Below are 144,179 nucleotides of genomic sequence, written 5' to 3'. Positions count from 1 at the left end.
TCCCCACCGCGGCAAGGTCACATGGTTCGCAGAGGAGGAATAAAGGCATAATATTAATAATAATAATAATAATAATAATAATAATAATAATGTAATGTATATACACGTAAAGTCAATTCTAGAATATACTTAATTGTAATTTCAACGGGAGATAATACCAACTTTACTTTTACTGGACTAAATTCCTTCCTTTGTGTTATGTTATTTATTATGTAAAGTAATTAACTTGCCCCGTGGTTTATTTGTAATAATACTTATTTGAGATTTTCATTCAATGCTGTATACTAAAATTTTCACCAGGTCTCAGAAACAAAGCATGGGGCAGGTTAAATACATTTACTTAATAAATAATATAACACAAAACAAATAATTTATCCCAGTGAAAAGAACCTTGGTATTACCTACCGTTGAAGTTACAATTACAACTGAATTTATTTTACAATTGGCTTTACGTCGCTCCGGCACAGATAGGACTTATGGCGACGAGGAGACAGGAAAGGGCTACGCGTTGAAAATAAGAGTCCGTGGCCTTAATTAAGGTACAGCCCCAGCACTTGCCTGGTGTGAAAAGGGGAAACCACGGAAAACCATCTTCAGGGCTGCGGACAATGGGATTTGAAACCACTACCTCCCGGGTGCAAGCTCACAGCTGCGCCCCTAACCCCACGCCCAACCTGCCCGGTACAATTAAACAGAATTACGGCATGATTATGCAATTAAAATCATTTAATATTTGAGTACACACTAAGAAACCAATAGATACTAAAAGAGACTGCCAATAATTATGTTAGTTATTAAAAAACTAAAGGAAAGAATTAGCAGATAAGACAACAAGGCTTGAACAAATAGCTTTTTTTTAATAATTCCTAGTTTCAGTTGGCTAAAGTGGATTAAAAATATAATGTTTACTCCAAAAAGTGTTGAGGGGGGGGGGAGGTGTGACAGCCCCCCCTCGCCCCATCCCCTAATCATCACTACTGTTTGTAAACACGCCAAAGATGCAGAAAAGGAAATAACTTATTAATTTATACACGTGTAGACATTCCACTCGGTAATAGAGTTGCTTGTATGAAACCCAAACTAAGACTGTTCGGCGAAATACGTGTGTAGAAGGCATAGGAGCTTCGGCTGCATTCCGACCAGGTTGTCCAGATTAAAATAATGTCTGTGTATTCGTCGCTGCTGATCACACTAGCCATTGCCGACATGTTGACAGCAAATACTGTACAGTGTGGATGTATCATACACCTGCCTAGAACTATGCGATGGAAAACGAGGTTTACTACTGCAACATTGCAAGGGGTGAAATAGATCTATAGCGCTGAGTAACATGCTGCGAGCGACAGGCTGGTTTTTATTTCTTCATATTCTGACGTAACCTGCCCGCTGGCAGCAGTGCCCCTGTGAAAATCAGTTGGTAGACATCCCATCCATCATTTGTGCATGCGGGACATTTGTAAGTGGAAAGTACGGCGTTCGGGACCCACCTGGTATATCACTCAAAATTAGTTTTGGCAGGACCTGACAGTTATAAATTAAGTGAGTTGAAACTGAAAAGAGACGGCTTCAAATATCACCAAAAATGGTTACTGTAGCAGAAAGGAATTGATTGTGTTGCGTGAAACGGTCTTCAAAATACAAAGATAACTTCCGGAAAATTCTAAATTATCCGCCATTAAGCTTAGCGGGTTGACAACGATTATTTTATGACATTCAGAGTAAAACAGCACAGTTTGCTCATACTGACTGAAATTTAATTTGAGATTATGATATGAAACATGAGGAAACTTCCGCTACTCGATTAGAGAAATAGCTTTTTATAACAGATGCATTAGTCTAAGCAAAAATATAAGGCATGATCAAAAATTTCCGTTTAGGGGCGTTGCTGCAGTGATTATGCAACGTATCGCGGCTCCGATGCTGTTATTCAAGCACGGACATGCAGGAAAATAGATTAATGTGGCAGTCATGTCTTGCCGAGGTGCGTGAGGTAAATGCGGTCACATAAACTATGGCGACGTTATTACGAAATGCGTCCAAACAGGACCAATGTACTGTTATTCTCTTCTTGGCTGCCATAAGAGAATAAAGACTGTGTGTGGTACAGCATGTCTGTCGAAAACCACCACTGTGGAATGGTGCACGGAGTTCCATGCGTGTCGTGTTTCGGCACAAGACGCCGGTCCATGTTGGTGGCCTCCCGCATCCATTACGAACAAGTGGCGGACACTCGAGCACCCGTCCAATAGTCGTGATCTCTCCTGATGCAATTATCGCGCCTTCGGTTCCCCTCATCTAGGCCTTGAAAGGTCGATGATTGCTGTCGGACATGGATGTGCAGCAGCTGATCACGGACTTCTACACGCAGCTTGACGCGGCGTTTCAGCACACGGTCGGTGGGATGAGTGTCTCTATGCTCACGGCGATTTTGCCTCATTGGCATCCGGATTCAGGTTGTATAGCCGTCGAACGGAAACGTTTTGATCGATCCTTATAGATTTTGTCGGAAAGGAAAAGGAAATTACTCACCTCCATGGCCTGCTGACATAAGGGCTGGTTGTTTATGACCTGCATGTCCTGGATCTGCAAGAAGAATGTTGTACCTTATTAGCATATATGAATATGTTGAAAAGACTAATAGAATGATGCATACGCAGTAGAGTCATTTAGTTCGTGGACTGGCCGTCTAGTGTCACTGAGATGCAGTACATTGGGTACGTTGTACCACAGGATGGTGTCTTCTCTACGCCCATCAAGAGGTAATTGCGTGCATATACTGTAGCATAAGCTGAACTTTGGTCCATCTTGTGAAGGGTAGTTGAATGTAAGTAGCGGAACTTGAGAATGTCGTTGTTTGAGCAACGGGAAAATTTCAAGTTCTGCCAAAAATTTGGCAAATACGCCATCGAAGCGATTGAGGTAATGAAGCCGAAATCGCACCTACCACCACGGCGGGGAAATCCCGCTCAAAGGCTAAGCAAAATACAGGTGATGTTTGAACTCTAGGTGTCAGTCCATGAACATATTGAGTGTGTTACGCTGTGTTGCCTATACTGAAGGCGTCAGTCCATGAAGTTATTGACTGTACCTTAGTGTATGTTGTGTTGCCAACACTGTAGGCGTGAGTCCAAGATGTTATTTACTAGTAATACGTACATACATGACACCTGAACTGACAGACGTCTATCGGTGACCTGCGTGTCTGCGAGGATGCAGCCGGACCTATGTTGAATTCTAATGATGCAGGAAGCCCACACCTATCCAGCCCCCGATCCAGATGAATAAACCGAGTAAGGTAAAGATACTGCGAGCTGGTAGGATTCAATCCGGGGGTTGGGTGCCTTGGATGAAGGACCATCACGTTAATCATTTAGCCATTATAAATGCAAATTCGTGTCTTCATCGTGATATGAGCTGCCTCTGTGGATCAGTGGTAGAGTGGTAGATCAGTGATCCCAAGATAGCGGGTTCAAACCCGGCAGAGGTAGTCGGATTTTTGAAGGGCGGAAAAAAGTCAATTCGACACTCCATGTCGTACGATGTCGGCATGTAAAAGATCTCTGGTGACACATTTGGTGTTTACCCGACAAAATTAATTAAATCTCAGCCATAGACGCCCAAGAGAGTTTCGGTTTACTCGGTATGCCATCTAGTGGGCCCAGAGTAAAACGGAACGTCGAAATTGACGCGCAGACAGCCAGATGGCGTCAACTTGAAATGTCTGCACACGGCAGCTGATGCCATACGATTATTATTATTATTATTTATCCTGATGTGGAGCAGCAGGTGAGGTGAGTGAACCATTTTAACCACGTCGTACATAGTCAAACTTAAATTTCTGCTAGTTCTGGCAATCGAACCCGAGACAACGATGAAGGCAGCTACTAGGAGATGTGTTCAAAACGAAACCGAAGTTTTGAAGTAGCGCACGGAGCGGCAGGTTTAGACAACAAATTGCCATTTGCCGGGTTTTGCTCTGATCGTTAATTGGCGAGCTACAGCTGCTGGAGTGAGCATGTGAAGGTTGTAACTGGCGATGCAAGTTGCTCCGTATGAAATTTTGTCACACACTTGGCAAAGCTTTCACGCAGTGGGCAGCAAAGGGTCACCTCGTCCATGAGAAACACACATGTGTCAGTCAAAGAGTTGTTGTCCAATTGATTCGATGCTTATTGGAATTTCGAGATCAATCAATTAGTAGGTCGAACTGGTCCGACGGTTAGCACAGGCCGTGGGGCGAACTAGTCCAACGCTAAAATATCAAAACCAAGGATCGAAGAAGCCTTATCGTCCGCTCGTATATTATACCAACTGTCTCATTAAAATTACACTGGGCAATATATTTAACATTTGTAGTGGCCTTTCGGTAAGGTTAGGATCGCCACTTTTGACCCGATTGTTTCTTGTCATCTTTTGAATATTTAAAAGCGTCAAGAACGACTAAGTTATATCCCCTCTCACTTAACATGGGAACCATCGTACACTGCTGCTGATACTTCGCTGCACTGAGACTGTGTGAAAACTGACACTGAGTCTAGAGAAATGAGGATGTTGTTGACAGCTAAGTGGTTAGGTTACTAACCTATTCGGAAATTCCTGCCTCTACCTGCCAACTACCCGTCGGACCAGTTCCACCGCGACTTTTTGTTATGGAACAAAAATATATTTGGAATGTTTTTACCATCGGACCAGTTCGGTACTACCACAGTCAAAGATCAAGGTGATGCTGCTTCTGTCTTTTCGACTGCAAAGGCATTGTTCATCAGGAATTTGTTTTACGTCGTCAGATGGTAAACAAGGAAGTCTACCGCGTTTTGTGGATGCTGTGCACAGGAATGTACCTGAATTGTGGGGAAACCAGACTTGGATGTTGCATCATGACAATACGCCGGCTGACGCGTTGCAAAACATCACACTCCCGGTGTGCTCCGTCCGCCGTATCCTGAGGACTTAGCCCCAGCAGAATTTTTCCTGTTTCCCAAACTTGCGACATTGACGAGGGGCCCCGAACGGAGGATGCTACCCCACGTAGACCGGATAGTTCAAGCCCCCAAGAAAGAAATTACACTGCTACGTTCAAACCACTGTAACTCGAAACGTATTCAAGATATCGATTTCAAACCTGGAACATGTAGTCACTGGGTTGCTTCGTAATCTGTACGTTGTGATACTTTTCACAGCAATATCGATTGTGGCCTATTTAATAGTCTCTCTGTGCGCAGTGTACTATGAATGACGTATTTGTGCCATTCGTATACTCATTGTTTTCAAGTATGCAAGGGTTTATCTTTACGGCTATGCCCCGTTTAGTGTTAGCCGTTAATCTTTATATACTGTATATCTAATTTACTGTCACTCGTTACCTATAATAACCGGTCTGTACATAATTAATCACAATTATCGGTAGCCGTCAGCAGGTAAATACGCCGCGCCAAGTTGACATCTGATCTGGAGCTCCAAGGAGTAGCACTATATAGCCGACATTATTTTGTTAAACACATGAAGATTTAAAGGAAGAAAGAAAGAAAGACGCAGCGATAATTTTCCTAGGTATATTCCATGACTACACTGTCTGGAACTCACAAAATCGCCCGGTATTTCATCAATAATCAAGGATATACAAGGTGCATAAAAGCGAGGGTTCTCGTAGCCCGTCACCTACTGTCGGTTGTCATCAATCAATCAATCAATCAATCAATCAATCAATCAATCAATCAATCAATCAATCAATCAATCAATCAATCAATCAATCAATCAATCAATCAATCAATCAATCACTACTGGTCTGCATTTGGGGCAGTCGCCCAGGTGGCGGATTCCCTAACTGTTGTTTTCCTAGCCTTTTTTTAAATGATTGCTTAGAAATTGGAAATTTATTGAACATCTCCCTTGGTAAGTTATTCCAATCCCTAACTTCTCTTCCTATAAACGAATATTTGCCCCAATTTTTCCTCTTGAATTCTAACTTTATCTTCATATTGTGATCTTTCTTACTTTTGAAGATACCACTCAATTTTATTCGTCTACTGATGTCTTCCCACGCCATCTCTCCACTGACAGCTCGGAATATACCACTTAGTCGAGCAGCTCGTCTCCTTTCTCCTAATTCTTCCCAGCCCAAACTTTGCAACATTTTTGTAACGCTACTCTTTTGTCGGAAATCGCCCAGAACCTATCAAGCTGTTTTCCTTTGGACTTTTCCAGTTCCTGAATCAAGTAATCCTGGTGAGGTTCCCATACACTGGAACCATACTCTACGCTTATTCATCGCTGTGCGACATTTGGCGTACACTTTACGAACTCGTACTGTTGTTGTTTACACAGCAAAGCCAAACTATATAATTCATGCTAGTAACAGTCGAGGCGATCGTACGCACAGAAATGTAGCGAACAAAATGGCGCGCGGCGCCTTCATGCAGCACAAATACATATTAAGTATCACCAAGTTGCAAGTTAATCTCAGTTAGATGGCGGAGACTTATAAAAGACCATCGAAAAGGAGTTTCAAGTTGGAACAACTATTGTCTTGAAAAATAATTGAATTCAATTAATTCTTACTACCTTGAGAAAGAGGATCACTTGAAAAAAAGAGTAATCCACTTTCAACCAAGAAGAGGTTGATTAACGAACAGGAAGAGAACTGTGAAGTAAAAATATAAGTAGTGGCGAAGAATTCAATCATTCACAGCAAAAGACTAAGTCAAGACATGGAGAAACGTATACATTACAATTTAAAATATTGGAGAAAAGGAATATGCGGTCCGGTGCAATATTGAAAAGAAGGGGCGAATTCTAGCACTATAGGTGGCTGAATATAATCGAGAATAATGGAAATAAGAACTAGAAGCACTATTCAACGTGAAGAAAAACATCTATTTAATGAGAATAAGCCGCATTTGAATTCATATAAGGGCGCAATTTCGAGATATAAGAGAAAACACTAGCATTTATTCATATATATTAAAAGGCTAATTGTTCTGCCCGTATAATACTGTTTTCTTCTTGCATGGACACCCGCAATGATGAGAACCACCTAAGCTGATGGAGGAAGATTTCCCAGGCTACCATGACGAAGGCCAATACTGCGATGCCCAGTAACCAGCTGTGACGTGTCCGGAGGTGGAATCTAACTACACAGAGATGGCATAGCATACAAGCAGGAGCCAGCAGCTGCCGCAAACGAGACGAGATAAGAGATAAGTTTCCGATATATATTAAAAATAAATAGTAGTTGTTGTAGTAAATTAAAAGCAGTGGAGTATTACCTATAAACGAATTGTGTGTGCCAAATTGTGAATGTCAGTGGTAGATCTTAAGCTGTTAACCGCGAGTGTGTGCGAATTTAAGTAGCAGATATACTCAAAATGAAATAATAGGTTATTTTCAACATCCGTGAAATGTGTATATCGATTTTAACATACCAATCTACACGGAAAGTTTATCTAGCTGTGAACTGTGGGAGATTGAGAAGAGTATACATGGATTGCAGAGTATGATCTAGTTTTTGAGTAAACCAAATCGACAGACATAGCCGTAATGACTTTATTATACGAAGAGATGGATTATATTGGGAATAGGCGTTTATTAAGAAGAATATATCGTCGAGGGAGTATCGAACCGTAACGAAGATGATATTTAGAGGAAGCGAAATGAGAATATATATATTCAGAAGGATTAAAAAGAAGAGGTATAGGAGAAATGTGTAGTAATGAGAGTGTTGAGATGTAAGTCTGTTTCGTCGTAATGTTAAATGAAGGAAGTTGTTGTTACGGATTCATGTGATAGATATTGGTAATGCATGATCAATAAAATGAAGGCTATAAGGTTAGGTCATGTTGATGTGAACATAGAGTTACAGACCAGCTGATTTAATGTCGATTGGTGATATAACGTGAAATATTATGTATAGATATTGAGTTTCAGATACTTACTGGTATAGACGTAGGGACATTAAGAATTATCGCCTTACAGAACGTGAATGTCTCCCAAGTAAACTGTAGATTGAGAAATTAAATTACGTGGAAGTATTGGCACAGCGATAGATGAAATGAGATTATTCATCATTAATAGTAGCACATATGTAAATGAGTGGTACAATTTCACAGCTAATATCGATAGATTATGTTATGAAAGGCACTTATTGATTATATATATATATATGATTTCCACTGCCATGAACGAATTGATATAACAATGCCTAGTTAGTATTTCTAATAATAATAGTATTTTAGAGTGTGGTAACAGTTTCAAGCCACAATGAGGAAATTTGTTGATTATCTCGAATCTCGTAAGGTGAATACGAAGCCCCAAATATGAAGAACCATCCACATCCCAACAAAAATAATGAAAGTGACCTTATAGAAAAATAACCTCATGAATAATTATCAATTTTATTAAGCAGTTCTGGAACATTAAATGTTGTTATTCATGTTACTGACATGATAGAATTTTAGTTTTTCGTCGTTTTTACTGCATCATAAGTTAGTTTTTTGTTGTTGCTATTTTGCTTTACGTCGTACCAACACAGATAGGTCTTATAGCGATGATGGGACGGGAAAGGCTTAGGAATGGGAGAGAAGCGGCCGTACGTTAATTAAGGTACAGCGCCAGCATTTGCTGGTGTGAAAATGGGAAACCATCTTCAGGGATGCCGACAGTGGGGCTCGAACCCACTATCACCCGGATGCGAGCTCACAGCCGCGCGCCCCTAAGCGCACGGCCAACTCGCCTGGTCATCATAAATTAGGAGGGTGAAATGATGGATTTAATTAATTCAGTGAAGCAATAAATGACAAATAATGAATGTAAGAATACAGAAGACCCAATTTGAACTATGTTGACAGAAAGAATCAATGTATATAAGATGGTTAATTGGCATATACCCATTTTCTATTCTGTACAAGAGATATTTCAATTGTATTTTCTTTTATCCACAGTTAGCATGCTAATACACTAGTGTAAGTATCATTTCTGAGTTTTTTTATTCTGAAACATAGGTAATGATATGTAGCTGTAAGGTAATATAACTATTAATGACAGGAATTAAAATATGATATAACGAATGATGAAATGCATTGGTAGAATTTGGGGCTTCACTAATAAAATTTAATGCACATGCTTTTACTCTTCAACGGAACCTGCGATAATATTATTATATTTTAAGGACGATGTTTAGATTTTACCCTGAGGAGCTGTCCTTTACTTGCATTACGGGAAGGGTGTAGTAAGGAGAACAAGATGAAAATAAATAAGTCCAAAACAAAGGTAATGGAGTTGTTTTACGTCGCACTGACACAGATAGGTCTTATGGCGACGATGGGACAGGAAGGGGCTAGCAGTGGGAAGGAAGCGGCAGTGGAATGAATTAAGGTACAGATCCAGCATTTGCATGGTGTGAAAATGGGAAACCATCTTCAGGGCTGCCGACAGTGGGGTTCGAACCCCCTATCTCCCGAATACTGGACACTGGCCGCACTTAAGCGACTGCAGATATCGAGCTCGGTGCAGTCGAACGAAGGCAGGTGATGCAGGTAATATTAAAGTCTTAAAGGAAGTAGATGGACTTAGTGAGTTGGGTAGTAAGATAACTAAGAAGTAAGGAGGGCATAAAATGCAGACTAGCAAAAGCAAGGAAGAGCTTTCTTAAGAAAAGAAATTTGCTCACTTCAAACATTGATATAGAAATTGGATGTTTCTTAAGACTTTCACCTGGAGCGTGGCATTGTATGGAAGTGAATCATGGACGACAACTCGCTCAGAAAGAAGGATAATTGAAGCTTTGGAAATGTGGTGTTACGGAAGAATGCTGAAGGTGAGATGGATGAATCGAATCACGAATGAAGAGATAATGAATCTAATCGGTGAGATGGGATCGATTTGGCTAAATATGACGAGAAGAAAAGATAAAATTATAGGACACATCTTAAGACACCCAGGACTTGTTCAGTTGGTTTTTGAAGGAAGTGTAGGCGGTAAGAACGGTATGGGTAGACCAAGGCATGAATGCGACAAGCATATAGAGCAGATGTAGGATGGAACAGTTACGTAGAAATGGAAAGATTAGCACAGGATAGGGTGGCATGGAGAGCTGAATCAAACAGTCTATGGACTGGTGACTCAAAGAACAATAACAAGAGAGGATATTCAGATAATTGTGACAAGAAACCTGCACGGTATCCGAGAAAATGCGTTCCAGGAGGCTACATTGAGGGGAAAATTGCTTGAAATGTTGTAAAATAGGCGATAAAGATGTTATAGCCAAAGTTCGGTATTTTTTGTTTTTGAATTCCCTTCGTAGAGCTAATCATTACGATACGGAGGCGCTGATTGATCGTGTTGATTGGTAAGTAGCTAGTGACCAGCCGACGTTTGTGAAGTCTATTGATATCAGGTAATAAATAAGTTGCAAGATTGTGAGAAACTGCCAAATGACCACATAATGTTGTGAGATGGAGAGTAGGCAACGGTATGATGATAAACGGGGTTAAAAGGCAGGTTGTGACTCTCACAAACAGGAAAAGTCCTCTCACTTTTAATTACTGCTTTGATGGGGTGAAAGATCCCTTTGGAGATCAGGCGTTGATATAAGGAAAGATATTCACTGGGGTAATCACATAAATGTGATTTTTTAAAGAAAGGTTCCGAATCTCTGCACATGGTTATAACATATGAGGGTATTTGGGGGGTTGTAGTAAGGATGTAAAGACCGAGCTCGATAGCTGCAGTCGCTTAAGTGCGGCCAGTATCCAGTATTCGAGAGATAGTAGGTTCGAACCCCACTGTCGGCAACCCTGAAAATGGTTTTCCGTGGTTTCCCATTTTCACACCAGGCAAATGCTGGGACTATACCTTAATTAAGGCCACGACCGCTTCCTTCCCACTCCTAGCCCTTTCATGTCCCATCGTCGCCGTAAGATCTATCTGTGTCGGTGCGACGTAAAACAACTAGCAAAAAAAAAGGATGTAAAGGAAAGGGCATACATGTCTCTGGTAAGACCCCAACTAGAGTATGGTTCCAGTGTATGGGACCCTCACCAGGATTACTTGATTCAAGAACCGGACAAAATCCCAAGAAAAGCAGCTGGATTTGTTGTGGGAGATTTCCGACAAAAGAGCAGCTTTACAAAAATGTTACAAAGTTTGCGCTGGGAAGACTTGGGAGAAAGGAGACGAGCCGCTCTACTAAGTGGTATGTTCCAAGCTGTCAGTGGAAAGATGGCATGGAATGACATTAGTATACGAATAATTTTGAGTGGTGTCTTTAAAAGTAGGAAAGATCGCAATGCGAAGATAAAGTTGGAATTCAAGAGGACAAACTGGGGAAATACTCTTTTGTAGGAAGGGGGATTTAGGGATTGGAATAACTTACCAAGGGATATGTTCAACAAATTTCCAATTTCTATCCAATCATTTAATAAAAGGCTAGGAAAATAACAGGTAGGAAATCTGCCACCTGGGGGACTGCCCTCAATGCAGATCAGTACTGATTGATTGACGGATGGATTTTACAGTATTTATTTATTTATTTATTTATTTATTTATTTATTTATTTATTTATTTATAGTAGTGTCTGAGGACATGTCCCGACCACCCGGTGCAGCCCTTCTAAGGCAGACCCTCCGACAAGAGCGGGTGGCATCTTCCTTAAATGAGAACTGCGTATTTTTGTTGTGGAGTATAGTGTTGTGTGAGTTGCAGGGGTGTTGGGAACAGTACAAACACCCTGTCCCCAAGCCAGGAGAAATAACCTCTTAAGGTTAAAGTCTCCTACCCGGCTGGGAATCGAACCTGGAGCCCCTGACCATTCGACCAAAAAGCCGGACAGTTTTTGTAACAGGACTTTGACAACATTGTCTTTTTTTTACTATTTGTTTTACGTCGCGCCAACAGATATGTCCTGTGGTGACGATGGGATAAGAAAAGGCTAGGAGTGGGAAGGAAGCGGCCTTGGCCTTAATTAAGGTACAGCCCCATCATTTGCCTGGTGTTAAAATAGGAAACCACGGAAAACCATCTTCAGGGTTTCCAATTGTGGGTTTCGAACCCACTATCTCCCGAATGCAAGCTTACAATTGTGCGCCTCCAAACGCACAGCCAACTCGCTTGGTGACATTGTCTTAAATACCATCTATTATACTATATTTTATAAACTTCTCATTTATCCCGCTTAATTGCAGAGACTGCTGTTCTGCACTTTCTTTTCCACTTGATGCGGTCTTGTGCATCTTTAGGAGAGACTTTCGCCACATGCATGTCCTCCCGCCGAGTGTCGAGCCAACCCTCGTTGTCTATGGCCCTTAGTGTTATGCCCTTCTCGCAACTGAAGAACCGTTTCTGCGTAACACGTGTCTATACCATCGCAAAAGATTCTCTCGCATTTTATCGGTGATTGGGGCCACACCAAGTGCCATCCGAACATCCACATTTCTGATGTGATCCAGTCTATTCAGACCCATTGGCAGCGAAGCATCCTCATCTCCATGACATGCAGCCATTGTTCGTGTGTCCTTGTAACTGGTAAACACTCTGTTGCATACAGTGCCACTGGTCTAATAGTGGTTCTATAGAGTTTGGATTTCAGATGCAATGACACCCTCCGATCAAAAAGGACTCCTTTGACTTGGCGCCCCTTCAGCCAGGCAGCGTTGATTCTGCTTCGAACATTTGGGAGCGTGCCGCCAACCGACTGGATGTTATCCCAGATATTTAAATTAAAATATTTTTAGAATCTGAACGCTGTTGATGTTAATTGGCCATTCACTTTGTATCCCACACTATAGGTACTCAGTCTTCTCCTTATTTTCATATAATTTCAAGGAGGGTACTCGGAATGAGGAGATGAAGGCTAAGTTAAGAATGTAATGAAATGAAATGAAATGAAATGTCGTATGGCTTTTTGTGCCGGGAGATCCCAGGACGAGTTCGGCTCGTCAGGTGCAGGTCTTTTGATATGATTCCCGTAGGCGACCTGCGCGTCGTGATGAGGATGAAATGATGATGAAGACAACACATACACCCAGCTCCCGTGCAAGGGAAATTAACTAATGATGGTTAAATTTCCCGACCCTGGCGGGAATAGAGCCCGGGACTCCTGTGACCAAAGACCAGCACGCTAACCATTCAGCCATGGAGCCGGGCAAGTTAGGAACAACCTCGATAGATGAAGCTGTACGGATAAACCGGCTTCGGTAATGGAGTCATGTATGGCGAATGGAGGAGGATAGATTACCTTGGAGAATAATGGACACTGTTATAGATGGTAAGAAGAGTAGAGGGAGAACAATACGACGATGGTTAGAATCACTTTCTAACGATTTAAAGATAAGAGATAAATAACTAAGAGAGGCCACAGAACTAGTTACAAATAGAGGATTGTGGCGGCGATTAGTAAATTCACAGAGGCTTTCAGACTGAACGCTGAAAGGCATAACAGTCTATAATGAAGATGTATGTATTATGTCAATAAATATACTTTAAGTTCCTTTTATTCGCCATGTACTGCTTAAAAGGGACATGTCCAGATGATCAAAATCACGGTAATAGACACCCTATTATCTAACGGATTCTCTCCAGTTGCTGTCATCCATTCGCAACATACCGACCAGAGCTGCAGCTATCCGAACCCTCAAAATACCAAATCAAAGATCCACCCCCTATAGTAATTATTTTGTTGTAACATGTATTCCGTTGCCCAGTGACCTAAGAGACACACTATCTGAACCGGTATTTAAAATCAAATGTTGGCAGCGGTACTTCAGCGTATCATTTCCAGTGTAAATGCATAAATTCCGTTTTACTGTTGCGTTATTTCCTTCCATGTGTAACTAAGCTTTACTGAATTTGTTTTTATTGATGCATTAGTACACGTTTCTGTGAAAATGAAAACCTACAATCCGTTTTCCAGTCTTTGACCGGGTCAGGGATGCAATGAATCAATCATATATAGGCTATTAGGACGATGGGTTAGCCACTCTCAAAGTGATTTATTAATGACTGATAGATGCTAGGAAATGATAATGGAGAGTGCTGCTGGAATGAAAGATGACATGGTAAACAGGAGCACCCGGAGCAATACCTGTTCCGCCTCCGCTTTGTCCAGCACAAATCTCACATGGAGTGACCGGGATTTGAACCACGATATCCAGCAGTGAGAGGCCGACGCGCTGCCGTCTGAGCCACGGCGGGTCCACAAGTTTCTGTATTCTGGGTTATTTTATATAAGTTTCCTATTTCTTTCCTTTCGTGTGTTTTTATAACTATTTGTAAAGATTAGTAATTTAATTCAGTATTATAGAGAGTGTGTCCACCTCTGTGGTGTAGAGGTTAGCGTGATTAGCTGCCACCCCCGGAGTTCCGGGTTCGATTCCCGGCTCTGCCACGAAATTTGAAAAGTGGTACGAGGGCTGGAACCGGGTCCACTCAGCCTCGGGAGGTCAAATGAGTAGAGGTGGGTTCGATTCCCTCCTCAGCCATCCTGGAAGTGGTTTTCCGTGGTGTCCCACTTCTCCTCCAGGCAAATGCCGGGATGGTACCTAACTTAAGGCCACGACCGCTTCCTTCCCTCTTCCTTGCTTGACCCATCCAATCTTCCCATTCCTCCACAGGGCCCCTGTTCAGCATAGCATGTGAGGCCGCCTGGGAGAGGTACTGGTCATTCTCCCCTGTTGTATCCCCCGATCCAAAGTCTGAAACTGCAAGACACTGCCCTTGAGGCGGTAGAGGTGCGATCCCTCGCTGAGTCCGATGGTAAAGCCGACCCTGGAGGGTAAACAGATTAAGAAGAAGAAGAAGGAGGAGAAGAAGAAGATTAGAGTGTGTGTGTGTGTGTGTGTGTGTGTGTATGTGCGTGCGCGTGTGTGTGTGTGTGTCAGTCATTTGTAACGTGTAATACATATATGTTAAACTATACAGCGTGATTCAGCAGCCCCTTCAAATATCGTTTGCGGCAGGCCAACTAACGTACACACGGTTATAGGGGTGCTGTTCCCCTGCAGGTGTACTGTATGGTACTAATGTTCAGCGAGCACATTTTTCACACGATTATGAACCCCAGCGAAATGTTAAATCATCCCTTGGCAAATCATTACGCCTTGTAATCATGTAGCAACGTCCTTTTACCATGTAACTATGTTAATGGGTAGTGCCTCGTGACCGGGTGTAACGAAGAGGGGAATAAATGCATAAAACTAGGTAACAGTGCAGTGATTAATGTCTTAAACACCGAACTGGATGGCGTATGTACTCTGCTACTACCAGCATGTTTCCAGCAGTGTAGCGTAGCGGATGTGGTTAGGCGTTCGCATAACAATCAACGGAATGTGTCTAGTAACCGTGGTGCCAGCGGCGGTTCGAATCATGCATCGTTTAAATATTTCTGCATCGGTATGATGTTTGAATAGGTAAACACAGGCCCACGTTTCCCACATTCAAACAGTAGAATGAAGCTGTAATGCATCTTGTGCCCTGCGCATACTCCGCTGCTTAGGGCCTGAAATCACTGTAATCTCTGTTGTCATTCGCCATGTTTTCCACAGAGGAATACGTTGACATTCTCCTCATTCATAGGGATGCAATACAAAACGCGTGCGAGGCACTACGTCTGTACCAGGAAAGGCATCCCGACAGGCGACACACGGCTGCTACGACATTCCGCCGTGCTTAAAGACGCCTAAGGACAACAGGCGTGATTTCCAACCAGCCACCAGCCCGCGATAGGCCCGTTACATCCGGTAAAACAGAAGAGGCCGTTCTGGAGGCAGCTCGTAATAATCCATACATCAGTACAAGGGGAAATGCAATACAGGTGAACACAAGCCAGCCGTCCGTCTGGCGAATACAGTACTGCATGAACATAAATATCTCTTATACCGTCTTAAACTACACCAAAAGCTCCAAGGGTAGGATTTCGAAACTCGAATGGAGTTCTGTCGGTGGTTGTTAGGCAGGCTTGACAATGATTCAGCATTCGTATCGCTTATCCTGTTCTCGGTTGAATCGCGCTCCCACAATAATGGGAACGTCAATCGCGACAACATGCACAATTGGAGTCCTGACAATCGTCACTGGGTGCGACAGGCGGCAAATCAAGTACGATGGGGTGTGGAATCTTGGGGGATCGCCTGATTGGACCTTATTTCTGTGAGGGCCATTGGACGGGCCTACGCTACCTGCACTTTCTACGCCAGGAACTCCTACATCTGTTGGAGGATGTGCCCTTGCACGATCGTTTGATGATGTGGATGAAACAGGTATGGAGCTCACCACATTCGACTTTGCCCGTTCGTAACCATCTGAAAGAGGAACTGCCAGCGAAATGGATAGGACGAGCCCGCCAGATCACCATACTTAACGGCGTTAGACTTCTTCTTTTGGGGGCATTTGAAGAACGTCGGTTACCCCACCAGCTCCTGCAACTCATCATGGACGCGTGCCAAGCAATTACAACTGGAATGCTTCAGCGCGCAAGACGAACTACTGGACACCGGGACCGAATGTGCATAAACGAAAACGGTCATCATATCGAGCATTTGCTGCGATAAAACATTGTCAGGGCAGTTGTGTTCCTATTATTCCCGTTCTGTATGTGCCCGGCCTGATAATAAATCGACCTTCTTAGGGCCACAAACACATTCATTGACACACAATTTGCATGAAAGTGGGTATTGAACTTACATTGCGTGCGGTACGTAAGTTTATTAAACAAATATTGCAAAAAATTGTAATCTTCGCCCCGGACTCGAACCTCCCACATGACATGTAAGCCCACTCCGCCACGCCTTCCCTATCTACACTACGGCACCTTACGGCACACTGGGCAGCTTGTAGCAAGTATTAGGTTTACTGCGATCACAATATCAATTTAGTGTTTCGCCGGCGTGCCAGGTTCATATGATCTAGAAAGCAGACGCATGTCTTCCAGTGTTTAATAGGAGTACAATATTATGGCGTCCTATCATGGTGAGGCGGTAAATAACAAGATATCCGGTAGTGTTGTCTGAGCATACCGGCAGGGCAGATGTTTTCAGGACGATCAATCAATCAATCAATACTGATCTGCATTTAGGGCAGTCGCCCAGGTGGCAGATTCCCTATCTGTTGTTTTCCTAGCCTTTTCCTAAATGACTTCAAAGGAATTGGAAATTTATTGAACATCTCCCTTGGTAAGTTATTCCAATTCCTAACTCCCCTTCCTATAAATGAATATTTTCCTCAGTTTGTCTTCTTGAATTCCAACTTTATCTTCAGATTGTAATTTATCCTATTTTTATAAACTCCACTCAAACTTATTTGTCTACTAATGTCATTCCACGCCATCTCTCCGCTGACAGCTCGGAACATACCACTTGGTCGAGCAGCTCTTCTTCTTTCTCTCAATTCTTCCCAACCCAAACATTGCAACATTTTTGTAACGCTACTCATTTGTCGGAAATCACCCTGAACAAATCGAGCTACTTTTCTTTGGATTGTTTCCAGTTCTTGAATCAGGTAATCCTGGTGAGGGTCCCATACACTGGAACCATACTCTAGTTGGGGTCTTACCAGAGACTTATATACACTCTCCTTTACATCCTTTCTACAACTTCTAAACACCCTCATAACCATGTGCAGAGATCTGTACCCTTTATTTACAATCCCATTTATGTGATTACCCCAAAGAAGATCTTTCCTTATATTAACACCTAGATACTTACAATGATCCCCAAAAGGAACTTTCACCCCATCAACGCAGTAATTAAAACTGAGAGGACTTTTCCTATTTGTGATACTCACAACCTGACTTTTAACCCAGTTTATCAACATACCATTGCCTGCTGTACATCTCACAACATTTTCGAGGTCACGTTGCAGTTGCTCACAATCTTGTAACTTATTTATCACTCTATAGAGAATAACATCATCCGCAAAAAGCCTTACCTCCGATTCCACTCCTTTACTCGTATCATTTATATATATAAGAAAACATAAAGGTCCGATAATACTGCCTTGAGGAATTCCCCTCTTAATTATTACAGGGTCAGATAAAGCTTTACCTACTCTAATTCTCTGAGATCTATTTTCTAGAAATATAGCAACCCATTCAGTCACTCTTTTGTCTAGTCCAATTGCACTTATTTTTGCCAGTAGTCTCCCATGATCCACCCTATCAAATGCTTTAGACAGGTCAATCGCGATACAGTCCATTTGACCTCCAGGATCCAAGATATCTGGTATATCTTGCTGGAATCCTACAAGTTGAGCTTCAGTGGAATAACCTTTCCTAAAACCGAACTGCCTTCTATCGAACGAGTTATTAATTTCACAAACATGTCTAAAGCTTATATACAATACATGTCAAACTTACTGGCCTGTAATTTTCAGCTTTATGTCTATCACCCTTTCCTTTATACACAGGGGCTACTATAGCAACTCTCCATTCATCTGGTATAGCTCCTCCGACCAAACAATAATCAAATAAGTACTTCAGATATGGTACTATATCCCAACCCATTGTTTTTAGTATATCCTCAGAAATCTTATCAATTCCAGCCGCTTTTCTAGTTTTCAACTTTTGTATTTTATTGTAAATGTCATTGTTATCATATGTAAATTTTAATACTTCTTTAGCCTTAGTCTTCTCCTCTATCTGGAAATTATCCTTGTAACCAACAATCTTTACATACTGCTGACTGAATACTTCTGCCTTTTGAAAATCTTCACATACACACTCCCCTTGTTCATTAATTATTCCTGGAATGTCCTTCTTGGAACCTGTTTCCGCCTTAAAATACCTATACATACCCTTCCATTTTTCACTAAAATTTGTATGACTGCCTATTATGCTTGCCATCATGTTATCCTTAACTGCCTTCTTTGCTAGATTCAATTTTCTAGTAAGTTCCTTCAATTTCTCCATACTTGCACAGCCATTTCTAACTCTATTTCTTTCAAGTCTGCACCTCCTTCTTAGTCTCTTTATTTCTCTATTATAATAAGGTGGGTCTTTACCATTCCTTACCTCCCTAAAAGGTACAAACCTGTTTTCACATTCCTCAACAATTTCTTTAAGCCCATCCCAGAGTCTGTTTACATTTTTATTTGCCGTCTTCCACCGACATAGTTACTTTTTAGAGACTGCCTCATACCTGCTTTATTAGCTATATGGTACTGCCTGATAGTCCCACTTTTAAGACCTTCCTTTCTATCACATTTACTTTTAACTACAACAAAAACAGCTTCATGATCACTAATACCATCTATTACTTCAGTTTCTCTATAGAGCTCATCTGGTTTTATCAGCACCACATCCAGGATATTCTTCCCTCTGGTTGGTTCCCTCACTTTCTGAATCAACTGTCCTTTCTATATCAATTTATTTGCCATTTATTGGTTATGCTTCCTGTCGTTCGCATTTCCTTCCCAATTGACATCTGGTAAATTCAGATCTCCAGCTACAATCACATTTCCTTCCATGTCGTTTCCTACATAACTGATTATCTTATCAAATTATTCTGAATTGGTGTTAGTGTTACCCTTTCCCGGTCTGTACACTCCAAATATATCAAGTTGCCTATTATCTTTAGAAATGAGCCTTACACCTAGAATTTCATGTGTCTCATCTTTAACTTTTTCGGATTTAATATTGTGGGTGGCATAAAACAACATTGGAAGGAGTGGCTGAATCACTCTGTATGTACATTATAAGACATGGTTTGGCAGAACACCAGGCTTTATAGCCTGAACCACGCCATGTACGTAAATGAAGGCATGCTGTTGTTTGTGTCATCAGTCCACAATATGGGGTGAGAATGTGCCAAGAAAAAGTGCCCCCCCCCCCCAAATCACTTCCTTGTGAAGGAAATACAAAATTGAACCCGGTACTTCAAATGACGACAGTGTAGTTTCCGTCGATTAAATTTTTAGTGCATTTGCTTTAATTTAGGGAATTATGTTGTTAAAAAACAACACATGCCGTCACATTCTCACCCCGTTTTACTATGCATCTTCAGTGATGCCTAAGCCATCTATGACAGTTGATGGCAGAGCTGTTGAGGATCCCACCAGCGGCATCGCTGACGGGCTGAACATACATGCATACATGTTTGATTACCACCTGTAAAATCAGAGAGTATACACTTCCCCTGATGATGGAAGAATACTATTCTTTGATAGATACTCTTTGATTCTTTGACCTTCCCCAGCTTCTGAATATACTCAACAGATGGCAGAACGTTCCAAACAACTTACATGCTGCTACGTAAGTACAGATGGGAAGGTACCAAGTCGACTAGAATTCTGTATGACCATTAATAAAGCGCAGATACAAACTCTTAAAAAATTGGCTTGTGTACTTATCTGAACCAGTATTCACTCATGGCCTATTGTATGTTGCACTATCACGGGCAAGATCGTTTGAAAGCATTAAGATCCAGATACGACCGAATGGTCAAAGCACAGAGAATATTGTATAGAATGAAGTGTTATAAACTACATTACTGGTATTAAATGCTCATAAAAACTATTGGCAGGCAAACAATTTGACTGCGTCAGCCACATCAAGGCGAGTTATCTGACCTACTTATAAGGAATGTTAATATTTGTTCTCGAACAGGGCAATATTACCCAGGCACATTTCCAATAAAAGACGTTAAGCAATGACACAAGATATGTTTAATGGGACTTATCCCCCTTAATAGCAATTCAACTTACCAAATGAGTAAAATGCAGCCACATCAGAGACAAGCGCCACCACTGATAGAATCTGCAAGTAACAATGAGAATATATCACATGATGTTTAACTGATGGTAAATTCAAAACTCCACTCTGCCTACAAAATATTTGTGCAGTCATCTACGTAAGAAATAATGATGAAGTTATTGAAATACATATTTTTTAACCTGTAACCAGCGGTCGGCATGACCGTCGCAGAAAAATAAAGTCATTGTATCTTCCTGGCTTAGTCAGGTCTATTACTCATGTTGACCTTGCTCTCATAAGCATCAATAAGGCCGCGATAACAAAGAGTTACGTTTTATAGCGCTCTGAATCACCGCAAATTCATGGTTTGTAGCTTGAAACAAAGCACATGTATCAAACATTCCTGATATGTTGATTGAGAACTCTTAATTAATGTTATTCTAGACCGACAAATGCAATAACAGACTGATGAGTTTCGACAATAAAAGACAGCTATTTCTTTCAGAGTTTGGAATCTGAACACTCCGCCTTGCAGTGGTTAGAAATTACATTTCTATTTACTTTCAAATGAAAAAAGATGTGATTGTTGGTAGTTTGAACAAAGTTTTTTATAATAAAAATTGCGTTTGACTCCTTTTGTTAATACGTTACCCTCTAGAATAACATTAACACCCAGCTGTCACCGAGACCTCGCATCCGTATTAATGTCACAGATAATTTACCATGACCATTGCCAAAGATTCAAATGGAGGCAATCAGTAGGAAGGTTACAAGAAGTAAACAAACAAACAAATTTGCAGACCTAAAAAACAGCAAATCAATTTACAAAGATAAAGAAACAGAGAAACAACCAAATGAATAAACGTACAGACAAAACCAAACAAGCAAACAAACATAAATACCAACAAATAGATAAAGAGAGAAACAGAAAAACTAAATAGACAAATGACAAGTAGACAAACAAGTAGACCGAGCTCGATAGCTGCAGTCGCTTAATTGCGGCCGGTATCCAGTAATCGGGAGATAGTGGTTTCGAGTCCCACTGTCGGCAGCCTTGAAGATGGCTTTCCGTGGTTTCCCATTTTCACATCAGGCAAATGCCGGGGCTGTACCTTAATTAAGGCCACGGCCGCTTTCTTCCAATTCCTAGGCCTTCCCTATCCCATCGTCGCCATAAGACCTATCTGTGTCGGTGCGACGTAAAGCAAATAGCAAAAAAAAAAAAAAAAAAAAAGTAGAAAATAAACAAATACCTTAGACAAAAATCAAATAGGAAAAACAGATAGATAAAAATAAACAAGTAGCAAAGAAATAAATAGATAAACAGTTGTGATTAACAAAATTTAGTTCAACCTGCTTTGAACTATCATATAGACTACCTAATCCGAGATAATAACGGTGTATGAGGCAAAGAAAAAAATTATAATTTTATTTTTTATTATTATTAAAGTCCGCCTCTGTGGTGTAGTGGTTAGCGTGATTAGCTGCCACCCCCGGAGGTCCGGGTTCGATTCCCGGGTCTGGCACGAAATTTGAAAAGTGGTACGAGGGCTGGAACGGGGTCCACTCAGCCTCGTGAGGTCAACTGAGTAGAGGTGGGTTCGATTCCCACCTCAGCCATCCTGGAAGTGGTTTTCCGTGAATTCGCACTTCTCCTCCAGGCGAATGCCGGGATGTTACCTAACTTAAGGCCACGGCCGCTTCCTTCCCTCTTCCTTGTCTATCCCTTCCAATCTTCCCATCCCTCCGCAAGGCCCCTGTTCAGTATAGCAGGTGAGGCCGCCTGGGCGAGGTACTGCTCATACTCCCCAGTTGTATCCCCGACCAAGAGTCTGAAGCTCCAGGACACTGCCCTTGAGGCGGTAGAGGTTGGATCCCTCGCTGAGTCCGAGGGAAAAACCGAACCTGGAGGGTAAACAGATGATGATGATGATTATTATTATTATTATTATTATTATTATTATTATTATTAAATTTGCTTCGAATAATAAACTAACGTGATTCCTTTCAAACTGAATGAGGTTCCCATAAAAATAAAAATATAATAATTTACCTACCCTCATATAAAACAACTACACTTTAAAGAATAAATATGCGGGCGTTATATCTAAGAATATCTAGCATATTGAAAACAATACAATACATCGGTATTTTCTTTTGGAACGCACATTTTTGGAGGTTTCATGTTTATTATTATTAGATTTAATTCCTTCATTGTTATCGGAAAGGAAACGTTAAGAATAAGGCTGATGACACACGGAGCGGTTTTTGCCGAGTCGGCGCATGTTTCTATTGTATCAGATGGGATGAAACAGACACAGCGGTGCTCGCCGACAGGCGGCAAATTTGTCGACTCGGCCTGTCATTTAGCTGGCGATGCAGCGAACGTTTTGAAGACTTTGTGCGCGCTCTAGCGCCATTGATTTAATACATTCAGCCGAATCACGGCCTACTTGATGCTTCGCTCTAGCGAAGGATCCAGTCGGCCGTGGATGAATTTACGCGGCGATTGCATCATTGGTAGGTATTCCTGTATTAGATATCATGAAGTGTCTTTGAAATTCAATAATATACACGTAAACGGACATATAGGGTAAGTAGACTTTTGGAATAAGAATAAGAACATTTTTTTATATAATGTTAGCTATCGTCCTCACCTAACGTCGCGCTCACTAATATGTTTTATCCACTGCCTGCTCGATACGCACCCGATGCAGATCGAGCAGGCAGTGGTTTCGTCACAGTCGTAAAAAACCGCTCTGTGCATCAATCGCAGGCGGCGGCTGGCGCGGCTACCGACTCGGCAAAAACCGCTCCGTGTGTCATCAGCCTAAATCTGCCTCAGTTTTACTGCTTTTCTTAAAGTAGATTATTATTATTATACCCATTCCCCTACAATGACTGGGCCAGCCGTCAGTGTTAACTGCATCACATTATTTAACATACTAGCGCTTTGCCCGCGGCTTCGCTCGCGTCATAGTTATGTCCCATTATATTATTTTATTTCCCATTTTCTTTTGAAGTCCACCGAACCACCCACCCACGACTTTCGTAAGAAATGTAAGACATGAACGTAAAGATGTGTTTTCCCGTCCCGGCTTCTGCTGGAATTGAAAAGTTTCACGTGTATTCCGAGTTCGCTGTTAAATGAAATTCTCCTGGAGAACACCCTGTAATAACAGTAGCTTCTATAATTTTTGTTCACCCCGTCACACAAAATCTAGTGCCATTGCACAACTTAGGTGGCTTGAGGTTACGTAACAACATTACAGGTGCTCGTACTTTCAAACGAAGTTTGTGAGATGGGAATCCTGGAGGATTAAGAATATTTAGGAATTCTACTGGATAATTGACAGCATCGTCCGTTTGTAATACCGTATCGACCGATTTATACTCTATTTATTCTGCATCAAAATATGCAAGCAATGCTTCATTTATTTAATTAGTCGTCTCATTAAAGTAAGTGTGCAAAAAATCCAGAATCTTGATGAGCATTTGGCAAGAGACGGCCTATGGAATGCTAAATTTGACCTTGTACTTTGAAAGTTGGCATAAAGCTGGGTTGGATGACCTGCTTAGCACCAAAATATGTCATTTGAAAACAGCTGCTATATTTTCTAATTCGATCAAAAAATGACCATTATCTGGATGGGCACCCATTAGTAACTGTACAGTGGTTCAGGTGGAGAATAGAGTGGTGGCAGCTAAACCTTGCCAGAATCGCAACACATGCCTGGTGTTTCACCTTTCCACTTGAGAGTATTGCAGAGTTGGCATTTATGGATCATTGTACCAGTGATTATCAAGCTGTTATCTTCCTAATTAATTTCGGATCGTAAGACATCCCGGAACGAAACTTAATTTTACATGGACGCAATCGTCTTTCTTTTCGGACCGCAGGGTGATGTTGCTCATATCGCGTTTAAATTGTCCTGTGATATTCGCGATTATTTTGCTGGTGTGTAGCTGCCGCTGCTCTATGACTCTCGGGATTATTTTTCTGCTACGTTGGTGCTGCTGCTCTATGAACCTTGGAGTTGTTCTTCTGGTACGTGTCCGCTGCTGCTGTATGGACTTAGAGATTTTTCTTTTGGTATTTATTTGCAGCAATGGTACGTGCGGAAAAATTATTCTGCACAAAGACAAGTATAATTCATGACTCCTATGGTGTGATTACAATGGTGAATTAAAAATATACATTGTATGATTAAAATAGTATACACATATATAGATTGAAGGTCAGTAAAATGAGAATGGTCATATTTCTATAGCACAAACACAGCACAAACACCCAGTACCCGAACCAAGGGAATTAATCATTTAAGGTTAAAATCTCCGATCCGGCCAGGAATCCAACCCGGGACCCCTGTGTCCAAGAACCAACACGCTAACCACTTAGCCATGGAGACGGACATAATAATAATAATAAGAAGAAGAAGAAGAATATCGTTTCTTATAGCCGGGCCGAGTGGCTCAGACAGTTGAGGGGCTGGCCTTCTGACCCCAACTGGCCAGGTTCGATCCTGACTCAGTCCGGTGGTATTTGACGGTACTCAAATACGTCAGCCTCGTGTCGGTCCTACGGGACAAAATTCCGGCACCTCGACGTCTCCAAAAGCTGAAAAAGTAGTTAGTGGGATGTAAAGCAAATAACATTATTATGAACTATATAAATGATATGAGAAAAGAAGTGGAATAATAATGCGGATGATGCTATTCTGTAAAAAACAAAAGCAAAGCCATCCACGTACAGGCCATGAAGGCCCTTGAAGGGGTGGAAGGTAAGGGCTTCCACTATCCGTAACCTCGTCACTTGATAGGGTAGAGTGGTTAGCTCTACGCCCGGCCGCCGTTGCCTCAGGAATCAACCTGGTTCTCATTGTTGGTGTAGGCTGAGTGAACCTCAGGGCCATGTGCACCTCCGGAAGTGGAAATCTCGTTTCTTAAATTTTACGACTTCCTGACGGGTAAACGAACCCACATCCTTCTGGGTGAGCCGAGCACGCCTTTACCGCCTCGGCCAAGCAGCCCCTAATGTTATTCTGTACAGAATAATAAATAAATTGCAAGATAGTGAGAAACTGCAAAATGACCTCGATAATGTTGTAAAATGGACAGTAGGCAATGGTATGATCAAATAATAATAATAATAATAATAATAATAATAATAATAATAATAATAATAATAATAATAATAATAATAATAATAATCGTATGGCCTCAGCTACGGTGTGCCGACATTACAATTTGACGCCATCTGGCTGTCTGCTCGTGAACTACGACGCTCCGTTTCACTCTACGTCTACTAGATGCCAGACAAAAACTGTCTTGGACATCTATGGCTGAGATTTAATGAATCTTGACGGGTAAACACCAAATGTGTCAGCAGAGATCTTTCACATGCCGACATAGTAAGACATGGAGTATCGAATGGACTTTTTCCCGCCCTTCAAAAATTCGACCACCTCTGCCGGGTTTGAACCCACTATCCTGGGATCCGGAGGCCGTCACCCTTGCACTGATCCTCAGAGGCAGACGGGGTTAAAAGTCAGGTTGTGTGTTTCACAAATAGAAAATGTCCTCTCGGTTTTAATTAGTGCGTTGATGGCATAAAAGTCCCCTTTGGGGATTATTGTAAGTATCTAGGTGTCAATATAAGGAGAGAACGTCATTGGGGTAATCACATAAATGGGATTGTAAATAAAGAGTACACATCTTTGCGCATGTTTATGTATGGTTGTAAGGATGTAAAAGAGAGGGCGTAGAAGTCTCTGGTAAGACCCCAACTAGTGTATGGTTCCAGAGTATGGGTCCATCACCAGGATTATTTGAATAAAAAACTCGAAAACTCCAAAGAAAAGCAGTTCGATTTGTTCTCGGTGATTTCCGACAAAATAGTAGCGTCACAAAAATGTTGCAAAGTTTGGGCTGTGAAGACTTGGGAGAAGGGAGACGAGCTGCTCGACAAAGTGGGATGTTCTGAGCTGTCAGTGGAGCAATGGCGTGGAACGAAATTTTTTTTTTTGCTAAGGGCTTTACGTCGCACCGACACAGATAGGTCTTATGGCGATGATGGGATAGGAAAGGCCTAGGAGTTGGAAGGAAGCGGCCGTGGCCTTAATTAAGGTACAGCCCCAGCATTTTCCTGGTGTGAAAATGGGAAACCACGGAAAACCATCTTCAGGGCTGCCGATAGTGGGATTCGAACCTACTATCTCCCGGATGCAAGCTCACAGCCGCGCGCCTCTACGCGCACGGCCAACTCGCCCGGTGGAACGAAATTAGTATACGAATAAGTTTGAGTGGTGCCTTCATATGTAGGAAAGATCACAATATGAATATAAAGTTGGAATTCAAGAGGACAAATTGGGGCAAATATTCATTTGTAGGAAGGGGAGTTTTATTTTCATGGGTGTGAGTGAAATGCGATTGATGAACACCGAGTGTATTATTCCGGAAGGTGTGATGGACAGTTCCGCTTTGGTGAGGGGCTTGTTGTTGTTGTTGTTGTTGTTTTTGTTGTTGTTGTTGTTGTTTGAGTCAGCAGTCCATAGACTGGTTTGATGCAGCTCTCCATACCACCCTATCCTGAATAAACTTTTCATTTGTACATAACTGCTGCATCATTCATCTGCCCTAGTCTGTTTGTCATATTCATACCTTGGTCTACCCCTACCGTTCTTACCGCCTACACTTCCCTCAGGAACCAACTGCACAAGTCCTGGGTGTCTTAAGATGTGTTCTATCATTCTATCTCTTCTTCTCGACAAATTTAGCCACAACGATCTCCTCTCACCAATTCGATTCAGTACCTCCTCATTCGTGATTTGATCTATCCATCTCACCTTGAGCATTCTTCTGTAACAGCACATTTCAAAAGCGTCTATGGTCTTTCTTTCTGAGCGAGTTATCGCCCATATCTCACCTCCATACAATGCTACACTCCAAACGAAAGTCTTCAAAAACATTTTTCTAATTCCTGTATCAGTATTCGAAGTGATCAAATTTCTTTTCTTAACAAAGGCCTTCCTTGCTTGTGCTAGCCTGCATTTTATGCCCTCCATAATTCTGCCATCGTTAGTTATTTTACTACCCAAGTAACAGTATTCATCCACTTCCTTTAAGACTTCATTTCCTAATCTAATATTTTCTCCATCACCTGACTTCGTACGACTGCACTCCATTACTTTTTTTTTTGACTTATTTATTTTGGTCGTGCACTCTCCACCCAAGACTCCGTCCATACCATTCACCATCTTCTCCAGATCTTCTGCAGTCTCAGATAAAATAACAATATCATCGGCAAATCTCAGGGTTTTGATTTTCTCTCCATAGTTTGTGATTTTCTTTCCAAATTGTTTATTTTTATTTTTTATTGCTTGTTCTATGTAAACATTGAAAAGGAGGGGGACAAACTGCAGTCTTTCCTCACCCCTTTCTGGATTGCTGCTCCTTTTTCACAGCCCTCTATTTTTGTCACTGCAGACTGATTTTTATATAGACTGCAGATAATTCTTCTTTCTCGGTACCTGCTCCCGATCACATTCAGAATATCAAATAGCTTGGTCCAATCAACGTTATCAAATGCCATTTCTAGATCTACGAACACCATGTATGTGGGCTTGCTCTTCTTAATTCGATCCTCTAAGATCAGACGTAAAGTCAGGATTGCTTCACCTGTTCCTACATTTCTTTTCAAGCCAAATTGATCTTCTCCCAACTCAGTTTCAACTTGTCTTTCCATTCTTCTGTAAATAATAAGTGTTAGAATTTCGCAGGCGTGAGATATTAAACTAAAGGTGTGGTAGTTTTCATACTTGTCAATATCATCTTTCTTGAGAATAGGTATAACAATATTTGCCAAAAATCGGGTGGCAATTATCCTGTCTCATATATCTTGCACACTAAAAGTAATAACCTCGCCATGCTGGTTTATCTTAAAGAAGTCAGTAATTCAGAGGGAATGCCATCAACTCCAGGTGCTTTGCTTCTATTTAGGTTTTTCAAACCTCTGTCGAATTCTTACCTCAATATTGCGTTACCCGTTTCATCTGCGTCATCAACCTCTTCTTGCTCCAGAAACATACCATCTACGTCCTTACCTTGATACAACTGTTGGATATGTTCCTGCCATCTTTCTGTCTTGTCTTCTTCCCCTAGAAGTGGTTTTCCATCTGAGTTCTTAATATTCATACACATAATTTTACTTTCTCCAAAGGTTTTAATTGATTTTCCTGTATGCAGCATCTACCTTTCCAAGGACGAAACAGCTTTCAACATCCTTGCACTTCTCCTAGAGCAATCCTTCCTAACCTACCCTGCACTTCTTATCCACTTCATTCATTTTTTTAGTCGCCTGTATTATTTTATGCCCTCTTCATTTTTGCATTCTTGTATTTTCGTCGTTCATCGATCAGGTCTAGTATCTCTTGAATTATCCATTAACTCTTAGTTGATCTTTCTTTCCTTCCTAACATCTCTTCAACAGCCCTACTGACCTCATTCTTCATGACTGTCCATTCTTCTTCTACTATGTTTCCTTCAGCCTTTCCATTTAGTCCTTGTGCAACATATTCCTTGAAAGAATCCTTCACACTCTTTGCTTTCAACTTGTCTAGATCCTATTTCACTGGATTCCTTTCCTTCCTCAATTTCTTCAACGTCAGATCGTATTTCATGTGCAACAAGTTGTGATCGGGGCAGTGGCGGCTCGTGACCAAATTTTCAGGGGGTTCACAACAAAATGTGTATTCACGTCTCAAATATACCAAAGTAGAATCCAAATAAGTACAAAATCACTTACTTAAATTATTTCACTAAACGTTCCTTGTATGATTGCTTCTCTACTCATAATATGGAAGAACCCTTATAACTGAGGATGCACTTTCCCGAGACTAATCTGTGAGTATACAAGTCATCGGGGCCTATAGTATCTAAATCAATTGCAGTATACGTTACTAATTTCGTTCCAATCTCAGAGAGACTCATGTTATTTCAAATAAATGCCAGACATGCACAAGTGAATATCATCCAGATGAATGCTCCAACTACATAATGAGATTGACGATGAAGTAGCAGGACTATACTCCCAGATTGGGGATGTCTCGAAAAAAAATATCAGTACGTGATCTCACAATCATAATGGGGGATTTCAACGCCAAAATTGGGAGACATTCTGAAGTTGACTTCATAGGCCCATATGGTCTTGGTGAAAGGAATGAAAGAGGGGAACAGTCTAGTACATTTGTTGGAGAACATGGATTTGTGATAACAAATGCATTATTTACCTTTTCACCAAGACGTCTGTATACCTGAAGTCTCCCAGAGACTCACCTGAACATATTGTTAGAAACCAGATTGATTATATCCTGGTAAACCAAAGATACAGGAACAGTTGTACTTCAGTGAAAACATACCCTGGCGCTGATATTTACCCAGACCATTATCCTAAATTGGTGTTTTGAAAATAAGATTGAAGAAAACTTTAAAGAAAGTGATTACGAAATGTGATTTACGAAAACTTAAACAACCCTCCACAAGTTCAACTACAACTAAATAAAGTACTAAGCACTGTACCTAATAATTCGTGCAATGAAGTAAAATTTAAAAAATTAAAGTACACAATGGAATTAATTAAAGATAAACACCTGTGAGCACATTTCGTCAAAAAGAAGACCTGGTTGACTGATGAGATCCTTAAATTTATGGAGAGGAGGAGGATAGCAAGAATCGTAACACCGATGAATATGAAAACATTAATAGAGAAAACAGAAATAAAATAAGAGAAGCTAAAGAAAAGGATATGCATGAAAAATGTGTTGAAATAGAAGCGTTACAACTAAAACATTACTGTTCCAACATCCGTCGTAAAGTTAGGGAACTGGCAGGAAAATTCAAAATAAGGACAGCAAACAAGCTGATAGATAGTGAAGGAAAAATCATAATCGACTTAGAAGAAATCAAACATACATATGAAAAGGATATATAGAACAACTATTTCTGAACAACCGACCAGAACCACCACATCTGAACTGTGAAATAGGACCAAGTATTCTAGTAGAGGCAGTACGAACAACTATAAAAGTAATTAAAGATGGCAAAGCCTCAGGCCCAGACAACATCAATGCAGGATTTTTAAAATGTTTTAATGAGTACAATGTGAAGTGGCTGACTGTAATGTTCTGGCAATATTCCTTATGGGCGGAACAAATCAGGATTTATTGGATTACCTAAAATAACCGGAGCTAAGTTATGTGGTGATTTCAGAATGATAAGCCTTATGAGCCATTTGCCGAAACTTTTTCTGAAGGTCATTCATAGACGAATTTACAAACTCTATGAAGATCAAATTTCACCTACACAGTTTGGTTTATGAAAAGCAGTTGGCACACAGGAAGTTCTATTTAGCATTCAGGTACTATTTCAGCGCTGTAGAGACATAAATGGTGATATTTATGCCTGTTTTATTGACTATCAGAGAACATTTGATAGAGTGCAACATCACAATATGACTGAAATATTAAGAAGTATTGGTCTAGATGATAAATATCTAAGAATCATTGTCAACTTATGTCGGAACCAGACTGCTTCTATTAGACTGGGAGAAGAAAATATGGAAGACGTACATATCCAACGGGGTGTACAACAGGTTTGTATACACTGACTTAGCAAATGTCATGGGATAGTCACGTAATAAAGTTTGGGGCCTCCTCTGGCCCTGCGAACTGCAGTGAGACGCCGTGGAAGTGAGTCGACAAGTCCCTGGAGGTCCTCTGGACGCAGCTGACACCAAATCGTTTTCAGAGCGGCCGCCAATGCTGAACTGTTCGTGTGTGCAGGATCCATGGCACGGAGCCTGCGTTCCAGGACATCCCAGATATGCTCGATGGGGTTCATATCAGGGCTCCTGGGTGGCCATGGCAATCGTTGGACCTCCGCTGCATGTTCCTGGAACCATTCCCGGGCGACGTGGGAGCGATGTGGCGGCGCGTTATCATCTTGAAACACCACAGAACCCTCTGGGCGCTGGAAGGCCAAAAATGGGTGGAGATGATCTCCAAGCAGCTCAAGATACCGTGCACCATTCAAAGTCTCTTCCAGAACCTCTAGGGGGCCCATTCCACACCAGGAAAATGCACCCGAGACCATAACAGAGACACCAGCGCCCTGGACCACACCTTCGAACAGGCGGGATCCATCGCTTCATGTGGTCTGCGCCATACATCGGCATGATGCAGTTGAAATCGTGATTCGTCCGACCATATCACGTTACTCCATTGTTCCAGTGTCCATTCCTGGTGACTGGCGACAAATGCGCGTCGTTGTGCCCGATGACGTTGGGTTAACAGTGGCACTCGTGTGCGGCGCCGGCTCCCATACGCCATAAAACCCATGTTCCTACGGATTGTCCACTGGCTAGAAGTATCTAGCACGGCCTGTGTTGAATTGAGCCGTGATTTGTTGCACGGTTGCCCGACTGTCACTATTGACAATCCGTCTCAGATGTCGCCGGTCACGGCCATCGAGGGTGACTGGACGGCTGGCCGTTCGTCTGTTGTGGACGGTAACACCCGCATTCAACCATTCACTATACACCCTGGACACGGTTGATCGTGTGAAACCGAATTCCCGCACCACTTCCGAAATCGCACTTCCCATCGGTCGGGCACCGACCACCATACCCCGTTCGAACGGTGTCAGCTCATGACTACGTTCCATGTTACACCTGTCACATGCACAGCCACGGCTCACAAGGTCTCCCATACAATTGCGCTGGCACAGAGGGCGTGTGGTGGGCAGAATACACACCTGCGCATCAGTGCTCCGCTATCCCATGACATTTGCTCAGTCAGTGTAATGTCCCCATTGCTATTTAACATCTGCTCAGAATATACCTTCAGGGAAATATTGGAGCTTTTAAAAGGACAAGGGATAAACAACATTCGATATGCGGATGACACTGTATTTTTTGCAGATAGTTTAGAAAGTTTACAATATCTCATTGAAAGAGTAGCATTCACTATCCATGAATATGGTCTAGACATTAATATAAAGAAAACCAAAGTTATGGTCATAAGTAAAAGCTATATCTGGATGTCATCTAGTAATTGACCATAAACCTGTTGAACGAGTCTGGAAATATACTTATCTCGACACCACCGTTAATGATCAATGGGATAATTCGGTTGAAGTGAAGTCCCGCATTTAAAAAGCTAGGACTGTGTTCAACAAAATGGGAAAACTGTATAATTGTCGTGGCTTAACACAAGTACAAAAATGAGCCTCCTTCGCTGCCATGCATTTTCTGTTCTCTATTACGGTGTTGAAACATGGACTTTAATGAAGTCGCTCAGTAAATTATTAGAGGACTTTGAGATGTTACTATACCGAAGGATGCTAAGAGTGTCATGGATAGATAATGTCACAAATGCAGAGATACTTCGAATAATGAGAAAAGACAAGGAAGTATTGACCTCTGTAAAAAACGAGAAAGCTACAATACAAACAGAAACAGGTACCATGAAGTGCAAGAAATCCTGCAAGGAAGGATAACTGGAAAGGGAGGTGTTGGCAGGAGACGAATATCCTGGCTAAAACGCCTGAGAGACTGGACTCTCAACACATCAGCAGAGTTACTGCAAGCAGCTCACAACAGAGAAGACACAGCCAAGGTAGTTTCCGACATCCAGAACGGATAGGGACTAGAATAATAAGAAGAAAGGGAGTAAGGGATTTATATGTAGACTTTTCTCCCTCAGCAGCATGTAAGATGTTAGGAACGTTCTGCCGTCTTATGAATATACTTGGAAGTTGGAAATGGTTAGAATATCAAAAAGTATCTAGCAAGAAATAGTATTTTTCCATGAGCAGAGGAATTGTATAGTCTGTTGCTTGACAGGTAGTAATCAAACATGGCTGCATGCATTGCCATTTCTAAGGATGAAAATCACATACATATGAATATTAATGAAAGTGTTAGTCGCTTAGCAACCTGCTAAGTACAGAATGTATTGCGGGTTAGTGTAAGCCTTCGCCTGCAATTATTATAGTAATCACTTAATGAAAATCAAATTTTTATTTTATTATTACTCCAAATTGGATGAACTTAGAGGTCTATCCATGTCTCATGATTCACCGACAGGCAATTCTGGAGAGAATAACACACAAAAAAATGAATAAAATCGGTCCAGTAGAACGGATGGACAGATTTGCCAAAGCTGTTTTAGTAAACTCTTTTAATATTTATATTATTATAATAATAATAGTAGTAATAATAATTGTATGAGACAACAGAGTTAACGTCTCAGATAAATGGTTCAAGGAAGTAAGGAAGGGCCTCAAGAGTATAGGACTGATCAGGAGGTCAACTCCCACCGATCAAAATACAAATCAGTAATATTTTGGGTTAGCCGGTATGCAGTTACCATTTCTTGTCATCCACGTGTAATTTCATTGGCTTTTGTTTCAAGTCCATTTTCCTGATTTTTTGCACCTAGTAATTACATTGTGATACTCGTTTAATTTTGCCATATATTGTTCCATTAATTTATATAGTAGTAGATCGGGGTTCTTTGTGAATCACAGCTAAAGAGAGTGGTAGCTTCAATCAATCAATCAATCAATCAATCAATCAATCAATCAATCAATCAATCAATCAATCAATCAATCAATCAATCAATCAATCAATCAATCAATCAATCAATCAGTCACTACTGATCTGCGTTTAGGGCAGTCGCCCAGTTGGCAGATTCCCTGCCTGTTGTTTTCTTGCCTTTTCTCAAATGATTGCGAAGAAATTGGAAATTAATTGAACATCTCCCTTGATAAGTTATTCCAATCGATAACTCGCCAATTTGTACTCTTGAATTCCCACTTTATCTTCATATTGTGATCTTTCTCAAAATTATTCGTGTACTAATGCCATTCCCCGCCATCTCTCCACTGACAGTTCGGAACATACCACTTAGTCGAAAAGCTCCTCTTCTTTTTCACAAGTCTTCCAAGCCCAAACTTTGTAACATGTTTGCAACAATATTCTCTTGTCGGAAATCACCCAGAACAAATCGAGCTGCTTTTCTTTGGATTTTTTCCAGTCCCTGAATCAAGTAATCCTGGTGAGGGTCCCAAACCCTGGAACCATACTCTAGTTGGGTTCTTACCAGAGACTTAAATGCCCTCTCCTGTACATCCTTACTACAACCAATAAATACCCTCATAACCGTATGCAGAGACCTGCATCCTTTATTTACAATTTCATTTACGTGATTACCCCAATGAAGATCATTCTTTATATTAACACTTACGTACCTACAGTGATCCCCATCAGGAACTTTCACCCCATCAACGCAGTAATTAAAACTGAGAGGAACTTTCGAATTTGTGAAACTCACAACCTGACTTTTAACCTTGTTTATCATCATACCATTGCCTGCTGTCCATCTCACATCATTGTGGGGGATCATTTTGCAGTTTCTCACAATCTTGTAACTTATTTATTACAAAAGTTATTTCATATAATGGAATCCACCTTATCAATACTTACAAAACTGTTGCACATGAATTATATTACAACATTTTTATTATTATAAAGGTACCGGTTTCGACATGTTTTCAATTTGAGCCTGATGATGGCATTGAAAATATGTCGAAACCGGTACTTTTATAATAATAAAAATGTTGTAATATAATTCATGTGCAACAGTTTTGTAAGTATTGAAAAGGTGGATTCCATTATATTAAATTCATTTTGTGATTCTCAGTTCAATGCGGAACCGCCATGAAGTTTTTAACTTAAGACTTATTCATTACTCTATACACAATGAAATCATCCGCATAAAGCCTTATCTCTGATTCCACTTCTTTACTAAAATCATTTATATATATAAGAAAAAATAAAGGTCCAATGATAGTGCCTTGAGGAATTCGGGAGATAAAAATAAAAAGTTTGCTCATTTATTTTTAAAAATAACCTGTTTTATTCACAAGAAAGTCACAGTAAATGCACTAAGCGCAGATGGTCTTGCCGTCCACTTGGCTGCAGGCATGGCTCTTGCCGTTAGTGACTCCACTACTACTGCTGACCGGTCCTCTGCCGGCAGCACTTGCGGCACTGGCGGTTCCCTTCTGGTTAGTGGTGGCTGTGGCTGCTCCTCCTCGACCATTGATGACAGTAACAGTGCCATCTGGACCAGAGCTGGAACTAAACGAACCTCCTGGTCCACTGCTCGCAGCGCTGGAAACACCTCCGGAACCACCACTCATACTTGTAGCACCTGTAACAGAATCAATTCTTGAAGAGAGACTGGACGTTAGGAAAAATAAGCAGGCAAACAAAGGCCATAACAATTAAAAATTGGCATTAAAATAGGCACAAAAACTTGAAAGTCGCCATTAAAATTCTCTCTCTGTATAAAACTATCGAGATACCCGTGCTTCGGTACGGCTTTAAAATGAAAGTTATTATTCACTTTGCAGAGTCCACTGTCAGCTGAGCCTGTAAAATACGTCCTCAGCCACTCACTCGAACGCCGTACGGAAGAATTTTCATGTTTTAATCCATATCTTATTTAACATCCAGGGCGTAAAAGCGACCAACCTGTGAATTTTTTTTTGTACGTCGGACAGCAATGGAGGAATGAATGCTTTTTAAGAGGTCAATATTTTGAAATATTTATTAACATCTAGGATATAGAAGACATTCCTTCATAAAAACAATTATGTTCGTTCCTGAAATGGTTTCGAAGGAATGGATATTGAGTTTTTGAGAGTCAACTACCATCTAAACCTCTTAGGGGAGAAATGTTTTGAAGTACACTGTATTTTATACCTAGGACATAAAAGAAGACCCTTCTTATAAACCTACAACTTTGTACGACAAGCGGTTTTGTGGAGAGATGAATAGTTTAGTTTATGGAGCTAACCTCGTTTGACCCTTTAGCGGTGGGACATTTAATAATATTTCCTATTTCACACCTAGGATTTGAAATATATACCGCTCTTTGGAATTATGTCTTCGTATGTCAAACCGTTTCTGCGGAAGGAATTAATATATAATTTTTTCGGATCTTGACTCCCATTTAACTCTCTGAGGGGTTAAATTTGTTTCAAAGTATATTTTATTTGACACTTACGCAATAATTTGACATTTTACTTCGTAATTCAAACGGTTACATGTAAACGTATATTTTTGTCATCATTCCTCATCCCTCAGTCAAAATCCCTTACGAGTGTATTGTTTTAAGTCCACTTCTTATTTGTATCCTCAAAGAAAGAATTCAACTCCTTTTACACCCCCTATTAAGATGATTCCCCCAACAAAAAATGCGTGTTTCTTTATTTTTAAAGGAGATTCCAAATACAAATTTTAATGTCTGTAACATCTTCAAGTTTTGAGATATAAGTATCCTCATTTTTAAAAAAAATTCATCCCCTTTTCAGCCCCTTTAAATGGATTTTAAGAAAGCAAAAAAATACGTGTTTTATTATTTTTAAAGGAGATTTCAAATGCCTATTATCACGTCTGAATATCTTCAGATTCTGAGATACCAGTATCCTAATAAAAATATATGTAATTATTAATGTTTTAAACGAATGAAAGGGAACGAGAAATAACGAATATTTAATTTAAGATGGCTACTGCTTCAAATACAAATTCTCCCGTTTCCGGATATCGTTGCCGTCGTTTCTTTCACAACGGAAAGAGCAGTTTGGAGCAGTGTAGTTGTGTACTGGCGTTGTGACAACAGCTCTTTCACGGCTTTGAGTATAACGGTAGGCAACGGTACTGGTGATTATCCTGATGATCAGGTAGTGTGGTTTAAGCTAGCTGTGGTAATCATGCCGAAAGTTAAAGGTAAATGTATACTAAATGCCATCATAAATCCATGACAGTGTTGAGTGGTTACTCATCAGCGACCCTCCATGCGGAGAACCGGTCAAATACGCAACGGAGTCGTTCCGTATTTACATTTTTATGCTTGTTTTATTATCAGAACAGGGCTACGATAGATTATTTAAAACTACATCTCTGTTTTAACCACAAATCCATAGCTGTGATAGGTGATCGAAAACGTTTTACCGATAGTGTAAGTTGTTTCTCTTCAAGTACAATACTGATACCACATGTATATTTTATAAATTTAATACTCAAAATTATTTTGAGGAGACTGAAGAACCTAATCTTTATAAATTAACTGAGTTTAAACTCAAAAGAGATGTCTTCAGATATTACAAAAAACGTTACTGTAGCAGAAATAAATGCATTGCATTACGTTAAATAGTCTTTAAAATACAAGGAGAAGTTCGGGAACATATTCAGTTATCAACTGGGAAGCCACGCAGGTTGCCAACGATTCTCTTATTACCTTCAGAGTAAAATAGCAGTTCGCTTTGGATGACTGAAAATTACTTCTAGATTAAGATATGAAATGAAAGAAACTTTCGCTACTCGATTAGAGAAATATCTTCTGATGTCAGAAACGAAGAGGACACATTATTATATTGACTAGTCTAAGCAAATATGTAAGGCGTGATCAAAAAGTTTCCGTTTGAAGGCGTTGCTCCAGCGGACATGGAACGTAGCGTGACTCCGATGCGAGTGTTTAAGTACGGACATGTAGGCGAAGGTATTAGTGTGGAAGTCGTGCGTTAAATGCGGCCACGTGAACTATGGCGAAGTTATTACCAAATGCGTCCAAACAGGACCAACGTGCTGTTATTCCCTTCTGGACTGGCGAAGGACAAACACCGGGGCACATCCATCGAAGAATGAAGACTGTGTATGGGTCAGCACGTCTGTCAGAAACCACCGTTGTGGAGTGGTGCACCAAGTTCCATGTGGGTCGCGTTTCGACACAAGACGCTGGTCGACCTGGGAGGCCAAGTACACGCCCTATAATCCTGATCTATCCCTATGCGATTATCACGCCTTCGGTCCCCTCAAAAAGGCCATGAAGGGCATATGATCCCTGTCGGACCAGCAGGCGCTTACGGACTTCAACACGCAGCAAGACACGGTGTTTCACCACACAGGGGTCTTCAACCTGGTGCGTGGGTGAGATGAGTGCCTCGTGCTCACGGAGATTTTGCCTGATTTTTATCCCGATTTAGGACTGTACGGTCGTCGAACGGAAACGTTTTGATCAACCCTTAGAGATTTTATCGGAAAGGAAAAGAAAATTACTCACCTCCAGGGCCCGCTGAACTAAAGGCTGTCGCTTTACCACCTGCAGATGCTGAACTGCTAGCTGCAAGTAGAATGATGTACTATAATAGTATAAATGAAAAAGTTTAAAAGACTAATAGCATAATGCATACGTAGCACAGTCATTAAGATCGTGGACTGGCCGTCTAGTGTCAATGAGGTACAGTACAGCGGGAAGGTTGTACCACAGGAAGGTGTCGTGACAGCCCAGCAAGAGGCAAATTCATGCATACGGTATGAACAGAACCATGGTCCATGTTGTGAAGGCTAGTTGAATGTAAGTAGCGGGCCTTCAGAATGTCGTAGTTTGAGCAACGGGCAAACTTCAAGTTCTGCCGTAACTGTACCGAATGTAGTACGTAATTGTACGCTGTGTTGCCTACAGTGAAGGCGCCAGTCCACGAATTATTCACTGTAGTACCTTGGTGGATGTTGTGTTGCCGACACTGTAGGCGCCAGTCCACGAAGTTATTGACTAGTAATACATACATACATGACACCTGGTGCAGATCATTCAAACTGACACATATCGGCCCGACCTGTGTTAAATTCTAATGATGGAGAAGGAACACATCTACCCAGTCTCCGAGCCAAGCTAATTAACCAAGTAAGATAAAAATACTCCAGGCAGGCAGGAATCGAACCGGGAGGGGGAGCTTGGACCAGAGACCAGCACGTTAACCAATTTGCGATTACAAATGTAAATTCGTGTCCTCATCTCGATGTGGTGCAGCAGGTGATGTGAGTGAACGTTTTAACCACGTCGTACATGGCCACTCTTAAATGTCTGCCAATACTGGGAATCGAACCCGGGACAATGAGGACGGCAGCTAATACGAGGTGTGTTCAAAAAGAAACCTGCGACTACTGAGCCCACGTAGCGGCAGGTTTAGACAACAAATTGCCATTTGCCATGTTTCACTCTGACCATTAGTTGGCGAGCTACAGCCGCTGAAGTGAGCACGTGAAGATTTGTAATTGGCGGTACAAGTTGCTCCGTGTGAAATTTTGCCACAAACTTGGCAAAAGTTTCATGGAGACGAAGGTGCAGTCATCGCATTGGGCAGCAAACGGTCTCCTTGTCAGTCAAAGGAGTGTTGTCGAGCGGTTCCGATGCATAGGCCTATATGAATTTCGAGATCAACCAATTAGTGAGGTCGACGGTTTGCACAGGCGGTGAACTGGTGCGACGCTAACATATCAAAACCAAGTATCGAAGAAGCTTTATCGTCCGTTCATGTATTATACCAACAAAATTACACAGGGCAATATATTAAATGTATGTTGTGGCCTTTCGGTAAGTTTAGGATCGCCACTTTTAACCCGTTTGTGTCTTATCATCTTTTGAATATTTTAATCCCTCAAGAACGACTAAGTTAAAGCCCCTCTCACTAAACATGGAAACCATTGTACACTGCACTGAGACTGTCGGAGAACTGACACTGAGTCTAGAGAAATGAGGATGTTGTTGACAAGTGGGCGGTTAGGTTAGTAACCTATTCCGGAATTCCTACCTCTACCTGCCAACTACTCGTCGGACCAGTTCAACTGCGACCTTTCGTTATGGAACAAAAGAAATCTTTGGAATGTTTTGACCATCGGACCAGTTCGGTACAACCCCAGTCAAACATCAAGTTGATGTTGCTTGTGTCTTTTTTGACTGCAAAAGCATTGTTCATTAGGAATTTGTACCACGTGGTCAGATGGTAAACAAGGAGGTCTACCAGAGAATTCTACCGCGTTTTAGGGATGTTGTTCGCTGGAAAGGGCCTGCATTGTGAGGAAAGCAGACTTGGATGTAGCACCACGACAATACGCCGGCTAACGCCCCAGAATGTGCCCACAGCGCACCCGCCATAAAATTGATCAACAATAACATTAAATTGGCCACTGTCTCTTCCGACGTCTATAAATTGTCCAAAACAATCAATGCATTAGTAATCCTGCACAAGCTATGTGATTGGCCCTTAAACGACGGGGACTACAGGCAGTAAGCACCAAAATTCAATGTAAAGCTTAAATCCTTCCAAAATTGGTATAGTAGTCTACTATTCGACTTTACGTCTTCGAGCGATGAAATCGGAATTTATTTATTTAATTATTAGATACAGCCTATGGAGGTCCATTCTACACTACTACTACTACTACTACTACTACTACTAATAATAATAATAATAATAATAATAATAATAATAATAATAATTTTATATAAGTATATAAAAGATGAGAATCGGTATAAACAACAATATTAAGTATCAACAAGAAATTACTAACAATTATTAACTATAAAAATGTTACAACAATGACACGATAACAGACCGGCAACTGTCGATTACAGAATTAGGAAGGAGAAAGTTCGAGAGTTGGATGGACGGAAGAAAATGGAAACCTGGATAGGACTTCAAAGGAATCTTTTATATTTTTGTTTGAAGTATGCGAAAGGTGTGAATATGTCGATATCGGGTTGATCCTACTTTTCATTGTAACACGGAGCAGATTTATACAGGTTGTTCGCAAACATGTTTCGGGGGTGAATACTACGCACTAAAACAACACAGTAAGTCCCCATGAACATATGTCCTACGCTCGATCGTTTACGAGTTACGCCTGTTTTAGTTATTAGCTGCAATGGGGCTGGGGGGGGGGGGAGAGGAGAGGGATCGTTCGTATTTAGGATTAAATCTGGAGTCAGACATTGTAGTACATCGCCAGCGTATAGAACAAGGTTGCCATTAAAGACTGGAGTGTTCAAACGTGCCGAGCAATCAATGAGGTAACGTGTTCAGACGCAAGGACATTTTGTGCACTTTTTGTATAAGAATGGAGTATCCCTACTGATACACCAACATGGTGAAAGCTTCCATGGATTTATAATGATAAAGAATAATTATCTTTGCTGTTCCTGTACTTTGGACTCAGAATCGATATTTTAATTTGGTATGTGTGTGTGTGTGTGTGTGTGTGTGTGTTTGTGTGCGTTCTTCGTAGTTTGTATTCTTTGCGTTAAATACAAAATGGAGTCGGTGTTGTAGTGTTATGAGTGTTGATGTTATTTAACGCCCCCACCACAGCTACTCGACAGAGGATGTGGCAGTTAAGGCTATTACCAACACTTTCCTTGCAAAGTTGTAAAGTCTGTAACACTTGAACGATGAGCCATAGGGAAGTTCTGTGTTGTTTGGGTACATTATGTATAATACCAATATAAATGGTCCGTTAATGGACATTATAAATTTTTCAGCTAACTCATTCTTGGTTGCCAGCGTTTCGCCCTCGTGTGTTAGGGTGGGCTCATCAGTTGGTACCTAGCACACCTACCAATACGCTGGCTAGTGCATACCGTGGAGGCCACTGCGTAGGCTAACTGGAGCCACCGGCAGTGCCAATGCACTAAGAGACTTTGTCTCATTATCAAAAATTGATGCCTGCTTGGCCATCAGATGACATAGATATTGATTCCCATAGGGAATCTGAAATATTTGTCCTGAATGAGTAAATTTATAATACCAATATAAATGGTACCATATATAAATGGTAAAAGGACCATTTATATTGGTATTATAAATTTACTCATTCAGGACAAATATTTCAGATTCCCTATGGGAATCAATATCTATACATTATGTATTTCGCGGCTTTTACTATACAATATGTTGCAAATTGTAGCACTTTTTTGCGGAGTTCATTGACTGTCCCTGATTAAGGAATATGAGAAAAAATGTTTCTGCCTACATTTGTCAAAAGTCTCAAGAATACAGGTTATCTAAAATTCCTGCTGTTCTTTCTAACAGTAAGGGATACTGAGTATCTCTTTCTTTAACAGGGATTGAAGGACAACGAAACCCGACTGTCCGCTCGAATACAACGGTACAAGAACAGGGCAATTACATTTTTACAGTGAGGCTATTTCCCGTAATTTCGGACATTATAAAGCACATTTTAGTTCTTTTCAATGCAATAACAAGCTTAATTTTCAAATATATAAACTAAAAGGCTGGTATTGGAGGATTTTTTAAACTGTTAGATTATTCTGTCTGCCGAAATTAATTTTCCATAACAAATGGTAACAGTATTACACTTCAAAAAGAAACAACTTAATTAAAATAGAATTACATCTTTCGTTCTTAAAAGAATATCATCAGATTCTATCAAATCACACTCAAACATTTAGAAATGTATAAATATTTAGTTTTACTTCTTTTTTAAATACGTATGCCTAGAATGCTTTCTATGTTCGGTGGAGACAGAAGAGGACTTCATTCTGATAAGTTCCAGATTTCAAGTGCATAACTATTTAAAGAAAAATAAATATCAATGTTCATACATTTCTAAATATCTGAGTGTGATCCGATTATGTTCTTTCGAGAACGAAACGTCATTCTATGTTATTTAAGTTGTTTCTTTTCTAGTATAATACTGATACCACAGTACACTTCATAAATTTATTACCAAAGAATTTGTTTCAGCAGACTGAGGAACCTAACCTAACCTCACCTAACCGTTATAAATTAACTGAGTCTAAACTGAAGAGATGGCTTCAGATATAACAAAAAAATCTTACTGTAGCAGAAATAAATACATTACGTTACCTTAAATATTCTTCAAATTACAAAGAGAAGTTCGGGAAAATATTCAATAATCAACTGGAAAGCCTAGCAGGTTGACAAAGATTCTCTTATTGCCTTCAGAATAAAATAGAACAGTTTGCACGTGATGACTGAAAAGTACTTTCACATTAACATATGAAATGAAAGAAATGTCACTACTCGACTAGAGAAATAGCTTCTGATGACAGAATCAAAGAGGACACAGTATTATATTGACTACTCTAAGCAAAAATACAAGGCGTGATCAAAAAGTTTCCGTTTGAAAGCGTTGTTGCAGCGGACATGCAACGTAGTGCGGCTCCAATGCGGGTGTATAAGCACAGACATGTAGGCAAAGGGATTAGTGTGGCAGTCATGTCTTGCCGAGGTGCGTGCGTTAAATGCGGCCACCTGAACTATGGCCATGTTATTACCAAATGCGTCCAAACAGAACCAACGTACTGTTATTTCCTTCTTGGCTGGCGAAGGAAAAAAATCGGTTCACATCCATCGGAGAATGAAGACTGTGTATGGGTCAGCATGTCTGTCGAAAACCACCGTTGTGGAATGGTGCACCAAGTTCCGTGCTGGTCGCGTTTCGCCACAAGACGCTGGTCGACCTGAGAGGCCAGCTTCATCCATTACGAACAAGTGAGGAACACCCAAGCACACGCCCTGTAGTCTTGATCTCACCCCATACGATTATCACGCCTTCGGTCCCCTCAAAAAGGCCTTGAAAGGCATAAGCTTCCTGTGGGACGAGGATGTGCAGCAGGCGCTTACGGACTTCTTCACGCAGCAGGACACGGTGTTTTATCACACAGGAATCTTCAAGTTGCTGCGTGGGTGAGATGAATACCTCACGTTCACGGAGATTTTGCCTGATTTGCATCCCGATTCAGGACTGTAGGGCCGTCGAACGAAAACGTTTTGATCAACCCCTAGAGATTTTATCGGAAAGAAAAAGAAAATTACTCACCTCCAGCGCCCGCTGAACTAAATACTGTTGCTTTATCACCTGCAGATGCTGAACTGCTAGCTGCAAGTAGAATTTTGTACTATATTAGTATAAATGAAGATGTTTAAAAGACTAATAGCATAATACATACGTAGTACAGTCATTAAGTTCGTGGACTGGCCGTCTAGTGTCAATGTGGTGCAGTACAGCGGGAAGGTTGTACAACAGGATGATGTCGTGGCAGTTCTTCGCTAGGCCCAGCAAGAGGCAATTTAATGCATACGGTATGAACAGAACCATGGTCCATGTTGTGAAGGGTAGTTGAATGTAAGCAGTGGGGTTTGAGAATGTCGTAGTTTGAGCAACGGGCAAACTTCAAGTTCTGCAAAAACTGTACCGAATGCAGTACGTAATTGTACGCTGCGTTGCCTACACTGAAGGCGTCAGTCCACGAACTTATTCACTGTAGTACCTACGTGTATGTTGTGTTGCCGACACTGTAGGTGCCAGTCCACGAAGTTATTGACTAGTAATACATACATACATGACACCTGGTGCAGACCATTCAAACTGACGCCTATCGGCCAGACCTGTGTTGAATTCTAATGATGGAGAAGGCACACATCTACCGAGTCCCTGAGCCAAGTGAATTAACCAAATAAGGTTAAAATACTCCAGACAGGCAGGAATAGAACCGGGAGGGGGGTACCTTGGACCAAAGACCAGCACGTGAACCAATTTGCCATTACAAATGTAAATTCGTGTCCTCATCTCGATGTAGTGCAGCAGGTGATGTGAGTGAACCATTTTAACCAAGTCGTACATGGTCACTCTTAAATGTCTTTAATGTCTGCCAATACTGGGAATCGAACCCGGGACAATGAGGAGGGCAGCAAATACGAGGTGTGTTCAAAAAGAAACTGAACTTATGAAATAGCGCGCCAGCCGGCGAGGGGAGCGCTGCGGCTACTGAGCGCACGTAGCGGCAGGTTTAGACAACAAATTGCCATTTGCCATGTTTCACTCTGACCATTAGTTGGCGAGATACATCCGCTGAAGTGAGTACGTGAAGGTTTGTAATTGGCGGTGCAAGTTTTTCGTGTGAAATTTTGCTCCAAACTTGGCAAAACTTTCACGGAGACAAAGGTGCAGTAGTTGCAGTGGACAGCAAACGGTCTCCTAGTTCAAAAGAAATACGCATGTGCCAGTCAAAGGAGTGTTCCAGATCAAGCAATAAGTGAGATCGAACTGGTCCGACGGTTAGCACTGGCGGCGAACTGGTCCGACGCTAAAATAACAAAACCGAGGATCGAAGAAGTCTTATCGTCCGCTCATGTATTATTCCAAATGTCTGAATAAAATTAATCAAGGCAATATAGTAAATATATGTAGTGACCTTTCGGTAAGTTTAGGATCGCCACTTTTAACCCGATTGTGTCTTGTCGTGTTTTGAATATTTTAATTCCTCAAGAACGACTAACTTAAAGCCCCTCTCACTTAAAATGGAAACTGTACACTGCTGCTAGTACTACGCTGCAAAGAGACGGGCTGAGAACTGACAATGAGTCTAGAGAAATGGGGTAGTTGTCGAGGGGTGGCGGGTTAGGTCAGTAACCTATCGGGAATTCCTACCTCTACCTGTGAGCTACCCGTTGGACCAGTTCAACCGCGACCTTTCATTATGGAACAATAATATATTTGGAGTGTTATGACCATCGGACCAGTTCGGTACAACCCCAGTCAAAGATCAAGGTGATGTTGCTTGTACCTTTTTGACTGCAAAGGCATTGTTCATCAGGAATTTGTAGCACGTTGTCAGATGGTAAACAAGGAAGTCTACCAGGGAATTCTACCGCGCTTTAGGGATGCTGGGCGCAGGAATAGGTCTGCATTGTGGGAAAATCAGACTTCGATGTTGCATCATGACACTGTGTCGGCTAACGCGTTGCAAAAGATCACACTCCCGTTGTGACCCATCCGCCAAATTCTGAGGACCTAGCCCAGCAAAATGTTTCCTGTTTCCCAAACTTAACACATTGACGACGGGCCCCGAGCGGAGGCTGCTACCCCACGTAGACCGGATAGTTCAAGCCTCCAAGAAAGAAATTACCCTGCTACACTCAAATCACTGTAACTCGAAATGTATTCAAGATATCTACCTCAAACTTGGAACTTGTACTCACTAGGTCTTTCGTAGCCTGTACGTTGTGATACTTAAAGCAATATTCTTTCTAAGCGCAGTGTAGTATGAATACCTTGTTTCTGCTATTCGTATACTCATTGTTTTCAAGTGTGCAAGAATATCACTTTACGGCTACTCCCCGTTTAGTGTTAGCCGTTAATATTTAGAAAAATGTAGTTCACTGTCACTCGGTACCTATTATAATCGTTCTGTACACAATTAATCACAACTGAATACGCCGCACCAAGTTGACATCTGCACTGGAGTTCCAGGGAACAGCTCTACACATCCGACATTATTTTGTTAAATACATGAAGGTTTAAAAACGAAAGGTGCACCGATAGAGTATATTCCATGACTACACCGTTTGGAACTCATAATCTCGCCACAATTTCACCGATAATCAAGGAAGTGCAAGATGAATAAAAGCGAGAGTCCTCGTAGCCTGTCACCTGCTGTCGGTTGTTATCTACTGTCAGCTGAGAGAGTACATAGTTTCCAAACCATAGGGGAGATTCAGGACATTGTGACAATGGACCTGCGCGTCATCCCAGCAAGTGCGTTCCAGGAGGCTTTCCAAAAATGGAAGAAACGATGGGAACGGTGTATTGCCACGAGAGGGGTAAACAGCTTAAAATTATGTAAAATAAGCTATAAAGATGTCATAGTAAAAGTTCAGTTTCTTTCTTTTTTGAATACCCTTCGTAGAGCTAAACATTACGCTACAGAGCCACTGATCGATGAAATGAAAAGCGTATGGCTTTTAGTGCCGGGATTGGCTGAGGACAAGTTCGGATCACCGGATGCAGTTATTTTGATTTGACGCCCGCCACAGTCTTACCTAGACAGTCAGCAGGAGTAGACGTGCTGAGTCTAGAGCGGTAATGGAGTGCGAGCGGTGAGTGGAAGAAGTAACGCGGGAGTGAAGAGGAAGTTTATTGGTGTCGATCAATATCGGGCAGTTATCGGAAGTTGGCAGGGGCGAGGGAAGAAGGAAACGGCCAGGAGTGAAGGAGATAAAGTGGTATCAAGATTGAAGGGTGAGATGATATTGGTGGCAACGGTGATTATGCTACTGCTAGTCATAGGGAGTGTGGATGTAAGATGAAAAAGGAGAGGACAAAGTGTTGACAATCTACAAGGTTGTGGATCTCATCCAAAAAAGGATGAAAATTAACTTCAGTGAAGTTGATATAGACGATGTAGAACAAACATGTAAAGCACGGGGCTACAGGCCGATAAAAGTGAAGTTGTTTTCCACCCTGATGGCGGAAATGGTGATAAGAGGCGCGGATAATCTACGGAGCACAAAAATCTGGATTAAAAGAGACATGGGAAGAGAAGGGATGAGGAATATAAATACCCTAAAAACATTTAGTCCTGGCCAGACTTCAAGGGTTAAGAGCTTACATTAAGGGTCAACAACTAGTGGTAACCAATGGCCATTGAACCAGGATTTGGACAGTGACGAAACTACGGGATTTGGAAGAGAATATGAAGAAAGAAGAATAAATGGCGAAGAGAGAGGAATAAAGGGAAGTTATGGACAGCAGTGTTAGGGAAGACGGACATGGTGATAAAAAATAACCAAGGGAAACAGGAAGTTAAGCGAGGAAAGGCAGGGAGATGAGCATAGTGAAAGTGCATTCGTACATAGTGAAAAGGAAAGTGCAGTCGACAACGGGGCGAGAATAGGAAGACTTAGGGATACAGCTATGGACATAGACAGAGAAGAGGAAAGTCGGAGAGGAGAATTCAGTGAAGAAATGGATGTGCAGAGTGAAGAGGAAAGACTAGCGGAAACCAGTCAGAGAATAGAGCTGTATATGCGCAAAGGAAGAAGCAGGAGCTTAAGAGACATGTGGGGAATGAGGAAAAATGAAGAGGGTAGAGTCACAAGAAGTAAAAAGGAAGTAAGTAAGGGAATAGTGGTTGAAGACATGGTGGTATTACAAGGAAAGATAGTAAAGTAGTTTTAGGTCGTATGTGTCTGTATTTTAGGGTTTGGTTGGTGAAGAATAATGAAATTATAGTGGAGTGGAGGGAGGTTTTGATATATACGAGACAAAAGTGTGATATGTTAAGTGAATGTATCTTTTTGTTAATTGCAATTGTATGGCAATTATGAGTGAGTTATCAGCAAGTTAATGATGGTATTTTGAGTGAATATACCTTTAGCAATTTAATGGTGGACTCAAATATATTTAATTTATAAGTGTAAGTGTTTGGTAAACAAGTATAAGTTGGAAGGTGTCGGCGTGAGGTTGTTTTCGGTATAAGAGGTAGATTTGTTGGTATGTGTCGGTAATTTGACTGTTTTTTGCCATGTAAAAAACAAGCAGTATTAGTAAGTAAGCTGGGTGATACGAGGAGGTGGTAGAGAGTGTGTATTGATTGTATGTAAGCTAGAAGAGAGGAAGTGATTGAATTGTAATTTAATGTGGAGTTTGACTGATGTAATTGGATTGTTATTCATAAGGGGTTTATTTGATGATATGTGAGAGTGATTATAGTAAGTGGTATAGTGCTTATGTTAGTTGTATAAGAGGAACTAAATTTATGGTGGAAATGTATTGTCATTTGAAAGAGAGAGATTTGGTGGTGTAGTTGAGATAAGAGTGATTAAATTATAGATATGGTATGGTAATTATTGAAGGAGTAAGTGGTGGTGGTGTAATTTAATGTGGAGGATGATTAAGAGTTGGTGTTGGTGGAGCGTAAAGAATGATGATATTTAAGGAAAGGTGAAAAGGATATAGTTGGAAGGTGAGTGGAGTATGGTTGGTAAAGAGCTGAAGGTGGAGAGATGTAGTGATGTGTATGTTTATAGTGAGCAACGAGAGGTAACGCGAAAGTTGAAAGTTTGAGATAATGGAGTGATTGTTAATAAGGAAATATGATTCGGGTTTTAAGAAGGAGGAAGTTATAGCGACTGTGATATTATACTTAGCCGGCCCCGTGGTGTAGGGGTAGCGTGCCTGCTTCTTACCCGGAGGCCCCGGGTTCGATTCCCGGCCAGTTCAGGGATTTTTACCTGGACCTGAGGACTGGTTCGAGGTCCACTCAGCCTACGTGATTAGAATTGAGAAGCTATCTGACGGTGAGATAGCGGCCCCGGTCTAGAAAGCAAGAATAACGGCCGAGAGGATTCGTCGTGCTGACCACACAACACCTCGTAATCTGCAGGCCTTCGGGCTGAGCAGCGGTCGCTTGGTAGGCCAAGGCCCTCCAAGGACTGTAGTGCCATGGGGTTTGGTTTGGTTTTGGTTCTATTATACTTAAGTATATGTGAACGGTAATAGGGTAAGAAGTTACATAATGAGGACATAGTGAGTAACAGTGATGGTGATAAAGTGATTTAATGTGTAATTTAATGTGGAGTTTGGGTCATAGCGGACTGGAAGTGTTTCCGGTTTGCTGAGAGTGATAGATGTATTTAAATGATAAGAGAAATTTGGGCTAAGAGTGATTAGAGTTATGTTTGTGAATTGACAAGAGGAAGCAAAATAATGGTGGCATTGTAATGTTATTTGTAAGGGGTTGATTTGGTGGTTTGTGAAAGTGATTATTTATGAAATATGATATTATAATGAAGGGCAGCGACAAGGTGGTCGGAATTTGGTCTGTGAGTGGTTAGAGGTACTGTTAAGAAGCTAACTTTAGGTAGGCAGTGGAGTGTGTTTGTTAATTGTATTTGAGTAAAGAGTGAATAAGTTATTTAGTGTGTAATTTAATATAGAGTGTTCCCAGTTTGATAAGAGTTAAAAATTTAGCATAATGGCAAGAGTTGGAGGTTGAGGTCATAAGGAATAACGAGAGGTAACTTAAAGTAGAACAGTGCATATGTTGTTGCAATGTAGGCACAGCTCAGCAGATTGAGCAAGAGGTGAGTTAGTGTCAGCTAGCCTGGGTCATTGAGGAAGCAGATAGCTGGGTTTTGCTGACATCACAGGATGAGGAAGGACATTAGCTTTCCATGGTATGCCGGTGTGCGATCCTTATTTTGTTTTGTTTTGTTCTGTTTACCCGAAGGTATTTTATACTTATGCCGAGTTGCCAGCTACTGTTAAATCAGGGCTTAATTTTGTTTGTTTTGCCATTACTTAATTACTGTTTTATTTTAGTTGCCATGTAATTTTGCAATATACTTTTTTAAATTTTTGATTTGATACCTTGGTTGGTGACGTATTGCCATGGCGATCAGATCTCCATTAGGAGTTGGCCAGGGGCCACCTTGCCGTGGTGACGATTAATTATCCTAATTCATCTTATTTTTTTAGTTCGCTTATTTAATAAAATATAATTTAGTTTCTTGTTAGTTTTACCAATATATCGCTTAGGTTAGAGTTAATAATTCATTTAATATTATTTCATTTATTTTATGAGAATCTATTCTATGTGTATGTTAGTATAAAAGCCTGTCTAGGTGGGCTTATTATTTTTCTCCATTAATGGATCAGTAAGGTAGCAATACTGTAGATCTGGAGGAAAATAAATATGATATGATATGATATGATATGATATGATATGATATGATATGATATGATATGATATGATATGATATGATATGATATGATATGATATGATATGATATGATATGATATGATATGATATGATATGATATGATATGATATGATATGATATGATATGATATGATATGATATGATATGATATGATATGATATGACGTCCGCGGGCGACCTTCACGTCGTGATGAGGATGAAATCGTGATGAAGACGACACGTACACCCAGCCCCCGTGCCAGCGAAATTAATCATTATGATTAAAATTCCTGACCCTGCTGGGAATTGAACCCGGGACTCCTGGGGCCGAAACCCGCACGCTAACCATTTAGCCATGGAGCCGGACTGAGAAATTGAAAAATGACCTCGATAATGTTGTGAGATGGACAATATGATGATAATCGGAGTTAAAAGTCAGGTTGTGAGTTTCACAAATAGAAAAAGTCCTCTCAGTTTTAATTACTGCATTGTTAGGGTGAAATTTCCTTTTGGGGATCATTGTGAGTACCTGAGCGTTAATAAAAAGAAAGATCTTCATTGGGGTAATCACATGAATGGGAATGTAAATAAAAGGTATAGATCTCTGCACATGGTTATGAGGGTGAGGGTTTGTAGTAAGGATGTAAATGAGAGGGCATAGAAGTCTCTGGTAAGATCCCAATCTCTGGTAAGATCCCAATTAGAGCATGGTTCCAGTGTATGGTACCCTCACCAGGATTACTTGATTCAAGAACTGGAAATAATCCAAAGAAAAGCAGCTCGATTTGTTCTGGGTGATTACCGACAAAAGAGTAGCGTTACAAAAATGTTACAAAATTTGGACTGGGAAGACTTCGAAGAAAGAAGACGAGTTGCTCGACTAAGTGGTATGTTCCGAGCTGTCAGTGGAGAGATGGCGTGGAATGACATTAGTAAACGAATAAGTTTGAGCGGTGTCTTTAAAAGTAGGAAAGATCGCAATATAAATACAACGTTGCAGTTCAAGAGGACAAACTGGGGAAAAATTTGTTTTTAGGAAGGGGAGTTAGGGAGTGGAATAACTTACCAAGGGAGATGTTCAATAAATTTCCAATTTCTTTGCAATCATTTAAGAAAAAGCTAAAACAACAGATAGGATTTCTGCCACCTGGGCGACTGCCCTAACTGCAGATCAGTAGTGATTGATTGATTTTATAGTATGTCTACCCTATTTATTTATTTATTTATTTATTTATTTATTTATTTATTTATTTATTTATTTATTTATTTATTTATTTATCGTAGTGTCTGAGAACATGTTCGGATCGCCTGGAGCAGCCCTTGTAAGGCAGACCCTTCGACAAGTGTGGGTAGCATCTGCCGCATATGGGAACTGAGTGTTTTGATTGTGGAGTATAGTGTTGTGTGAGTTGCAGAGACGTTGGGAACAGTACAAACCCCCAGTCCGAAAAGCCAGGAGAAATAACCACTTAAGGTTAAAATTTCCGACCCGGCCAGGACTAGAAACCGGGGCCCCCTGAACAGAAGGCGACTACACTGACCATTCAACCAAAGAGCCGGACATTTGTTAACAGGTCTTTGACAATATTGGCAGCCGTACTTGGACGGATCAAGTGTTGAGTGTTTTGTTATTTCTTTCCGTGTGTCAACAAGTTTTACTAAATTTGTTATTATTGATGCGTTAGGACACTTTTCACAGCCTCCGTGGCTCAGGCGGCAGCATGTAGGCCTCTCACCGCTGGGTTCCGTAGTTCAAATCCCAGTCACTCCATGTGAGATTTGTGCTGGACAAGGCGGAGGCGGGACAGGTTTTCCTCCGGGTACTCCGGTTTTTCCTGTCATCTTTCATTCCAGCAACATTCTCCACTACCATTTCGTTTCATCTGTCAGTCATTAATTATTGCCCCAGAGGAGTGCGTCATGCTTCGGCAGCAGGCACAATTCCTTTTCTCGCCAGTAGATGGGGGCTTCATTCATTCCATCCCTGACCCGGTCACTGACTGGAAAAATGGTTGTACGTTTTCGTTTCATTCATAGGACAATTTTATTTATTCTGGGTTATTTTATGTACGTTTCTTTATGCTTTCCTTTGATGTGTTTTTAAAACTATTTGGAAAGTTTAGTAAATCGTAATTAGTTTAGTATTATAGTCTGCGTGTGCGTGTATGCGTGTGTGTGTGTAGTATATGTTGAACTATATGTACATTATAAGATATGTACGTAAATGAAGGAATAATAATATTAATAATAATAATAATAATAAATTAATCTATGCACACAAAATAAGAGTTGAAATTTAAGAAAGAATACATTTCTGTATCGATCGTGTCCACAGTAACAAGGAAAATTTTCCGTTATGTCTGTCTGTCTGTCTGTCTGTCTGTCTGTCTGTCTGTCTGTCTGTCTGTCTGTCTGTCTGTCTGTCTGTCTGTCTGTCTGTCTGTCTGTCTGTCTGTCTGTCTGTCTGTCTGTCTGTCTGTCTGTCTGTCTGTCTGTCTGTCTGTCTGTCTCTGAACGCGCATCACGAACAAATAGCTGAAGAGAACTTAATGAAAATCGGTATCTAAAGTCGGGAAATAAAGCACTACAATCTACGCTATAAATAATTTTATTCGCGCTGAGAAGTGTTGCCAACTTTTATTTTCAAGATCCGCTAAATACTACTAAAAATCCGCTAAAATTCTACCAAGAAATCCGATCTCAAATAATGAGCAATAAAAATGAGCAATAATAATAATACTTGTCTGTACTCAGCTGATCTGTGGGTTTCACTGGGATTAATCCCCTGCGAGTTAAAACTTTTTTTTTCTTTTTGCTAGTTGCTTTAGGTCGCGCCGACACAGATAGATCTTATGGCGACGATGGGACAGGGAAGGGCTGGGAGTGGGAAGGAAGTGGCCGTGGTCTTAATTAAGGTACAGCCCCAGCATTTGCCTGGTGTGAAAATGGGAAACCACGGAAAACCATTTTCAGCGCTGGCGACAGTGGGGTTCGAACCTGCTATCTCCCGAATACTGAATACTGGCCGCACTTAAGCGACTGCAGGTATCGAGCTCTGTCGAGTTAAAATTTGTAGGCGTTTTAGTGCCGGGTGCAAACTAGGTGAATCCCCTACCTCAAGGGCCACACACAGAACAGAACAGGCCAGTTCATTAAACGGTCTTCCTTCATAGCATAAATATAAATGCTACTCTCTCACAGTTTCATTATCAGTCGTCATTCGTCAACTAAGAGATAAGTAACCTTTCCCCACACATTACAGATTTATGATACCATGATCTCATAACATCAGATCCAAATAACATAATTATTTTCCTCGTGTGACTGCTAGCTCCTGATAAGAAATAAGGAATAGCTTGCAGACAGACCGGAGTACAAATTTTTAAAAAAAACGTATAATGGATAAAACATTAAATTTCGCTATAATAAATCTAGAATTCCGCCAAAAATTCCGCTGTCTGCTAAATTATATATTTCTCCGCCGACAGTCCTCTAATTCCGCCAAATTTAGCGGAAAATCCGCTAAGTTGGCAACACTGACCCTGAGTGAAATGGTAGTTTACGGGAAGACCTGAAATGCTATTGTACCGGTTGGTACACCTCTACGCTGCAAATTTGAATTTTCCGCCTTAAAGTACCTCTCTACAGGAGAAACCCTGAACTGTAACAACTGAATCAACTCTACGGTTTATCAGAAGATGTCACTGGGTGTTTGTGATTTGCTTTTGTTGATCAAGAAGTGTGGACATTATCTAACAGATGTCTCTACTAAAAAACTATGATAATGCACTCTGGTGCGAGGGAATGAACTTTCTTGGAGAAATTTTGTATTCATAAGTTTTGTCTTTACTAAATTTTTTTCTTTCATTTGGGGGTTGGCAATATTAAGCTTTCTTTCCGTCTGTTTTGAATTTAACCAATCCTAAATTTCTCTAATTAATTTCCCTCCAATAAGGTGTTTCTTCATCGATTTGTGTGTAACTTTTGCTGTTAGCCAATAAACGTTTGTGGGCGGGTCTTAATCATTCATAAAAGGTCTCGAATTTTCCACGAGGGTATAAAAACTGCTGATTTTCTTGTCTCCGCGCCACTTCAGTAACATCTAGCATAGCGTGTGGGTATGTAGCAGGGGACGGGAAGCGCCTCTTTCTTCGGGCAACAGATCTTCAACAAGGTAATGGCCATTTAACATCTTTTCTTGCTAGCTCAGCAGTTTAACTCGCGGGGAAGGTTCGAAACCTTTAATATGTAACCCATCTCTTTAAAATGTAAATCCCTTTTCAGTCTTTGTAAAAACTACAAATTTCTTCAACTATACATCGGGGATAGAGAGTGCTTTGCCCTCTCGAGCTCCCCTTCATTTTTGAATTTGAGGTGACTATGTTCTCGTAAACGTTTTTCTCTTCCTTCTTAATGTGTTAAATTTATTTTGTATACTAGCCACCTCCATAGATTGGAATTAGCCCCTGTGTAATCGGCCTAGTGCCTCTTAGGTTTTAAAATGTGGATTTAGGAGAGTTAACTCACGCCTCCATTCCTTTTGCATTTAGGGCCTAATTAATTTCCCTCCAATAAGGTGTTTCTTCATCGATTTGTGTGTAACTTTTGCTGTTAGCCAATAAACGTTTGTGGGCGGGTCTTAATCATTCATAAAAGGTCTCGAATTTTCCACGAGGGTATAAAAACTGCTGATTTTCTTGTCTCCGCGCCACTTCAGTAACATCTAGCATAGCGTGTGGGTATGTAGCAGGGGACGGGAAGCGCCTCTTTCTTCGGGCAACAGATCTTCAACAAGGTAATGGCCATTTAACATCTTTTCTTGCTAGCTCAGCAGTTTAACTCGCGGGGAAGGTTCGAAACCTTTAATATGTAACCCATCTCTTTAAAATGTAAATCCCTTTTCAGTCTTTGTAAAAACTACAAATTTCTTCAACTATACATCGGGGATAGAGAGTGCTTTGCCCTCTCGAGCTCCCCTTCATTTTTGAATTTGAGGTGACTATGTTCTCGTAAACGTTTTTCTCTTCCTTCTTAATGTGTTAAATTTATTTTGTATACTAGCCACCTCCATAGATTGGAATTAGCCCCTGTGTAATCGGCCTAGTGCCTCTTAGGTTTTAAAATGTGGATTTAGGAGAGTTAACTCACGCCTCCATTCCTTTTGCATTTAGGGCCATTTAAAGTAACCCATTATTTTTCCATTTTAGGCCCAGTAGAGTGGGTACAAGTTACCCCTGTTTATTTATAAGTGTGCCTTGATGGCAGTTCGTGGTAAAGTCCGTTTATGGCCTCTTAATAGGCTTAAAAGATTGAGAGCGGGTCAGCTCTTTCTGGTATTTTGAAAGGTGCCTCGGGGTGGCGTGACATTTTGATAGCTGGGAGCTAGTGCTCCATGTAATTAGGGGCGTTCTGCCCTTTGGTATTTTGTGGTTGTGAGCTGAGAGCTCAAGGATTGACGAATTTGGGCTCGTAGCCCAGAATTTGTAAAGACCCCTTAACTTGTGCTTTCTTTTGTAAAGTTGCGTTGTACCTGATTTTCTTTGTTATTTCACCTAGTGAAAATTGTTAAATGTTGTTATCTGTTGAAAATATAACATTTATTTAAATTTTTAATTCATCTTTCGAACTTGTAGTTAGACCCATTCCAGCCCGCACCTTCTTTCACCTCTGCTGGTCCACGGGTAACCCCGTAACAGCTATTATCGAAAATCTATATTATTAATTGTCCTTTCGATAAAACCGAGCTCGATAGCTGCAGTCGCTTAAGTGCAGCCAGTATCCAGTATTCGGGAGATAGTGGGTTCGAACCCCACTGTCGGCAGCCCTGAAGATGGTTTTTCGTGGTTTCCCATTCTCACACCAGGCGAATGCCGGGGCTGTACCTTAATTAAGGCCACGGCCGCTTCCTTCTCACTCCTAGCCCTTCCCTGTCCCATCGTCGCCATAAGACCTGTCTGTGTCGGTGCGACGTAAAGCAAATAGCAAAAAAACCTTTCGATATATAAGTTATATAGAAAAAATTTGCAATCATTTGTGTCTTTCACATTTTTACCGTAGATATTCATGAATTTCGATTTTTGTTACTAAGTCCATATCAATGCCGAACCACGAGAAAATGGGTGAACAGAATTTAATGAAAATCGGTATGTGAAGACGGGGATTAAAGCACTACAGTCTAGATTATAAATAACGTTATTTACGCTGGATGAAATGGTAGTTTAGGGGAAGTCACCTAAAATTCATTTTAAAAATATATATGTTACTATGCTGTTTAATGAAATTTTATTTACAACGTGTACACGACTGCATCTAGAATTCTGTATACAATGTAGAATTCCATAGCAACGTTTGTCTCATCAAGTGATGCGGTATGGAGCCCATGTTTGGCAGAACGAAAGCATTTTATTTTTAAAATGATGTCTAAGTAGCTTTTGTCACGGCTTCCCACATGTGGAAATTAATTTTGTGGTCATTTATAGAACCGATGAACACTGGGAGCTTTTTCTAAATGCGTCACATTCTTTTAGTAATGTTGGTTTCTGTTGTTTTGTTGATAGAAATTTAATATTTTCAGAAAGGAGAGAGTAGGGGTGCAGAGAAACCATCAACCTATTGAAAACGGCTTAAAGTGAGCAATTAACGCCACGATCGGTAAGAAACTCCATTGCTGCAGTGGTACGCCACTAAAACTGAGCTCTGAAAACAACGTGTATGATGCTAAAGGAAGGTACGTCGGATGGCTCTGGATTTCACGTAGCGAGCAGAAGACAAAAAAGTACCAAACACAACCGCTGTATTTAGCGAGAATCGTAACTGTGCACCTGGGCGAGGTACCGGTGGCACGCAAGGAAAATCGCGGACTCCATTGTTCGCTTCTTTGCTGGTACTCTCGAATTTAAAAATATTATTTCTCAGCTTCTAATTAACGAATTGTGGTTAAACAGGAAATTCTAGATATCTGCGTTTTAATATTTGAAACTTTAACGAAAAATTGATGACGGGCAGACAAAACTTTTAAAATTGATGAATATCGTCTCCGTATCGGTATTTTATCTGCTCTCTCAAAATTGCGACAGTAGGCTATATACTGTTGTTTGATTAGTTAACAATGGCGGTAGCAGTATTAGGGGAATAAAACATGATATGTCAAGTTTCTTCATTAACATTAGCTATATCGGAAAATTATGCGTTACAGAAGGTGTGTGAAACATATTTTCTGATCTTTCCAGTGTATGGGACCCTCACCAGGATTACTTAATTTAAGAACTGGAAAAAATCCAAATAAAAGCAGCTCGATTTGTTCTGGGTGATTACCGACGAAAGAGTAGCGTAACAAAAATGTTGCAAAGTTTGCGATGTGAAGAGTTGGGAGAAAGAAGACGAGCTGCTCGACTATGTGGTATGTTCCGAGCTGTCAGCGGAGAGATGGCGTGGAATGACATCAGTAGACTAATAGGTTTGAGTGGTGTCTTTAAAAGTAGGAAAGATCACAATCTAATGGTAAAGTGGGAATTCAAGAGGACAAATTGGGGCAAATATTCGTTTATAGGAAGGGGAGTTAGGGATTGGAATAATTTACCAAGGGAGATGTTCAAAAAATGTCCAATTTCTTTGAAATCATTTAAGAAAAGGCAAAGAAAACAACAGATAGGGAATCTGCCACCTGGGCAACTGTCCTAAATGCAGATCAGTAGTGATTGATTGATAGCGAAGCGCGGGTACACCAGACAGTACTTAATATTTTTCGAACAGTGCAATATTATCCACGTACATTTCAAAGAAGAGACTTTAAGCATTGACACAAGACATGTTTGATGGGACTTATCCCCTTTAAAACCAATTCAACTTACCAACTGATTGAGCTGCAGCCACAGCAGAGACAAACATCACCACGGACACAATCTGTAACTAACAACGAGAATATATCACATGGTGTTTAACAGATGATAAATTCAAAATTTCACGCTGTCAAGAAAAATATATTTGCTCGGTCATCTATGTAAGAAATAATTATTAAGTTATCGAAATACATTTATTCTCCTTTAACCAGCGGTAGGTATGACTGTGGCAGAAAAGTAAACAGTCATTATCCACATATATCCCTCTCAGAGTTCTCTCGTTCATCATACATTCCTGGTTTAGTCAGCTCTATTACTCGTGTTGACCTTGTTGCCATAAGCATTAATATGGCCGCGATAACAAAGAGTTATGTTTTAAAGCGATCTGAATGACCACACATTCATGGTTTGTAGCTGGAAACAAAGCACCTGCATCAATCATTCCTGATATGTTGAATGAGAACTCTTAATAATGTTATTCTAGACCGACAAATGCAATAACAGATTGATGATTTTCGACAATAAAAGAGAGCTATTTCTTTCAAAGTTTGGAAACTGTACACTCCTGTTTGGAGTGATTAGAAATTATATCTCCATTTACTGTCAAGCGAAACCACGATGTGATTGTTGGTAGTTTAAACATAGGATTTATAATAAAAATTGCGTTTGACTCCTTTTGTTAATACGTTACCCTCTTGAACAGGGCCTCTCAAACGCCCACAATCTCACGCGTGCAAATCGAGGCGCAAGAGCTCCGTGCAATGTGCATCGGTCCCGCTCGGTTCGGCTCGGACCAACGCTTCGTCTCTGGGCTACTCGGCTACGCTCGGCTCAACTCGGCTCGGATTTGGAGCGCTACGGAGCAAGTAAGGACGAGGGAGACAGGGGGAGCGAGCGAGACAGGCGTGCACCAGGCGCATGCACCCTGCGAAGCCCTGCTCTAGAATAGCATTAACATCAAGCCGTCACCGAGACCTCGCATCCGTTATTAGTGTCACAGATAATGAACCATGGCCATTGTTAAAGGTTCGAATTTAGGCAACCAATAGGAAGGTTGCAAAAAGTAAACAAACAAACAAACAAATTGGCAGACCCATAAAACAGCAAATCAGTTTACAAATATAAAGACCACGAACCTACTATGCTGGCGTAGCAGGAGGAGATGTGATACTCCCACGTGGCGCGTCCCAGGTGGCGGATAGGGGGATCCTAACCGGCTTGCCGGCGGACTTGAGGGAAATAAAATACCTCTTGCGGACCAAACACACACACCCCTGTGGGTGGGGGACGCAGACGAAGAATTCACCCACAGTATCCCCTGACTGTCGTAAGAGGCGACTAAAATGGCGACCAAGGGATTATCTAAATTAGAACCATGAGACTACTTGTAATTAGTACCATCACGCAGGGAACACCATGGGTCGCATTTACTTGCGCGTAGTACCACTATGTTAGGTACGCATTGCTCAGTTCCCACTATGTGAGGAATTCCACGGGATAGTACGTGTCCCTGTGCTTAGTCCACTTATGTGAGGAACGCCATAGATTTGCATTGCCTTTATTGGTTTGCGTTCCCTGCAAATAGCGCCGCAATGTGCGAAATACCTAAGTCTGTGTTACATGTGCGCATTACACTACCTGTGAATAGTAGCCTACCATAATGTGTGGAATACCGCCAGTCTACGCTACTTATGATTAGTACCGCAACATTACACATAGCATGGTTTTACTTTCCTAGCGATAAATACCATTATGAGGGGCCGATGACCTGGATTATGGACCCGTTTCGGCTATAAGCATAATCGATTCAGCATCAGTAATACTATTGTTTTGTGCCAGCTTCTGTGCGTGTGAGGCACTGTGGGTCGGATCCACTGATCGTTTTAAATTCATATCCGTCCATCCATTCATTCTTCGTCCTCAGGCTTTGAATTGTGGTCAGTGGAGTTTTGGACTTTTAAGACGTCATTTCATTTCGTCTCATTTCGTAGCATTAGGGGCCGATGACCTCGATGTTAGGACCCTTTAAACAACAAACATCAACATCAACAAATATAAAGAAAAGACGAACAACCAAATAAACAGACAAAACCAAACAAATCGAAAACTAACAAAAAGACAGACAAACAAACAAACAAACATAAATACCAAACAAAGAGACGAACAGACAAAGAACCAGGTAAACCAAACAGAAAAATAACAAGTAGACCAATAAATAAATAAATAGAAAATAAACAAATAGACAAAACCAAACAGTCAGATAGATAAACAAATAGCAAAGAAACAAGCAACAAATAAATAATAAACAGATCTCATTTTTAAAAAATGTGTCCGACTCGTTGGCTGAATGATCAGCGTACTTGCCTTCGGTTCAGAGGGTCCCGGATTCGATTCCCGGCCGGGTCGGGGACTTTAACCTTCATTGGTTAATTCCAATGGCCCGGGAACTGGGTGTTTGTGCTGTCCCCAACATCCTTGCATTTCACACACCACACACAACACTATCCTCCACCAGAATAACACGCAGTTACCTACACACGGCAGATGCCGCCCACCCTCATCGGAGGGTCTGCCTTAGAAGGGCTGCACACGGTTATAAATAGCCACACGAAATTATTATTATTATTATTATTATTATTATTATTATTATTATTATTATTATCGTTTCGTTTCGGCCAACTAAGGACCACGTCATTTCAACTGTTTCCCTTGAGCTTTAATGTTGGTCCAGTACTCCTTCATTCGTATACGGTGTTGCTCCTTTCGCTCTTCCGTCCATGCCTTTCCAGTTTTCATCTTCGGCTTTGGTAGGAAACTCTGATGTTCTTGGAGTTTTTTCTTAAGTGAGACACGCTCCTGGATATCTTCAAACGAGATCCCAGTCTCCTGCAGATCTTTCTGTACCTCACTGAACCATGCCCCCTTCGCCTTTTTCTCTTGGAGGAAAGTGAAGATGCGGTTGGTTAACCGTGTTGAATTCATTCGGGCCATGTGTCCATAAAAAGTAATCCTCCTTTTTCGCATCACATCGGTTATTTTCTCCACATGCGAGTACAACTCCTGGTTGTGCCGTCTCCTAAACTCGCCGTTGTCTTTGACTGGACTTAAGATATTTCTCAAAATCTTTCTTTCCTTGGCCTCCAATTTCTCCATCATGCCTTTTTTGTTCATGACGAGACATTCCGCTGCATATAGAGCCTCTGGCCGGATAACAGTGCAATAGTGTTTGATTTTTGCATTCAGAGATATAGATCTTTTGTTATAGACATTTTAGTGAGATATTATTATTATTATTATTATTATTAATTTTTAATTTAGTGTGGCTATTTCTAGCCGAGTGCAGCCCTTGTAAGGCATACCCTCCGATGAGGGTGGGCGGCATCTGCCATGTGTAGGTAACTGCGTATTATTGTGGTGGATGATAGTGTTATGTGTGGTGTGTGAGTTGCAGGGATGTTGGGGACAGCACAAACACCCAGCCCCCGGGCCATTGGAATTAACCAATGAAGGTTAAAATCCCCTACCCAGCCGGGAATCGAACCCGGGACCCTCTGAACCGAAGGCCAGTACGCTGACCATTCTGCCAACGAGTCGGACAATTATTATTATTATTATTATTATTATTATTATTATTATTATTATTATTATACCCATTCCCCTACAATGACGAGGCCAGCCGTCAGTGTTACCTACATCACGCTAATTAAGATATAATGAGTGTCAGAACTGATACCGTATATTCAAGCTGGAAATGCATTTCTATTACTACCAATTTATTTTGTACTCTTGTGTTTCTCAGGCGTATTATTATCATCACGGGGGCTTGGGAGTTGGGGGTATTTCTCCTATGTATTGCACCTTCTTGAAATGAATGATAGTAACCAAGATGTCTTCTAAACATCTGTAGAAAGAGAAAAGAATACGTCCATTTCTTCTTGATAGAGAATGAAGAGGACTCAATACAGTGATGTGACCACCTCTCTAAGTCAACCACTCTTCTTCACGATCACTTTTATCCGTCACCAGTGTTTTTACACCCTCTTTAAGATGACCATAAGTTTCCCCGACTAACGACCATCAATTATTTTTTCGCTAGTGGCTTTGCGTCGCACCGACACAGGTCTTATTGCGACGATGGGATAGGAAAGGCCTAGGAGTTGGAAGGAAGCGGCCGTGGCCTTAATTAAGATACAGCCCCAGCATTTGCCTGGTGTGAAAATGGGAAACCATGCAAAACCATCTTCAGGGCTGCTGACAGTGGGATTCGAACCCACCGTCTCCCGGATGCAAGCTCACAGCCGTGCGCTCCTAACCGCACGGCCAACTCGCCCAGTCATCAAAAATGTATCCCCTTTCAGACAGTGCGGTATTGTACACCCCTACATGCACAATTCTTTTTGGAATACCTGAATCACATTGTCGCTAGGAAACAGTAAGTGCATAGTCATGGCGAGTGTGTTTTAGAGAAAAAAGGGATGTTCGTTCATTGCTGTCAGGAAGTGTATCTGGGCGTAAAAATGGAGCAAAGCCGCTTTATTGTGTTGACCCCAAAAAATTGGGGAAAAGCCAGAAGAGAAAGTTGTTGATGTTGATGATGACGATGATGCAAGAATGTTTGGGGCAATGTAATGTTTGTTCAGTATATGCAGATTATATCGTGCAAGTAAATGTTAACTATTAAAGTCATACATTTGAAAACAATATATTTAATGCTAGAATACTGCGATGTATAAACTCTTAGTAGTAGTAGACGGGCAACCTTTCTTCAATTCGTCATTCCGGGAAATAATAATTATACAAGGGCGTACCCATGGGGTAGGTTAGGGGGGTTTAAACCCCCTCCGAAATAAAAGTGAACTTGACAAATTTAAACAGCATATACGAGTTTTGGAATAACCTACAATAAACTAGAAAAACAATCACTTGAAAAATGAACAATTGAATTTAACCTATAAAAGCTGCGCCATCTTCGAATGTTTTTGTATGAATACAGTTAACAAATTTACGGAAAACATAAACGGAAATTTTCATTTTGGTGAGATACACGGATTGTTTGTCGTTCCACTCATGACTGAGTGTCGTGACCCAAGGACTGTGTTGTTTCTTTTATAAGCTGATACCATTCTGTACGAACTTGCGTTTTCCGGACAGTAACTCTCCATGGTAAGCCCATGATCTCTCTTACTTGATCAACCCATCTTTTTGCGACCCGTCCTCGTGTCCTTGTGCCAGAAACTTTCCTTGGATAATTAATTTTTCCAGGTTGTCATCCTCTCTTCTCATAATGTGACCAAAGAACTGCAGAATTCTCTGGTACACAACTTGGCATAGCCTCTCTTGTATTCCAATTTCCCGGATGACAGAATCATTTTTTCGCCTGGTTGTCAACGGTATTTGCAACATTCTTCTCCAACACCACATTTCAAAGGCGTTGACTCGGTTCCTGTTTTTAGGTCTTATGGTTCAAGTTTCGCATCCATACAGGAAGATCGAGAACACAAGCGAATGGACTAATCTTTCCGTCGTTATTAATGCATACTGCACCATAAAAACAAATTTCAGTAAGCATATAGAAATATTTAAATGTTATCGAGCGGCTACAATATTTTTTTAAATGAATCAAACCTCTAAATATTTTTCATGCTTACAGTGAAACATATTGTATCTCCATTTTTAAACAACTGACCGAAATCTTCACGCACAGGTTAAAGCGTGTTCTGCCCACCAGACCGCTATGAATTTACCTTTCTACAACCTGTGACAATAAAGTTCAGTGAATAGTCTTGTGCAATCAATATAGATGAACAATGCACGACAGGGACCTTACTGTCCTTCGAAATAGCCTCCTCCCATAACTATGCACTGCTGAGATCGGCTATACATGTCCTGGAAACTTTGCAAGAATGCTTCCTTTGGGATGGTGTTCAAAAGCCTCGTCACGTTTCGTTGGATGTCAGGAATATCGTCAAATCTCTTTCCTTTCAAAGCGAGTTTGAGTCGTGGTAATAGGAAGAAGTCTGGAGGACTGAGGTCTGGCGAGTATGGGGGATGTTCAAGTTGCACTACCCCTCTTTTTGCCATGAACTGTTTGACGATATTGGCTGTGTGTGGGCGAGGGTTGTCGTGGACAAAAAACCATGAACCTTGTTGTGCGTACTGGGGTTGTACCCTGCGTAGACGTTTCATGAAACGGGTCAAAATTTCAATGTACCGTGCAGCATTCAACGTCGTTCCCTCAGGTAGAAATTCCTTCTGGATAATGCCTTGACTATCGAGAAAGGTGATGAGCATCGTTTTGATGCGTGACGATTTGTCGCACGGATTCACGGTTAATCTGCAGTTTATCCGCTGTCATGCGCAGAGTTAATCGCCGATCGTTCGTGATTAATGTCATCTTCTCAATGTTTTCGTCACTGATGGCGGTCGCCGGTCTTCCGCTACGGGGGTTGTCAGAAACACTTTCCCGGCCTCATCGAAAATGGGCGAACCACTCGTACACACACTTCAAGGACAGTGCTTGATCTTCATAAACACGTACCAGCATCGAATCTGTTTCTTTCGGTGTCTTGCCAAGCTTAAAACAAAACTGTACATTGATATTTCGGTCGTTCATTTTCCTATTCGCAGTTCAGAACCAACGCACTAAACACGCACTGTGTCAAAATTGTCTTACACGGCACACACACGATGCTCAATTGAACAACGTTGGGAGCAGGTGGACAAAACCTGCTGCTACGCAGGTGCAGCGTTGTGTGTCGCAAGTGTTGCCGGATCGACCGTTCTGACTTCATTCACCGAACTTTATTGTCACAGGTTGTATTTCACCCGGTAGGTTGCAAGGTGTACAACTCTAAAACTATTTCAAACTTTTCTTTTTGTAAAACCTTCTGAAAACAAAAAACTAGTCGCTATAGTTTTTGTTTTCGCTAGCGGAGCGAGACATACGATCTCGTAAGAGAAGACCACCATATTCCTGGGTTCGGCCTTGAATAATAATAAGAAGAAGAATCTACAGGAACATACCAGTATCCATCAACGCTAAGCTTAGGCATCATTGTTCAGTCATTCGTCCATAGGCCCTGCATGCAGCAGAATGTCTTGCACTGAACAGGAAGGTTCTAAACGAAAAGTTAGAAGCTAATGAAAGAAAAATCCTGAGAAAGATCTTAGAACCAATCAGAGAAAATGGTGAATACAGGAGAAGGCATAACAACGAAGTGTACCTGCATGTGCAAACGATAACGGACACCATTCGGAAACGGAGGATTAATTTTTATGGCCACATAACACGTATGAGCTCGCAGACATTGACAATCCGGATCTTTTCCTACTTTGTAAACGAGAAAAACCAAGGGAGCCTGGTTCACCGAAGTTGAAAAAGACCTTCAAGAAATAGGGATCACACATGATGACATCCAGGAACGTGTTCCTCTCCAGAAGAAGGTTCGAGCATATCAGAGACTCCAAGAAAAGCCGAGATTGAAAACAGGCAAAAAGTGCACTGATGAAAGAAAGGAGGTTCAGAAAGAAAATGTGGGAATACTGGGAAAGAACTGAAGCTCAAGGATGCAAACTGTTGAATTAAGGCGGTCGATAGTACGGCCAAACTCACTCGGTGTAGGTATTATTATTATTATTATTATTATTATTATTATTATTATTATTATTATTATTATTATTATTATTATTGTACCGGGCGGTACACCTCCACTCCGCTAATTTAAAATGTGCGCCTGTTGAAACTCCTCTGCTGGAGGAAGTCTGAACTTTATTGACAGTATTAATTTTCTACCGTCTCAGAAGATGTCACCACGTGGAAAATTTTGAGTTTTTGAACTGTGTCATTTTTGATGTGTTTTTGTTTCGCTTGAAGTAAGAAGTGTGAACTTTCTCTTCTAGAGGACACTACTGAAGATCTACAATAGTGCAACCTAGTGCGGAGTCAAAGAACTATTTTTTTGCAGAAAATTTAATTTCAAGAGTTTGTTCTTTGTTAAATTTCTTTCAGTCATTGTTTAAGTTGGCAATATTCACCCCTTCTTTCCCCTTGTGTTGAACCTAACCAATCCCGAATTTCTTAAATTAATTTCTATCCAATCAGATGTATCTTCCCCCAACTTGAATCTGTTGCGGGGTCCTATCCAATAAAGAGTTTGTGGGAGGGTGTTTTCTTTCCCCTAACGCCTAGAAACTTCCGCGAGAGTATTTAAACTGCTGATTTTTGGGTCTCGAGGCCACTTCTGTTCCATCTTTCAGTGTGTTAAGTACATAGCAGGGGGCGAGAAGCGCCTCTTTCTTCTCCAGCCGTTCAACACAAGGTAATGGCCGATTAATAACTTCTTTCTTTACTAGCTCAGCAGTTTAACTTTCGGGGCGGGTTCTAAGCGTTCAACCATGTAACCTTTTCCTAAAATGTAACTTCTCTTTTCATCTATTCTCTTGTAAAACGACATATTGGGATAGAGAGTGCTAACCCTCTCGAGCTCCCACTCACATTGTCTTGAGGTGAACTTATTTTCTCAACCTATTCTTCGTTAATGTAAAACAATTGTTCTTTTCTTAAGTCACCTCTTTAGCATGGGATTAGCCCTTGTATTAACGGCCTAGTGCCAAGTAGGTCTTAATCAAAGTGTATTAGGAGTGCAAGTTCGCCTCCTCTCAAATTGTTATTTTAGAGGTCATTTAATTAACCTGCTTTTCTTTTAATAGACCTCAGTAGATTGGGTATTTTACCCCTGTGTTTATGTCCGTTGAGGACAACTTGAAGGTGGAGTTTGGTGTGGCCTGGGAGAGGCTTAAATTTTGAGAGCGAGTGGCTCTTTTGAAAATTCTGGGTTGTATGCCTCATGGAGGTTTTTCAGTGTAATTTGGAGCAAGGGCTCCTAGGTATGAATGGGGTTTTCTCCCCCTCTGTTAAAACTTGTGTTTGAGGTAAAACTGAGCTGATTGCCCAAGCATTGTGAAGTCAGGGCGCGAAGCCCAAATCCTGTAAATATTGTAACTAACCCCCTTTGAATTGCTACTTTGTACCTGCCATGCTTGTTATTTCTTTGTTGTCGAAAAGAAAATATAACCTTGTTCAATTTTAAATTAATTTTACATTGCACTATAATTTCGTAGCTTGAAACCCATTCACACCCGCACCTTCTTTCACCTCTACCTACCACGGAAAAGTTCGTAACAAGTGGTAGCAGAGTGTGGTTGAATGGGTCTCAATTTAGCCCCTTTTGACGGCTACACATTGTTTTGATCCGAACTCTAACTATTTTCTCAGTTGCTGGAATTTTTTGAGTTTTTCAAAATTGGTCTGTCATCATGCCCGGCCCTCGCGATGTTCTCCTTCTTAACTATTTGCGTAAGGAGGAGTTGATCTATGAATTAACTATCAGAAATGTGCAATCTGGAGGCACGGTTGCAATAGACACTAACAAACTTAAAGAGTCCCTTGATTTGCCCATTTCTATCCCCAATTTGGGAGAGAAAGAAATTGACGACTCTCTTTCCACGATCACGGAGAATATTACTGGGCTAGCTTCTGTAGTTAGTTTTTTTGATGAAAATGATCCGTCTCCTAATCAAATTAAGCGTGTGCAAGGCAGGCTATATCATTTTTCGAATAGGGTTAACGATCTGTTGTCTCTAAAACTGAATGATGTTCAGAGGAAGGAAGCTAGTACGCTCCTGGAAAATATTTCCGAATTATCTAGTAAGGTCACTCAATTGTTAACTGGGGAAGTTCCTCCCAAATCTGATCAACCCACCATAGTAAATGCAGGTAGTGAGGAAGCGCCTCCCAAGGGAGAAGTTAATAGAATAACCGTCGCTGCTCAAACTATCTCTGCCCCATTGGACAACGAGTCCGAACGTCGTGCATCATTGAGTAACATCCGTTCTGAATTAACTTCCTTACCATTGAAACCTTTACCTACTATGTCACCCGGGTTTAGTAGCTTGCCTCATCCATTGGCAATGTTGCTCAGAGGTATATCTAAGTTTTCCGTTAATACCACCAGTGACGTAATTTCATTTTTAAGATTTCTAGTGGAATTTCAGGATCATGCCCTTGTTTTTTCTCTTTCTCCATGTCAAATCTTGCAAATTATCTATCCGTATGCTATTGGTATTCTCTCTGATAAAATCGTAAGAGCCATTGCCGAGCAATCATCTATTGAGGATTTCCATGCCCATTTGCTAGCTAACTTCATCCCTGCTAGGGCCAGGTCCTCCCTTATTCAGAAGTACTATTATCGTGTACAGCGCTTGGATGAAAACTTGGCTGATTTCATACAGGACATTAAGTTTTATACTAGGGTGTTTGCCCTTCATTTTCCTGAAGATCAGATTGTACAGGCTATTGTAGAGGGAATTTCACCTCCCTATAGGTCATATTTGTGTTTCGCGGCGTGCCCGCAAACTTTCTCGGAACTTGAAGCATTGGCCGTCTCAGCGGAAGGAGTTAGATACGCCGATTCTTTGCGTGTCGCGAAAGAACCCCCGCCTTCCATTAGTAATACTCGGCCTCCACCTCGCCGATCAGTCACCCCCCGTAAATGTTATGCTTGCGGGTCGCCTGACCATCTGCGCAATAAGTGTCCTCTGATCAAAACTAGTAGGGCAAATAATGGAGCTGGTTCATCACAAGGCTGTTTTAAATGTGGGGCTTTCTCACATATCGCAAAGAATTGTCCCAATTCGAATAGCACCCCCTCCTGCTCAACTTCTGGTGTAACTTCCAACAACAATCAAAAGTGACTAGTGGCTTCGGCTGAGTCGACTAATCCATCTTCCCGAGACTCAGCCCCGGGTAAACAGGTTGCAAATTCAGGGAACGATAAGTCTTCGAATACATCTTTTGAATGCCCCAAAGAGTGTCTTAGGATTGCGGCGGATACCCCCGCACCTGTTCCTTTTCTTAAGATTGAGTTATATAACGAGCCTATAGCAGCTCTCTTAGATTCAAGCAGTGTTTGTTCGATTATTTCGGCTGAATGGTATTCTAAATTGAAATCGGTTTGTAAACTACCTGACTACGTCTCATCTTCTCTTCAATACGTTTCGGCTAATTCATCTCCATTAGAAATTCTAGGTTCCTTACTGGTCAAGATTCGTATTTTTAAGTTTACTTGGAAAATTAAATTGTTTGTGTCTAAGCACCTGTCTTGCCCCATCATACTGGGAGCGGACTTTATTTCTCACACTGGTCTTGTGCTCGATCTCCAGTCTAGGTCGTGCACATTCAAATTTGCTTCTAGTTGTAAAATACCACTATTAAAGTGTAATTCTGTGTCATGTTCTTCTATTTCGCCTACCCAGGATGAGATGTTGTTAGACCTTAGACATCTACCTGAGGAGCAGGCTGATAGTATTCGTAAATTATGTCAGTCATTTCCAGAGGTGTTCTCTGATACTCTTGGTGTTACTGACCTTATTGAATACAAAATTGAGGTCACGGATTCGATTCCTGTCCGTTTTCCACCTTATAGGCTATCTCCACCTAAAATGAAGGCTCTGAAAGAAATTATCGATCAGATGTTGAAGGATGGTATTATTAGGCCCTCTACGTCGGCGTATTCATCGCCTATTTTTCTAGTCCCGAAACCCCAAGGAGGCTTCAGGCCTGTCATTGATTACAGGGCTCTCAATCGGAAGGTGGTGTTGCAATCTGTGCCCCTTCCTGACCTTCATTCTTGCTTTGCATGGTTTCGTAAGGCCAAGTTCTTCACTATCTTGGACTTGAATCAGGCCTATAATCAAATTCCCCTTGCCGAAGAGTCTAAACACCTTACAGCGTTTGCCACGGACTGGAATTTATACGAATACAACCGCGTGCCTTTCGGGCTCCCCACGGGGGCAGCTGTGCTCACTAGGCTACTAGATAGGGTCTTCTCCGACATCAAATTCGAGTACTTATATCACTATTTAGATGATGTCGTCGTATTTTCAGAGACTTTTGAAGAACATCTAGATCATTTGCGAGAAGTTCTCGATCGCCTTCGTAAGGCTGGGTTAACTGTTAAGTTGTCCAAGGTTGCCTTTGCTAAGCCCTCTATGTCATTCCTAGGACATATTGTGTCACCCGATGGTGTAGCAGTCGATCATTCTAGAACACAGGCCATCCGTGATTTTAAACCTCCCAAGGACATTAAAGGTATCGCCAGGTTCATTGGTATGGTGAATTTCTTCAGGAAGTTCATTCCTAACTTTGCTAATAGAGCGGCGCCCTTAAACCTTCTTCGTAGGAAAGGCATCAAATTCGAGTGGGGACCTTCTCAACAAGCCGCTTTTGAAGACCTTAAATTAGCACTTTGTAATGCCCCTGTACATGCTATGCCTGATTTCTCGAAGAAATTCATCGTCCAAACCGACGCGTCGTCGTCAGCAGTAGCTGCAGTCCTTCTTCAAGAGACTGAACTAGGGAGGCGACCTATCGCCTATGCCTCTAGGACCTTGTCGGCTCAAGAAGCCAAGTATTCCATCTATGAGCTCGAAGGTTTGGCAGTCTTATTCGCCTTAGAAAAGTTCCGTCTCTATCTGGAACACGTCAAATTCGACCTGGAGACAGATAATCAAGCATTAAGCTGGGTCTTAGGTAGGCCGCGTCGTACTGGTCGTATAGCCCGCTGGGCTATTCGTATTTCCGCCTTCCAGTTTGATGTTAGACATATCAGAGGTACCGAAAATGTTGTTGCTGATGGACTCAGCCGTATGTTTCATAACGACGTCGAGACCCACGAACCGGTCGACAGTTCATCACCTCCCGAGTCCATACTATCTGGTGTTAATGCCATATTAACAGATGCTCCCATGCTTTTTAGGGATATTGAGAAATACCAACGTGAAGATCCGACGCTGGCTCCGATAATGGAAACCCTTTCTTCTGGGGAACATGTTGTCCCTTATGTTCTGAGGAATGGTGTTTTATGTTGCCCTTCGAGGCATGACAAGATGATGAAAGTTGTCGTTCCAGCTGTTCTGGTACCTATGATCTTCAAGTATTATCATGAGACCCCACTAGGAGGGCATCTGGGTATCTTTAAAACTCCTGAAAAGATTCGTGAAATGTTCATCTGGAAAGGTATGGACGGTGAAATCCGGGAACTTGTAAAAGCTTGTAAATCTTGTTTGCTCAGTAAACCCACCATGTCCACCAAGGTAGGCCTTTTGTCTTCGCATCAAGCGTCGCGCCCCATGGAACGTCTGTATATCGATTATGTAGGACCCTTCCCCCAGTCAAAGGGTAATGCTAACAAGTTCATCTTTGTGTGCGTAGATGGTTTTACCAGATTTTCTTGGTTATTTCCGACTAAGCTGGCTACCGCTCAGTCTACCATTATCTGCTTAAATTCTATTTTTGCTTCTTTTGGTCCGTGTCAATATATTGTATCTGATAATGCTAAGGCTTTTACATCTAATTTATTTCGTAAATTCTGTTTTGACTTATCAATCTCTCATGTAACTACTTCTGCTTATTACCCTCAACCATCTCTGGCTGAACGGGTTAACCGTAATCTCAGGTCAGCACTTATTGCCTATCATCATGAAGATCATTCCAGGTGGGACACGTCCCTGCATTGGATAGCTTTTGCTTTGAATTCGGCGGTTCATGAATCTCACAAGTTTACTCCAGCTTCTTTGATGTTCAAGTTTGTTCCCAACTCGCCGCTCTCTAACCTCTGGTCTCTGAATGACATTCTACCCGAGACAATAGATCCGGATAACATTAAAGATCTTTGGAAGAAGGCTAAAGCCAATCTTAAAGTGTCTCATGAAAAGGTTAGGGAAAGGTATGATCGTGGACGGAGACCCACCCCTTTGAAGGTAGGTGACCAGGTTATGGTCAAGAATTTTGTTCCCGCGGGCAAGCTTGCCCCCAGATTTCATGGGCCTTGTATAATTCTCGATTTCCTCACCCCGGTTACCTTGTTAGTAAGCAATCCAGCCACCGAGAGGATATTTAGGGTTCACCTGTCACAGGTGAAACCAGTGTAAATTTTGTGTCAACTTGCTTCATATAATTTGATAGGAATATGAAGGTTATATTTTTCTTTTGAGTTCCACTCTTAAGGCATTCTGCTCCTTCTATTTTATTTTATATGTAAGCATTTCTTGTAAACCTCCCCGATTGTTAAACTGCCCTCCTGTCCTTACCTCGGCCATTACCACGCTCCCGTCTCCTGCTTCAATACACACAGTGGCTTGACTTATGCCATGGATATTTGCACGCCGCTGGCCCCTCAACCTCTCCACAAGCCTGTACCCTCAAAAAAGATGATAGTCCAACACAATTCTGCCGCCAAGCTTTAATGTTTCAGTGCCACCGCAGCCGCGCGGCGCCGTGCAGCAACTGGAGCTGAGGACGGGCCCCCTCGGCCCCAGCGAGGACGACGTGTGCACGGCGAGCCGGAGCTCTCCTCCCGGCCAAGGCTGATGTGCGGCGCACGACCTGCTACTTGCCCGCAGCCTGTATATGTTCACCGCGGGCGCGGCGTGCTTCAACACCTCTGCTACCCTCATAGTGCGGGCGATGGTATCTCAGGGTACTTGAGGGGTCCGAGCGGCCTCCTTTGGACGCAAGCAGCAACGGCCGGTCTGGCATTCCCACTTCATCTCCATCTACTACATGAACAGATACTATAAGTAATGACTACACTTGGGAATTCAACTGCAATATTTGGTGGACCTTGAAATTTTTTTTTCTTCACTTTCAAGCATAAAAAGTTATCTTCAGAAATTCAACTTCTACAAATATAAAGACTTTACTTCATCTGCAACAACAAATTTTGAAACTCTATCAAATCAACCCCAAATTAAGAAAATCTTATAAATTTTTTGGCAATCAATCTTCATATCCACAGCATAACTTGGACCTTGTTTCAAACTGATTTCATGTGTCATCCCTGGAGGAACTTTTGGGGGGGGAGGTCTGTACCGGGCGGTACACCTCCACTCCGCTAATTTAAAATGTGCGCCTGTTGAAACTCCTCTGCTGGAGGAAGTCTGAACTTTATTGACAGTATTAATTTTCTACCGTCTCAGAAGATGTCACCACGTGGAAAATTTTGAGTTTTTGAACTGTGTCATTTTTGATGTGTTTTTGTTTCGCTTGAAGTAAGAAGTGTGAACTTTCTCTTCTAGAGGACACTACTGAAGATCTACAATAGTGCAACCTAGTGCGGAGTCAAAGAACTATTTTTTTGGAGAAAATTTAATTTCAAGAGTTTGTTCTTTGTTAAATTTCTTTCAGTCATTGTTTAAGTTGGCAATATTCACCCCTTCTTTCCCCTTGTGTTGAACCTAACCAATCCCGAATTTCTTAAATTAATTTCTATCCAATCAGATGTATCTTCCCCCAACTTGAATCTGTTGCGGGGTCCTATCCAATAAAGAGTTTGTGGGAGGGTGTTTTCTTTCCCCTAACGCCTAGAAACTTCCGCGAGAGTATTTAAACTGCTGATTTTTGGGTCTCGAGGCCACTTCTGTTCCATCTTTCAGTGTGTTAAGTACATAGCAGGGGGCGAGAAGCGCCTCTTTCTTCTCCAGCCGTTCAACACAAGGTAATGGCCGATTAATAACTTCTTTCTTTACTAGCTCAGCAGTTTAACTTTCGGGGCGGGTTCTAAGCGTTCAACCATGTAACCTTTTCCTAAAATGTAACTTCTCTTTTCATCTATTCTCTTGTAAAACGACATATTGGGATAGAGAGTGCTAACCCTCTCGAGCTCCCACTCACATTGTCTTGAGGTGAACTTATTTTCTCAACCTATTCTTCGTTAATGTAAAACAATTGTTCTTTTCTTAAGTCACCTCTTTAGCATGGGATTAGCCCTTGTATTAACGGCCTAGTGCCAAGTAGGTCTTAATCAAAGTGTATTAGGAGTGCAAGTTCGCCTCCTCTCAAATTGTTATTTTAGAGGTCATTTAATTAACCTGCTTTTCTTTTAATAGACCTCAGTAGATTGGGTATTTTACCCCTGTGTTTATGTCCGTTGAGGACAACTTGAAGGTGGAGTTTGGTGTGGCCTGGGAGAGGCTTAAATTTTGAGAGCGAGTGGCTCTTTTGAAAATTCTGGGTTGTATGCCTCATGGAGGTTTTTCAGTGTAATTTGGAGCAAGGGCTCCTAGGTATGAATGGGGTTTTCTCCCCCTCTGTTAAAACTTGTGTTTGAGGTAAAACTGAGCTGATTGCCCAAGCATTGTGAAGTCAGGGCGCGAAGCCCAAATCCTGTAAATATTGTAACTAACCCCCTTTGAATTGCTACTTTGTACCTGCCATGCTTGTTATTTCTTTGTTGTCGAAAAGAAAATATAACCTTGTTCAATTTTAAATTAATTTTACATTGCACTATAATTTCGTAGCTTGAAACCCATTCACACCCGCACCTTCTTTCACCTCTACCTACCACGGAAAAGTTCGTAACAATTATTATTATTATTATTATTATTGTACCGGGTGGTACACCTCCACGTCGCTAATTCAAACTTTGCGCCTGTTGAAACTCCCCTACTGGAGGAAGTCTGAACTTTATCTAATGTGTTAATTTTCAAGTTTCTCAGAAGATGTCACTACTTGGAAATTTTGAAGTTTCTGAACTAGGTCGTTTTCGATGTATTTTTGTTTTGCCTGTAGTAAGAAGTGTGAACATTCTCTTCTAGAGGACACTACTGAAGAACTACAATGGTGCACCCTAGTGCGAAGTGAAAGAACTGTTTTTTTTTTTTTTTTTTTTTTTTAGAAATTTTTATTTCAAAAGTTTGTTTCTTGTTAAATTTCTTTCTGTTATTGTTTAAGTTGGCTGTATAACCCTTTCTTTCCCCTTGTTTTGAATTTAGCCAATCCCGAATTTCTTTAATTAATTTATGACCAATCAGGTGTGTCTTCCCCAACGGGGATATGTTGCCTAACCCTAGCCAATAAAGTTTTTGTGGGAGGGTGTTCTCATTCCTGAAACGCCTCGAACTTTCCGCGAGAGTATATAAACTGCTGATTTTCGGGTCTCCACGCCACTTCTGTAACATCTTTCAGTGTGTAAAGTACGTAGCATGGGGCGGGAAGCGCCTCTTTCTTCGGGCAGCAGTTCAACAACAAGGTAATGGCCTTTTAATAACTTCTTTTCTCGCTAGCTCAGCAGTTTAACTCTCGGGGCAGGTCCGAAGCCTTTTCCATGTAACTTTCCTTGAAAAATGTAAAGACACTCGGTGTCAGTTCTTTCTGTTTTAACTACATATTGGGATAGAGAGTGCTTAACCCTCTCGAGCTCCCACTCATATTGCATTGAGGTGAACTTATTTTCACAATCTTTCTTCCTTAACGTAATGTAAATTGTTTCTTTCTAAAGTCACCTCTTTAGTATGGGATTAGCCCTTGCAGTACGGCCTAGTGCTAAGTAGGTTTTATATAAAATGTATTAGGAGTGCAGATCGCCTCCTCTCAAATTGGTATTTTAGAGGCCATGTAATTAACCTTTTCTCACTTAATAGGCCTCAGTAGGTTGGGTATTTTACCCCTGTGTTTATGTCCTTAGAGGACAGCTTGAAGGTGGAATTTGGTGTGGCCTTTGATAGGCCAGAACGTTGAGAGCTGGTTGCTCTTCCCAAATAAAAATTGTGTTTTCTGCGCGCCTCGAGGAGGCTTTACTGTGTAATTGGGAGCAAGTGCTCCTGGGCATGATTGGGGTCTTCTGCCCCTTTGTTGAATTATGTGTATCGTAAAATTGGGCTAATTGCTCAAGAATTGTGTGTTTGGCTCTCGGAGCCCAAATCCTGTAACTTTGTAATTGTACATTCTCGAATAGTGGCTTTGCTACTCTGTACCTGCCATTCTTGTTATTTCTTGATTTTGCAAAGAAAATATAACCTTGTTAAATTTTAAATTAACTTTAATTTCGTAGCCTGAGACCCGTTCACCCCCGCACCTTCTTTCACCTCTGCTGTTCCACAGATACCTCGGAACAATTATTATTATTATTATTATTATTATTATTATTATTATTATTATTATTATTATTATTATTATTATTATTATTATTATTATTCAACTATAAAGTTCGTACACTATAGCTTGTATTTCGGTATTTTATATATAAGAAATAGAACTTAATCACAATGTACATAAATGTACCATATGCCCCTTTATTATTCTCTTGCCGGGCTGAGTGGCTCAGACGGTTGAGGCCCTGGCCTTCTGACCCCAACTTGGCAAGTTCGATCCTGGCTCAGTCCGGTGGTATTTGAAAGTGCTCAAATACGTCAGCCTCGTGTCGGTAGATTTACTGGCACGTGAAAGAACTCCTGCGGGACTAAATTCCGGCACCTCGGCGTCTCGCAAAACCGAAAAAGTAGATAGTGGGACGTAAAGCAATTAATTATTATTATTCCTTCGTTATGACCATTCATAGAGCGCGTTTGAACTTGATAGTTTGTTTGATGGTTTGTGCCTTCTTATCCTCCCAAAATCTCTTCATGAATGCACTGTGTTGCATCTTGCGTTCTGTCGACCACTTCCTACCAGTTGTCTTTTTTGGTTTCTCCCTAAATTTATGATTAGCTACTTTGGTTCTAAAAGCTCCACGATTTTCCATGATGTCGTCTGTAATATTTATTTCTTGGAGGTCCACCTTAGTTTCTTCTAGCCATTTTATTTTGACCTTCTTTGAGTTGATTACTTTGAATAATCTTTTAGTTAGTCTGTCGCTGTTCATTCTGTAGATATGGCCATAGAAATTAAGGCGCCTTTTCCGTACAGCATCAGTAAACCTGTCGGTGAAGGAGTAGAGGTCCGCTGTTTTCCTCTTAATCCACATTCCATTTTCTCTCGTAGGACCATAAATTTTCCTGAGAATTTTCCGCTCCTGCTTTTCAATTTCAAAGCAATTAATTATTATTATTATTATTATTATTATTATTATTATTATTATTATTATTATTATTATTATGGGAAACGTATCCTACTCCATTCGCCTCACATAACCCCACCACCGAAGCCGGTTTATGCGTACAGCTTCATCCATCGAATTCATTCCTAGCTTAGCCATTATCTCCTCTTTCCGAGTAACCTCCTGCCATTGTTCCCACCTGTTTGTACCAGCAATCATTCTCGCTACTTTCATGCCTGTTACTTCTAGCTTATGAATAAGATATCCTGAGTCCACCAGTTTTCACTCCCGTAAAGCAATGTTGCTCTGAAAACAGACCGCTGTAAAAGTTTCGTCCGGGAGCTGACTTCCTTCTTACAGAATACTGCTGATCGTAACCTGCGAGCTCACTGCATTAGCTTTACTACACCTTGATTCAATCTCACTTACTGTAGTATCATCCTGGGAGAACACACATCCTAAATACTTGAAATTATCTTCCTGTTGCAGTTTTGTATCCCCAGTCTGACATTCAGATCTCTTGGATTTCTTACCTACTGACATCATTTTAGTCTTAGAAAGGCTCATTTTCGTACCATAGTCATTGCACTTACTTTCAGTTTCCAAGATATTAGACTGCAGGCTTTCGGCACAATCTGCCATTAAGACCAAGTCCTCAGTATAGGCCAGACTGCTTACTAAATGTCTATCTAACTGAATCCCTCCCTGCCACTTTAAACCTTTCAGCAGATAATCCATGTAAACTATGAACAACAAAAGTCAAAGAATATAGCCTTTTCTAACCCCTACAAGTACGTTGAACAAAGAACTCACTTTACCATCAATTTTCAATGCAGTTCAATTGTCAATACAAATGCCCTTGATTGATTTTAATAATCTACCCGTAATCCCGTAGTCCCCAGTACAGTGAACATCGGTACTCTGTCATATGCATTCTATAGGTATACGAAATATAAGCATTATTATTATTATTATTATTATTATTATTATTATTATTATTATTATTATTATTATTATTATTATCCTCCGTGGCTCAGGTGGCAACGCGCCGGCCTCTCACCGCTGGGTTCCGTGGTTCAAACCCCGGTCACTCCATGTGAGATTTGTGCTGGACAAAGCGGAGGCGGGACAGGTTTTTCTCCGGGTACTCCGGTTTTCCCTGTCATATTTCATTCCAGCAACACTCTCCAGTATAATTTAATTTCATCTGTCAGCCATTAATCATTGCCCCAGAGGAGTGCGACAGGCTTCGGCAGCCGGCACAATTCCGCTAGTTGGGGGCTTTATTCATTCCATTCCTGACCCGGTCGAATGACTGGAAATAGGCTGTGGATTTTTTCATTATTATTATTATTATTATTATTATTATTTCGAAACTGTTTGCACTACACCACCTGCCAGGATTTCTTAACTCAACAACAAAATTTAAAAGAGCATGCAGAGATTAGTCCGCCTCTGTGGTGTAGTGGTTAGTGTGATTAGCTGCCACCCCCGGAGGTCCGGGTTCGATTCCCGGCTCTGCCACGAAATTTGAAAAGTGGTACGAGGGCTGGAACGGGGTCCACTCAGCCTCGGGAGGTCAACTGAGTAGAGGTGGGTTCGATTCCCACCTCAGCCATCCTCGAAGTGGTTTTCCGTGGTTTCCCACTTCACTTCCAGGCGAATGCCGGGATGGTACCTAACTTAAGGCCACGGCCGCTTCCTTCCCTCACCCTTGCCTATCCCTTCCAATCTTCCCATCCCCCTCCAAGGCCCCTGTTCACCATAGCAGGTGAGGCCGCCTGGGCGAGGTACTGGTCATACTCCCCAGTTGTATCCCCGACCAAGAGTCTGAAGCTCCAGGACACTGCCCTTGAGGCGGTAGAGGTGGGATCCCTCACTGAGTCCGAGGGAAAAGCCGAACCTGGAGGGTAAACAGATGATGATGATGATGATGATGATGACTCCGTCATATGCATTCTATAGGTTTACGAAATATAAGCACAATTATTATTATTATTATTATTATTATTATTATTATTATTATTATTATTATTATTATTACCGAGCTTGATAGCTGCAGTCGATTAAGTGCGGCCAGTATCCAGTATTCGGGAGATAGTAGGTTCGAATCCCACTGTCGGCAGCCCTGAAAATGGTTTTCCGTGGTGTCCCATTTTCACACCAGGCAAATGCTGGGGCTGTACCTTAATTAAGGCCACGGCCGCTTCCTTCCCACTCCTAGCCCTTTCCTGTCCCATCGTCCCCATAAGACCTGTCTGTGTCGGTGCGACGTAAAGCAACTAGCAAAAAAAATATTATTATTATTATTATTATTATTATTATTATTATTATTATTATTATTATTATTATTATTACCGAGCTTGATAGCTGCAGTCGATTAAGTTTGGCCAGTATCCAGTATTCGGGAGATAGTAAGTTCGAATCCCACTGTCGGCAGCCCTGAAAATGGTTGTCCGTGGTTTCCCATTTTCACACCAGGAAAATGCTGGGACTGTACCTTAATTAAGGCCACGGCCGCTTCCTTCCCACTCCTAGCCCTTTGCTGTCCCATCGTCGCCATAAAACCTGTCTGTGTCGGTGCGACGAAAAGCAACTAGCAAAAAAATTATTATTATTATTATTATTATTATTATTATTATTATTATTATTATTATTATTATTATTATTATTATTATTATTATTATTAGCCTCCGTGGCTCAGGCGGCAACGCGCCGGCCTCTCACCGCTGGGTTTCGTGGTTCAAACCCCGGTCACTCCAATTGAGATTTGTGCTGGACAAAGCGGAGGCGGGACAGGTTTTTCTCCGGGTACTCCGGTTTTCCCTGTCATATTTCATTTCAGCAACACTCTCCAGTATAATTTCATTTCATCTGTCAGCCATTAATCATTGCCCCAGAGGAGTGCGACAGGCTTCGGCAGCCGGCACAATTCCGCTAGGTGGAGGGCTTTATTCATTCCGTTCCTGGCCCGGTCGAATGACTGGAAATAGGCTGTGGATTTTTCATTATTATTATTATTATTATTATTATTATTATTATTATTATTATTATTATTATTATTATTATTTCGAAACAGTTTGCACTACACCACCTGCCAGGATTTCTTAACTCAACAACAAAATTTAAAAGAGCATGCAGTGATTAGTCCGCCTCTGTGGTGTAGTGGTTAGTGTGATTAGCTGCCACCCCCGGAGGTCCGGGTTCGATTCCCGGCTCTGCCACGAAATTTGAAACGTGGTACGAGGGCTGGAACGGGGTCCACTCAGCCTCGGGAGGTCAACTGAGTAGAGGTGAGTTCGATTCCCTCCTCAGCCATCCTGGAAGTGGTTTTCCGTGGTTTCCCACTTCTCCTCCAGGCGAATGCCGGGATGGTACCTAACTTAAGGCCACGGCCGCTTCCTTCCCTCTTCCTTGCCTATTCCTTCCAATCTTCCCGTTCCTCCGCAAGGCCCCTGTTCAGTATAGCAGGTGAGGCCTCCTGGGCGAGGTACTGGTCATACTCCCCAGTTGTATCCCCCGACCAAGAGTCTGAAGCTCCAGGACACTGCCCTTAAGGCGGTAGAGGTGGGATCCCTCGCTAAGTCCGAGGGAAAAACCGAACCTGGAGGGTAAACAGATGATGATGATGATGCAGAGATTACCTGTCGAATACCGCTGATTGTCGCGTGTGATTGGTGACGTGTGATAGGTTGTGCGATTATGATACGTGGGTTAGTGGAGTGGCATTTTACTGTACAGCTGAAGAACGCTGTTGTTCTTATAATTAATATTAGGTTATTATAATCTTTTATTGTTATAAAGTAAATGTACACAATATTTACCTTTTAACCGAGCTCGATAGCTGCAGTCGCTTTAAGTTCGGCCAGTAACCAGTAATCGGCAGATAGTGGGTTCGATTAGCGTCGGCAACCCTGAAAATGGTTTTCCGTGGTTTCCCATTTTCACATTTTCACACCGCTGCCTCTGTGGATCAGTGGTAGAGTGTCGGCCTCCGGATCCCAAGATAGTGGGTTCAAACCCGGCAGAGGTAGTCGGATTTTTGAAGGGCGGAAAAAAGTCCATTAGACCCTCCATGTCGTACGATGTCGGCATGTAAAACATCTCTGGTGACACATTTGGTGTTTACCCGACAAAATTCATTAAATCTCAGCCATATACGCCCAAGAGAGTTTCGGTTTACTCGGTCTGCCATCTAGTGGGCCTAGAGTAAAACGGAACGTCGAAATTGACGAGCAGACAGTCAGATGGCGTCAACTTGAAATGTCTGCACACGGTAGCTGAGGCCATACGATTATTATTATACATTTTCACACCAGGCTGTACCTTAATTAAGGCCACGGCCGCTTCGTTCCCATTCCGTGGCCTTTCCTATCCCATCGTCTCCATAAAACCTATCTGTGTCGGTGCAACATAAAGTAACTAGCAAAAAAAAAAAGGGTCTTATGGCGACGATGGGACAGGGAAGGGCTAGGAGTGGGAAGGAAGCGGCCGTGGCCTTACTTAAGGTACAGCCCCAGCATTTGCCTGGTGTGAAAATGGGAAACCACGGAAAACCATCTTCAGGGCTGCCGACAGTGGGGTTCGAACCTACTATCTCCCGAATACTGGATACTGGCCGCACTTAAGCGACTGCAGCTATCGAGCTCGGTAAAATTAGCTTTTAATTCATGAACATAGATTTATTGCCAGAGCCCCGCATGGATGCGGATATCCGCAAAGTTAGTGCTTGGGCGGATTCACACTGAATGGCAGTGTTGATAATTTTGCTGATAATTTCTAAATAATGACGGTTATTGATTTTTCACTCAGGTATACTCTTGGTTTTGCTTGTGGTTAGGGAACCCGTGACATTTGTATGGGATAATAGTGATATTGATATATAAAGAGCAATGAGACCATAAAGCCGAAAATCTGACCTAAGCATAGCTGGCTCCTGTCCTCAGTTAATGGAAGAAAGCAACAAAGGTCAATACGTCGGTAGTTGTCGCAAGAGAAAGTCCCTCATGAACCTGTGACTGTATGGGCTTTGGCGCCAGGTGTTAGGCCTATTATATTACGTTAACAGATCTACCGGTTTCAATATCTTGGGTGTAATATCATTATCATCATCACTGGCGCGACAGCCCTTTTGTGAGCCTTGGCCTTTAGAAGAAGTTTTCCCCATTCTTTCCTGTTAAGTGCAGAGCTACTCCAATTACCTTTAGATCCTCCCTTACCCCTTCTTCCCGCCTTAACTTTGGTCTGCTAATTTTCCTGATTCCTTCTGGCACTGCATTAAATATCCTCTTTATCATTCTGTCATAAAAAGAAGTCAAGCCAGCTATTTCTTCTTCAGATTTCATAACGAGAGTTTTTTACAGATTGTGTTGTCAGCCCAACGCCAACCTCCAATAATCCTGGAGGGCCGATGTTTTATTTCGGGGTTGTCTCCCTCAGCTGGTGGGTCCTCATTTTGAAGCGTCGGGAACTCGATTTTTAGTCCTTACAATGACTTAGCCGTGTATACGCAGTGTACATGTTGTCCAGGGGCCACGGGTGGACGTGCATGTATGGGACTTGGTAGGAATAAATGGCATTTCCTGTGCTTTATTAATACACTTCCAAAAGTCATCTCCGTACAGGCCATGAAGGCCCTTGGAAGGGTGGAAGGTAAAGTCTTCCACTATCCGTAACCTCGGCACTTGATGGGGTAGAGTGGTTAGCCCTACGCCCGGCCGCCTTTGCCCCCAGGAATTAACCTGGTACTCATTTTTGGTGTAGGCTGAGTGAACCTGAGGGCCATGTGCACCTCCGGAAGTGGAAATCTCGTTTCTTAAATTTTACGACTTCCTGAATTAATACCCACAGGACCACATACTACCCCTTCGACACCTCTTGGGTGTAATATACTGTACTTAAATATTTACAATATCCGCGGATGTCCGATTCGTTGGCTGAATGGTCAGCGTACTGGCCTTCTGTTCATAGGGTCCCGTGTTCGATTCCCGGCCGGGTCGGGGATTTTAACCTTCATTGGTTAATTCCAATGTCCCGGGGGCTGGGTGTTTGTGCTGTCCCCAACATCCCTGCAACTCACACACCACACGCAACACTATCCTCCACCACAATAATACGCAGTTCTATACACATGGCAGATGCCGCCCACCCTCATCGGAGGGTCTGCTTTACAAGGGCTGCACACTGCTAGAAATAGCCACACGAAATTATTATTATTATTATTATTATTATTATTATTATTATTATTATTATTATTATATCCGCGGATAACCATTCGCGGATGCGGATATTATTTTGCATATCCGCGCAGGGATCTATTTATTGCCACACTTGTATTTCCGTTACTTTATTATATATTGTGTTCTGCTTATGCATAGCGTATGTTTTTCAGTTTGTATGCAACTTTTCATTATGACTTTTCCCCATACCTTTTTTACTTTTATGCACCGTATTTCTTTTTATCTTGTTTTTATTTGTTGAGCTTTCCTTTATTCTTCCTTATATGTTTTCCACATGTGTTATTTAGGTTATTTATCCCTGATTTTATAATAGAATAATACATCTCTTTTACATTAACTTGTAATTTATGTGATTAAGTGTAAGAGAGGGCTGCGAGCCCTAACATATCACTGCTAAAGTCAAATAAATAAATAAATAAATAAATAAATAAATAAATAAATAAATAAATAAATAAATAAATAAGTAAATCTTCTGTGTCAACTCACCAAAATTACGAACTGCTTCATGGCTGTTGATGTTAGTCACTGTTAAGTGTGGCCTTCACGCCACCAATATATATGCGCAGCCATCCAGGAAACAAAATGTCACACATGTAGCTTGCTTCATCCACATAGGCCTACAGTGGGCCTTTGTGAAGGTCAGTGCGAGGAAATCTCGCTTACTCACCGGCATTTTAAAGCAGATCGTGGGAAGGGATTTGAAATAATCAATTCAATTGAATCCATCCCAAGTGCGGTGAATACCCTCCTACAAGCTGAGTCTTAAAGAAAACATAGAGAGACATATACGTTGTATATTTCATTTCTTCCTTTAGGCTGTGAAATATATGTGTATATCGTGAAGGCTTTCTCTTTTCACAACAACCAGTTCCAGGAAATCATGCTGCTTTTAATTTCCTGTTATAGGGTAGGAAGAAACAAACACAAAGCGACGTATTTATTAGGTACTAATTTTGTTCATTGACACTAACGAAGAGATTTAAGTGATATGTTTCTTAATGTGCCGCCTTTTTAGTGTGGTGGTTAGTGTGATTAACTGCCAACCTCGGAAGCCCAGGTTCGATTCCTGGCTCTACCATGAAATGTGAAATCTGGAACAAGGTCCACTCAGCCTCGGGAGGTCAACTGAGTAGGTGGAGGGGGGGGGGGGGGGAGTTCGATTCATACCTCAGCTATCCTCGAAGTGAGTTTTCCCACTTCTCCTCCAGGCAAATGCCCGGATCGTACCTAATTTAATGTCACGGCCGCTTCCTTCCATCTTCCTTGTCTATCCCTTCCAATCTTTCCATCCCCCTACAAAGCCTCTGTTCAGCATAGCAGGTGAGGCCGCCTGGGCGAGGTACTGTTCCTCCTTCCCAGTTGTATCTCCGACTCTAAGTCACGCGCTCCAGAAAATAGCCCTTCAAGCGGTAGAGATGGGATCCCTCGCCGAGTCCGAGGCAAAAACCAACCCTGGGAGGTAAAAAAAAAAAAATAATAATAATCGTATGGCCTCAGCTACCGTGTGCGGACAATTTAATTTGACGCCATCTGGCCGTCTGCTCGTCAATGTCGACGTTCTGTTTTACTCCAGGCCCACTAGATGGCAGACCGAGTAAACCGAAACTCTCCTGGGCGCTTATGGCGGAGTTTTAATGAATTTTGTCGGGTAAACACCGAATGTGTGTCACCAGAGATCTTTTACATGCTGACATAGTACAGCATGGAGTGTCGAATGGACTTCTTTCCGCCCTACAAAAATGCAACTCCCTCTGCCGGGTTTGAACCCGCTATTTTGAGATCCGGAGATCGACACTCCACCACTGATCCACGGATTAAGAAAGAATATTTTTAACCAAGCCGTGGACAATCATAAGTCTGTGAAATTGGGAAGGAATAAATAATAATAATCATTGGGAAGGAAAATTGCCGCAATCGCCTGTTAAACTTATATTTTGACCTTTATAAACATTCTCTGTGGTGCAGTTACATAATAATAAAATTGTTTTAGAATCTGTATTACGTCGTACCGACACAGATAGCTCTTATGGTGACGACGGGATAGCAAAAGCACTAGAAGTGGGAAGGAAGCGGCCGTGGTCTTAATTAAGGTACAGCCCGAGCAGTTGCCTGGTGTGAAAATGGGAAACCACGGAAAACCATCTCCAGGGCTGCCGACAGTGGGGTTCAAACCCACTATCTCCCGGAAACAAGCTCATAGCCTTGCGCCCCTAACCTCACGGCCACCTCACCCGGTACCAAATAATAGATTCTACGTCTGCTCTAGCCACGTGACCTTACAACATCATTCTTGGTTCTGCCATTTTGTCGGGAATCGGGGCAACTTTAGGAGTGTTACTGGCCTCTTCTTTCTTGGGTGCCATAGCCATGTGACTCCGAGCGACCATCTATTAGTTTTTTTTTGTGCTAGTGGCTTTACGTCGCACCGACACAGATAGGTCTTATGGCACGATGGGATAGGAAAGGCCTAGGAGTTGGAAGGAAGCGGCCGTGGCCTTAATTAAGGTACAGCCCCAGCATTTGCCTGGTGTGAAAATGGGAAACCACGTAAAACCATCTTCAGGGCTGCCGACAGTGGGAATCGAACCCACTATCTCCCGGATGCAAGCTCACAGCCGCGCCCCTCTAACCGCTCGGCCAACTCACCCGGTCATCTATTGGTAAGGATGCCCATCTTCGTTATGTATTTCTTTGTCGCTTCGACCCTATACCGTATCACTGGGTGGACAACTGTGACTAGATAAGTAATGAACGTATGTTTTCGTGGCTCATAGCATTAACGTAAATAAATGATTACTGGATTAAAGCCACTATCTTTATTTAATGAAGCCGAGTTTTCAGCCAAATTGCATTGGCCTTCATCAGGGCAAGTTAAATTCTGCTTCCGACAGTGAGCAAAGAAATTCAAAGAAACGTGGAAGTCATGGCCGTACTATCCACGGCCTGCCCCACTAATTGGACTCAAGGATCTTCGTGCTGTGATTCAGCGCCCTCTGTCGATGGTTTCGTGTTTGCGTCCCGCTGTTCCATGGTGGTGTTATGCATGTATTTCTGCAGTACTGGTCTCCATGTATTTGATAACTTGAAGCCATTTTCCCTGTTGATGTTATTTGGGCGCAGCTCTATCTCTATGGCTTCTCTTACTAGTCGAGCATAAGAAGTCTTTTACAGGCGCGATGACCTTCGCCTGGTCAAAGAGGATTTCATGGTCTGTGCTGTAGAAATGTTCTGCTATGGCAGACTGGCTTATGGCATTCTCCGTGGAGGATGAAAGAGCGACATTCTTTACTGACCTAATGTGTTCTTTCACCCTGGTACTTGACAAGCCTTTTCGTCATGCCAATATATGAGCAACCACAACCACATGGAACTTCATACACGCCCGGTGTTTCAAGATGTGGTTTGTCTTTGAATGGACGAAACAGGGATTTGAGCTTCCGGTCTGTGCTGAAAACTGGAATTATATTGTGCTTCCTAAGAATGCGCCCTATTCTGTCAGTTATACCTGCCACGTATAGCCGTTTTTCTTCATGGATGTTGTCAGTTCTCTTAATGCACTTGAGCGGTTATCAGCGTCTGCAACGTTATTCACCATAGTAAATAACGTTCGAAGGAGACATAGCACGAGCTGTGAAAATCAAGGAGCCTAACAGGGATAGTACCAACCAGGACTACAGCAAAAAAGAAGAAAGTATTCGCAGCTCGAAGAAGTTACCAAAATAATAATAATAATAATAATAATAATAATAATAATAATAATAACAGTATGGCCGCAGCTACCATGTGCAGACATTTCAATTTGGCGCCATCTGGCTGTCTCCTCGTCAATTTCGACGCTCCGTTTTAATCTAGGCCCACTAGATGGCAGAGTGACTAAACCTAAACTCTCTTCGGCGTCTAATGGCTGAGATTTAATGAATTTTGTCGGTTAAACACCAAATCCTCCCCTGCGAATGGTTAATCGAAAGGGGGGTAGCAGCCTTTCTTAAGTTGCAAGGGCGGCAGTCTAGATGATTGACTGATATGGCTTTGTAATAATACTCAACATGGCTTAGCTGTGTTGATACTGCTACAAGGCTGAAAGCAACGGGAAACTACAGCCTTAACTATCTCCCAAGGACATATAGCTCTCTCTCTCTGTATGAATGATGTAATGATGATGGCTTGTTTCAAGGAACATCTTGCACAAGGGCTAAATGAAAAGGCTGAAGGAAACACAATAGAGGAAGAGTGAATAGTCATGAAAAATGAAGTCAGTAGGGCTGCTGAAGAAATGTTAGGAAGGAAGAAAAGATCAACTAAGAATCAGTGGATAATTCAGGAGATACTAGGCCTGATTGATGAAGGATGAAAATGCGAGAATGCTAGAAATGAATTAATAATTAATTAATGCTATTTGCTTTACGTCCCACTAACTACTTTTACGGTCTTCGGAGACGCCGAGGTGCCGGAATTTAGTCCCGCAGGAGTTCTTTTACGTGCCAGTAAATCTACCGACACGGGGCTGTCGTATTTGAGCACCTTCAAATACCACCGGACTGAGCCAGGATCGAACCTGCCAAGTTGGGGTTAGAAGGCCAGCGCCTTAACCGTCTGCGCCACTCAGCCCGGCTCTAGAAATGAAGAGGGCAGAAAAGAATACAGGCGATTAAAGAATGAAGTGGATAGAAAATGCAAGGTAGCTAAGGAAGAATGGCTGAAGGAGAAGTGCAAGGATGTCGAAGGTTGTATGGTCCTGGGAAAGATAGATGCTGCATACAGGAAAATCAAGGAGACCTTTGGAGAAAGGGAATTTAGGTGTATGAATATTAAGAGCTCAGATGGAAAGTCACTTCAAGGGAAAGAAGACAAAGCAGAAAGATGGCAAGAACATATCCAACAGTTGTATCAAGGTAAAGATGTACCGGTAGATAATTTGGTTCTGGAACAAGAAGAGGCTGCTGTTGCTGGTGAAATGGGAGACCCAATTTTGAGGTCAAAGTTTGACAGAGCTGTGAGCGACCTAAATAGGAACAAGGCACCTGGAATTGATGACATTCCTTCTGAATTACTGACTGCCTTAGGAGAAACCAGCATGGCAAGGTTATTCCATTTAGTGTGCAAGATGTATGAGACAGGAGAAGCCCCATCCGATTTTCGACAGAATGTTGTTATACCTATTCCCAAAAAAGCCGGTGCTGAAAGGTGTGAAAACTACCGCACCATTAGTTCAGTATCTCATGCCTGAAAAATTTTAACACGTATTATTTACACAAGAATGGAAAAACAAGTTGAAACTGAGTTGGGAGAAGATCAATTTGGCTTCGGAAGAAATGTAGGAAGACGTGAAGCAATCCTTACTCTACATCTGATCTTAGAGCATCGAATCAAGAAGGACAAGCCCACGTACATGGCATTCGTAGATCTAGAAAAGTTGACTGGACCAAGCTGTTTACGATTCTGAAAGTGATTGGGATCAGATACCGAGAACGAAGAATTGTCTACAATCTGTATAAAAATCAGTCTGCATTTATAAGAATCGAGGGCTTTGAAAAAGAAGAGTAATCCAGAAAGGAGTGAGACCAGCACTTTGTCCCCCCTCCTTTTCAATGTTTACAGAGAACAGGCAGTAAAGGAAATCAAAGAGAAATTTGGAAAGGGAATCGCAATCAAAGGAGAGGAAATCAAAACATTGAGATTTCCCGATGATATTGTTATTTTATCTGAGACTGCAGGAGATCTCGAGAAGCTGCTGAATGGTATGGACGAAGACTTGGGTAAGGAGTACAAGAAAATAAATACGTCCAAGACAAAAGTAATGGAGTGCAGTCGAACGAAGGCAGGTGATGCAGGAAATATTAGATTAGGAAATGAAGTCTTAAAGGTAGTGGATGAATATTGTTACTTGGGTAGTAAAATAACTAACGATGGCAGAAGTAAGGAGGACATAAAATGCAGATTAGCACAAGCAAGGAAGAGCTTTCTTAAGAAAATAAATTTGCTCGCTTCAAACATTGATATAGGAATTAGAAATATGTTTTTGAAGACCTTCGTGTGGAGCGTGGCATTGTATGGAAGTGAAACATGGACGATAACTCGCTCAGAAAGAAAGAGAATTTGAAATGTGGTGTTACAGAAGAATGCTGAAGGTGAATTGGGTAGATCGAATCACGAATGAAGAGATACTGAATCGAATTGGCGAGAGGAGATCGATTTGGCTAAATTTGACAAGAAGGAGAGATAGGACACATCTTAAGGCACCCATGACTTGTACAGTTGGTTTTTGAAGGAAGTGTAGGTGGTAAGAACGGTAGGGATTGTCCAAGGTATGAATATGACAAGCAGATTAGAGCAGATGTAGGATACAGTAGTTACGTAGAAATGAAAAGGTTAGCACAGGATAATTTGGCATGGAGAGTTGCATCAAACCAGTCTATGGACTGATGACTCAAACAACAACAACAAACACCAAATGTGTCACCAGAGATCTTTTACATGCCAACATCGTACGACATGGAGTGTCGAAAGGACTTCTATCCGCCCTTCAAAAACCCGACTACCTCTACCGGGTTTGAACCCGCTATCTTGTGATCTACCACTCTCTACCAATGATCCACAGAGGCAGCTATCAAAATAATGAAAGATAGAGAATATGAAGTGCAGTTACCTTAAGCTGATCAAGTTTCCTCTGATTTTGAAGACGTTGCTTCAAGAACGTGTTAGGCAGACTACAATTATTTATGTCTTGACGTATTTTACTGTTTACGTTTCAAAAAACACGTCTTATTCTTCTTTTTCGCCGGCCCCGTGGTGTAGGGGTAGCGTGCCTGCCTCTCATCCGGAGGCCCCGGGTTCGATTCCCGGCCAGGTCAGGGATTTTTACCTGGACCTGAGGGCTGGTTCGAGGTCCACTCAGCCTACGTGATTAGAATTGAGGAGCTATCTGAGGGTGAGATAGCGGCCCCGGTCTAGAAAGCCAAGAATAACGGCCGAGAGGATTCGTCGTGCTGACCACACGACACCTCGTAATCTGCAGGCCTTCGGGATGAGCAGCGGTCGCTTGGTAGGCCAAGGCCCTTCAAGGGCTGTAGTGCCATGGGGTTTGGTTTGGTTTTTATTCTTCTTTTTCTGCCATTTTGCCCACATCGGTGAGGTGGCGGATGCGAACTGCATAGCACGTGTGGGTTTGGCTCTGATTTACGGCCGGATGCCCTTCCTGACGCCAACCATATATGGAGGGATGTAATCACTATTGCGTGTTTCTATGGTGGTTGGTAGTGTGGTGTGTTGTCTGAATATGAACAGGGTAGTGTTGGGACATACTGTACACAAACACCCAGTCATCGAGCCAGAAGAACTAAAATCCCCGACAGGCCGAACCGAACCGAAGGGCGGTACGCTGACCATTCAGCCGACGAGTCGGACGTTTCATAACACACTTAATACTAACTAAACTAAAAGTGTCATTCATTACATAAACTTAGGGTACGTGCATCTATTGATGCTATACAAATCGTAGTTATCGAAATAATCCTGTTCATTGCCGTTAATTAAATCAGAACAACAACATTGTGAAATTAAAATCCGTTCTAAACTTTATTTTGCTAGTTGCTTTACGTCGCACCGACACTGATAGGCCTTATGGCGACGATGGCATAGGAAAGGCTTAGGAATGGGAAGGAAGCGACCGTGGCCTTAATTAAGGTCCAGCCCCAGCATTTGCCTGGTGTGAAAATTTGAAACCACGGAAAACCATCTTCACTGAAGAAAATGGAAATTGCAACACCCAGAAGGAGTGGTGCTACATTGCTGCAATTCAACATGCAGGACGAGTGTTCGGTTGTGCTTCAATGATTACACTTTCAGGTCCCTCTGACAGCAAGTTTCGACAACAATCAATACAGGATGTGCCCACCACGAGCTGCAATACATTGATGAATTCGTCGAGGCATGGAGTCAATAAGGCCCTGGATCGCTTCCTGAGGAATTGTGGTCAATGCTTGCTGCACTGCACGGGTCAGTTGTTCCAGAGTTGTGGGTGGCTGAGGACGGTTGGCCAGTTGTCGACCCATCATGCCCCACACATGCTCAATAGGACTGAGGTCCGGGGATCTGGCGGGCCATTCTAAGGTTGTGATGTCGTGAAGAGCTTCTCTGGAAATGCGTGCAGTGTGAACCCGGGCATTGTCCTACTGACATCCCATTAGCAATGTTCGCCATCATAGGGACAACCACTGGATTGAGTACCCTATCAACGTACTGTCGAGCAGTCATAGTGCCCTCAACAAGCACTAATTGTGATTTCACATTAAAGCTAATAGCTCCCCAGACCATACTACTTGGTGTTGGCCCCGTGTGCCTCTCAACAATAAGATCTGGGCGGCCCCTCTCCCCGGTACGTCGGCGCACACGATTCCGGCGATCACTGCGGGCAAGACAGAAGCGCGATTCATCACTAAAGGCGACCCTATGCCATTTGTCGACCCACGTCGATCTTTCTCGACACCAGGCCAGCCTTACACGTCGCTGTTGTGGGGTCAATGGAACACGTTCTGCAGGGACACGGGCTCGTAAGCCAGCTGCACGCAGGCGATTACCAACCGTTTGTTGTGTAACGTGGGGTGCCACAGCTGCTCAGCTTTGCGCTGCTGTTGCATGGTGTTCCACCCGGGCCATCCGAATGACACGGCGATCCTCTCTCACAGTTGTCTGTCCAGCTGAGCCTGTGCCAGGTCTACGAGTGTGGATACCTTCATTTGACCACTGCTGCCATACACGTTGTACCGTAGATGCCTGTCGGCCAACACGTGCAGCGACAGTCCGTAGCGATAATCCAGCTTCACAAAGCCCAATTATCCGAGCCCTCTCAAACGGCGACAGTTGTTGATAGCGTGCTCTTCTCTGTCGTCGTGGCATGTTTGACGGGAAACACTTCACAGCACAGACTGCAAGTCAACTACGCTACACCAGAGTCCGTATACTGGAGTTGATTCCTCCGGGACCAATCACGTGGGGAGACCTGTAGCAACAATCCAATGGGTCTGAAACTTTGATCGTTTACATACCTACATGGCATCGTTCCATATCTTGAAAATCAACACAAACGACAAATGCCTTCATGGTGATGCAATTTCCATTTTCTTAAGTGTATTCATACCTTGGTCTACCCCTACCGTTCTTACCGTCTACACTTCCCTCAAAAATCCAACTGAACAAATCCTGGGTCACTTAAGATATGTCCCATCATTCTGCCTCTTCTTCTCGTCAAATTTGGCCAAATTGATCTCTCAACAATTCGACTCAGTATCTCTTCATTCGTGATTCAATCTATCCTTCTCACTTTCAGAATTCTTCTGTAACACCACATTTCAAAATATTCTTCCTATCTGAGCTAGTTATCGTCCATGTTTTTACTTCCATACAATGCCACACTCCAGACTAAATTTTTTTAAAACAATTTTCTAATCACTATATCAATGTTGTAAGTGAGCAAATTTATTTTCTTAAGAAAGGTCTTCCTTGCTTGTGATAGTCTGCATTTTATGTCCTCCTTACTTCTGCTATCGTTAGTTGTTTTGCTACCCAAGTAACAATACTCATCTACTTCCTTTAAGGCTTCATTTCATAATCTAATATTTCCTGCATCACCTGACTTCGTTCGACTAAACACCATTACTTTTGTTTCAGACATTTATTTTCATCTTGTACTCGTTCTCCAGGACTCCGCCCATACCATTCAGCAGTTCCTCCAGATCTTCTGCAGATTCAGATAATATAACAATATCATCGGCAAATCTCAGGATTCTGATTTGCTCTCCTTGGATTGTGATTCCCTTTCCAAATTCATCTTTGATTTCCTTTTCTACTTAATTATGGAAAAGGAGGGGAGACAAACAGCAGCCTTGCCTCACTCCTTTCTGGATTGCTGCTTCTTTTCATTGCAGACTGAGTTTTATACAGAATGTAGACAATTCTTCGTTGTGAGTGTCCGTCTCTATGGCCCGCGTGCTGGCCTTTGGGCACCGGGGTCCCGGGTTCGATTCTCAGCAAGGTCGGGAATGTATACCATCATTGGTTAATTTATTTGACACGGGGCTGGGTGTATATGTCATCTTCATCATCATTTCATCCTCATCTCGACGCGCAGGTCGCCTACGGGAGTCAAATAGAAAGACTTGCACCTGGCAAGTGTTGAATGTGAGGAAAGGAACGTTAAGGACGACACACTCACTCTGTCCCCAGGACAGGGATATTAATCATTTACAATTAAAAACCCCTGACCCAGCCGGGAATCGAACCCGGGGCCGCCGAGTGACAGGCGGACGTGTTGCTCCCTACACCGCGGGAATTTTATGAGGATACTTATATCTCAAAAACTGAAGATGTTACAGACATGAAAATTTGTATTTGGGATCTCCTTTAAAAATAAAGAACCGGGCGAGCTGGCCGTGCGGTTAGGGGCGCGCAGCTGTGAGCTCGCATCCGAGTGATAGTGGGTTCGAACCCCACTGTCGCCAGCCCTGAAGATGGTTTTCCGTGGTTTTCCATTTTCACACCAGGCAAATGCTGGGGCTGTACCTTAATTAAAGCTACGGCCGCTTTTTTCCCATTCCTAGGCCTTTCCTACCCCATCGTCGCCATAAGAGCTATCTGTGTCGGTGCGACGTAAAACAAATAGCAAAAAATAATAAAGAAACACGTATTTTTTGTTTTTTGGAAAGTCCAAATAATCGGGATTTAACAGGAGTGATGGGGGGGGGGTGAATTTTTAAAAAGACCATATCTACAGACGTGAAAATTGGTCGCCTGTAAAAGTAAAGTAATTTGTTTTCGGAAAATCAACTTAACGTGAACCAAGAAAGGAGGTGAATGTTTAAAATGAGCATATCTACAGTATAGCTCAAAAACTTAAAATGTTACAGACGTGAAAATTTGTGTATTTAATCTCTTAAAAAATCAAGAAACATGCTTTTTTTTTTAGAAAAAACACTTAAGGGGGTAAAAAGAACCGAAAAAGAGGTTGAATTATTTTTATTAGGATACTGATGTCTCAAACACTGAAGATGTTACAGACATGAAAATTAGTATTTGGAATCTCCTTTAACACTAAAGAAACACGGTTTTTTCGACTTGAGAGAAGACTGTTTCTCACATGTACAGTTCTTTGTCACATGGTCATCTTAGTCCCAAAAGGCAATTCCATAAACGTGGTTTACACAGATTTTCTGGGGTACCGGTAAATGAAACTCACTTTTTAGGCGAGTTTATATATTTTGGGGATTTTTAGATAATGTCTTAGTATAGTACCGAGCGAAGCAACGGGTAACTGCTAGTGCATATATATGGGAACCGTTAAAGTTAATAATTCCTCCAATTTCACCTTCAAAGGCGTTTCTTTGTCGGTTCTGGAGGTCTACATATAGGCAAATAAAATATGCATTAGCATACAAATGGGATGTCTTAAATTACTAAGGATGCATGCTTCTCAGGAGAAAGTAACAAAGGTAGACAAGTTTGAAGTGTGACTGGTTTATTAAATAACTATTTTAATCAAGAATAACAGGTTTATATGGAGACGTGGATTACAGTAGCAAGTCACCCTTGGCCGGGTGTGGGGATACACTGAGTGCATTGTTGACAACGGCAGCAAGCATCAGATGTTACTTCTTCCCGGCGGCAGCACTGGAGGAGGCTGCAGCTCCGTACCCGGAGGCTGCGGCAGAGGAGGAGGCAGCTCCCCGAGCTGAAAGTACATAAAAGAACCATTTTAAACAATACGCTTTCCTTTCAAGTAATAGCCAGCAAATTCACAGTACGTTCCGCATGACACCGAGTCAAGAGTTAGGGTAAAGGGAGCTAAGTTCATGATAAATCTTTGAATAAGTATCACGTGTCCGCTGGAGTGCGATGTAACAATGCAAGTAACTAGAGACATCTGTTGAGAACACAGTGAACTTGTAGTAATGTTGAAATGCTTAGTCTGCAATAGGGAAGTTCATGATACTTATTCAGAGATTTATCACGAGCTTACCTGTATCACGTATATACCTCCCTTTACTCAGATCTCAACCATACTGAAGACAAAAATGGCTGTCTGAAGACTCTTCAAAGGAATACAACCAGAAGAGATAGCAAACAAGATATTCGCCTTCCATGAGAACAGAAAAATTTTAGTTCTATGGGTGAAAGAAGTATATTAAGATATAGAAAATTGTGTAAATGCATCCCACGATATAATAATAAGACCAGATGGAGAAACTTGAGCTAAAAAACCGGAAAATTTTAAGAAATATCATAGAACCAAAATTTCAGGATAATAATATACATCAAGAATGAAACACTCTACAAGAAAATTCAAAAACTCTCAGATACAATGCGAAAAAGAAGGATAATTGTTTACGGTCATCTTCTCAGAATGAATTATAATATATTAACCAAACAACTCTTTCACTTCTTTCATAATCGCAAAACAAAACCCAACTGTTTTAAATAATCTGAAAAAGACCTAGCAGAATTAAAAATGACAGAAAATTCACTGTTCGATCGAACAACTAAAGTAATAACTAAACACGAAAATATAAGTTTCCAAGACAAATCTACATTAAAAACCAAACCTATTATCTCGGAAGACCACAGGAAACGACGATCAGAAAGAATGAAGAAATGCTGGGCACTAAGAAAAGAACGACACGCAGAGAAATGATTGAGCAAGGTTGAGTGGCACAGACGGTTGAGGCGCTGGCCCTGACCCCCCACATGGCAGGTTCGATCCTGGTTCATTCCGGTGGTATTTGAAGGTGCTCAAATACGTCAGCCTCGTGTCGCTAGATTTACTGGCACTTAAAAGAACTCCTGCGGGACTAAATTCTGGCACTTCGGCGTCTCCGAAAACGGTAGAAGTAGTTAGTGGGACGTAAAGCCAATAACATTAATTCATTAGAAATGATTGATTCAACGTACCCCAGAGAGGGTGAAACGAAAGAAGAAGGAGAAGAATATCGAGCAAGTTGGCTACGCAGTTCGAGGCGAGTTGGTATTAGCTTCTTATGGGAGAAAGTGAGTTCGAATCCCATTGTCTGCTGCACTGAAGGTAGATTCCCGTGGTTTCCCATGTTTACACTAGGCAAATGCCGGGACTGTACCTTAGTTAAGGTCACGGTTGCTACCTTCGCACGCCTAGAGCTTTCCTATCCTACTCTTGTCTGGTGTGAAAATGGGAAAACACGGAAAACCATGTTCAGGGCTGCCGACAGTGGGGTTGGAACCCACTATCTCCTAAATGCAAGCTCACACCTGCACGCCCAACTCACTCGGTGCTATCCTGGAAAGCTAGAAAACTAATATGTAGCATATAATCAGTGATGGGAGAAGAACAAGTAAAAATAATCGTGCTGAGTTATAGTTACCTAAGAAAGGTTTTACAATGTAATTTTCAACAAGTGTTCAGTAAAACTGCAATTACTTCACAGACCAATTGTCTTTAGGAAATCAATGACATTTTTGCCACATTGGGCTGAAATTTGCGTGGATAAAGATAACTTCATTAGAGTCACCTCTTCTGCATCAAGGGCAGTGTCCTGGAGCGCTAGACTTCGCGGGTCGGGGAATACAACTGGGGAGGAGGACCAGTACCTCGCCCAGGTGGCCTCACCTGCTATGCTGAACAGGGTTCTTGCGGAGGGATGAGAAGATAGGAAGGGATAGATAAGGAAAAGGAAAGGAATCGGCCATGGCCCTAAGTTAGGTACCATCCTGGCATTTTCCTGGAGGAGAAGTGGGAACCACTGAAAACCACTTCAAGGATGACTTGGGAGGAAATAGAACCTTTCTTTACCCTGTTGACCTCCCGAGTCTAAGTGGACCCCGTTCTAGCCCTCGTACCACTTTTCAAATTTCGTGGCAGAGCAGGGAATCGAACCGGGCCTCCGGGGGTGGCAGCTAATCACACTAACCACTACACCACAGAGGCGGACAATGAGCTTTCTAATGGAGAAATAAGTACCGGAATCGGTTGAAACTCACAAACTTCCTTTCTCTATAATATTAGCAAAGGTGTGATGGGCTTCCGATCAAGCGAACGAAGGCAGCACTTACCTTTACGAGTATGTTCCGCTGCAGGCAGAGCTGAGATCATCACGGCAACCAGCATGGCGATGAGGAGCTATAAGGGCGCAAAAAAGTAAAGACCATTATTTTTCTCTCCATGAAATCCTCCGAACGCAGATAAAACAGCAAAATAAATTAAACATTGCAACACAATACATTTCGTTGACATTTACATCCTTCTGTGGCCAAACGTGTTAACTGCAAACCTACAACGTTCAGAGGTCCTATTAGCAGTGGCACTCTAGGGAGTGTCATTTCTCTCAACCCGCCATCAAATATTTAAGTTTTGGGAGATAGTGGGTTCGAATCCCATTGTTGGCACCTCTGAAGATAGTTTTCAGTGTTTTCTCATTTTCACACCAGGCAAATGCTGGGGCTGTAACTACACACTCAAGATAAACATGGGTCCGGTTCGTTGCAATGCCGGCAAGTAGGCTGCCGCCTACGGTCACCACGCTGTTAAGGTCCCCAAGACAACAGATCAAATTTAGACCCCACATAGTAAATTATGTACCAAGGGAGTTGGCCGTGTGGTTAGGGGCTCGTAGCTGTGAGCTAGCGACCAGTTTTACTGTCCAAATTTCCTTCGGTGTCCTACAGCTTTTTTTTATTTTTTTTTTATAACAAAGTGCAATCAATATTTTCAAATATTATAAGAGCAGTGAGGATTGATAGGAGTCTCATGAAAACAAATGCTTCTACTGAGTGAACATATTTCAATTAAAGCTACTTAAGGGTTGTCATCGAACTTCAGTGGACCGAGCTCGATAGCTGCAGTCTCTTAAGTGCGGCCAGTATCCAGTAATCGGGAGATTGCCGGGCGAGTTGGCCGTGCGCGTAGAGGCGCGCGGCTGTGAGCTTGCATCCGGGAGATAGTAGGTTCGAATCCCACTATCGGCAGCCCTGAAGATGGTTTTCCGTGGTTTCCCATTTTCACACCAGGCAAATGCTGGGGCTGTGCCTTAATTAAGGCCACGGCCGCTTCCTTCCAACTCCTAGGCCTTTCCTATCCCATCGTCGCCATAAGACCTATCTGTGTCGGTGCGACGTAAAGCCCCTAGCAAAAAAAAATCGGGAGATTGTGGGTTCGAGTCCCACTGTCGGCAGCCTTGCAGATGGTTTTCCGTGGTTTCCCATTTTCACACCGGACAAATGTCGGGGCTGTACCATAATTAAGGCCACGGCCGCTTCCTTCCAACTCCTAGGCCTTTCCTATCCCATCGTCGCCATAAGACCTATCTGTGTCAGTGCGACGCAAAGCAAATAGAAAAAAAAACAGTGGTAAAAGAATGACGAAATTCCCTTGACAGTAGTTCCGCTGAATATTGTAAAAAGTAAGGAAAGGTAAATGTTTAAAGTGACGTTAGTTTTTTCAGATTTAACGTGTACTTTTTTTGTTTGTAGTGCTGTATTATTGCTTGCTTACTTACTTACTTAATCTGTTTACACTCCAGGGTTGGCTTTTCCGTCGGACTCAGCGAGGGATCCCACCTAGCGCCTCAAGGGCAGTGTCCTGGAGCTTCAGACTCTAGGTAGGGGATACTACTGGGGAGGATGACCAGTACCTCGCCCAGGCGGCCTCAACTGCTATGCTGATCAGGGGTCTTCTGGGGGGATGGGAAGTTTGGAAGGGATAGACAAGGAAGAGGGAAGGAAGCGGCCGTGGCCTTAAGTTACTGTAGGTACCATTCCGGCATTTGCCTGGAGGAGAAGTGGGAAACCACGGAAAACCACTTCCAGGATGGCTGAGGAGGGAATCGAACCCCCCTTTACTCATTTGACCTCCCGAGGCTGAGTGGACCCCGTTCCAGCCCTCGTACCACTTTTCAAATTTCGTGACAGAGCCGGGAATCGAACCCGGGCCTCCCGAGGTGGCAGCTAATCATACTAACCACTACACCATAGAGGCGGACTCTATTATTGCTTAACCATGATAATATTATGTAGTACTGTTTCCGTCCGTCTTTCTGGTGTAGTGTTTAGTGTGATTAGTTTCCACCACCGGAGGCCCGGGTTCAATTCCCGGCTCTGCCTCGAAATTTGAAAACTGATACGAGGACTGGAACGGAGTCCACTCAACCTCGGGAGGTCAAAGAAGTAGCGGGGGTTCGATTCCCACCTCAGCAATCCTGGAAGTGGTTTCCCGTGGTTTCCCACTTTTCCTCCTGGCAAATGCTGCGGTGCTACCAAGGCCCCACACCGCCGGCTGCGCAGTAGCGTGTGACTGGGGAAGAGATGGTCATGCGCGTACCGCCATGTTGAGGGCATCCTGACCTCGCCGACGATATCGCAGTACGGAATATATGCATTAAGTTACATTAACACACACATGAAAACTCCTTCATTATTATTTCTATGACATAACACGGTAAGAACGAATATTAATTAGATACATAGAAAATATTTTTAAAAGGGACAGCAATAGGTAAGAGAAAATTGTCAGTTCCCAAACAAAAAAGCTATATTGCTAGCTAGCAGATGTACCCGTTCTTCGTACGGGTTATCAGAAACTGGCTTTAGTTACTCATACTATCGGTGTGACTGACTTCATTAGATATTTATATCACTGGTGTATTTACTTAAGTACGTAGAAATTATTTGTCATGTTTGGAATTATAATGTAAGTATCTTCTTCTTCTTTTCTTCATGGGAGCCTCTAAATATTAGTTCCTAATTAGCGTCGACCTCTAAGATCTTTTGCTACCATGTTTTTCCTTCATTCCCACCTAGATATACCTGCTCCCTTCACAAAGCTGCAGGTTTAGTGTAAGTATACTTCCGTTAGATAGTACCACAAATATAAATAATATTGAATGTATTTGTTTGATCCGACATTTCCTAACTATTACAAATGATCAAGGAAATACGCAATGCATAAAAGAAACTACTATAATTGTCGAGAATTATAATTCTCAGGGCTTGTCACTCATGTCGCACATCATATAATGAATCTGAGTATAAATGTTGAGACATTTTTTTCAAGTCACTTGACAATTGTGTACAGTATATAGATTGTTTTCATGGTTATAATGAACGTAAAAGTGGACCAAAATATCGGCACTAATAACATCAGTGATCCTACTACTCCATGATGTGATAGAAAATAGTTTAAACTATAGGTAACAGACTCCGCAAAATGCTGAAACCTAAGCCAGTACGTAAAAACGGAGGCCCGTCGGCAACCGCTGGTCGCTGTACTACGGAGATCTCCGGGGCTATTATTTTTATACTTCACTCCCTTTCTATCCCCGCCCAAAGGAGTGCTATGAGCGTCTTACACAACAATTTATATTTTCCAGATAGTAAGTCATATATGTATCAATTTTGGTTGACAACTATGCCCAAACGAACATGCAAAATCTAGCTGCTATAGAATCCTGGAGCTAACGTTGCCATGGTTACGGCCGTTCGTTTCTTTATCCGATTCCTAGAGCAGGGGTAGTGTGGTTCCAATATCTCCATAACGGTTGGTTTTAGAGCCTTAAAACATGGTTTTGAGCTTTGTCTCGTCCTTGTACGACAAAGTCGATTTCGCCTACTTTAGCCTATTATTTTAATATTTTTATATCTCACCCGTCCCACCCCCCCATCGAATTGTTTTCAAAATAAAATACAGCCCATATTACTCACTGGCAATGTAGCTTTCTATAGGTGAAGTTTTTTTTTAAAATCGGTTCAGTAGTTTTTGAGTCTATCCGTTACAAACAAATATACAAATTTTCCTCTATATAATATTAGTATAGAAGTATAGATTGCATCTCTACACACACTGTTACCGTCGGGAAGAGCATCCAGTCGTAAAACAGGGTCAAATCCACATTTGCGACACATTTCGCACCCGCAACCCCACAGGTGTGGGTAAAGCGATAGAAAAAGAAGGTACTCATTTTAAAAATTCACCCGCTTTCTTATTCTTTTCACCCCCTTAAGCGGATTTTCCAAAAAGAGTGTGTTCATTTTAAAGGTGATTCCAAGTACCAGTTTTAAAGTCTGTGACATGTTCATTTTTTTATATATATGTATCCTCGTATAAATAATTCAACTCCTTCCTCACTTCTTTTCACCCCCCCCCCCCCCCTTTAAGTGGATTATCTGAAAACGAATATTTGTGATCTTTTATTTTTAAAGGGGATTCCGAATATCAGTTTTCATGTCTGTAACATGTTAGGTTTTTGTGATATATTGTAGATAATTTCGCTGCTGTAGAATTCTGGAGCTGAAGTTGCCATGGTTACGGCAGTTCATTACTTTATCCGATTCCTAGAGCAGGGGTAGTGTGGTGCCAATATCTACGTAACGGTTGATTTTAGGGCCTTAAAACATGGCTTACCGAGTTGTGTTCTTTGCGTCAAGAGGATTAAATTGAGCTTTGTCACGTCCTTATACGACGAATTCGATATTTTGCCTATATTAGCCTATTATTTTATATCTCCTCCCCGTGCCCCCCCCCCACCTCGAATTGTTTTGAAAATAAAATACAGCCCATGTTATTCACTGGCAATGTAGCTTTCTATAGGTGAAGTAATTTTTAAAATCGGTTCAGTAGTTTTTGAGCCTATTCGTTACAAACAAACAAATTTTTCCTCTTTATAATATTAGTATAGATTTTAAATCACATACCAGGCTTAAGTTCTATGCAGGGAAATAATCCGAGGTCTGAAGTGGTAAAAGTGAGACGTGAAATGTGAAAGTCTGTGTGCTCTTTTACATTGATTCTCGGCAAATGTCCAACAATGTCTCATTTAGTCCTCAGGGAAACTTAGCCGTTCCCAAGTAATGGATAATGAAAGACATAGCCTACACCAACTATTGTGTACATATTAAAAAACTGAACGCATTTTGCATTGTTATTGAACAATCTCCACCAACTTGCTTTTTTTTTTTTTTTTTTTTTTTTGCTTTACGTCACACCGACACAGATAGGTCTTATCGCGACAATGGGATAGAAAAGGCCTGGGAGTAGGAAGGAAGCGGCCGTAGTCTTAATAAATGTACATCCCCAGCATTTAACTGGTGTGAAAGTGGGAAACCACGGAAAACCATCTTCAAGGCTACCGACAGTGCGGTTCGAACCCACTATCTGTCGGATGCAAGCTCACAGCTGCGCGCCCTAAAACTCATGACTAACTCTCCCCGTACTAACATATTTTAAATTAAGAGAACAGTCTCCAAAAACAGAAAAATATCATATATAGGTACATGAAATTGATAACCTTAAAAAAATCACGTAGCTCACAGGATTGTAATGAGCATTTTATATACTTGGGCCTAGCAAAAGAAATTCGGAATAGCATATTTAACCATTCTTTTAGTATAAAACAGATGTGAAAAGGGAGAAATTAAATCTTAGGGTACGTACAAAGAATTTTTCAGATAATATGTACTGATTTGAAGCAATACATTGCCCTCAAACCTAGACAGGTTTTATCAAGCTTTATCAATCACATTTTCGAGATTCTAGACTCATGTTTTTTCCTATTATTAGTACCGGTACACAGTCTGTAAGAAAAATATGCATGTGTTTTTTTTTTTCAGAATACCTGTTTATTTCTTAAGAATTTTCTCTCAAGAAAATGAATAAAGGCCAAGAACAAGAAGTCTGCACATTCAAAACTCCATGACCACACGTTCTCTGAATCCCCCGTCCTATGGCCTACTTAATTCAGATTATGGTATTTGAAAATAATTTCATAACAATTCAATTTACACTCACTTATGTGAAAACATACCAGATCCCTTCTGACAGCGACCTATACAATTATTATCAGCTGCACAAGGGTTCACCATCCTTGAATAATTTTCCACTCCACACGTAAGGCCTAACTTAAGTCCCCTTTAATATTTTCCACCAATTTAAGTACCTACTGCAAAAGCTCTTATTCACTGAAAACATTTGGCAATATATTATCACTCCTTCACATATAACACTACAGCAGATCCACTAAGCGACACGATTCAATATGAAAGCATGCAAGGAACTGTAAACATTATCACGTGCTAACCATGCATTCAAAGCTGAAGTTCCCACAACATGGCGATGCACGAATGTGTTCAATATTCCTCATAGCTTCAGCGCGCTCTGTGATCAGTAATATTAAAAGTCCTTGGGTGCTACCTAACTAACGGCCACGGCCGCTTCCTTCCCTCTTCCTTGTGTATCCCTTCCCATCTTCCCATCCCCCCCACAAGGCCCCTGTTTAGTATAACAGATGAAGCCGCCTTTGCGAGGCATTGATCCTACTCCAGAGTTTTATTCCCAAGCAAATGTCTCACACTCCAGGACAATACTGTAAGGACAATATCCTTGAGGCGCTAGAGATTGGAAACCTCGCCGAGTCCGAGGGAGGGGGGGTACCTCTTGTCAGTAAACAGATTAAATCATAATATGACCGGGCGAGTTGGCCGTGCAGTAAGGGCACACAGCTGTGAGCTTACATCCGGGAGATATTTGGTACTTGATATTTTACGAAGGACTATACTATTTATTTATTTATTTATTTATTTATTTATTTATTTATTTATTTATTTATTTATTTATTTATTTATTTATGTATTTATTTATTTATTTGTCTTATTTTACTAGGCGGGACTCAACCTATGAAGACTGCCTGGAGTAGAGTAGGAGTTAGATTCAGAATTACTCAGCAAGCGGAAGCACGGTTTGGGTCATGTAGCGCTCAGCTTGCATCCGGGAGATAGTGAGTTCGAACTCCCCGTCGGCAGCCCTGAAGATGGTTCCGTGATTTCCCATTTTCACACCAGGCAAATACTGGGGCTGTACCTTAACTAAGGCCACGGCCACTTCCTTCCCACTCCTAGGCCTTTCCTATCCCATCGTTGCCATAAGACCTATCTTTGTCGGGGCGACGTAAGGAAAATTGTAAAGAACACTGTATCTTCTAGACACATTTCTGAGACTCCCTTCAATGTATCTGGAAATTATAATGATTTTTATCGTTTACTCAAGTTTTTAAAATGTCATGTAGTCATGAAAGACGGGTTGAAAATAAATTATGAATACATAAATAAATTAGTAGGCCTATATTTAACTAAATACCCGAAAAAGTAGGGTGTAAGTGTTACGTTTTTTAAATGGTTTTAAATATCCTATTCGAATCCTCACTTACCAGTATGGTAAGGAACTTCATGTCTGTGGTGATGGCTGCTACCGCTGTTGTTGCTGAAATCTCGAGTGATAATGAACCTCAGCTGAGATGGGTTTAAATACTATCAGTAGGAGGAAATGTAGTAAAATGGTTGTTGCCCCCTGAAGGCATAGGACTTTCTAAATGACTATGCAATCGTACGATACGTTACAGACAACATCTTCACATAAGGGTCTTGAATGTTTGCTGAAGTGGGACTACCATGAAAATACAGAAAATACAATTCGAACATAAAGATAACGCCCGCCTCTGTAGTTTAGTGGTTAGTGTGATTAGCTGCCACCCGCAGAGACTCTGGTTCGTTTCTTGGCTTTGCCACGAAATTTGAAAAGACACACTCCATTACCAGAAGTGCACTTCAAGAGTTAGTATAGAGAGATGACGTATTTTTATGGCAATGACACTTGTCTTGTCGCTACTAGCGAATACACAAGTAACAAATTCTGGTTTTTAATTTATGTTTTACAAGTTGCTTTACGTCGCGCCGACACAGATAGGTCTTATGGCGACGATGAGATAGAAAAGGGCAAGGAGTGTGAAGGAAGCGGCCGTGGACTTAATTAAGGAAGGCACAGCCCCAGCATTTGTCTGGTGTGAAAATGGGAAATCACGGAAAACCATCTTCACGGTTGCCGACGGGGAGTTCGAACTCACTATCTCCCGGATGCAAGCTGAGCGCTACATGACCCAAACCGTGCTTCCGCTTGCTGAGTAATTCTGAATCTAACTCCTACTCTACTCCAGGCAGTCTTCATAGGTTGAGTCCCGCCTAGTAAAATAAGACAAATAAATAAATACATAAATAAATAAATAAATAAATAGTATAGTCCTTCGTAAAATATCAAGTAGACTGCGTAATAAACAAAATAATGGGCAGTTTTTGTATCGACCGGAGTGGCCTCGCGTGTTAATGCGTTACGCCTATGGAGCTAAGCTCTGCATTCGGGAGATGAGTGGATTCGAACCCCACCGTCGGCTGTCTTGAGAATAATTTTCCGTGGTTTCCCATTTTCGCTTCAAGGCAAATGCCGGGACACTTCCTATTCATAGGCCACAGTCGATTCCTTCCACCTCCCTTACCCAGTTTCATTCACCATCGTCCATTTCATCTTCATTAGCTCCTCAACTGAGGTTGGCGTCAGGAAGGGCATCCGACCGTAAAATAATGCATATAATTTTATCTCACCTCATCCTCAGCCGCTTATCGAGAAACGGAATTAAGGGGTAGACATACAGACAATGCATAGTTTGCTTCCTGAAAATAATAATAATAATAATAATAATAATAATAATAATAATAATAATAAATGTGCAACGCTTTATGGAGCCTGTTATGAAGTGAGATGAATTTTCGTAGCGTGTTTTTATGACCGGATGCCCTTCCTGACGTCAACCTCATCAGAGGATGTTAATTAGATGAGACGAATGACGTGATATATGATAGTAGGAAGGGAGAGTTTGAAACCCGGTGCCGGCACATAAAGTATTCCTGTCAAGTAGCACCAAGGGGTCTGCTCAAGGTTTTACGTCCCAATCCGACGGACGAATCACCATCAACAGCGTCATAAGTCCTCACTTATATGAGCTCTGCGGAGACGTTTGGAATTTAATTCGGGCTTTGGCACGCAATCTAATGATTAGAAATTGTATACCTCCATTTCCACTACCCTGCCGGCCGACATTCGAAAATATTTTTCGATCAGCAGGATTCGAACCGGCTAACCACGGTGTCAGAGGATATAGACCTTAACGATCATGGCCACCAGGCGGACTAATAATAATAATAATAATAATAATAATAATAATAATAATAATAATAATAATAATAATAAAATGGCGTGTGGCCTCCGGAGTTGTATGGTGCAGGTCTTTTGATTTGACTCCCGTAGGCGACCTGCGCGTCGTGATGAGGATGAAATGATGATGAAGACGGAACATACACCCAGTCCCCGTGCCAGGGGAATTAACAAATTACGATTAAAATTCCCTACCCTGCCAAGAATCGAACCCGAGCCCATATGACCAAAGGCCAGCACGCTAACCATTTAGCCATGGAGCCAGAAGTAATAATAATAATAGTAATAATAATAATAATAATAATAATAATAATAATAATAATAATAATAATGTCTGCCTCTGGTGTAGTGGTTAGTGTGATTATCTGCCATCTCTGGAGGCCCGGGTTCGATTCCCAGCTCTGCCACGAAATTTGAAAAGATACGAATACTGGAATGCCTTCTCACCGGGCAAATACCGGGATGGTATCTAACTTAAGGCCACAGCCGCTTCCTTCCCTCTTCCTTGTATATCCCTTCCAGTCTACCCATCCCCCACAAGATCCCTGTTCAGCATAGCCGGTGAGGCCACCTGGCCGAGATACTGGTCGTTCGACCCAGTTGTATCTCCCCGACCCAAAATCTCACGCTCCAGGACACTGCCCTTGAGGCGGTGGAGGTGGGATCCCTCACTGAGTCCGGGGGGAAACCAACCGTGGTCGGTAAATAGATTAAGAAAGAAAGAAAGAAAGAAAGAAAGAGTAGTAATAATAATAATACGAAGTAATAATAATAATATAAACTTTCTCTTCAACTTATTGACTCTTGATGTGGGTACGGCAAAGAAATTTTGCCCATGCATTTCGGGTGGCCCAGCTGAGAGCTTGCATTAAGGAGATCCCACCGTCGTCGGCAGCGCTGAAGATGGTTTTGCGTGGTTTCCCATTTTCACCCCAGGTGAATGCTGGAGCTGTACCTAATTGAGGCTACAGTGCTACCTTCTCAATCCTAGCCCTTTCGCATTGTGTCACCGCAAACCTTCGATGTGGTGCGACATTAAACCTCTCGGAAAAAAGAAAAGTTGCTCACTTCGAACAGTGACACAGGAATTAGAAATATATATTTTAAGATAATTTTCTACAGCGTCGCGTAGTACGAAAGTGAAATATGGACAATAACTAGCTCAGAAAGAAAGGGAATAGTGAGTGAGCTGACCTCACGGTTAGGGTCATACAGCTGTTACCTTGCATTCGGGAGATGGTGGGCTCGAATCCCACCTTCGACAATCCTGAATATGGTTTTCCGTGGTTTCCCATTTTCTCACCAGGCAAATCCCGAGATTGTACTTTAATTAAGGCTACGTCCTCTACGTTCTCAATCCTATTACTTTCCCGTCCTTGCATCGCCGAAAACGCTCGATGTGTTATTTAATGCGAAGATAAAACACTAGTAAAAGCAAAAAAAAAAAGGGAGAGAATAGAAACTTTTTAAATGTGGTGTTACCGAAGAATACGTTTGCCTAAGGACACATAATAATGACAGATTTTTCTTTTTACTTACGCAGTTAACAATGTCTAGTCCAGTCTGTCATGTTTCAAGGAATAGCAACTGAATACTTAATTAGAAATTGTTCCCTTCGAGCCAAAAAAAAAAAAAAGAGTCCAATCACTTTGTTGTATTAAAAGGGGAGTCACGACTGAAATTTTGCGATTCTTGAGCAGAAAATCGAATTTTCAATTTTAACCCTAAACATTTCTGAATTCTTCCTCTTTCAAATCCCGTTATTAGATTGCCCTAACGCTATTTTTAAAGCTCTAGATGTCGGATTTAAAGGGTAGCAGCACGGCGTATGTAGAGCAAGTTCACGTCCCTTTCTCCCACACCAGACAAATGCTGGGGCTGTACCTTAATTAACGCCACGGCGCTTACTTCCCACTCCTAGCCTTTTCCTATCCGATCGTCGCCATAAGACCTGTTTGTGTCGGTGCAACGTAAAGCCACTAGGAAAAAAAGCCTTTCTCTCACGCTGTTAGACAAGATTGGATTCCAACACCTTTCGGACCACCATTTAAATAATCCTGCTGGAACAGACTTGTAGTAGGCCTGGGCTGTGCACAAGAGGACAAAGAAGTCGGAAGGAGTAACTTACAGCCCAGAGCTGTATTAAAGCAAGACTAAGAACTTTCAATTGCATTCTACTACCTTAAAATCTGTCACTTCATTGCGGTGTATAAAATGTTTCTTGGGACAGAGTTCTTACCAGATTCACCTGAAATTTTCAGATAGTGTTTCAATATGTCCGGTCTAGAAAGCCAGGAATAACGGCCGAGAGGATTCGGCGTACTCGCCGCATAACACCTCATAATCTGCAGGCCTTCGGGCTGAGCAGCGGTCGCTTGGTAAGCCATGGCCCTTCAGGGCTGTTGCACCATGAATTTTTTTAAATATGTGCAGGAATTAAAAGTACTTCTGAATTTTATTACCAGTTGAATATTACCTTCATATTTTTGTTACTAAAATAGCAACAAACTAGATTTTTATCTATTGTGTGAATAATGAAAAATTGGGAAACTTATATCTCCAATACTTTACAGCTGACGGCAAAACTCAGGGTTATTATTAAATATATGAGTATTTTTGACAAGTGTGCCAAATTATAGGCCAAAAGTAATTAAAACTGTGCCGCAAGAAGCATTCTGCATGCAACATATAAAAATAACAACAAAGTAACTGATCACCTCCAGATTTTGTGCTGTGTTCAATCTTATTTAATATATGTTGGTATTTTAAATTTGGTTGTGATAAGTTTGTGGTTTTCCGTCCGCCTCTGTGGTGTAGTGATCAGCGTGATTAGCTGCCACCCCCGGAGACCCGGGCTCGATCCCCGGCTCTGCAACGAAATATGAAAAGTGATACGAGGGCTGGAACGACGTCCACTCAGCCTCGGGAGGTCAACTGTGTAGAGGGGGGGTTCAATTCCCACCTCAGCCATCCTCGAAGTGGTTTTCCGTGGTTTCCCACTTCTCCTCCATGCAAATGTCGGGAAGGTACCTAACTTAACGCCACGGCCGATATCTTCCCTCTTCCTTGTCTGTCCCTTTCAAACTTCCCATCCCCCCACAAGGCCCCTGTTCAGCATAGCAGGTGAGGCCACCTGGGCAAGGTACTGATCCTCCTCCCAAGTTGTATCCCCGACCCAATGTCTCGCACTCCAGGACATTGCTCTTGAGGCGATAGAGGTGGGATCCCTCGCTGAGTCCGAGGGAAAAACCAACCTTGTAGTCTAAATGGATTAACAAAGAAAGAAAGAAAGAAAGAAAGAAAGAAAGAAAGAAAGGGAAAAATGAAGAAAGATTCAACTCTTTTATGCATTAAGCCAGTGAAAAAAGGCATAATGCTTAACATTTGGGCTCTAGTTATCAGTATATAACCGTCAATATGCCGTAAATTGAAAATATTATTGAATAGAGAAAGAAAACCTTGGAGAGTGTTGTGAGCTGTTACTTACATGTTGATGTATGTCTCAACAAGGAAGAACACACTTAGATCTATGAGGAAAATTTGTCGCAGGGAGCTGATTTAACGGATAATTCGAGATATGAATAGACATACTTCAAACGCTCACATGAGCTGTACAAGGACGCTTCTTTCTGACGATGATCATAATAATAATAATAATAATAATAATAATAATAATAATAATAATAATAATCTGCATTTTTACTTACTTTCTTAGTCTGTTTACCCTCCAGGGTCGGTTTTTCCCTCGGACTCAGCGAGGGATCCCACCTCTATTGCCTCAAGGGCAGTGTCCTAGAGCGTAAGACATTGGGTCGGGGGATACAACAGGGGAGAATGACCAGTACCTCGCCCATGCGGCCTCACGTGCTATGCTGAACAGGGACCTTGTGGGGTAATGGGAAGATTCGTAGAGATAGACAATGAAGAGGGAAGGAAGCGGCTGTGGCCTTAAGTTAGGTACCATCCCGGCATTTGCCTGGAGGAAGAAGTGGGAAACCACGGAAAAACACTTCCAGGGTGTCTGAGGTGGGAATCGAACCTACCTCTACTCATTTGACCTCGCGAGGCTGAGTGGACCCCGTTCAAGCTCTCGTACCACTTTCCCAATTTCGTGGCAGAGCCGGGAATCGAACCCGGGGCTCCTGGAGTGGCAGGTAATCACACTTACCACTACACCACAGAGGCGGACATCCCTGTATATACAGTATAAAAATGAAATTACATCTCTCTGTCTGCCTTCAAAAACGACATTGGGTTTTTCTCTCAATGACGCGAAAATTACCGAAACAATTGAGAAGACATTTGATATATCTCAGATATTAAATTCAGAAATGGGTATGGAAATATGCCAGACACTGAGTTCAAATAATTTGGTATGGATATATCTCAGGTATTACTCCTCCGTGGCTCAGGCGGCAGCGCGCCGGCATTTCACCGCTGGGTTCCGTGGTTCAAATGCCGATCACTCCATGTGAGATTTATGCTGGACAAAGTGGAAACAGGACAGGTTTTTCTCTGGGTACTCCGGTTTTTCCTGTCATCTTTCATTCCGGCAACACTTTCTAATACCATTTCATTTCGTCCGTCAGTAGTCATTTCCTCAGAGGAGTGCGACAGGTTTCGGTAGCCGGCACAATTCCTATCCTCGCCGCTAGATGAGGACTTCATTATTTCCACCGCTGTGGGTGTGGGCGGTATAATAACACCTACGATATTGTCTGCCTGTCGTAAGAGGGGACTAAAAGGGGCCCCAGGGGCTGTCAACTTGGGAGCGTGGATTGACGGCCACGGGGCCCTAAGCGGAGTCCTTGCATTGCTTCTACTTACTTGTGCCAGGCTCCTCACTTTCATCTATCCTCTGCGACCTCCCTAAATAAAATGTTGTTCTTTTTCGAACCCGACGGTGTTAGTTGCGAGGCCTAACGAGTCTTTTATTTTCACGCCCTTCGTGGCCCTTGTCTTCCTTTGGCCGATACCTTCATTTTTCGAAGTACCGGATCCCTTTCATTTTTTCTCTCTAATTAGTGTTATATAGAGGATGGTTGCCCAGTTGTACTTCCTCTTAAAACAATCATCACCACCATCACTCCTTCATTCTATTCCTGACCCATTCGAACGTCTGGAAACAGGCTGTGGATTTTCATTTTCATATCTCAGATATTCAGTTGAAACACAAGCCTTTTTTCTGATTTTTCGATAATTGTTACAGAAGAATGCTGAAGATGTGATGCATAGATCTAATCGCAAATGAAGAGATACTGAATCGAACTGGTGAGAGGAGATTGATTTGGCTAAAGAGATAGGATGATAGGACACATCTTAAAGCACCCAGGATTTGTTCAGTTGGTTTTTGAGGGAAGTGTAGGTGGTAAGAAGGGTACGGGTAGACCAAGGTATGAATATGACAAACATATCAGAGCAGATATAAGACGCAGTAGTTAGGTAGAAATGAAAAGATTAGCAGATGATAGGGTGGCATGAAGCTCTGCATCAAACCAGTCTATGGACTGTTGACACAAAAAAACAGCAAACCATTTCAAAATGACTGCCATTAATAAGTAAGCAGTCACTGAACTTACGCATGCCTTAGCCGCTATATGCTAACATAACTGTAAATGGTTAATCCTGTCGAGAAATAAATCCTTGTACGCATACTCAGAATTTAGTTTTCTACAAGAGAGGTCATGTGAACTTTAATTATTATTATTATTATTATTATTATTATTATTATTATTATTATTATTATTATTATTCGTGTTCTTCGGTTCTCAACGCATGGGTTGATTTGCAGCCGTCTTCCATTCTTTTCTTCTTTAGGCCTTCCTTTTCAGTTCCATTTACACTGACTGACAGAGCAAATGCAACACCAAGGAGTGGTCAGAACTTTATGCCAATTGCAGGGTAGACTGACGTCACTGAGGTATGCTCATGATGTGCTGCGCACGTAGCGAACGATAAATGGGACACGGCGTTGGCGAATGGCCCACTTCGTACCGTCATTTCTCAGCCGACAGTCATTGTAGAACGTGTTGTCGTGTGCCACAGGACACGTGTATAGCTAAGAATGCCAGGCCGCCGTCAACGGAGGCATTTCCAGCAGACAGACGACTTTACGAGGGGTATGGTGATCGGGCTGAGAAGGGCAGGTTGGTCGCTTCGTCAAATCGCAGCCGATACCCATAGGGATGTGTCCACGGTGCAGCGCCTGTGGCGAAGATGGTTGGCGCAGGGACATGTGGCACGTGCGAGGGGTCCAGGCGCAGCCCGAGTGACGTCAGCACGCGAGGATCGGCGCATCCGCCGCCAAGCGGTGGCAGCCCCGCACGCCACGTCAACCGCCATTCTTCAGCATGTGCAAGACACCCTGGCTGTTCCAATATCGACCAGAACAATTTCCCGTCGATTGGTTGAAGGAGGCCTGCACTCCCGGCGTCCGCTCAGAAGACTACCATTGACTCCACAGCATAGACGTGCACGCCTGGCATGGTGCCGGGCTAGAGCGACTTGGATGAGGGAATGGCGGAACGTCGTGTTCTCCGATGAGTCACGCTTCTGTTCTGTCAGTGATAGTCACCGCAGACGAGTGTGGCGTCGGCGTGGAGAAAGGTCAAATCCGGCAGTAACTGTGGAGCGCCCTACCGCTAGACAACGCGGCATCATGGTTTGGGGCGCTATTGCGTATGATTCCACGTCACCTCTAGTGCGTATTCAAGGCACGTTAAATGCCCATCGCTACGTGCAGCATGTGCTAGTACCTTCAGGGGCTGCCCAATGCTCTGTTTCAGCAGGATAATGCCCGCCCACACACTGCTCGCATCTCCCAACAGGCTGTACGAGGTGTACAGATGCTTCCGTGGCCAGCGTACTCTCCGGATCTCTCACCAATCGAACACGTGTGGGATCTCATTGGACGCCGTTTGCAAACTCTGCCCCAGCCTCGTACGGACGACCAACTGTGGCAAATGGTTGACAGAGAATGGAGAACCATCCCTCAGGACACCATCCGCACTCTTATTGACTCTGTACCTCGACGTGTTTCTGCGTGCATCGCCGCTCGCGGTGGTCCTACATCCTACTGAGTCGATGCCGTGCGCATTGTGTAACCTGCATATCGGTTTGAAATAAACATCAATTATTCTTCCGTCCCGACTCTGTTTTTTCCCCAACTTTCATCCCTTTCGAACCACTCCTCCTTGGTGTTGCATTGTCACTGTCAGTCAGTGTAGTTTGCACACTTCATATCTGACGTGATTCGGATGATGTATTCCAGACCCGGCCTTTCTCGCTAATTTAGCCTTTCTCTGCAGCTCTCCGACGTCTAATCTGAATTTGACGTCAAAGACATCTCAGTTCCCCTGCTCTATCAAACACCACATCATTTGTTACTCTGTCCACCCAGCTGATTTTGAGCCTTCTCCGGTAGCACGAGGTTTCCAAAGCTTAAAGTATCCCCCTCTCTCTACTGTCTCACAGCCATACAAGCCAATCCTCCAAAAATACCCCTTCATCATTCTCTGCCTTATTTGGTCGTCGGATGCAGCATAGGTTTCGATCTACCTGTTTCCAATCATTCGAAAGGGTCAGGAATGGAATGAATGAAGCCCCCATCTAGCGTCAAGATAGGAATTGCGCCTGCTGCCGAAACCCGTCGCACTCCTCGAGGGCGATGAAGGTAATGTATAGGTTTTAAAGACCAGATTATACATGGAAATCAATGGGTCTAGAAGAACATCCACACAACAATTTATGATATAAGGAGGTACCTGATCAGGTCCAGCAGATGATTTGGGTTCAGTTTCCTTAATTGTTATAATGACGCCGTCTCTCCTTATAGGATACTATTCATGTGGTAGAGGTGGGGGAGTATACGATTGATTTTGTGTGCTGTACTTTTTGTGATGTATATAATGGACTCGAAATAGACTGTGGAACCATCTGAGATGTTCTCAGAGTCAGTGGCGTAGATACAACTTTTCTTTGAGGGATAATAATAATAATAATAATAATAATAATAATAATAATAATAAACCACGTTTTAACTGCGCAGGGGTCGATTTAAATACAACTACGGGGGGGGGGGTATGAAAAATGAAAATCTTCGCTTTTGCTAGTTGTTTTACGTCGTACCGACACGGATAGGTGTTATGGCGTCGATGGGACAGGGAAAAGCTAAGATTCGGAAGGAAGCGGCCGTGGGCTTAATTATGGTACAGCCCCAGCATTTGTCTGGTGTGGGAGAAAGGGACGTGAACTTGCTTTACATACGCCGTGCTGCTACCCTTTAAATCCTGGTGTGAAAATGGGAAACCACGGAAAACCATCTTCAGGGCTGCCGACAGTGGGGTTCGAACCTACTATCTTCCGAATACTGGATACTGGCCGCACTTAAGCGACTGCAGCTATCGAGCTCGGTGAGTTGAAATAAATGATATTGGAGAGAGTTGCTGGAATTAAATATGACGAGGAAAGCCAGAGAACCCGGAGAAAAACCCGCCCCGCCTCCTCTTTTCTCAGCACAAATCTCACATGGAGTGACCGGGATTTGAAGCACAGAACCCAGCGGCGAGAGGCAGGCGTGCTGCCACCTGAGCCACGGAGGCTACTCCTTAGTTGGAAATTGAGGTTTTTATACACTGACTGACAGTGACAATGCAACACCAAGGAGGAGTGGTTCGAAAGGGATGAAAGTTGGGGGGAAAACAGAGACGGCACGGACGAATAATTGATGTTTATTTCAAACCGATATGCAGGTTACACAATGCGCACGGCATCGACTCAGTAGGATGTAGGACCACCGCGAGCGGCGATGCACGCAAAAACACGTCGAGGTACAGAGTCAATAAGAGTGCGGATGGTGTCCTGAGGGATGGTTCTCCATTCTCTGTTAACCATTTGCCACAGTTGGTCGTCCGTACGAGGCTGGGACAGAGTTTGCAAACGGCGTCCAATGAGATCCCACACGTGTTCGATTGGTGAGAGATCCGGAGAGTACGCTGGCCACGGAAGCATCTGTACACCTCGTAGAGCCTGTTGGGAGATGCGAGCAGTGTGTGGGCGGGCATTATCCTGCTGAAACAGAGCATTGGGCAGCCCCTGAAGGTACCAGCACATGCTGCACGTAGCGATGGGCATTTAACGTGCCTTGAATACGCACTAGAGGTGACGTGGAATCATACGCAATAGCGCCCCAAACCATGATGCCGCGTTGTCTAGCGGTAGGGCGCTCCACAGTTACTGCCGGATTTGACCTTTCTCCACGCCGACGCCACACTCGTCTGCGGTGACTATCACTGACAGAACAGAAGCTTGACTCATCGGAGAACACGACGTTCCGCCATTCCCTCATCCAAGTCGCTCTAGCCCGGCACCATGCCAGGCGTGCACGTCTATGCTGTGGAGTCAATGGTAGTCTTCTGAGCGGACGCCGGGAGTGCAGGCCTCCTTCAACCAATCGACGGGAAATTGTTCTGGTCGATATTGGAACAGCCAGGGTGTCTTGCACATGCTGAAGAATGGCGGTTGACGTGGCGTGCGGGGCTGCCACCGCTTGGCGGCGGATGCGCCGATCCTCGCGTGCTGACGTCACTCGGGCTGCGCCTGGACCCCTCGCACGTGCCACATGTCCCTGCGCCAACCATCTTCGCCACAGGCGCTGCACCGTGGACACATCCCTATGGGTATCGGCTGCGATTTGACGAAGCGACCAACCTGCCCTTCTCAGCCCGATCACCATACCCCTCGTAAAGTCGTCTGTCTGCTGGAAATGCCTCCGTTGACGGCGGCCTGGCATTCTTAGCTATACACGTGTCCTGTGGCACACGACAACACGTTCTACAATGACTGTCGGCTGAGAAATCACGGTACGAAGTGGGCCATTCGCCAACGCCGTGTCCCATTTATCGTTCGCTACGTGCGCAGCACATCATGAGCATACCTCAGTGACGTCAGTCTACCCTGCAATTGGCATAAAGTTCTGACCACTCCTTCTTGGTGTTGCATTTGCTCTGTCAGTCAGTGTATATAAATAAGCTTTTCTTTCAGCTGAAAGAGGTTTCGGTTTGCATTATGCGGCTAATTATCTCTTGTCTACGTCGACCGTACCTTGTTATTCTACTCCCAAGTCAAAACATGATTCTCTAATTTGACTCCCAAGGGCGCATTTGTTTCCTCCTGCACATTACAGGCCATCATCTTTGTTTTCCTTCCGGCCTGAGAGATTGCGTCACCGTTTAAGAGACCCGCCGTATACTGTGCGGGTACGGAGCGTAACCTTCAGCCCCCACACACACCTCTTCGTGTCGTATTGGACGGTGCGAATTTCTCCACCTCATTTAGTATTTTCTAAAATCCAAAAATGATAGCTTACACATCAACAATGGGTACAAAAGATCGTGGTAATTGTGATACTTACAACAGTCAATATTATTAGAGAGAACTCTGACAGTGGCGAGATAAGGCGGGTGAATAAGAGGGATATAACACCCTCTCCCATGAGGCGCTTGTACTCGTTATTTTATTTATTTAGTTTTATTTTATTTATTTTATTTATCTATTTTAAATAGATTCCTAAACATTAATAAAATAATAGAAACATCCATTTGCAAAAACCTTTATTGAAAATGTGTTTTATTATTTGTATTATAAGTACTATTCATATCACCTCCGTAAGAGCCTCCATGACTCATGCGCAAGTGCGCCGGCCCCTCACCGCTGGCTTCCGTGGTTCAAATCCCGGTCACTCCAAGTGAGATTTGTGCTGGACAAAGCGGAAGCGAGACAGGTTTTTCTCCGGGTACTCCGGTTATCCGCGTCATCTTCCATTCCAGCAATACTCTCCGATATCATTTATTTCATCTCATCGAGCTCGATAGCTTCAGTCGCTTATGTGCGGCCAGTATCCAGTATTCGGGAGATAGTGGGTTCGAACCCCACTATCGGTAGCCCTGGAGATGGTTTTCCGTGGTTTTCCATGTTCACACTAGACAAATGATGGGACTGTACCTTAACTAAGGCCACGACCGCTTTATTCCCACTCCTAGCACTTTCCAACACCATTGTCGCCATAAGACCTTATCTGTGTCGGTGCGACGTAAAGCAACTTGTAAAAAAGAAAACATCTTCTGTGAATCATTAATCATTGCCCCTGAGGAGTGTGACAGGCTTCGGCAGCCGGCACAACTCCTACCCTCGCCGCTAGATGGGACCTTCATTCATTCATTTATTCATTCACTCCATTCCTGACCCGTTCGAATGACTGGATACCGGGCGAGTTGGCCGTGCGATTAGGATCACGCAGCTGTGAGCTGGCATCTGGGAGATGGTGGGTTCGAACCGCACTGTCGACAGCCCTGAATATGGTTTTCCGTGATTTCCTATTTTCACACCAGGCAAATTCTGGGGCTGTACCTTAATTAAGGCCACGGCCGCTTCCTTCCCATTATTAGGCCTTTCCTGTCCCATCGTTGCCCTAAGACATATCTGTGTCCGTGCGACGTAGAGTAACTAGCAAAAAAAGAATGCGAATCACTGGAAACAAGCTGCTGATTATCAGTTTTCATGACCCCACCCCGATAATTGTATTTAAATCGACCCCTGCACAGTTAAAACGTGGTTTATCATCATAATCATTATTATCCCACAAAAAAGTCGTATCTACTCTGACTTTGAGTACATCTCAGATGGTTTCACAGTCTATTTAGGGTCCGTATATCATCATCATCATCATCATCATCATCTGTTTACCCTCCAGGTTCGGCTTTTCCCTCGGACTCGGCGAGGGATCCCACCTCTACCGCCTCAATGGCAGTGTCCTGGAGCTTCAGACTCTTGGTCGGGGGATACAACTGGGGAGAATGACCAGTACCTCGCCCAGGCGGCCTCACCTGCTAAGCTGAACAGGGGCCTTGTGGAGGGATGGAAAGATTGGAAGGGATAGGCAAGGAGGAGGGATGGAAGCGGCCGTGGCCTTAAGTTAGGTACCATCCCGGCATTTGCCTGGAGGAGAAGTGGGAAACCACGGAAAGCCACTTCCAGGATGGCTGAGGTGGGAATCGAACCCACCTCTACTCAGTTGACCTCACGAGGCTGAGTGGACCCCGTTCCAGCCCTCGTACCACTTTTTTTAAATTTCGTGGCAGAGCCGGGAATCGAACCCGGACCTCCGGGGGTGGCAGCTAATCACGCTAACCACTACACCACAGAGGCGGACCGGGTCCGTATATACATAACAAAATGTGCAGTACACAAAATCAATTGTATACTCCACTGCCTCTACCACATTAGTAGTATCCCATAAGGAGAGACGGCGTCATTATAGCAGTAAGGAAACTGAACCCAAATCATCTGCTGGACCTGATCAGGTACCTCCTTATGTCATAATATGATGTGTGTATGTTCTTCTAGACCCACTGATTTTCATTTATAATCTGGTCCTTAAAACCTATAAGTTACCATTTACATCAGGGCCTCTCAGAGTGCAAGCACCAGTGCATTGCGCAGCGCAAGGTGCAAAAGACGACTTCGCTAGGTTGACCAGAGTGCACAACCCCACACCTCCATTTTATCAATAGCGCTGTCTCTCTCTTTCTCTACGTCTGTCTCGCTCGCTCCCTCTGTCTCCCCCATTCCTCACTTGCTGTGCAGCGCTCCACCATCCGAGCAAAGTTGAGCCGAACTTAGCTGATTCTCCCCGAGACAAAACGCTAGTCCAAACCGAACCGAGTCGGGCTGATGCATGCTGCACAGAACCTCTACGCTTCGCTTTGCACGCGTGAGATTTTGGGCGTTTGAGATTACTGGCCTGAAGCCGCGTTGAAGTTTTGGCACCAGAGAAATGGGTGAAGAATAGGCCGAATTAGAGGGTCGAATGTTACCGTCCCTCAGCATTTGGTCTATAATTTCCTAGAGGGCCTTCATTTTAGGTGGAGATAGCTTGTATGGAAGAAATCTCACGGGAACCGAATCCGTATTCAATTAAGTCAATCACACTAAGATTTTCCGAAAATACGTCGGAAAATGACTGACATAATTTCCGAATTCAATTAGCCTAATCCTCAGGAAGATGGCTATGGTCCAAGGTACGTAGAATACAAGGTAGGGATCACGAGAGAGGTGCGCAGTGGCAAAGCAGAGCTGTGACGTCACGCAGGACCCTCGCGTTGAATCTGCTCTGAATGAGATAGAGGTAGTTCGAATAAGAATCGCTGTACACGCAGAAGCTAGGTGCTAATAATACACGATAGTAACATATCTGTGGTGTATAAGAAACCGTGTGTATTTATTTTATGAGATAAAAAGTAAAAAGCAGTAACAATGTACACTTTTCAGTATGCTTTGTCATGCCATTGCAGGTTGCACAAATCATAGCAGGCACGCGAAGGAACGAAACATACACTTGCATGTATTCCCTAAAACCACTGACGTAAATAAATGATGACAGAAGTAATCAAGACATTATCGAAAGCTATCTTTCTCAGCTTCGTGGGTTCGGAAGGCTTTATGACGATCCGCTTCCGACAGCTGTGACGCGAAAGGTGAAATCATTGCTTCTAGCCTCAATGCTGCCGAGGCGATAAGAATCTCCAACTGTTCTCTGAAAGATTATGAAATATTACGCCCAAATATGTACTGATGAACTTGATCAAAACTCGGATATCGTGTGCCAGTCTGAAGGCCAGCGTTGAGCCCACAACATCCTATTTTTTATCGGAGGATGAGCAAGAGTTCGTTAAAGCCCTTGAAGATCTAGTAAAACAGCTCGAGGACAGTCGTGAAACCAAGGAGCTGCTTGAAGACTTCACTGGCTATATAGCTTTTAGGATAAAGAAGAAGAACCTCGATATAGAAAGTAATTACGGAGAAAAGACAGGTCAAACTACAAGGGGTAGAAATTAAATTTCAAAAAGAGTCCCAATTTTTTTTTTTTTTTTTTTTTTTGCAAGTTGCTTTACGTCGCACCGACACAGATAGGTCTTACGGCGACGATGGAACAGGAAAGGGCTAGGAGTGGGAAGGAAGCGTCCGTGGCCTTAATTAAGGTACAACCCCAGCATTTGCTTGGTGTGAAAATGGGAAACAACGGAAAGCCATCTTCAGGGCTGCCGACAGTGGGTTTCGAACCCAATCTTCCGAATACTGGATACTGGCCGCACTTAAGCGACTACAGCTATCGAGCTCGGTAGTTTCAATTTTACCACGGGAAAGAACTGAAAGACGGTTCTAACATCATCACAAACCTTACGGATATCCTGAAAAAGAAATTCCCCGAAATTTATGAGCTTGCAAGTTGCTTCGTGAGAAGCCGCTCTTTCATTCGAATGGACGCTTTAAACAAAAGTAAGACAATGAAGAGACCGGGTTTCAGTTAATACAACACCGATAAAGAAAGAAGAAAAGCAAAGAAATTCCACTGATGCTATGGATAAGTGTCTTTGATATTCTTTTTGTTTTAATATCAGCATTATTCTTTGTGTATAACATACCTGTTCTTTTATGAAAGGCAGTTTATTATGTTGTATATGAAACCAGTGCTAAGAATGTTAATATACAGGCTCATTAATATGGCCTACCTAATGTTAACGTGGAATTTGTCATTTCCTGGCACTTGGAGGAGAACATTTACTGTACTGTTTGTGTTGTGGGCAGTTTCCTAACATTTGCTGTTTGTGTTGTTGACAGTGTATATAGTTTCCCAATACTGCTTGTAACAACGGACATATTTCTTGCAGTCATCAAGCTTTAATGTTCGAGTCTGTAACAATTAGAGTCCCTTGTTATTGTTAGCATAGGTGTTGAGAACATGAACATATGGAATGGCCATTCCACTGCGATCACAGTCTTGGCATTGTTACAACCTTTTATACAGATCGAAATACTTCAGAAACGCTGCTGGATTCACACTGTATTTGATCTCCTAGTATTACTCTACTGTAATAGTGGAGGGGAATGCATTTTCTTAGGTGATGTTAAAATATCAATGAAGTTCTCTTATCTCTAACTTGTGGCTAAAACAGAATAGCTTACAGCAGTGTATTAGCCTACCTCATTCAGGAGACAAGGCGCTGAGGGTTCATGTTGACGTCATCTACGGCCAAGCGTGGTGGGGAGACCTGCGCGTGATCCTTACCTTTTACTCTAACTACCTTGGGCGAAATCATAGAAGACGATACAGAATTACATTTCAAAAGGGGTATATGGAAATGACTCTTAAATTTGAATGTGCAGGATTTGCTTTGAAGATCGAGCACGATACCGGAATGTGATATGAAATATACCCCTAACATCATAGGTCACGGCAATTTGTTAGCAACAAATAACTTAAACTTCCATGTAAATTTAGAAATACGAATTTTTGCCTGGATAATTCCTAAAATTTCTAGAGGAGAAACACATTTCACAGAAGAATAAACATATTCAGGAAATTTACAACAAAACTTTAATTTGGAATACCATTATTCTGAAATAATAGAGCCAACACTTCCAGGATCTTTTTTTTTTTTTTTTGCTAGTTATTTTACGTCGCATCGATACATATAGGTGTTATGGCGACGATGGGACAGGAAAGGGCTAGGAATGGGAAGGAAGCGGCCGTGGCCATAATTACGGTACAGCCCCAGCATTTGCCTGGTGTGAAAATGGGAAACCACGGAAAACCATCTTCAGGGCTGCCGACAGTGGGGTTCGAACCCAGTATCTCCCGAATACTGGATACTGGCCGCACTTAAGCGACTGCAGCTATCGAGCTCGGTCTTCCAGAATCTAAAAGGACCGTGACCGGTTCGTTATTTATTTCAATTTTGAGGAAGGGCACAAATCCTGGAGTATCGGAGGCAATTTTGAGGCATTCTTTAGGACCTACAAAAGATGTTTTACAAGGTCTTCCCTCCTTAGAAAATACGACGCTAGAGTTAATTACCATGTTCCTCCTCGGGTGGAAATGAAAGACTCCCTTGAGCTAGAATGTAGCTGCGAACCGGAATAGAACTAAATGCAATACAAATCAACAATAACATTACACTGACTCTTCGGCTGCCACTCATATCCAGTAGAATTATATACAACTAACCCGTTAACAAACGCATTCAACAGCTAGTCTAAACCCCATGACTGCACATCATGTTTCAATACGGAAGTTAGTCGTTACAATCCAGATAATTGCAAAGCTCCCTCTTACTCAACACCACATTGTCATTTCATGGACTGTCGGGATTTGTGGCTGACTGGTCATCTGGCTGAGTTCAATTCCCGGCCAGGGTCATTGGACTAATTGTGAACGGCTATTTCCTTTAGCTCGGCGACTGCGACTTTGTTTCGTCGCCAGCATCCCTCCAATTCACACAACACCTTCCTCCACCACACCAGTTACTTACTAGGGCTACACCAGTCACGCGAAATTATTATTATTATTATTATTATTATTATTATTATTATTATTATTATTAGTATTATTAGTATTATTATTAACACCGAGCTCGATAACTGCAGTCGCTTAAGTGCGACCAGTATCCAGTATTCGGGAGATAGTAGGTTCGAATCCCACTGTCGGCAGCCCTGAAAATGGTTTTCCGTGGTTTCCCATTTTCACACCAGGGAAATGCTGGGGCTGTACCTTAATTAAGGCCACGGCCGCTTACTTCCCACTCCTAGGCCTTTCCTGTCTCATCGTCGCCGTAAGACCTATCAGTGTCGGTGCGACGTAAAACAACTAGCAAAAATTATTATTATTATTATTATTATTATTATTATTATTATTATTATTATTATTATTATTATTATTATTATTATTATTATTATTATTATTATTATTATTATTATTACTATTATTATTTAATAAACTTCAATAGAGCCTCCGTGGCTCAGACGGTAGCGCGTCGGCCTCTCACCGCTGGATACCGTCGTTCAAATCCCGGTGACTCCATCTGAGATTTGTGCTGGACAAAGCGGAGGCGGGACAGGTTTTTTCTCCGGGTACTCCGGTTTTCCCTGTCATCTTTTCATTCCAGCAACACTCTCCATTATCATTTCAGAGCATTTATCACTCATTAATAAATCACCTTGGGAGTGGCGACCCCCTTGTAATAACAGCCTATATTATGTTTCATTCATTACATCCCCTGACCCGGTCAATGACTGGAAAACAGGTTGTAGGTTTTCATTTTCAATAAACTTCAATAAATACTTAATACACCTATGCAAAGAATTAAAAGCGAGAGAAACTGAGTTTCATCATTCCATGAACGAAGAACACTTTTCCTGTCAATCGAATTTAAGCTCAGGTATTCCAACTCTTCCTCGTGTTGTAATTTCTGTTTATGAATAGCTTAGTGGAAACAGCAGGTATTCAAGGTTGCATAATGATGTATTGGAATTTTGTTTCTGAAGTTTCCTTTTATTTTGCAGGAGGCTTATTCATAAGTGTTAGGGGGTTGATTAGGATACGAAATGTCTACGTTTTCTTTATCTTATAATTTAACCTCTCTAAATGATTCTACCATACTTTGGTGGGAAGAAAAGAAACACGGGTTAAAGTTACTGGCCCAAAAATCAAAATGATACGGAGGTAGGCACTTGCACTCCTCGAAATTTACACTTAGAAATTTAAAACCGTAATTGGGCTCACTGCCCGGCGTTACAGAGGCTAATCATATACTACTAAGGTGACTGGAAGGAGAAAATTTAAGTTACAGACAGAAAAATGGTTACATAGTCACCTCGAAGTCAAGTTGATAGGGAACTCGAGGTGTCACACTCTCTACTCCCGAATTTACGCTAAGTGCTTTTTGGCTGGTTTGAAATTTACAGTAGAAATTTAAATTTTAGAAGGTTGGAAATTTAAAGTTACATTATTAAAAATAGGAAACCTTCCCCTTGAGCTAGCTTTCAGAGGCTATCACCTAGTTATTAAATGGCTGCCATTACCTGCGATGAACTGCACGATGAAGGGCGAGACGCCCCCGCCTTCACTACAAGTACACGCTCAGAAACTGGACGATCAAGAAAACAAGGTAGTTCAAAAAATTGCCAGATTTTATACCCGAGAGGAAGGTTCTAAAAATATCTGAGCTAAGGCCCGAACCCCCCCCCCCCATTTTTATTGGATAACTAAATATGTACCAGACAACGACGAATAGTTAAAAAATACACATACAAAATTTCCTATTGGTTAATTTTTGATGTTGGCGGAAAGAGATTGAAGTGTTGACAACTGTGATACACCAAAAAAACAAAGACAAATCAACTCAGTTTATGAAACATTAAAATAACAAATTACTTTGTAGTCTTAATCGTTCCTCTTCACACTAGAGGGCATATCATCATTTTTTTTTGTTAGAGACATCTGTAGGGAAAAATCCAAACTTTTTGCACAAATTGTTGTAAGTTTATATTGAAGATGGCGTTTTTCAAGGCGCTTCATTTGAATGAACGTCCGACTCATTGGCTGAATGGTCAGCGTGCTGGCCTTCGGTTCAGAGGGTCCCGGGTTCGATTCCCGGCCGGGTCGGCAATTTTAATCTTCATTGGTTAATTCCAATGGCTCGGGGGCTGGGTGTTTGTGCTGTCCCCAACATCCCTGCAACTCACACACCACACATAACACTATCCTCCACCACAATAACGCGCAGTTACCTACACATGGCAGATGCCGCCCACCCTCATCGGAGGGTCTGCCTTACAAGGGCTGCACCCGGCTAGAAATAGCCACACGAAATTATTATTATTTGAATGAACGGGGCGGGTGTACCCTCGCGGTACACATGCAAACAACTTTTATTTGTTTCATTTTCAGGACATGATGTCAACAGGAAATCAGCTTCAACAATAAATTGTGTCAATTACTCCACGATTTGCAGTGAAGCCCACCTGGTGGACATGACCATTAAGGCGTGAAGTCCGTATGGTCTGGCACTGTGGTTAGCCGATTCGAGTCCAGTTGGTCGAAAAAATTGCACCATCAGAATGTTCGTCTGTCGAATGGGGACGTTAAACCTTGAGCAGACTCCTTGGTGCTATTCGACAGGAGAAGGCTATATGCCGGTATCGGGTTTCATCGTCTCCCTTCCTACTAGCATATATCACGTAATTCATTTCATCTCATTAACTCATCTGAGGAAGTTGATGTCAGGAAGGGCATCCGGTCGTAAAATGTCGCTACGAAGATTCATCTCACTTCACACCCGACGCTGTGGAGAAACGGGACAAGAGTTGGATATACACTCCGCGATTTACTGTGCGGTGTCGTCCCATTTGCGATCACTCAGGTAGAATACAAGACTAATTTATTTTTGACCGGTTATGCATTGTCTCATTTGCGATCGTTCTTATCAGAGACATATCAACAGTCAGGTTGCTGTGAGGACTGGTAAAGTAACTGGCTATCTACATACTAGGATTCTTATGAAACGTACGTTGAAACTCATTAAATTACTTATATTTACCGTTTGAGACTGATGCGTTAATATCGGGACTGGCAGAGAATAAAGAGGACTCAAATGAACCTTTTATTTAGAGTTTCCAGATGGTTGTGGGTGTAAACGCGGTTAAACGAGTTTTAAGAAGCAAGACAAAAGATGGGCGTTTTAAAACCGTTTAATTTGACCATTTCCAATTTCAAAACAGGATTTTGCTGTAACACTTTGCTTCTTCGATAAGTGCTACCCGTTTTAAAGCAATTGTAGCTCATCTGAGACTTAACAGACTTTACACTTTCTTACACAATAGAGGACACTATTAAATGACTGCTTAAATAATGTTCAAACTGTTCAAACATTGATACTGTCACGTTAAGTAAACAGCTGCTCAAAATATAATTAGCCTACTTTCATCTATCTGTATGTACGTCTACCCCTTAGTCTCATTCCTTGATACCGGGTCGGGATGAGATGAGATTAATTTCTACGGCTGGATGCCCTTCCTGGCACCAACCTCAGTGAAGGAGCTAATGAAGACGAAATGTGTTATGGTGAATGAAATTGGGTAAGGGGTGGGAGGGCTCGCCTCTGGCCTATGGATAGGAACTGTGCCGACATTTGCCTGGAAGTGAAAATATGAAACCACAGAAAACCATTCTGAGAATTGCCGACAGTGGGGTTTGAACCCACGCGTTTCTCGAATGCTTGGCGCCATAGCCAAAGCGCATTAAAACGCGCGGTCACTCAGCCTGCTTTCACCTATATAAATGAAATGATAATTTTTGTCTGTACGCTCGGATCAGATGTACAAGATTCCAGAACTTAATGTTAAGAACATGTTTAGATTAAAATAAGTTGAAGAAATGATAATTCTATAATGATAGCGCGAAAAGATGAGATTGCATTCGGGAAATAGTGGGTTCGAATTCCATTGTCGGTAGCCCTGAAGATGGTTTTCCATGGTTTCCTATTTTCACAACAAGCAAATGCTGGGGCTGTTAATTAAGGCTACGGCCGCTTCCTTACCACTCCTAGCCCTTTCCTATCTCATTGTCGCCATAAGACCTATCTGTGTCGGTGCGACGTAAAGCCAGCGATAAAAACCCATGTTACCAAACATCCCTGACTTTTCCGTAAATTAATGTAAGAGTATACATCATATAAAGCACAAGGCTTGCCTTTCTTCGTCTCAATGACCTGCATGTCGTAAGTAAATACGCAGATAACAACATAACAATAAAATCTACATCAACCATGGATGTCTACAGCTGGAATAATTTCAGTATGTTAAAAAATATAGACTAATATTACCTCAAAAAAACCTTCAGGAGAGAGGTTGTGTGGAGGGTGTCGTATGAGTTGCGCCGAGTAAAAGTTGCGCCGTGTTAAAATCAGTAAAACTTGCGCCGTGGTCATTAATCATTCTAGGAACTACAGGTCTTGTTTGGAAATTCCACAGGGAAGTTTCGTGTTTCAGAATTTGACAGTGTCCACTCCCTACTTACCCCTTATCAGGGTTTAGATAGCGTTTATGCTGGACAAAGCTGGCGTTCAAAATATTATTTCTGATTTCTTCATACTGATATCAGCATCACCGTTTGAAACAATTTCATTTGTCATTTATTAATCTTTTATACCCAGGGGAAAGCGACAGGCCTCGCCTGGGCACACAATTTCCTTTCTTTGGCAGTAGCTATGGTTCATTCTTTAGCCCTATCACTTCATAAGGGCTGCATGTCGGGGAAACGTAGGGTGAGACAATTTTTTTCTGTTTTCGCTGGTCATTCTTTATTCAACGAATTCGCTACATTTCATTTGCCATCCATTAATCTTTGTTCGCAAAACCACGTCAGATCTCGCATTCGGCAGTATTTTCTTCTTTAGCGGTATTTCATTCTTCATTCATTCTATTCCTGACCCTGTCAGTTAGTCTTTCAGTCTTATAAAGAATATCCACAGCCTGTTTATAGCTGATTACATGTTTCCACACTTGGTTTGTAAATTAAGTCAAACTACGTAGTCATACACATTTCACCCACTGATATAAATACGATGTAGGTTTTCTAAATGTGCAAGAAACCAACATTGATAAGAGTGAATACCGAGCTCGATAGCTGCAGTCGCTTAAGTGCGGCCAGTATCCAGTATTCCGGAGATAGTAGGTCCGAAACCCACTGTCGGCAGCCCTAAAAATGGTTTTCCGTGGTTTCCAATTTTCACACCAGGCAAATGCTGGGGCTGTACCTTAATTAAGGCCACGGCCGCTTCCTTCGCACTCCTAGCCCTTTCCTGTCCCATCGTCGCCGTAAGACCTATTTGTGTCGGTGCGACGTAAAACAACTAGCAAAAAAAATATAGAGTGAATAATATTTTTTATATATTAATTTCAAAATCTCAGTAATACAGATATTCACAGACATTCCTTGAACTTGAAAATAACCCCTGCGGTGCAGCGCAGGTAGCAGATGCTTAAGACAGCTGTCAAACCACTTCTACTCCCGGCGGGGAATCTCCACGGCGCAAATTTTACTCGGCGCAACTCATACAGAACCGTGTGGAGTACGCCTTAATTAGCAGTCCCCCTGCTGCATGGACGTTGGAAAACCCTGATAGGCTGCTGATAATTTTACAGTGGTCGCAAATAGGACACGAACTGGTCTTTCTTCACATTCTTGTTTTCCACTGTAATGGAAGTGATCGCAAATGGGACAACTTTTGCTGTGATCGCAAATGGTACACAACCGTAAGTAACAATACTTTCTTTCTTCCTTTCTTAATCGGTTTACCCTCCAGGGTTGGTTTTTCCCTCGGACTCAGTGAGGTATCCCACCTCTACCGCCTCAGGGGCAGTGCCCTGGGGCGTGAGACATTCGGTCGGGGGACACAACTAGGGAGGAGGACCAGAACCTTGCCCAGGCGGCCTAATCTGCTATGCTGAATAGTGGCAATGTGGGTATGGGAAGATTGGAAAGGATGGGCAGGAAGGAAGTTTTTTTTTTTTTTTTTTTGCTATTTGCTTTACGTCGCACCGACACAGATAGGGCTTATGGCGACGATGGGACAGGGAAGGGCTAGGAGTGGGAAGGAAGCAGCCGTGGCCTTAATTAAGGTACAGCCCCAGCATTTGCCTGGTGTGAAAATGGGAAACCACGGAAAACCATCTTCAGGGCTGCCGACAGTGGGATTCGAACCTACTATCTCCCGAATACTGGATACTGGCCGCACTTAAGCGACTGCAGCTATCGAGCTCGGTCAGGAAGGAAGTGGCCGTGGCCTTAAGTTAGGTACCATCCTAGCATTTGCCTGGAGGAGAAGTGAGAAACCACAGAAAACCACTTCGAGGATGGCTGAGGTGGGAATCGAATTCCCCTCTACTCAGTTGACCTCACGAGGTTGAGTGGACCCCATTCCAGCCCAAGTACCACGTTTCAAATTTCGCGGCATAGGCGGGAATCGAATGCGGGCCTCCTGAGGTGCCAGCTATAATCACACTGACCACTACACTACAGAAGCGGACAGTAACAATACTTACTGTCAGAATTAGAAAACAATAGACTGTACAAATTATCTAAAGCAAGAATGATAACTTTGTCATATAATATGGAGGTATTTAAAACAATTATATTGTCTCATTTTATAACCATAAGTCATATCCGGCTCCATGGCTAAATGGTTAGCGTGCTGGCCTTTGGTCACAGGGTTCCCGGGTTCGATTCCAGGCAGGGTCGGGAATTTTAACCATCATTGGTTAATTTCGCCACGGCACGGGGGCTGGGTGTATGTGTCGTCTCCATCATCATTTCATCCTCATCACGACGCGCAGGTCGCCTACGGGAGTCGAATCAAAAGACCTGCACCTGGCGAATCGAACATGTCCTCGGAAACTCCCGGCACTAAAAGCCATACGTCATTTCATTTCATACCATAAGTCATAATAAAAGAAATGCACGAAGATTTTTATAAATTAAATGTCTTAAAATTACTGCATATTTATATATTTCTCTGATATTTACCACAGTTTTATGTACATATTCCGCACTCTGATATTACACAAAATCCGAGCTGAGGCCTTAAGTTAACTAGCGACGTCGGAATACCGAATGCATTACTTAATACTTTGCCAGCAATAGCCTCTCGTATGCAGACTGATTTTCGTAATGACACATTTCCATGCTTGCAGAGTGAGAAGTTGTCACGAAAATAACACGGTACTTTACCTTTCATTGCCCGAGGAACGGTATACAGTTGTGTGGCAATTGGTTCCTTGTAAATCACGCTGGTGAGAGAAATGATATCGGAGATATGAATTTCACACGTCTGTGCTACATTCCTTTCACTGCGGTACATACTTCCTTTAGGCTTAGTATATAAAGAGATACGGTATACTTTGCATGTTAAGAATATTTTCAACTAGACAACAGAACCATGGAAAAATTCACTACTCTGGTAAGAAACTACTAATAATTAGGACTCGGTAGAATGAAAACTTACTGAAGCGGGAAACAAGTTGTTGTTGTTTTTTTTTTTTTTTTTTTTTTACCCAAGTTGCTTTACGTCACACCGATACAGATCGGTCTTATGGCGACGATGATACGGGAAAAGGCTGGGAGTGGGAAGGAAGCGGTCGTGTCCTTAATTAACGTACAGCACCAGCATTTACCTGGCGTGAAAACGGGAAACAACGGAAAACCATCTTCAGGGCTGCCGGCAGTGGGGTTCGAACCCACTATCTCCCGAATAGTGAATACCGGCCGCACTTAAGCGACTGCAGCTATCGATCTCGGTTGGGTAACAAGTATAGTCTTCCCTACACAACAGTTATATTATGAGCAGAACCCGTAAGTTCAGGCATTTATTTTGGCTAAAATTAGCAGGCAAATTATAACTTAAAATAATTTAGGAAATAGGCATTTGTATGTATGTTTAGTCCTCAGCCCGAAGGCTGGTTGGATCCTCAACAGCTCCGCCATCAGCTGTCATAGATGGCCTGGGCATCACTGAAGAGGCGTACTAGGGAAATGAGGAGTGAGGTAGTTTCCCGTTGGTTTCCTCACCGAGCCAGAAGTTGCTATTACATATCAGTCTGCCAAGCCCACTGAAATGCATGCACCAACCGAGCCTATGAGCAATATTTTCACACCATTCATAGCAGGGACTGGCTGCAGAAGGAATGGCATTACTAGCATCACTCATACCTCAGTCACTTTCATTTTGTCAAAGCCAAGGATAAAGCTGAGACAGATCAATGAAAGTAACAAAATTGCTCTAGCCCATACCAGAAGACATAGTGCACTGTAAACACTACATCTTGCCAGCAAAGGCAGAATTTATAATGACAAAAAAGTGCACGAAAATAATAAAGATGGTTTAATGTAAACTATCTCATGCACGTCATCATCCCATTTTTACTATTCAATTTTGCAGCCCCCTGTGGGTGGGGGTGATAGAATAACATCAACGGTATCCCCTGCCTCTCGTAAAGGTGACTAAAAGATATACCAGGAGCTCTCAACTTGGGAGTGTGGGTTGCAACCACGGTTCCCCTAGCTGAGTCTGGCATTGCTTCACCTACTTGTGCCAAGTTCTTCGCTCTTATCTTTCCTATTCGACCTCCCTTGATCAAATCTTGTTCTTTTTCCGGGCACTTGTCTTTCTTTTGCCAGTATCCTAATTTTTTGGCAACCCTCTCGACCATTTGGCTTGTTGAGTGAGTTTTCAGTAGAGATTTGTGTAACATTAAAATATCGTTAGTGTAAATGTTATTTTTTAAACTACGGTAGAATTCCGTAACATCCTTCGTTTTTTTTATATAAGTATCCTCATATAAAGAATTCAACTCATTTTTCAATTCATTTACTCACCCTAAATTGGATTTTCCCGAAACAAAAGAATACGGTTTCTTAATTTTTAAAGAAGATTCTAAATATAAATGTTCAAGTTAGTAACACCTTCAGTTTTTGGTATATAAATATTCTCCAAAAAAGTTTTCAATCCCTTTTCACTCCTTTTACACCCCCTTAAGTAAATTTTACGAAAACAAAACAATATGTGTTTCTTTATTTTTAAAGGAGATTCCTTATACCAATTTTCACGTCTCTAATATCTTCATATTTTGAGATACCAGTATCCTAATAAAAATAATTCAACACCTCTTTCAGTGCTTTTTACACCTCTCTTAAGGGACTCTTCCGAAATCAAAAAAGTATGTGTTACTTTATCTTTAAAAGAGATTAAAAATACCAATTTTCACGTCTGTTACACGTTAGGTTTTCGAGATATGCTCTAGATATACCCTTTTTAAAATTAACCCCTTGTCAGGCCTGTTCAGTCCTCCTCTCCCCCCCCCCCACTCCCTTCCCAGTACATTTTCCAAAAACGGAAACAAAATTCTTTTTTCTTTATTTTTAAAGGAGATTCCAAATGCCAATTTTCATGACTGTAACATGTTCAGTTTTTGAGATATAAGTGTCCTCGAAAAGGTATTTAACTCCTTTCTCACCTGTTTTCACCCCCTTAAGAGGATTATTTCTAAAAAGAAAAAAATACGTATTTCTTTATTTTTAAGGGAGATTTCAAATACCAATTTTCATGTCTTTAAACTGTTCAGTTTTCGAGATATAGATACACTCATTTTGAAATTTCACCCTCTTTGCGACGGAATATCCAAAAATCCTCCTTAGTGAGCACCTACATTGTATTATGAATGTATCCCCAAAATTTCATTCCTTTATGACCAGTATTTTTGGTTTGTCGATGTTGAATCAGTCATTAGTCAGCCAGAACAAGTTATCTACACTAATATTATAAAGAGGAAAAATTTGTTTGTTTGTAACGAATAGACTCAAAAACTACTGAACCGATTTTAAAAATTAATTCACCTATAGAAAGCTGCATTGCAAATGAGTGGAGATATAAAAATAATAGGCTAATATAGGCAAAATATCGCATTTGTCATATAAGGACGAGACAAAGCTCAATTTAATCCTCTTGACGCAAAGAACAAAACTCGGTAAGCACTACGGGCCCGAAAACCATGTTTTAAGGCCCTAAAACCAACCGTTAGGAGATATTGGCACCACACTATCCCTGCTCTAGGAATCGGTAAAGAAATGAACTGCCGTAATCATGGCAACGTCAGCATGTTTTAAGGCCCTAAAACCAACCGTTAGGAGATATTGGCACCACACTATCCCTGCTCTAGGAATCGGTAAAGAAATGAACTGCCGTAATCATGGCAACGTCAGCTCTAGGATTCTACAGCAGCGAAATTATTTACAATAAATCACAAAAACCTAACATGTCACAGACATGAAAATTGATATTAGGGAACATGCATGATCCGGGGTTTTAATTAAAAATATGCTAATCTGATTCAAAATTTCATGCAGAGTTCAAAAATGTGATCAGAATGTACAAATAATAACTCCAAACGTGATAAAAATCTACGAAAATGTCACGTCACGCAAGTACGCGATCTCATTGGTCTGACGTCATCGTACAGGTTGACTGAATTAGCAGACGGAATAACACATAGTGTGCTGTGAGAAGCAGGATACACTTCGCGTATTTTTACTTTACGTTAGTGTCTAGTATGGTTAAATTCGAGGTCTATACATTGGATAATAATCTGAGTGGTATGTTTTAGACTTAAAATGAATCCTGCGCAGAGTGTGAGGCAGAAAACTTGTAAATGGTGTAGAGTTCCGATGTGCAATAGCACATCGCATACCATACCAAACAAATTGTTTATAAATGTTCCAAAGACGCTAAAACTAGGGAGAAATGGATTTTGGCAAGCCGGAGAAATGCTGGTGATATATCGGAAAAGTCTACAGTTTATTTTTTTGAAGATTTTAACGCAAGATGAATTTGTTTGAATTTTCAAATCACTTTTCCATGTCAGCTGTTCTAGTGGTAAAACTAAATTTTAATGTATGATGCTTTATTTAAATGCTTCAATTACATCTTGGAATATGAAAGTAATAAACAGTGCATTAAATAATGCTGATTATTAAAGTATTCTCCAAACCTAACCTATGTTTTGGGTGATCCATGTCAAGATAATAAATCAAAGGGATTATGAATCATTTTGACAGCTCTAATTCTACCAATATATCTTGGCATGGGACAGTTATGTATGTCTTTATTGAAGAGCTTAATTGGTAAAGAAATTTAGGCTATATCTAAATACTCTATAATGTAACAAAGAATAGGCGTGTACATCATGAAAGGAAACAACGTGAATTTAATAAATGTATAACTCTACACAAAACCAATGCTTGTCTGTTGGGGTCTTATAAGTTAACAAAGCTCAATTATAATAATTATCATAATATTAATGAAATAAATAACATAATTGCACACAGGTGAAAATAGTGATGTAGGTGTTTAAAATATTATCCAACTTAGCCTAAGTTTTAGGTTATACAAGCCAAGTCAATAAACCGAAGGGTAAAAATACCGCGCGAGTTGGCCGTGCGGTTAGGAGCGCGCAGCTGTGAGCTCGCATCCGGAAGATAGTGGGTTTTGAACCCCACTGCCGGCAGCCCTGAAGGTGGTTTTCCGTGGTTTCCCATTTTCACATCAGGCAAATGCTGAGGCTGTACCTAAGGCCACGGCCGCTTTGTTCCCATTCCTAGGTCCTTCCTGTCCCATCGTCGCCATAAGACCTATATATGACGGTGTGACGTAAAGAAAACAGCAAAAAAAAAGTGAAAGTCACAGCACCCAAAGATATTCCTGTATTGAGCGACTAAAATGTCACCAGGACACTTTTCTTTCCTGATATGCTCAGCTTGTTAAAAGCCAAATGTAATTAATGTTATTGGCTTCACGCCCCACTAACTACTTCTACGATTTTCGGAGACGCCGATGTGCAGGAATTTAGTCCTGCAGGAGTTCTTTTACGTGCCAGTAAATCTACCGACACGAGGCTGACGTATTTGAGCACCTTCAACTACCACCGGACTGAACCAGGATCGAACCTGCCAAGTTGGGGTCAGAAGGCCAGCACCTCAACAGTCTGAACCACTCAGCCCGACTTGTGAAAACTAGATGAAGTCATATTTATCTTTATCATGTTTAACTTGTTTCCCTCCACAAAGATATTTAATTCTCTTTCATGGGCCCTGGAAGTGGGTAGGCCAGTTGTCCCAACCATACATATATATTTTTTTGGGAATGATAGATTATAGCCCTATAGTACTATGATCTTTCTTTCTTTCCTTCTTTCTTTCTTTCTTTCTTAATCAGTTTATCCTTCAGGGTTGGTTTTCTCTCGGACTCAGCGAGGGATTTCACCTCTACCACTTCAAGGGCAGTGTCCTGGAACGTGAGACTTTGAGTATGGTGATGCAACTGCTGAGGAGGGCCATTACCTCGCCCAGGCGGCCTCACCTGTTATGCTCAACAGGGGCCTTGTTGGAGGATGGGAGGATCGGAAGGGATAGACAAGGAAGAGGGAAGGAAACGGCCGAGGCCTTAGGTGCCTGGAGGAGAAGTAGGAAAATACGAAAAACCACTTCGAGGATGGCTGAGGTGGGATTCGAAACCCTTCTACTCAGTTGACCTCCCGAGGCTGAGTAGACCCCGTTCCAGTCCTCGTACTATTTGTTTTCAACTTTCATGGCAGAGCCGGGAATCGAAACCGGGCCTCCGGGAGTGGCACACATTACCCACTACGCCACAGAAGCGGACTAGTACTATAATGCTACCTATATGTTTATGTTAGTGCTGAAATCCGATTTCTTACTTTACTAATGCTGAAAGCCCGAAAATGTAATGTTATTCTTTAATAGGGGAATCAGTCTAGAAGGAAATGTTGAAAGTGATGTGATATCTATCCAGGTTCGTTGTTATCCTAATACTATGGGTTACAGTACATTGCACGTATGTAAAAGACGCCACTTACAAACTTGCTTGTTATCCGCGAATTTCTGCGGCCACAAAAGTCACATTTTTCAAGAATGATGACATCTACACATGGTAGATTGTCTGACTGTGCTGTTTTGAACCTTTCTTCTGTCATTTCGAAGTTATTCGCGATCATGAATAATAAACAATCGGCTTTTAGCAACGGCTGATGCACAACGGCTGGTAGAGCTCCATGCGGTACTGGATCGTGACGTCACAGCGCGCCGCTTACGTCAGAGGCCGTTTCACTCGCCTTGCGGAAAGGCACTATTAAATTTTTTTAAATGGTAGAAAACAAGGCAACATACCACAATGTAATACGTTTACGTACTATTTCATTGGTGTACTTTTCAAAAAAAATATTTTTGAAAATGATGCATGTTCCCATTTGGAATCCCCTTTAAAAATAAAAATAAAAAACACAAATATTCGTTTTCAGAAAATCCACTTAAGGGGGAGGGGTGTGAAAAGAAGTGAGGAAGGAGTTGAATTATTTATGTCAGGATACATGTATCTCAAAAAATGAATTACAGACTTTAAAACTGGTACATGGAATCTCCTTTAAAAATGAACACACTTTCTTGGAAAAGCCACTTAAGGGGGTGAAAAGAATAAAAAAGCGGGTGAATTTTTAAAATGAGTATCTTCTTCTTCTATCGCTTTACCCACACCTGTGGGGTTGCGTGTGCGAACTGCGTAGCACATGTGAATTTGACCCTGTTTTAGGGCTGGATGCCCTTCATGACGTCAACCGTATGTGTAGGGATGTAATTTATACTTCTATACTAATATTATAAAGAGGAAAAAATTGTATATTTGTTTGTAACGGATAGACTAAAAAAATACTGAACCGATTTTAAAAATTACTTCACCTATAGAAAGCTACATTGCCAGTGAGTAACATGGGCTGTATTTCATTTTTAAAACAATTCGAGGGAGGGGCGACGGGGGGGGGGAGATATAAAAATATTAAAATAATAGGCTAGTATAGGCGAAATCGAATTTATCGTACAAGGACGAGACAAAGCCCATTTTAAACCCCTTGACGCTAAGAACAAAACTCGGTAAACCCTACGGGTCCGTAAACAATGTTTTAAGGCCCTAAAACCAACCGTTGTGGAGGTGTTGGAACCACACTACCCCTGCTCTAGGAATCGGATAAAGAAACGAACGGCCGTAACCATGGCAACGTCAGCTCCAGGATTCTACAGCAGCTAGATTATGCATGTACGTTTGGGCATAGCTGCCAGCCAAAATTGATACACATATGACTTACTATCTGGAAAAAATAAACCATTGGATAAGACGCTCATAGCACTCCTTTGGGCGGGGATGGATAGGGAGTGAAGTATAAAAATAATAGCCCCGGAGATCGTAGTACGGCGACCAGCGGTTGCCAACGGGCCTCCGTTTTTACGTACTGGCTTAGGTTTCAGCATTTTGCGGAGTCTGTTACCTATAGTTTAAACTATTTTCTATCAAATCGTGGAGTAGTAGTATCACTGATGTTATTAAAAAGCAAAGTCACCTCCGTACAGGCCATGAAGGCCCTTGGAGGAGCGGAAGGTAAAGGCTTCCACCGTTGTTAACTTCGGCACGTGATGGGGTATAGTGGTTAGCTCTACGCCCGGCCACCTTTGCCCCCAGAAATTAACCTGGTACTCATTTTTGGTGTAGGCTGAGTGAACCTCAGGGCCATATGCACCTCCGGAAGTGGAAATCTCTTTTCTTAAATTTTACGACTTCCTGACGGGGATTCGAACCCACGTCCTTCCGGGCAAACCGAGCACGCCTTTACCGCCTCGGCCAGGCAGCCCCTACTGATGTTATTAGTGCTGATATTTTGGTCCACTTTTACGATCATTGTAACCATGAAAACAACCTATATACTATTCACAATTGTTAAGATGGTGCGCCCATGACTTGAATAAATTTCTCAACATTTATACTCAGATTCATTATATGATGTGCGACATGAGGGACAAGCCCTGAGAATTATAATTCTCGATAATTATAGTAGTCCGCTTCTGTGGTGTAGTGGTTAGCGTGATTAGCTGCCACCCCCGGAGGTCCGGGTTCGATTCCCGGCTCTGCCACGAAATTTGAAAAGTGGTACGAGGGCTGGAACGGGGTCCACTCAGCCTCGGGAGGTCAACTGAGTAGAGGTGGGTTCGATTCCCACTTCAGCCATCCTCGAAGTGGTTTTCCGTGGTTTCCCACTTCACCTCCAGGCGAATGCCGGGATGGTACCTAACTTAAGGCCACGGCCGCTTCCTTCCCTCATCCGTGCCTATCCCTTCCAATCTTCCCATCCCCCTACAAGGCCCCTGTTCACCATAGCAGGTGAGGCCACCTGGGCGAGGTAGGGGAAGGGGTGGCAAGATGGGGACGCTAAGGAAAAAGTAGTTCAGGTGCGTTATATATGTTGATAATATGTTCATAAATAGTTCCATTTTGTTGCGTCACTATCTGTTTCTCATTGTGCACTAAAATAGTTTTTGAAAATTTAAACACAAAAACTCCACACACAAAAAATCGTGCATACTACCAATGCCCCGTCTTGCCCCACATATGGGGCAAGACGGGGTGGAGGTTTCTTTGTCTCCATGGTGCTGCCACTGGCCTGGAAACTTGCATTCTTCAGTAAAAATTTTACTAAAATTTGAATCTATTCCCATAACCTTGAATTACTAATATCAACGTAAAGTGTTACACCATAATAAACCATCATAAGGCTCGCAGATGGCATAATGAGCAAGAATACAATTTAAATTCATTTTTATGGTCAAAATATATGGATTTTTAAATGACCGATTTTTTCGTGTGACCTCCTGAGAGGCCGTGTGCAGATCTTTCAAGTTGACTCCCGTGGGCGACCTGCGCGTCGGGATGAGAGATGGAATGGATGAAGATGAATGAAACTGGGCAAGGGTGTCGAAGGAAGTTGCCGTGGACTGTCAGAAGGTACCGTCCCAGCATTTGACTGGTGTTGAAAATGGGAAACCGCGGAAAACCATTTCAAGGACGCCCGACGGTGAGGCTCGAACCCACGCGTCTACCGAGTCAGCAGAGAGCTTGGCCCCATGACCTACCGCTGCGCTTTAGCCAGCATAGCCATTGCTGTCGGTAATGACTGATTTAGAACCCCACTACCCTTTGCACTCACTATTTGGTCCCTTGGCCCATACCAGGGGGCATAATTTATAAAAATGAAATATGACTAGAAATTATATAAGTAGCTATAGGGGAAATACTATTTATCCTAAAGGGCAAGATTAGGACTGGGGCAAGATGGGGACTAGGGCAAGATGGGGACTGGGGCAAGACGGGGTCGTCCCCATCTTGCCCCAAATGTTATACTGAGACTAACGGAATAAAACTACCTTCATTTATTTATGAATTACCTCCACAAGCTCAATATATATACATTAAGGTACAGTCTAATGGATAGTGTTCAAGAACAAATGTATTGCAATTTCAGCTTACCTCATCAAAGTCCAAAGGATACATATGTATAAGATCACAGGGGTTAGAAACAGTAAAAAGACCACTCCAAGCATCCAGACAGCTCACACTGACTAGAAGTCGTACAAACTGTGTAACCTTCATCTGCCCTTCAAGATATTTCCATTTTCAGGCCAGTGGCAGCACCATGGAGACAAGGAAACCCCCACCCCGTCTTGCCCCGTGTCCCCATCTTGCCCCCCTTTCCCCTACTGGTCATACTCCCCAGTTGTATCCCCCGACCAAGAGTCTGAAGCTCCAGGACACTGCCCTTGTGGCGGTAGAGGTGGGATCCCTCGCTGAGTCCGAGGGAAAAACCGAACCTGGAGGGTAAACAGATGATGATGATGATAATTATAGTAGCTTTTATGCATCGCGTATTTCCTTGATCATTTGTAATAGTTACGAAATGTCGGATCAAACAATTACATTCAATCATATTTATATTTGTGGTACTATCTAGCGGAAGTATCCTTACACTAAAGCTGCAGCTTTGTGAAGGGAGCATGCATATCTAGGTGGCAATGTAGGAAAATCATGGTAGCAAAAGATCTTAGAGGTCGACGCTAATTAAGAACTAATATTTAGAGGCCCCCATGAAGAAAAAAAGAAGAAGATACTTACACTATAATTCCAAACATGACAAATAATTTCTACGTACTTAAGTAAATACACCAGTGATACAAATATCTAAAGAAGTCAGTCACACCGATAGTATGAGTAACTAAAGCCGGTTTCTGATAACCCGTACGAAGAACAGGTACTTCTGCTAGTTTTATATATATAGATTGTTTGGCCTTTTCCCGGTTAGCTGGATCTTCATTCATGTAGATTAAGTCTAGTTTTACGGCAAGTGAGTAATGTGATGTGTGTAAGTGAACGTGTATGTTAATACGGTGACAAATACCAAGGCCCCGAACCAAAGGAATTAACCCAACATCGTTAAAATTCCCGGCTCGGCCGGGAATCGAAGGCCACTACGCTGACCATTCAGCCAAGGAGCCGATTATTGTTATTACTATTATTATTATTATTATTATTATTAAAATAATTTGGTAGACCTATAATTGATTATGTTTCTTAAAAAGCAGAGGTGTTCAATATTCTGTTTTTGTGCTTTTGTTTTCCCCGTACTAAAGACAATGCAGATTGATTGATTGATTGATTGATTGATTGATTGATTGATTGATTGATTGATTGATTGATTGATTGATTGATTGTGTGTGTGGAGGTAGGGGTGATAATGAAGTAGGGAGAAGGTGAAACTCGGTTTAGGCACATAGCTACTCCTGTCGAATAATACCAAGGGGTCTGCTCAAGGTTTAACGTCCGCATCCGACGGACGAGTCACCAATAGCAGACTCATATGCGCTCACTCCATGTGAACACAGCGGAGAGGTACCGGTATAGAACTGAATCCAGGCTTTTAGCACGCAATCTAGTGAATGGAAATTGTATACTCCACCTCTAACGTATAGAAATACAATTAACATTTGTCTATACACTTCAAACTTTTACCCAGTATTTCGAAGGTAGTTTCAGTTCAGTGTTTATTTATTTATTTATTTATTTATTTATTTATTTATTTATTTATTTATTTATTTATTTATTTATTTAAAAGTACACAAGCATTAGGCCCAATACTATTCCTTGTCAACGCACCAAATACTTATACTTACTCCATGGCTGTTCGGTCCTTTAAGGACCTTGGCCTCCTTGACCACAGTTCTCCAGTCGTCCCGGTCTTCAGCACGCCTACGCCACCTCCAGACTCCAACGGTCCTCAGATACACTCCATGTTCCAATCCGTATCGTTGCCATTTAGCGCGCTTTAGTTGTCGTAAGTTTCGAACCGTCCGCTTATTTCGAATTGCTTTCTGAACAATCTGTAGTTTTGCAGTAGTGGAGTTGTTAGCCCCAGGCACCAACCCCCAACCTGGAGGACCAGGGTATCACTCTTAGTCTGGATCATCACCTTAGACCTCTCCGGCTTGGGTGGCCCTACCAGGAGCATATGCTCCCACCAGCATAGCTCTAAGGATCATTTGAACACGCAAGCCTCCAAAACACCCGGCAAAATGTATTTTGTCTTCGTCAAGGTGGTGATACCATCGGGAGGCCAAATACTTATAACCATCATCATAAATGGTGCTCTCCCATACACTACCCCTGTCTCAATCTCCTGTCCCAGGCCTGTTTTTTGGTCGTCTGTTCTCTTCCACTTTTCACTTCGTTCACTATTGTTATTCTTTTCCACCCTTTTTTTTTTTTCTCTCTCTCCTCCTGTCGTACCTTAGACATCCATTTAGTTCGTTTATATGAAGGATTCAGATCGATCTGAGTACACTTCCCGTATTGAAAACACCATGTAAAGGGGGACTCAGTTCGGATTGAGTCTCAAGGTCGATACGGTAAAATCTGGAATCGTATCGTACTCGGTTCGAATTAGGTTCCATGTAAACGCGGATCGTACTGAGATCGTATTGAAAACGACTGCGCACACACTCCATGTTTGCTCTGACGAAATCATCATCATCATCAAAGTTCTGTCGAAATAACAAATATAATAAGCCAGTAAATATATTTACCTGTACAATTGATCAAAAACCGCACTCATATTATAAGACGGCCAGCCCTTGCGATTGACAAAATCACGATAACCTTCTTTTGGGGGTAAAATTGGAATGTGCGTTCCATCTATTGCAGCAATTACATTTGTAATACCACACATACCTTCAAAACTGAAAGTTATCTCTTGGACTTCTACTGCATTTGACGTTTTTAAATTCGAAGAGGTGATATCGATTCTACTACAATTCTGCATCGTTCGTATACGTCGATGTTGCCTGGCGGATTCAATACGATACTCAAATAGTCTACTACATGTAAACGGGGATCGTATTCAATACGGTAAGTGTACTCAAATCGATCTCAATCCCCATGTAAACGTACTAAGAAGCCCTTTCCCTCTCACAACGTAACCTATCCAGTTGTCTTTTCCTCTTTGAAACAGTATTCAGGAAGGTCTGTATTCTATGACTCTTTTTATTTCTTCTTCGTTTTTCAGTCTACCCACTTACTTTATTCCTTCTATACTTTGCCAAACCCACATTTATATCTTTTTTAGCGTCCATTTTTCACACGGTTGTAGTAGTCAGATTTATTAGAAATAAATCATCCGTCCTCCAGTGAAGGTGGCCATAAAGGTCCGGAATACCGGTACATAACTTAGAGTATATAATTATTATAATGAAATTGTATTTAGAAATTTTTGCTGGAATTTTTTTATTTTTTATTATTTTTATTTATTTATTTTTTTTTTTTGCTAGGGGCTTTACGTCGCACCGACACAGATAGTCCTTACGGCGACGATTTGCTGGAAAAGAAAAAAATTTTTTTTTTTTTTGCTGGAAAATTCATCGCTAGCCAGAGATTACAATTTTGGGTATAAATGCAACTGTATAATTTGCAGGGAATTTCGTACGATCTGTAATAAGATATTTTCTACGTCAAAATTTTGAAGAGTAGTGTCTGTGTTCTTCGACAGGGTACCTCTGGACCCAAAAAGGAAGCCTCTGATAACCCTCTGGCCAAGAGGAATATTATATTTGGCTGACATGGCGCATAGATAACTTATTTTTCAGATAAACTTCCTGAGCCTCTTGCAGGACCCTTTTGAAGCAAATGGTACGACCTAACACCATCGCTTTATTACAAAATAAACACTAAGAAGAAATTAATATAATTCAGAAGAAAATAATTATGTAAAATAGATATAACATTTTCTACATTTTAAGTATAATTAAAATAAAACAAAGACAGAACTAAACAAACAATGGATAATGAAACAGAAATAATTTTCCTTCTTTTTTCTTTCTTTCTTTCTTTCTTTCTTTCTTTCTTAATCCGTTTACCCTCCAGGATTGGTTTTTCCCTCGAACTCAGCGAGGGATCTTACATCTACCACCTCAAGAACAGTGTCCTGAAGCGTGAGACTTTGGGTCTAGGTAATACAACTGGGGAGGAGGACCAGTACCTCGCCCATGCAGCCTCACCTGCTATGCCGAACAGGGGCCTTGTGAGAATGGGAGGATTAAAAGGGATAGACAAGGGAGAGGGAAGGAAGCGGCCGTGGCCTTTAGTTATGTGCCATCCCGGTATTTGCCCGAAGGAGAAGTGGGAAACCACGGAAAACCACTTCGAGAGTGGCTGGGGAGGGAATCGGACCCCAGTCTATTCCGTTGACCTTCCGAAGCTG

General features: G+C 42.0%; 1 protein-coding gene across 5 annotated transcripts; it reads right to left on the bottom strand.

Moving 5' to 3' along the window:
* Positions 1-35,631: 35,631 nt before the first annotated feature.
* On the bottom strand, positions 35,632-84,600 carry LOC136883063 (uncharacterized). 5 transcript variants are annotated; one of them, XM_067155211.2, is made up of 5 exons: positions 84,539-84,600; positions 58,954-59,011; positions 44,442-44,501; positions 38,860-38,919; positions 35,632-35,946 (listed from the first exon to the last, which is right to left on the bottom strand). In XM_067155211.2, the coding sequence occupies exons 1-5, from the start codon at positions 84,557-84,559 to the stop codon at positions 35,678-35,680; spliced, it is 468 nt and encodes a 155-aa protein (XP_067011312.2). In that variant the 5' UTR covers positions 84,560-84,600; the 3' UTR covers positions 35,632-35,677. The 5 variants fall into 5 exon arrangements, with proteins under 5 accessions (XP_067011312.2, XP_067011313.2, XP_067011314.2 ...); XM_067155212.2 differs by having other exon boundaries at positions 58,954-59,005; positions 84,539-84,568; XM_067155213.2 differs by lacking the exon at positions 38,860-38,919.
* Between the last annotated feature and the right edge of the window lie 59,579 nt (positions 84,601-144,179).

Source organism: Anabrus simplex, chromosome 11 (genome assembly GCF_040414725.1).
Source record: "Anabrus simplex isolate iqAnaSimp1 chromosome 11, ASM4041472v1, whole genome shotgun sequence".
Classification (NCBI taxonomy): domain Eukaryota; kingdom Metazoa; phylum Arthropoda; class Insecta; order Orthoptera; family Tettigoniidae; genus Anabrus; species Anabrus simplex.
This window is presented reverse-complemented; position numbering and strand designations above follow the sequence as displayed.

Bases quoted from the DNA above. Each gene is read 5' to 3' on its own strand.
- LOC136883063 (XM_067155211.2), bottom strand. From the start codon at position 84,559: ATGAAGCAGTTCGTAATTTTG. The intron at 44,502-58,953 runs GTAAGTTGAATT...TTCTACTTGCAG, and splicing joins GGCTGCAGCTCAATCAGTTG to CTAGCAGTTCAGCATCTGCA. The intron at 35,947-38,859 runs GTGAGTAATTTT...ATTCTGTTACAG, and splicing joins TAGTTCAGCGGGCCCTGGAG to GTGCTACAAGTATGAGTGGT.